The 108,984-nt window shown below is 43.4% G+C and overlaps 3 protein-coding genes and 1 long non-coding RNA gene across 9 annotated transcripts; 2 read left to right on the top strand and 2 right to left on the bottom strand.

Moving 5' to 3' along the window:
- Nucleotides 1–12,439: 12,439 nt before the first annotated feature.
- LOC106599567 (UBX domain-containing protein 7) lies at nt 12,440–42,049 on the bottom strand. Of its 2 annotated transcripts, none has more exons than XM_014190858.3 (11): nt 41,955–42,049; nt 40,768–40,924; nt 40,521–40,588; nt 40,305–40,370; nt 39,895–40,007; nt 39,547–39,693; nt 35,009–35,099; nt 34,785–34,918; nt 33,739–34,276; nt 33,522–33,601; nt 12,440–17,303 (listed from the first exon to the last, which is right to left on the bottom strand). In XM_014190858.3, exons 1-11 carry the CDS (start codon nt 42,022–42,024, stop codon nt 17,148–17,150), a joined length of 1,620 nt encoding a protein of 539 aa, XP_014046333.1. In that variant the 5' UTR covers nt 42,025–42,049; the 3' UTR covers nt 12,440–17,147. The 2 variants fall into 2 exon arrangements, with proteins under 2 accessions (XP_014046333.1, XP_014046331.1); XM_014190856.3 differs by lacking the exon at nt 12,440–17,303 and adding an exon at nt 31,218–32,117.
- LOC123741616 (uncharacterized) lies at nt 41,614–61,664 on the top strand. 2 transcript variants are annotated; one of them, XR_006769082.2, is made up of 5 exons: nt 41,614–42,058; nt 54,111–54,308; nt 56,279–56,463; nt 59,620–59,646; nt 60,699–61,664. It is a non-coding gene; the product is annotated as an uncharacterized LOC123741616 (long non-coding RNA). The 2 variants fall into 2 exon arrangements; XR_006769080.2 differs by having other exon boundaries at nt 56,188–56,463.
- On the bottom strand, nt 43,090–50,050 carry LOC100194502 (protein phosphatase 1, regulatory (inhibitor) subunit 7). Of its 2 annotated transcripts, NM_001139588.1 has the most exons (10): nt 49,929–49,971; nt 49,116–49,211; nt 48,879–48,934; nt 48,550–48,615; nt 48,275–48,405; nt 47,912–48,074; nt 47,553–47,669; nt 47,133–47,237; nt 46,756–46,842; nt 44,955–46,330 (listed from the first exon to the last, which is right to left on the bottom strand). In NM_001139588.1, exons 1-10 carry the CDS (start codon nt 49,966–49,968, stop codon nt 46,154–46,156), a joined length of 1,038 nt encoding a protein of 345 aa, NP_001133060.1. In that variant the 5' UTR covers nt 49,969–49,971; the 3' UTR covers nt 44,955–46,153. The 2 variants fall into 2 exon arrangements, with proteins under 2 accessions (XP_014045809.2, NP_001133060.1); XM_014190334.3 differs by lacking the exon at nt 46,756–46,842 and having other exon boundaries at nt 43,090–46,330; nt 49,929–50,050.
- A 2,325-nt stretch (nt 61,665–63,989) lies between the features above and the next one.
- Nucleotides 63,990–103,312, top strand: LOC106599575 (5'-3' exoribonuclease 1). 3 transcript variants are annotated; one of them, XM_014190865.2, is made up of 41 exons: nt 63,990–64,232; nt 65,256–65,488; nt 65,596–65,693; nt 65,956–66,065; nt 69,682–69,792; nt 70,037–70,122; nt 71,572–71,659; nt 71,869–72,037; nt 74,177–74,244; nt 74,392–74,529; nt 74,620–74,780; nt 79,207–79,296; nt 79,735–79,891; nt 80,011–80,130; nt 80,220–80,389; nt 80,490–80,607; nt 81,491–81,583; nt 81,724–81,827; nt 82,916–83,047; nt 83,291–83,453; nt 83,783–83,896; nt 84,055–84,153; nt 84,272–84,387; nt 85,408–85,554; nt 85,633–85,722; nt 85,956–86,085; nt 87,205–87,261; nt 87,420–87,552; nt 93,846–93,915; nt 94,229–94,427; nt 95,148–95,240; nt 96,425–96,514; nt 96,658–96,765; nt 98,114–98,194; nt 98,263–98,364; nt 98,510–98,624; nt 98,851–99,017; nt 99,241–99,363; nt 99,502–99,607; nt 99,723–99,883; nt 101,789–103,312. In XM_014190865.2, the coding sequence occupies exons 1-41, from the start codon at nt 64,158–64,160 to the stop codon at nt 102,104–102,106; spliced, it is 5,103 nt and encodes a 1,700-aa protein (XP_014046340.1). In that variant the 5' UTR covers nt 63,990–64,157; the 3' UTR covers nt 102,107–103,312. The 3 variants fall into 3 exon arrangements, with proteins under 3 accessions (XP_014046340.1, XP_014046341.1, XP_014046339.1); XM_014190866.2 differs by having other exon boundaries at nt 95,145–95,240; nt 99,241–99,354; XM_014190864.2 differs by having other exon boundaries at nt 95,145–95,240.
- Nucleotides 103,313–108,984: the final 5,672 nt, after the last annotated feature.

Below are 108,984 nucleotides of genomic sequence, written 5' to 3'. Positions count from 1 at the left end.
GAAAGAAAGGCGGCCAAATGAGGTGTTGGCTTTGGGGATGATCAGTGAGATATACCTGCTGGAACGTGTGCTACGGTTGAGTGTTGTTATCGTGACCAGTGAACTGAGATAAGGTGGAGCTTTACCAAGCATAGACTTATAGATGACCTGGAGCCAGTGGGTCTGGCGACGAATATGTAGCGAGGGCCAGCCAACTAGAGCATACAGGTCGCAGTGGTGGGTGGTATAAGGTGATTTGGTAACAAAACGGATGGCACTGTGATAGACTGCATCCAGTTTGCTGAGTAGAGTATTGGAAGCTATTTTGTAGATGACATCACCGAAGTCGAGGATCGGTAGGATAGTCAGTTTTACTAGGGTAAGTTTGGCGGCGTGAGTGAAGGAGGCTTTGTTGCGAAATAGAAAGCCGATTCTAGATTTGATTTTGGATTGGAGATGTTTAATATGAGTCTGGAAGGAGAGTTTACAGTCTACCAGACACCTAGGTATTTGTAGTGGTCCACATATTCTAGGTCGGCACCGTCCAGGGTGGTGATGCTAGTCGGGCGGGCGGGTGCGGGCAGCGAATGGTTGAAAAGCATGCATTTGGTTTTACTAGTGTTTAAGAGCAGTTGGAGGCCACGGAAGGAGTGTTGTATGGCATTGAAGCTCGTTTGGAGGTTAGTTAGCACAGTGTCCAAGGAAGGGCCAGAAGTATACAGAATGGTGTCGTCTGAGTAGAGCTTGATCAGGGAATCGCCTGCAGCAAGAGCGACATCATTGATATATACAGAGAAAAGAGTCAGCCCGAGAATTGAACCCTGTGGTACCCCCATAGAGACTGCCAGAGGTCCGGACAACATGCCCTCCGATTTGCCACACTGAACTCTGTCTGCAAAGTAGTTGGTGAACCAGGCGAGGCAGTCGTTAGAAAAACCAAGGCTATTGAGTCTGCCGATAAGAATACGGTGATTGATAGAGTCAATACGGTGATTGACCAGGTCGATGAATACGGCTGCACAGTACTGTCTTTTATCGATGGCGGTTATGATATCATTTAGGACCTTGAGCGTGGTTGAGGTGCACCCGTGACCGGCTCAGAAACCGGATTGCACAGCGGAGAAGGTACGGTGGGATTCAAAATGGTCAGTGATCTGTTTATTAACTTGGCTTTCGAAGACTTTGGATAGGAAGGGCAGGATGGAAATAGGTCTGTAACAGTTTGGGTCTAGGGTGTCACCCCCTTTGAAGAGGGGGATGACCGCGGCAGCTTTCCAATCTTTAGGGATCTCGGACGATACGAAAGAGAGGTTGAACAGACTGGTAATAGGGGTTGCAACAATGGCAGCGGATAGTTTTAGAAAGAGAGGGTCCAGATTGTCTAACCCAGCTGATTTGTACGGGTCTACTGTTGAGGATGTTGACCTACGAACGCGCAAACAGGCTGCCTGTCCAACACCCAGACATGGATCTTCACCACTTCTACCCGTGACAGCAGCCTTCCTGACAACGCTCTATAGCCATGCTAAAAGGGACGATCCCAATTAGGCCTTCCTCAAACATTGGCGTGAGTGAGTTTAAGTAGCCTTTGAGTCCATCAGGACATATGCACAGTGTCAATAAGCCTATGGGCACAATTAGGCCTACAGCTTGACCGACACTACTGGTAGGCTATAGAGACATGTGGAGTGGGAGGCCCCGGTGCACAACTGAGCAAGAGGACAAGTATATTAGAGTGTCTAGTTTGAGAAACAGACGCCTCACAAGTCCTCAGCTGGCAGCTTCATTAAATAGTACCCGCAAAACACCAGTCTCAACGCCAACAGTGAAGAGGCGACTCCGGGATGCTGGCCTTCTAAGCAGAGTTGCAAACAAAAAGCCATATCTCAGACTGGCCAATAAAAATAAAAGATTAAGATGGGCAAAAGAACACAGACACTGAACAGAGGAACTCTGCCTAGAAGGCCTGCATCCCAGAGTCGCCTCTTCACTGTTGACGTCGAGACTGGTGTTTTACTATTTAATGAAGCTGCCAGTTGAGGACTTTTGAGGCATCTGTTTCTCAAACTAGACACTCTAATGTACTTGTCTTCTTGCTCAGTTGTGCACCGGAGCCTCCAACTCCTCTTTCTATTCTGGTTAGAGCCAGTTTGAGCTGTTCTGTGAAGGGAGTAGTACAGTTTCTTGGCAATTTCTCGCATGGAATAGCCTTCATTTCTTAGAACAAGATTAGACTGACGAGTTTCAGAAGAAAGTTCTTTGTTTCTGGCCATTTTGAGCCTGTAATCAAACCCACAAATGCTGTTGCTCCAGATACTCAACTAGTCTAAAGAAGGCCAGTTTTATTGCTTCTTTAATCAGGTCAACAGTTTTCAGCTGTGCTAACATAATTGCAAAAGGGTTTTCTAATGATCCATTAGTCTTCTAAAATGATCAACTTGGATTAGCTAACACAACATGCCATTGGAACACAGGAGTGATGGTTGCTGATAATGGGCCTCTGCACGCCTATATAGATATCCCATTAAAAATCAGCTGTTTCCAGCTACAATAGTAATTTCCAACATTAACAATGTCTACACTGTATTTCTGATAAATTTGATGTTAATAAAATGGACAAAAAATGTGCTTTCTTTCAAAAACAAAGTAATTTCTAAGTGACCCCAAACTTTTGAACAGTAGTGTATATGTTTCCATGTCTAGACATTCACCTATGTCTAGATGTATATAATGTTTCCATGTCTAGATGTATATAATGTTTCCATGTCTAGATGTATATAATGTTTCCATGTCTAGATGTATATAATATTTCCATGTCTAGATGTATATAATGTTTCCATGTCTAGACGTTCACCTATGTCTAGATGTATATAATGTTTCCATGTCTAGATGTTCACCTATGTCTAGAGGTATATAATGTTTCCATGTCTAGATGTTCACCTATGTCTAGAGGTATATAATGTTTCCATGTCTAGATGTTCACCTATGTCCAGATGTATATAATGTTTCCATGTCTAGACGTTCACCTATGTCAAGATGTATATAATGTTTCCATGTCTAGATGTTCACCTATGTCCAGATGTATATAATGTTTCCATGTCTAGACGTTCACCTATGTCTAGAGGTATATAATGTTTTCATGTCTAGAGGTATATAATGTTTTCATGTCTAGAGGTATATAATGTTTCCATGTCTAGATGTTCACCTATGTCTAGATGTATATAATGCTTCCATGTCTAGAGGTATATGTTTCCATGTCTAGATGTTCACCTATGTCTAGATGTATATAATGTTTCCATGTCTAGAGGTATATAATGTTTCCATTTCTAGATGTATATACTGTTTCCATTTCTAGATGTATCTACTGTTTCCATGTCTAGATGTAGATACTGTTTCCATTTCTAGATGTATCTACTGTTTCCATTTCTAGATGTATATCCTGTTTCCATGTCTAGATGTATCTACTGTTTCCATGTCTAGATATATATACTGTTTACATTTCTAGATGTATCTACTGTTTCCATGTCTAGATGTATCTACTGTTTCCATGTCTAGATGTATCTACTGTTTCCATGTCTAGATGTATCTACTGTTTCCATGTCTAGATGTATCTACTGTTTCCATGTCTAGATGTAGATACTGTTTCCATTTCTAGATGTATCTACTGTTTCCATTTCTAGATGTATATCCTGTTTCCATGTCTAGATGTATCTACTGTTTCCATGTCTAGATATATATACTGTTTACATTTCTAGATGTATCTACTGTTTCCATGTCTAGATGTATCTACTGTTTCCATGTCTAGATGTATCTACTGTTTCCATGTCTAGATGTATCTACTGTTTCCATTTCTAGATGTATCTACTGTTTCCATTTCTAGATGTATATCCTGTTTCCATGTCTAGATGTATCTACTGTTTCCATGTCTAGATATATATACTGTTTACATTTCTAGATGTATCTACTGTTTCCATGTCTAGATGTATCTACTGTTTCCATGTCTAGATGTATCTACTGTTTCCATGTCGAGATGTATCTACTGTTTCCATGTCTAGATGTATCTACTGTTTCCATGTCTAGATGTATATACTGTTTCCATGTCTAGATGTATATAATACTTCCATGTCTAGATGTTCACCTATGTCTAGCTGAATATGTTTCCATTTCTAGATGTTCACCTATGTCCAGATGTATATAATGTTTCCATGTCTAGATGTATATAATGTTTCCATGTCTAGATGTTCACCTATGTCTAGATGTATTTAAAGTTTCCATGTCCAAATGTATATAATGTTTCCATGTCTAGATGTTCACCTATGTCTAGATGTATTTAAAGTTTCCATGTCCAGATGTATATAATGTTTCCATGTCTAGATGTTCACCTATGTCTAGATGTAAATAAAGTTTCCATGTCTAGATGTATCTACTGTTTCCATGTCTAGATGTATCTACTGTTTCCATGTCTAGATGTATCTACTGTTTCCATGTCTAGATGTATCTACTGTTTCCATGTCTAGATGTATCTACTGTTTCCATTTCTAGATGTATATACTGTTTCCATGTCTAAATGTATCTACTGTTTCCATGTCCAAATGTATATAATGTTTCCATGTCTAGATGTTCACCTATGTCAAGATGTATATAATGTTTCCATGTCTATATTTATATAGCATTTCCTTGTCCAGATGTGTATTTAATGTTTCTATGTCTAGATGTTCACCTATGTCCAGATGTATATAATGTTTCCATGTCTAGACGTTCACCTATGTCAAGATGTATATAATGTTTCCATGTCTAGATGTTCACCTATGTCCAGATGTATATAATGTTTCCATGTCTAGACGTTCACCTATGTCTAGAGGTATATAATGTTTTCATGTCTAGAGGTATATAATGTTTCCATGTCTAGATGTTCACCTATGTCTAGATGTATATAATGTTTCCATGTCTAGATGTATATAATGCTTCCATGTCTAGAGGTATATAATGTTTCCATGTCTAGATGTTCACCTATGTCTAGATGTATATAATGTTTCCATGTCTAGAGGTATATAATGTTTCCATTTCTAGATGTATATACTGTTTCCATTTCTAGATGTATCTACTGTTTCCATGTCTAGATGTAGATACTGTTTCCATTTCTAGATGTATCTACTGTTTCCATTTCTAGATGTATCTACTGTTTCCATGTCTAGATGTATCTACTGTTTCCATGTCTAGATGTATCTACTGTTTCCATGTCTAGATGTATCTACTGTTTCCATGTCTAGATGTAGATACTGTTTCCATTTCTAGATGTATCTACTGTTTCCATTTCTAGATGTATATCCTGTTTCCATGTCTAGATGTATCTACTGTTTCCATGTCTAGATATATATACTGTTTACATTTCTAGATGTATCTACTGTTTCCATGTCTAGATGTATCTACTGTTTCCATGTCTAGATGTATCTACTGTTTCCATGTCTAGATGTATCTACTGTTTCCATTTCTAGATGTATCTACTGTTTCCATTTCTAGATGTATATCCTGTTTCCATGTCTAGATGTATCTACTGTTTCCATGTCTAGATATATATACTGTTTACATTTCTAGATGTATCTACTGTTTCCATGTCTAGATGTATCTACTGTTTCCATGTCTAGATGTATCTACTGTTTCCATGTCGAGATGTATCTACTGTTTCCATGTCTAGATGTATCTACTGTTTCCATGTCTAGATGTATATACTGTTTCCATGTCTAGATGTATATAATACTTCCATGTCTAGATGTTCACCTATGTCTAGCTGAATATGTTTCCATTTCTAGATGTTCACCTATGTCCAGATGTATATAATGTTTCCATGTCTAGATGTTTGCCAGCGGCCCTATGTCTAGATGTATTTAAAGTTTCCATGTCCAAATGTATATAATGTTTCCATGTCTAGATGTTCACCTATGTCTAGATGTATTTAAAGTTTCCATGTCCAGATGTATATAATGTTTCCATGTCTAGATGTTTACCTATGTCTAGATGTAAATAAAGTTTCCATGTCTAGATGTATCTACTGTTTCCATGTCTAGATGTATCTACTGTTTCCATGTCTAGATGTATCACTGTTTCCATGTCTAGATGTATCTACTGTTTCCATGTCTAGATGTATCTACTGTTTCCATTTCTAGATGTATATACTGTTTCCATGTCTAAATGTATCTACTGTTTCCATGTCCAAATGTATATAATGTTTCCATGTCTAGATGTTCACCTATGTCAAGATGTATATAATGTTTCCATGTCTATATTTATATAGCATTTCGTTGTCCAGATGTGTATTTAATGTTTCTATGTCTAGATGTTCACCTATGTCCAGATGTATAAAATGTTTCCATGTCTAGACGTTCACCTATGTCAAGATGTATATAATGTTTCCATGTCTAGATGTTCACCTATGTCCAGATGTATATAATGTTTCCATGTCTAGACGTTCACCTATGTCTAGAGGTATATAATGTTTTCATGTCTAGAGGTATATAATGATTCCATGTCTAGATGTTCACCTATGTCTAGATGTATATAATGTTTCCATGTCTAGATGTATATAATGCTTCCATGTCTAGAGGTATATAATGTTTCCATGTCTAGATGTTCACCTATGTCTAGATGTATATAATGTTTCCATGTCTAGAGGTATATAATGTTTCCATTTCTAGATGTATATACTGTTTCCATTTCTAGATGTATCTACTGTTTCCATGTCTAGATGTAGATACTGTTTCCATTTCTAGATGTATCTACTGTTTCCATTTCTAGATGTATCTACTGTTTCCATGTCTAGATGTATCTACTGTTTCCATGTCTAGATGTATCTACTGTTTCCATGTCTAGATGTATCTACTGTTTCCATGTCTAGATGTAGATACTGTTTCCATTTCTAGATGTATCTACTGTTTCCATTTCTAGATGTATATCCTGTTTCCATGTCTAGATGTATCTACTGTTTCCATGTCTAGATATATATACTGTTTACATTTCTAGATGTATCTACTGTTTCCATGTCTAGATGTATCTACTGTTTCCATGTCTAGATGTATCTACTGTTTCCATGTCTAGATGTATCTACTGTTTCCATTTCTAGATGTATCTACTGTTTCCATTTCTAGATGTATATCCTGTTTCCATGTCTAGATGTATCTACTGTTTCCATGTCTAGATATATATACTGTTTACATTTCTAGATGTATCTACTGTTTCCATGTCTAGATGTATCTACTGTTTCCATGTCTAGATGTATCTACTGTTTCCATGTCGAGATGTATCTACTGTTTCCATGTCTAGATGTATCTACTGTTTCCATGTCTAGATGTATATACTGTTTCCATGTCTAGATGTATATAATACTTCCATGTCTAGATGTTCACCTATGTCTAGCTGAATATGTTTCCATTTCTAGATGTTCACCTATGTCCAGATGTATATAATGTTTCCATGTCTAGATGTATATAATGTTTCCATGTCTAGATGTTCACCTATGTCTAGATGTATTTAAAGTTTCCATGTCCAAATGTATATAATGTTTCCATGTCTAGATGTTCACCTATGTCTAGATGTATTTAAAGTTTCCATGTCCAGATGTATATAATGTTTCCATGTCTAGATGTTCACCTATGTCTAGATGTAAATAAAGTTTCCATGTCTAGATGTATCTACTGTTTCCATGTCTAGATGTATCTACTGTTTCCATGTCTAGATGTATCTACTGTTTCCATGTCTAGATGTATCTACTGTTTCCATGTCTAGATGTATCTACTGTTTCCATTTCTAGATGTATATACTGTTTCCATGTCTAAATGTATCTACTGTTTCCATGTCCAAATGTATATAATGTTTCCATGTCTAGATGTTCACCTATGTCAAGATGTATATAATGTTTCCATGTCTATATTTATATAGCATTTCCTTGTCCAGATGTGTATTTAATGTTTCTATGTCTAGATGTTCACCTATGTCTAGATGTATATCATGTTTCCATGTATAGATGTTCACCTATGTCTAGAGGTATATGTTTCCATGTCTAGATGTTCACCTATGTCTAGATGTATATCATGTTTCCATGTCTAGATGTTCACCTATGTCTAGAGGTATATAATGTTTCCATGTCTAGATGTTCACCTATGTCTAGATGTATATCATGTTTCCATGTCTAGATGTTCACCTATGTCTAGAGGTATATAATGTTTCCATGTCTAGATTTATATAATGTGTCCATGTCTAGATGTATATGTTTCCATGTCCCTATGTGTATATAATGTGTCCATGTCTAAATGTATATAATGTTTCCATGTCCAGATGTTCACATATGTTTAGACATATATGTTTCCATGTCTAGATGAATATACATTTTCCATATCTTAATGTATATAATGTTTCCATGTCTAGATGTATATCATGTTTCCATGTCTAGATGTTCACCTATGTCTATATGTATATGTTTCCATGTCTAGATGTTCACATATGTTTAGACATATATGTTTCCATGTATAAATGTATATACATTTTCCATATCTTAATGTATATCATGTTTCCATGTCTAGATGTTCACCTATGTCTAGATGTATGTAATGTTTCCATGTCTAGATGTTAACATATGTTGAGATGTATATAATGTTTCCATATCTGGATGTATTTAATATTTCCATGTCTAGATGTATATAATATTTTCATGTCTAGATGTTCACCTATGTCTAGATTTATATAACATTTCCATGTCCAGATGTGTATATAATGTGTCCAAGATGTTCACCTACAGTTGAAGTCGGAAGTTTACATACACCTTAGCCAAATACATTTAAACTCAGAAATAAAAGCTAAAATAAAGCATTCTCTCTACAATTATTCTGGCATTTCACATTCTTAAAATAAAGTGGTGATCCTAAATGACCTAAGACAGGACATTTTTCCTAGGATTAAATGTCAGGAATTGTGAAAAACTGAGTTTAAATGTATTTGGCTAAGGTGTATGTAAACTTCCGACTTCAACTGTATCTGCAATATTAAAGCTGATCTACCCCCTAAAATTAACACAAAAAAATACCAATAATAATATATCCCCCCCACTTCTAAAACCAAAGTTGCGCCCCTCTGTCCAATGAATGACCTATGGAATTTTGTTTCTAAACTCAATGGGGGAAAAAAACAGATCACTGGCCAAGCTACACCAGTGTTTCCCAACCAGTGTGATGGTTACATCTGTATAGTTCTGTAGCACGCGCTCCAGCAGGTATATCTCTCTGGTCACCCCCAAAGCCAATTCCTCCTTTGGCCGTCTCTCCTTCCAGTTCTCTGCTGCCAATGACTGGAACGAACTACAAAAATCTCTGAAACTGGAAACACTTATCTCCCTCACTAGCTTTAAGCACCAGCTGTCAGAGCAGCTCACTGATCACTGCACCTGTACATAGCCCATCTATAATTTAGCCCAAACAACTACCCCTTCCCCTACTGTATTTATTTATTTTGCTCCTTTGTACCCCATTATTTATTTCTACTTTGCACTTTCTTCTACTACAAATCTACCATTCCAGTGTTTTACTTGCTATATTGTATTTACTTTGCCACCATGGCCTTTTTTTGCCTTTACCTCCCTTATCTCACCTCATTTGCGCACATTGTATATAGACTTATTTTTCTACTGTATTATTGACTGTATGTTTGTTTTACTCCATGTGTAACTCTGTGTTGTTATATGTGTCGAACTGCTTTGCTTTATCTTGGCCAGGTCGCAATTGTAAATGAGAACTTGTTCTCAACTTGCCTACCTGGTTAAATAAAGGTGAAATAAATAAAAATAAATAAATAGTTGTTTCAGGTCCAGGGCGCTCAGGCTTTTGTTAAATTGTTAAAAGGTCTCCTGCTTCCGAGGATCCTGGCAGCAGCTCTTCAGAAATTCTCTTCCACCACCCACCTTGGCCCAGAAGATTTGGAATTCCTTTGCCTGATAAATAAGTGGCATGATTGAGTAAATGTACCAAACATAAAACTTAAGATATATCAAACGTCCGAACAATTCTAAATGAAACATTACAAGTTGTTGTGGAGTCATACTTAATTACAATAATGCACTTGGTTTCATTAGTGAATTAACTAAGTGAATGAACAAAGCTTTCAGTCAGGTTTTAATCCGGCAAGTCTCTAATGAGTCAAGTTTGGAGTTCAATAGGAACATTGACCCTGACTCTTTACTGTTCAGGACGTGTGAGGAAATATTTGAAATGTATTGGGTGAGAAAATATTTGAAATGTATTGGGTGATTAAATATTTGAAATGTATTGGGTGATTAAATATTTGAAATTAATGTCCCGTGTGGCTCAGTTGGTAGAGCATGGTGTTTGCAATGCCAGGGTTGTGGGTTCGATTCCCACGGGGGACCAGTATGGGGGGAAAAAAATGTATTAAATGTATGCATTCGCTACTGTAAGTCGCTCTGGATAAGAGCGTCTGCTAAATGACTAAAATATTTGAAATGCAATTTTAGACCAAGGTTTAAATCCCTAAGGAGTTTGAAAAGGAAACATTTGTCTGGATCTATAATGTAATTGGTCTCTAAAGGTGCTAGTGTAGTAAGCTGTGTAGTTGGTTTACTATCTGGTTGGTCTAGAGAGGTTGGAGGGGTGGGTGGAAGTAGGAATAGTAGGAGATCTGCAGCAGTATGGTTGATATGATTAAATGGCTTTTAGTGGATAGAACGTGGTTGATCTAACAAATGGGAGGTTAAGAATATTTACAAGATACCCTGAGCTCTGACAGGTAGGCAGGTGCTGAGTTTTATATAGCTTTGTGCATGAGGAGTAGAACTTAAGTCAATCCTCACTTCCATGGGGAGTCAGTGTAAGTCCCAGAGTACAAGTGTGACGTGGTAACAGGTGGGTGTTGACGGTGCGTGGGTAAAATCACTGGGGAAGCCAGGAAAAATAAACATTACAACCTACAGTGTATGTTTTGTGATAATTGCGTTGTATGCTCTATAGCCTGTTATTTCATATGCCTTGTGACCGTGATATATAGGCCTAAATGCAGAGACGATAAGAAGACACAATGGCAGAATGAATTCAACCACACCTTTGTTTCATCACAAAGCTGGAGAGCAACATCTGTCCGGTGGAGTCCACAAAACATATTGCATGTAACAAACAGTTACATGACCTACAGCAGGTCAAGCAAGTTAATGTTTGTGACATTTTGGACCACTAAATAACTATTGATTTAGAACCACAGAGGTGTTACCACAAGACGCAGAGAAAACAGGAGCTGCCTCCACTATTCCAGCACCATTTCAACATCATTAAATCACCTCTGCTTAGACTTACACAGTGACAACTAAAAGATACCAAAAACAATTTAGCCCAATCAACATAAGATAAATATGATGTGGCTGTCCATGGTTCTGATTTCTGTGTGTCTGCAAGTAGAAAACATGTTGACACCCTACTTGTAGAGAAACGCCAAGACCATCCTCCTTTCTTCTATGTCGACAAAACGGTCTACCACTCTGTCATACAATACATGCTTTGATTTTTTGTTACTACCATGCTAAAATGCTTGCTCGCTAGCCTAACTTCCTTTCATGGTCAATGTTAGCTAGTTAACATTAGCCTTCTACATCTAGCTACATATTGAACTTCCATCCTCTCAGGTCAGGGGCACAATGTATGAATTAATGGTTGGATCAGAATCACCATTATAATCATTGTCCAGTACGGAGAATTAAGGAAAACCACAAGTCCAAATCCCTATCGCCATCCATGGATAATTTAGGAAAGGGCCAATTTTAGCTAGCTAGCCACCTGAGGACAACACGAGGTGCAACAATTCAAGTTGTTTCTGTCAATGACATATGCTCTCAATGCGATTTGATCGGAGTGACGCCAAATCCAAACTGGCTTCCCTTGACACTTTGTTTTTGGTGCACCAAGACCATTCACAGTTGAGCTCACTCAATTTAGCTCCATAAGAATAACATGTTCATGTTGCTGCCCGAATCATCTCTTGTACTTATCTCAACTTGCACATTATTTCCCAGGCAAACAGTGAGGCTTATATTATTTCCCACATTATTTCCCCTATTAATACCGCGGGTATTAATATAAGCCTCACTGTTTGCCTGTCTGACCACGGAAATAATGTTTCACTTCTGAATTTCGATATTTGTAGTAGTACATAGAGTGAACGGTGCCCAGACCAGACGAGACAACTTTTTCTGAGCCAGTCGAAATCACACATCAATGTCATTATCATGGACATATCCAAGGGAATGTCAATAGACAAAAAGCTCAAATAAACAAAAATGCAGATAGCGTACTGACATTCCAGGTTCAATGTTTCACGTGACTGAGTTACCTGCAGTTGGCTAGCCAACTAGAAAGAACATTATCCAGCCTGCATATGTTACCCTTTCTTTGAGCTTAAAATATAAACTACAATGTGAAAGGTACTGTTTACTAGACCTTTAATCATGTCAGCACATGTAACAGCAGTTTACAGCACTTTTTGTTCATTTTTCTTCCTCTTTTCAGTCCACTTAAACAATGTTTTTTTTATTTACCATGGGCTTCACCAGAGTACCCCATAGTGTCTGGAATACAACTGTATTAAGCCCCTTACAAACACCCCCCTACAAAAATGTTGTCCAAAACATTCACTGGCCTCAAAACAAACACAGAGGATGTAAGTACTGGTCATGAGAACACCTGAGAAAACTGAACAAACACTCATAACTATATAGACATGCTAGTCTACCTACATGGGCAAAGACGCAACCCTCACTAAACATTATCACACTGTGATTAGTAAAGGTAAACAAGAAAATATACACACATCTGAGCATCTTTAGTTGGTATCGTGATAAGAGCTTGGTTGTCCTAAAGTGTTGTAGGTTAGAATGTCTCTGGGCCTCCTCTGCTGGGCTGAATGGCGGGGCAAGATCATGGGTGACCCCAATGAATCAGTGTCCACTTCATCATTAGATGATTGAGTCTCTGAGCCCTCAGCTGTTTCCATATTTACCCCTGTCTTCTCCGGGGTCTCCCTGAGGACAGGCTGACACTCCTTCACAGCAAGTTTCTATCAGTCTGACCCCGTTCCTCAGTATTCTCTGATACTATCTGTGTGCTACTCTGTCAGCTCTCTTCATCCCTACATGGCCTTTTGATGAATACTGGATAAGAATCCTCATCTGAGGTCTCAGACTGCGCTCTCTGCATTTTGCTGCTTTTGCTGGGGTGGTTCCCTTCTCCACAGACCTCTACGCTGGGGCGGTTCCCTTCTCCACAGACCTCTACGCTGGGGTGGTTCCCTTCTCCACAGACCTCTACGCTGGGGTGGTTCCCTTCTCCACAGACCTCCACGCTGGGGTGGTTCCCTTCTCCACAGACCTCTACGCTGGGGTGGTTCCCTTCTCCACAGACCTCTACGCTGGGGTGGTTCCCTTCTCCACAGACCTCTACGCTGGGGTGGTTCCCTTCTCCACAGACCTCTACGCTAGGGTGGTTCCCTTCTCCACAGACCTCTACTGGGTGTTTCAACGGGTTCCTCAAATGGTAGGGAATTACATGACATTAGCATATTGCGATTTAGAACCCGGGCCCTGACTGTACCCCTCTTGGGTTTTACCTCATAGACAGGGCAGTCATCACCTTTCCTGGTTACCACCACGTGTATGTGGTCCTCCCAGTGTGATCTTAGCTTTCCTGGTCCCCCACTTTCTGACATGTTCCTCACCAGTACACGATCCCCTGAGACCAGAACCAAACTAATTTTCTTCCGATCGTAGTAGGCTTTTCCCTTTGCTGTTGATTTCTCCATGTTTCTAATGGCGACGTCATAGGCTTCCACCATCTGTTGCTGCCACTTATTAGCATAATCCTGGTATGATTTCTCCTGTTCCTTTATCTGTAACCCAAAGACAAGGTCAACAGGTAGTAGTGGAGCCCTTCCAAATAGCAGGAAATACGGTGAGAACCCAGTAACATCAATGGTGGTACAATTATACGCATGAATGACCTTGTTCAGATAATCACCCCAGTTGGCCTTTTTCTCTTCATCTAGTGTGAGCAACATTGACAACAGTGTACGGTTAAATCTCTCCACCAGGATCCCCCTGTGGATGATATGGAGAGGTTCTGGAGTTGGCTATTCCCGTACAGTTCTGCAAGGCTCTGAATAACTGATTTTCAAACTCTTTTCCCTGATAATGATGGATTTTTGACACAAATCCAAACTTTGGGAAAAAAATAATCGAAAAGCATTTTTCCTGCAGTTTTCCCTGACTTATTTCTGGTGGGGTATGCTTGTGCACATTTTGTAAAGTTAACTAAAATGTACTCGTAGCCCCGTCTGCTTTTCTCCAAATGTACATAGTCAATTGAAATCATCTGGATAGGAGCTGTAGCTTATACATGTTGTATTGGGGCCCTAGTTATTACACTGGGTTTCTTTTGTTTGATACACTTACACACTTTGGTGATAAAGTGTTCAATGCATGTTGCATGCGCGGCCAATAAAAGCGTTCTTTTGCTAAGTTCAACACTCTTTCTGTTCCAAGATGGGCCATTTCAGTGTGGAAGTACTTGTAAATCAGTGTTCTGTACTACCTTGGTATCACAACTTGTGTCCTTTTTGCTGTTTACCTTTGTAATAATCCATCTGGTGAGACATGGAGTCTGTTCCATTCTTGCAGTAACTGCTTGACTTTGTATGACTCTTGTTGACATTCTGTTGGTTTAGGCTTAGTCCTTTTGACTTTTCAGTTCCAAGATTCTCGATACAGCCGCATCTTTTAACTCAGCCTGCCTGTGACCGTGTGGAGACAGTCGGTCTGTAACTGTTCCCCCCCACCATGACAGCTCATCTTGCACTGATGGCCTTAGTGTGACTGCGGATATCCAAGTTACACAGTCATTCTGTTGTGTCTGAACATTATTGAGTGTTGCTTTTACCGTCTCAGGTGAGTGTTTCTCATTGTATTCTTCCATGTAATGTTCAGCATGCAAAGGAGAACGTGACAGAAAGTCTGCGTCAGTGTTTACCTTTCCAGGACGATACTTCAGTGTGAGATTGGAATCAGACAGCTCTGCCACCCAACGATGACCGGTGGCATTCAGTCTTGCTGTAGTTAGTACATAGGTCAAGGGGTTATTATCTCTGTACACTGTCACAGAGGGACCATAAAATAGGCCATCTCGGAACCGCTCAGTCACTGCCCATTTGAGGGCCAAGAATTCCAGTTTCCCTGAGTGAAGGCGATAGTTTCTCTCTGCTTGTGTCCGGGTGAGGAGACATATCCAATGACTCTCAGTTTGCCACTTTGTCATTGGTATAACACACCTCCCAATCACTCTTCAGAGGCATCAACATGCAGGATAAAAGGGTCCTTGAAATCTGGGTAAGCAAGCACAGGTGGATTAGTCAACACACTCACCAAGTGTTCTAATTCTCTGTGGCATCCTCCCATATAACTTTCTAGTGGGGCAGAGCCTGTCCCAACTGCATAGCTACCTTGGTCCTTCGCTTCCCGGATGCTGGGGTCTCTGACTTCACTGTTAGTAAGTCATAGAGACATTTAGCATGTTGTGAAAAGTTCTGTACATAACCCCTATAGTACCCTAGAAACCCCAGTAGTTTCCTCAGCTCTCACGTTTGTCGGTGGCCTGTTTACCAGTTCTTGCAGTGCAACAATTTATTTAACATTCATTCTGTAACCCTCAGATGAAATTATTTTTCCTAAATAACAGACCTCATTCTTGAATAGGCCACACTTATCAGCCCTGAGTTTAATACCCCATTTATTTTGCTGTCTGAGTACCTGATGGACATCTTTCACGTGTTGTTCAAATGACTAAAAATAAGCACATCATCCAAATATGGTATACAGATTCTCTCTCTTATACCCTCTAAACTTTCCTCCATGCTTCGTTGGAAGGCAGAGGGACTGTTTGACAAGCCAAAGGGAATTCTATTCCATTCATATAAAGCCCAAGGGGTGCTGAAGGCAGTGTATTTTCTGGACTCCTCTCCCACAAAGCCTTGGTGGCATGCCTTTCCTTGATCTAAAACTGTAAACCGTGAGTTTCCTCCCAAACCATCAAGTATTTCCTGGATACGGGCTATGAGATGCCTGTCCAGAACAGTCTTCTTGTTCAATCCCCTGTAATCAACACAAAGTCAAAATCCCATCCTTTTCAGTACACAGACCAGAGGTGACGCGTATGATGAAGTTGACTTCCTGATTAAGTTTTTGTTCAGGAGCCCCTGAAGGTGGCTTTTCACCTGTGCATACAAGGGGGGTGCCACACCATTGTATCTCTTTGCCACTGGTATGTTATCAGTCAATGTTTTCAATACACCCTACAGTATGTCCATGTCATCTTTGGTGAAAATGTCTGACTCCTCTCTGAGCATCCGTTTGACTAATTCTTGTTGTTCTTGGATAAAGTGCTGAACTTCTACAGGTGGGTCCCACCACTCTATGTGACCGTTGTCAGGGCCAGGCTCCGCTGGGGATCTGTCCTGAACCTGTGCTACAGTAACCTTTTCTCCACTGGACACAGGAACCGGCTGACACGCTACTACTCTCTGTAATGTCCCTATCACTGTTTGTCTTGGTAAGGTAATGTCGTGTTTGGTAGTATTCACTATTGCACTGTCAACTTTTCAAGATGGGCGTTTTGATGTTTTCACAACCTCACTTTGTAGGTCCAGGCTACAGATCACTCTCACGGGTTCCTCAAATGGTAGGGAATTACATGACATTAGCATATTGCGATTTAGAACCCGGGCCCTGACTGTACCCCTCTTGGGTTTTACCTCATAGACAGGGCAGTCATCACCTTTCCTGGTTACCACCACGTGTATTTGGTCCTCCCAGTGTGATCTTAGCTTTCCCGGTCCCCCACTTTCTGACATGTTCCTCACCAGTACACAATCCCCTGAGACCACATTTTTACATTTTACATTTTAGTCATTTAGCAGACGCTCTTATCCAGAGCGACTTACAGTAGTGAATGCATACATTTCATTTCATACATTTTATTTTTTCCGTACTGGCCCCCCGTGGGAATCAAACCCACAACCCTAGCGTTGCAAACACCAGGCGTTGCAAACACCATGCTCTACCAACTGAGCTACAGGGAAGGCTAATTTTCTTCCAAACTAATTTTCTTCCGATCGTAGTAGGCTTTTCCCTTTGCTGTTGATTTCTCCATGTTTCTAATGGCGATGTCATAGGCTTCCGCCATCTGTTGCTGCCACTTCTTAGCATAATCCTGGTATGATTTCTCCTGTTCCTTTATCTGTAACCCAAAAGACAAGGTCAACAGGTAGCCGTGGAGCCCTTCCAAATAGCAGGAAATACAGTGAGAACCCAGTAGCATCACTGGTGGTAGAGGTTGACTGATTATGATTTTTCAAAGCCGATACCGATTTATTGAAGGACCAATATATATACACACACACATATATATATACAGATACACACACATATATATATATTAGAGGTCGACCGATTAATCAGAATGGCCGATTAATTAGGGCCGATTCCAACTTTTCATAACAATCGGAAATCGGTATTTTTGGCCACCGATTTGCCGATTATTTATTTATTTTAGTATTATTTTTATTTTTTTAACTAGGCAAGTCAGTTAAGAACACATTCTTATTTTCAATGACGGCCTAGGAACGGTGGGTTAACTGCCTTGTTCAGGGGCAGAACGACAGATTTTTACCTTGTCAACTTGGGGATTCAATCTTGCAACCTTAGGGTTAACTAGTCCAACGCTCTAACCACCTGCTTTACATTGCACTCCACGAGGAGCCTGCCTGTTACGCGAATGCAGTAAGAAGCCAAGGTAAGTTGCTAGCTAGCATTAAACATATCTTATAAAAAACAATCAATCAATCATAATCACTAGTTAACTACACATGGTTGATGATATTACTAGTTTATCTAGCCTGTCCTGCGTTGCATATAATCGATGCGGTGCGCATTCGTGAAAAAGGACTGTCGTTGCTCCAACGTGTACCTAACCATAAACATCAATGTCTTTCTTAAAATCAATACACAAGTATATATTTTTAAACCTGCATATTTAGTTAATATTGCCTGCTAACATGAATTTCTTTTAACTAGGGAAAAAGTGTCACCTCTGCAACAGTGTCAGGGTATTTGCAGCAGTTTGGGCCGCCTGGCTAGTTGCGAACTGTGTGAAGACTATTTCTTCCTAACAAAGACAGCCAACTTCGCCAAACGGGGGATGATTTAACAAAAGCGCATTTGTGAAAAAAAACACAATCGTTGCACAACTGTACCTAACCATTAAAATCAATACACAGAAGTATATATTTTTAAACCTGCATATTTAGCTAAAAGAAATCCAGGTTAGCAGGCAATATTAACCAGGTGAAATTGCATCACTTCTCTTCTGTTCATTGCACGCAGAGTCAGGGTATATGCAACAGTTTGGGCCGCCTGGCTCGTTGCGAACTAATTTGCCAGAATTTTACGTAATTATGACATAACAGTGAAGGTTGTGCAATGTAACAGGAATATTTAGACCCGTTAGATAAAATACGGAACGGTTCCGTATTTCAAAGAAAAAATTTACGTTTTGTTTTCGAGATGATAGTTTCCGGATTCGACCATATTAACTTGTTATGGATAGGGGGCAGTATTTTCACGGCCGGATAAAAAACGTACCCGATTTAATCTTGTTATTACTCCTGCCCAGAAACTAGAATATGCTTAGAATTAGTAGCTTTGGATAGAAAACACTCCAAAGTTTCTAAAACTGTTTGAATGGTGTCTGTGAGTATAACAGAACTCAAATGGCGGGCCAAAACCTGAGAAGATTCTGTACAGGAAGTACCCTGTCTGACCATTTCTTGGCCTTCTTTGTCATCTCTATCCAAAACAGAGTATCTCTGCTGTAACGTGACACTTTCTAAGGCTCCCATAGGCTCTCGGAAGGCGCCGGAACGTTGAATGATGACTCTGCAGTCTCTGGCTGGAAAACAGTAGCGCATTTGGATAGTGGTCGATCTGAGAACAATGAGACAGGCGCGCGCGTGCACGAGACGACTCCATGTTTACATTTTCAGTCTTTGAACGAAAAAGACGTCTCCCGGTCGGAATATTATCGCTATTTTACGAGAAAAATCGCATAAAAATTGATTTTAAACAGCGTTTGACATGCTTCGAAGCACGGTAATGGAATATTTTGAATTTTTTTTGTCACGATACACGCCGGGCGCGTGTATCGTACCCTTCGGATAGTGTCTTGAACGCAGGAACAAAACGCCGCTATTTGGATATAACTATGGATTATTTGGAACCAAAACAACATTGGGTGATGAAGTAGAAGTCCTGGGAGTGCATTCTGACGAAGAACAGCAAAGGTAATCCAATTTTTCTTATAGTAAATCTGAGTTTGGTGAGTGCCAAACTTGGTGGGTGTCAAAATAGCTAGCCTGTGATGGCCGGGCTATCTACTCAGAATATTGCAAAATGTGATTTCACCGAAAAGCTATTTTAAAATCGGACACCGCGATTGCATAAAGGAGTTCTGTATCTATAATTCTTAAAATAATTGTTATGTTTTTTGTGAACGTTTATCGTGAGTAATTTAGTAAATTCACCGGAAGTGTTCGGTGGGAATGCTAGTTCTGAACGTCACATGCTAATGTAAAAAGCTGGTTTTTGATATAAATATGAACTTTATTGAACAAAACATGCATGTATTGAATAACATAATGTCCTAGGAGTGTCATCTGATGAAGATCATCAAAAGTTAGTGCTGCATTTAGCTGTGGTTTTGGTTTATGTGACATTATATGCTAGCTTGAAAAATGGGTGTCTGATTATTTCTGGATGGGTACTCTGCTGACATAATCTAATGTTTTGCTTTCGTTGTAAAGCCTTTTTGAAATCAGACAGTGTGGTTAGATAAAGGAGAGTCTTGTCTTTAAAATGCTGTGAAATAGTCATATGTTTGAAAAATTGAAGTTTTTGTATTTTTGAGGAATTTGTAATTCGCGCCACGCCTATCATTGGATATTGGAGCAGGTGTTCCGCTAGCGGAACGTCTAGATGTAAGAGGTTAAAGAAGAAGTTACAGGTCTGTGAGAGCCAGAAATCTTGCTTGTTTGTAGGTGACCAAATACTTATTTTCCATCATAATTTTCAAATAAATTCATAAAAAATCCTACAATGTGATTTTCTGGATTTTTTTCTCATTTTGTCTGTCATAGTTGACATGTACCTATGATGAAAATTACAGGGCTCTCTCATCTTTTTAAGTGGGAGAACTTGCACAATTGGTGGCTGACTAAATACTTTTTTGCCCCACTGTACATACATATATATATATACACATACACACACATATACAGTGGGGAGAACAAGTATTTGATACACTCCCGATTTTGCAGGTTTTCCTACTTAAAGCATGTAGAGGTCTGTCATTTTTGTATCATAGGTACACTTCAACTGTGAGAGACGGAATCTAAAACAAAAATCCAGAAAATCACATTGTATGATTTTTAAGTAATTAATTTGCATTTTATTGCATGACATAAGTATTTGATCACCTACCAACCAGTAAGAATTCCAGCTCTCACAGACCTGTTAGTTTTTCTTTAAGAAGCCCTCCTGTTCTCCACTCATTACCTGTATTAACTGCACCTGTTTGAACTCGTTACCTGTATAAAAGACCCCTGTCCACACACTCAATCAAACAGACTCCAACCTCTACACAATGGCCAAGACCAGAGAGCTGTGTAAGGACATCAGGGATAAAATTGTAGACCTGCACAAGGCTGGGATGGGCTACAGGACAATAGGCAAGCAGCTTGGTGAGAAGGCAACAACTGTTGGTGCAATTATTAGAAAATGGAAGAAGTTCAAGATGACGGTCAATCAACCTCGGTCTGGGGCTCCATGCAAGATCTTACCTCGTGGGGCATCAATGATCATGAGGAAGGTGAGGGATCAGCCCAGAACTACATGGCAGGACCTGGTCAATGACCTGAAGAGAACTGGGACCACAGTCCCAAAGAAAACCATTAGTAACACACTACGCCATCATGGATTAAAATCCTGCAGCGCACGCAAGGTCCCCCTGCTCAAGCCAGCGCATGTCCAGGCCCGTCTGAAGTTTGCCAATGACCATCTGGATGATCCAGAGGAGGAATGGGAGAAGGTCATGTGGTCTGATGAGACAAAAATAGAGCTTTTTGATCTAAACTCCACTCGCCGTGTTTGGAGGAAGAAGAAGGATGAGTACAACCCAAAGAACACCATCCCAACCGTGAAGCATGGAGGTGGAAACCTCATTCTTTGGGGATGCTTTTCTGCAAAGGGGACAGGACGACTGCACCGTATTGAGGGGAGGATGGATGGGGCCATGTATCGCGAGATCTTGGCCAACAACCTCCTTCCCTCAGTAAGAGCATTGAAGATGGGTCGTGGCTGGGTCTTCCAGCATGACAACGACCCGAAACCCACAGCCAGGGCAACTAAGGAGTAAGAAGCATCTCAAGGTCCTGGAGTGGCCTAGCCAGTCTCCAGACCTGAACCCAATAGAAAATCTTTGGAGGGAGCTGAAAGTCCGTATTGCCCAGCGACAGCCCCGAAACCTGAAGGATCTGGAGAAGGTCTGTATGGAGGAGTGGGCCAAAATCCCTGCTGCAGTGTGTGCAAACCTGGTCAAGAACTACAGGAAACTATGATCTCTGTAATTGCAAACAAAGGTTTCTGTACCGAATATTAAGTTCTGCTTTTCTGATGTATCAAATACTTATGTCATGCAATAAAATGCAAATGAATTACTTAAAAATCATACAATGTGATTTTCTGGATTTTTGTTTTAGATTCCGTCTCTCACAGTTGAAGTGTACCTATGATAAAAATTACAGACCTCTACATGCTTTGTAAGTAGGAAAACCTGCAAAACCGGCAGTGTATCAAATACTTGTTCTCCCCACTGTATATATATATACACACACACATATATATGTAATAATGGCAATTACAACAATACTGAATGAACACTTAACTTAATATAATACATAAATAAAATACATTTAGTCTCAAATAAATAATGACACATGTTCAACTTGGTTTAAATAATGAAAAAACACAGTGTTGGAGAAGAAAGTAAAAGTGCAATATGTGCCATGTAAAAAAGCTAACGTTTAAGTTCCTTGCTCAGAACACATGAAAGCTGGTGGTTCAATATTTCCAGTTCATCAATATTCCCAGTTAAGAAGTTTTAGGTTGTAGTTATTATAGGAATTATTGGACTATTTCTCTCTATACTATTTGTATTTCATATACGTTTGACTATTAGATGTTCTTATAGGCACTATAGTATTGCCAGCCAAATCTCGGGAGTTGATAGGCTTGAAGTCATAAACAGCGCTGTGCCTCAAGCATTGCTAAGAGCTGCTGGCAAACGCAGGAAAGTGCTGTTTGAATGAATGCTTACGAGCATGCTGCCTACCACTGCTCAATCAAATCATAGACTTAATTATAATATAATTAATATACAAAAATACGAGCCTTTGGTCATTAATATGGGCAAATCCGGAAACTTTCATTTCGAAAAAAAAAAAAGTTTATTATTTCAGTGAAATACTGAACCGTTCCGTATTTTATCGAATGAGTGGCAACCCTAAGTCTAAATATTGCTGTTACATTGCACAACATTCAATGTTATGTCATAATTATGTAAAATTCTGGCAAATTAATTGTCTTTGTTAGGAAGAAATGGTCTTCACACAGTTGGCAACGATCCAGGCGGCCCAAACTGCTGCATATACCTTGACTTTGCTTGCACTGAACGCAAGAGAAGTGACACAATTTCCCTAGATAATATTGCCTACTAACGTTAATTTCTTTTAACTAAATATGCAGGTTTAAAAAAATATACTTGTGTATTAATTTTAAGAAAGGCATTGATGTTTATGGTTAGGTACATTGGTGCAACGATTGTGCTTTTTTCGTGAATGTGCTTTTGTTAAATCATCACCCGTTTGGCGAAGTTGAAGTAGGCTGTGATTCGATGAGAAATTAACAGGCACCGCATTGATTATATGCAATGCAGGACAAGCTAGATAAACTAGTAATATCATCAACCACGTGTAGTTAACTAGTGATTATGTTAAGATTGATTGTTTTTTATAAGATAAATGTAATGCTAACTAGCAACTTACATTGGCTCCTTGCAGCCACAAGGTCCTTTTGATGCTGCACTCGCGTAACTGGTGGTCAGCCTGCCACACAGTCTCCTCGTGGATTGCAATGTAATCGGCGTCCAAAAATGCCATTTACCGATTGTTATGAAAACTTGAAATCGGCCCTAATTAAATCGGACATGCCGATTAATCGGGCGACCTCTAACTGGTGGTACAATTATACGCATGAATGACCTTGTTCAGATAATCACCCCAGTTGGCCTTTTTCTCTTCATCTAGTGTGCGCAACATTGACAATAGTGTACGGCACACCATTGTATTCACTACTGCAATGTCAACTTCTCGAGATGGGCGTTTTGATGTTTTCACGACCTGACTTTGTAGGTCCAGGCCACAGATCACTCTCACGCCCGGTTCAAATAACGCAATTTCATCATTGAAGGAGGCTTATCTTGAGATACAGGGATGAATCCATTTTGTTTGTCCACCTGGAATGACAATGTCACGTCTGCCTGCTGTAACCAAGCATACCTCCGTGTACTCTGAGAGTCTTTGCCTTTCCCTGTCCTAGCTTAAGCACATTTCTTAGCATCTTCATTGTATACATCAGCTCTGAGGGGTCATTGTTACTTTTTGTTTGAAACTATTTATTTAATTACATTAAACCCAATGATTGGTTTCTCCAGTCTTTAATTTGTAACTAATATCGGAACCCTCAATTGTTTTCCTGCAATGACATCAGCTTTAGGATCAAGCAAACTAAAACAAATGTCCATCCAACACAGAAAGGGAATTTCAGTGCCATTGGCTGCCCTCAGATCCAGTTTCTCTGTATTGCCCATAATTTCTGCCAGTGGGCAAATTTTTGTGCGCTTCTCCATTCCTCACTTATGATGGATACCTGAGCCCCTGTGTCCCATAGTGCTAAAGTCTTTACACCCTACATATAACACCACACTTTACATTTTTTACCAATGTGCTATGCTATATTACAATGTCCTGTGGTAGCTGGGGTAGTTGGCCCCCACTCTCTGTGTCATGGGACAAGGGGAGTTGTGGTCAGTCTTGCGAGCAGTCTTACATGTGGGTTGGTGCTGTTTCCAATGATCCTGTTGGCACACTTTGGAACAAAAGGCAGCTTGATGACACAATGAACACAACTTAAACTCTGAGGTTCCCTCTCCCTTTGCATTGCAGCACTGGATGGAACGAGATGTATCTGGGGTCACTCCTCGTTCCATGGTTGTGACCTCCAGGCGTTTCCCGATGGCTGTGCGTTGCCTCTGCCAAATGGCTATCACTGCCACATTTGTAGCAATGCTGGCAAGTCTGTTGACCACTCTCATCACTTTTGCATTTTCTTTTTTCTCTGTTGGTTGGACTTGTTTTTTTTGTGTTAAAGCGATTCCTAACTGAACTGTCACCCTGGCCCTGCACTGACTGTACTAATGATGCTAGCTGACAGGTCAGTTCTTTGATTGCTTCATTGCTCGCATCAATTTGACTCAGGATGGGATTGTATTTCTCTTGTTTTCAGACTGTGGTCTGTGGGGACTCTGCCCGTGCACCTTCCTCTCCGCTATCCCCGTTATCCTCACTCTGTACAGCATTCACTCATGTGGGTGTGAACTTACGTGAAATCCTGTCCGTTTGCATGCATTCACTTTCATTGCCCTGGGCAATTAGCATTTTCTCAAGCAACAGTTCATCACTGGTGTTAATATTCTGGAGATGTACTCTCATTTCTGCCCTGACATTATCATTTGTTAATCCAATAACCATGGCCTGCAGGCATTGGCTCTTGACTAACTCTGTGCCATATTTCAGTCCTGATTGGGCACGAGCTGAGGCGGATAACACATTCTGTCTCAGGTCAAAGACTCGGACTAGGCAGTCCAAGGCTTAGTCTTAGCCTTAGTCAACTTGTGATACAGTTCAGTAGCATCCTTCTCTGCATAATGTGTCCTCAAGATTGGCCTTAGTGTGTAGCGTGTCATGTATGTTTTTCCCTCCAGATAACTCTTCATCCTAAACCCTGGGCTCACAGCTCTGATTACTGCTTCTATGATTTCTAATTCATGGTACCTTTTTCTCCTTCCATTTTCAATCTGATGTTCTAGACTGCTGAAGCGGAGCTTACCTTTCTGATTCTGATCTATCTCTCCATGAATTTTAAAGTCTTTATAACTGGACATACTCACTCCACTCTGTGGCATATGCCTTTCTGGAGCTGAGCCTACTTCTCTGCTGGGCTGAGGAGCCCCTCCCTCTTTTCATCCTGCCGCAGTCTCTCCCCTGGATTCGCTGTCCACTTACATTGTTGGCGCCGACTAGCTGGGACTTGTAGGCAGACTTTTTGCATTATCCTCCCGAGTCCGATATTCCTTGGATTTCGTATTTCAGTTGAAGCAGCCATGACATTCAATCATCCTCTGATTACATTAAATCCTCCATCAATTTTCATTTACTTCAGTCATCTACACCTCCTATTCCACAACGTACACACAGATGCCGTAACTTGTCTTCAGTTAAAGTCCATAAACTCAGCTCGATTTTATCCAACGTTTCCCTCTCGACGCATATTGTCCTACTCACGTGGCAACAACAATGCAGGCAATATAGCTACAATCCGTTAGGTGGTTAGCCCGCTAACGTTAGCTAGCTACTCTCCCAATGTCTCTCACTCGTTGTCCGTTCAAGGAATATGAGCCGGTGCTCACATGAAAATACATCTCAGCGGTGTCTCCAAATGTGTTACCCTTTCTTTGAGCTTATTATATAAACTACAACGCGAAAGGTACTGTTTACTAGACCTTTAATCATGTCAGCACATGTGACAGCAGTTTACAGCACTTTTTGTTCATTTTTCTTCCTCTTTTCAGTCCACTTAAACGATGTTTTTGTTTATTTCCCATGGGCTTCACCAGAGTACCCCATAGTGTCTGGAATACAACTGTACTCAGCCCCTCACACATAGAACATGTTTTCAACCGTCCTTTTCCATAGCAACTAATGACTTGGTGGAGTCTAGCAACATGACCAAAAGAACTGACAACAACCACATTTTTGTCCGTAATATATCATCCGGTGAAAGAATGAAATTGTATCTATTGACTTATCAAAATAACATTTTAATTAAAATGTGTAAATCATTATTTTATCACGTCGTACCGAACAATGCCATTTACCTGTGAGTGTATTCATGATACAGCACTGCCTTTGACCTTATTGCTTAATTATATGACAAATAAGTAAGGCATACTTTACCTGCTCAAATAGATATTAATAACATTGATATCATACAGTGACTGGTTTGTGGAAAGCATATTGTATCACGTGATGCAATAAATTGACTTTTTACCCTAAACAGTGTTCGTCTCTCGCTCTCTTTCTCTGAAAAATGTGGGACTGTTTGTAGCAGAGCCGCCGGGAAAACGTGTGGCGAGACAGCACTTGCCACAGTACTTTACAATCTGCAAAATGAAAGCTACAAAAGTGCACTTTAGCGTTCATCTTGGCTAGCCTACTGTAGTCAGCTCAATATCTATTTTGGAAAGCAATTGCCTTAAAGGGGCAACATCCTGTTTTGAGATGTAAAAAATTCTGAAAGAGTAATGACTTACATTGCTAAATTATATTAAAGATATTTTTGAACAGATAATAACCAAATAACCAAACTGCATGACACCAATGCATTAAAAAACTACACCAGGATATAGCCAGTGAGTAAACAAGCTACCGAATAGAAGCCAGAGTTAACTGACCAGGCCATGAGCTCAGGAAAAACTCCAGGCACCAGAAAAGACACATACGAATATTGCCACACCACTTTTGAACCTGTGTTCCCACCTCTGGTTTGTAGATGGGTCTCCCGGTCACGATCGGCTGCAACAGAGCCTGAACTCGAACCCAATACAGGCAATATCTCTGATTATCCTGACCTGAGCTGCTCCTGTGGTAGGTGCATGACTGCACTGCAGTGGTGCTCAGCCCCCAGACAGGTCAGTAGTCACACATTAACTTCCATTGACTCGTTTCTGAGATTGCACTGGGAGTTCCGTCAGGCGGAGTGAACGGGATCTTTCTCCCTTTTTTACGTGATGGGGAGAGGATCTGAGCTTAGCCACTGCAGAGCTGAATCATCTAGTTAACCTAGCTGGGTCTACTGAATTACCTGCAAATTGTATTCAGGTCTTTTAGATATGGAATGGAAATAATAAAACAGTGTCCATTTTAGGACATCCTCATGTCTTATACTCCCTGCTCTGTCATTTTCTCTGAAGACCTCAGTGTCTGGGTCAGCTACACTCCTTCCATTGGAGGCTGCTCATAACAGAGGATGTAACTGAAGTGGAGAGAGGCTGGAGCAGATAAACACATTTTTTTTAAAGTTGGCGCATCGGCCTTCTCTCCTATTCCAATTATGCCTATTCTGTGGAATTTATTTAGCCTACCCCACCATTTAAAAAAAAAATGTTACCTTTATTTAACTAGGCAAGTCAGTTAAGAACAAATTCTTATTTTCAATGACGGCCTAGGAACAGTGGGTTAACTGCCTTGTTCAGGGGCACACCGACAAATCTTTACCTTGTCAGCTCGGGGATTCGATCTTGCAACCTTTCGGTTACTAGTCCAACGCTCTAACCACTAGGGTACCTGCCGCTCCATTAACGCACAGATATATTGATATGAGTCGATGAAGAAATAGGTCAATGTAACAGTGTTGCTTCAATCACCCTCTCCTCGCCCTAACCTCAAAACAGGAATCCTCTGAACACAGACAACATTCACCCTCGAAGCATCGTTACTTATCGCTCCATGCAGAGCAAGGGAAACAACTACTTAAAGGTCTCAGAGCGAGTGACGTCAGTGATTGAAATGCCACTAGCACACACTGCTAATTAGCCAGCCATTTCACACTGGTTACATTTGCAACAGTGCTAAAGTTTTGTATCAACTGTAAAATGTGAGCACAACAGAGCCAGTTACTAGTATCTGGTCATCAATAGATTAGAAAAAAGTATTCGTTTTTATACACAGTGGCCACATAGCCTATTATCAGATATAGGTCCTTGTTTAATAGCCTACGGCAGTTTTTTTTCTTCCTGTGAGCGCCAAGCAATTTTTTGTGGAGCGGGCGAAAAGATGAGTGGCAGAGCAGTGTGCAAATACTGCTCAGTGAGCAATGAGTGGGATTTCCAACAGCTCAACTCTGCTCACATACTCCGGCTCATAATAATGTCCGGAACAGCTTGAATGGAATGTCAAACACATGATACCATTCCACTCAAGCCAATACCACTAGCCTGTTCTCCCCAACCAACCTCCTGTGGTACTGTTACATTCCTAGAAATGAGAAGAGGGGAAAGTAAGGGATGTCCTTCACGTCCTGCACAGAAAGAGGAGTGAAGCCGGGTCAACAACCTCACCTGTTTAATCAGCTGCAGATATCCCTCTTTCAACTCAGACCTTTGCTCTCACAGGTGTTCCAGAACAAGGGGCAAGGAGGGTTGAAAGGTCAACAAAGTATCAACAATGGGTGTAGAATTATGGATGTAAAGGAAGTTAGATAGTACATCTATGTATCTCAGCAGTATCTCTATGGTGGCCCCACCTCTGGGTAGTCTACAGTCGTGGCCAAAAGTTGAGAATGACACAAATATTAATTTTCAAAGTTTGCTGCTTCAGTGTCTTTAGATATTTTTGTCAGATGTTACTATGCAATACTGAAGTATAATTACAAGCATTTCATAATTGTCAAAGGCTTTTATTGACAATTACATGAAGTTGATGCAAAGAGTCAATATTTGCAGTGTTGACCCTTCTTTTTCAAGATCTCTGCAATCCGCCCTGGCATGCTGTCAATTAACTTCTGGGCCACATCCTGACTGATGGCAGCCCATTCTTGCATAATCAATGCTTGGAGTTTGTCAGAATTTGTGGGTTTTTGTTTGTCCACCCGCCTCTTGAGGATTGACCACAAGTTCTCAATGGGATTAAGGTCTGGGGAGTTTCCTGACCATGGACCCAAAATATCGATGTTCTGTTCCCCGAGCCACTTAGTTATCACATTGGCTTATGGCAAGGTGCTCCATCATGCTGGAAAAGGCATTGTTCGTTACCAAACTGTTCCTGGATGATTGGGAGAAGTTGCTCTCGGAGGATGTGTTGGTACCATTCTTTATTTATAACTGTATTCTTAGGCACAATTGTGAGTGAGCCCACTCCCTTGGCTGAGAAGCAACCCCACACATGAATGGTCTCAGGATGCTTTACTGTTGGCATGACACAGGACTGATGGTAGCGCTCACCTTGTCTTCAATGGACAAGCTTTATTCCAGATGCCCCAAACAATCGGAAAGGGGATTCATCAGAGAAAATGACTTTACCCCAGTCCTCAGCAGTCCAATCCCTGTACCTTTTGCAGAATATCAGTCTGTCCCTGATGTTTTTCCTGGAGAGAAGTGGCTTCTTTGCTGCCCTTCTTGACACCAGGCAATCCTCCAAAAGTCTTCCCCTCACTGTGAGTGCAGATGCACTCACACCTGCCTGCTGCCATTCCTGAACAAGCTCTGTACTGGTGGTGCCCTGATCCCGCAGCTGAATCAACTTTAGGAGACGGCCCTGGCGCTCGCAGGACTTTCTTGGGCGCCCTGAAGCCTTCTTCACAACAATTTAACCGCTCTCCTTGAAGTTCTTGATGATCCGATAAATGGTTGATTTAGGTGCAATCTTACTGGCAGCAATATCCTTGCCTGTGAAGCCCTTTTTGTGCAAAGCAATGATGACGACACGTGTTTCCTTGCAGGTAACCATGGCTGACAGAGGAAGAACAATGATTCCAAGCACCACCCTCCTTTTAAAGCTTCCAGTCTGTTATTCGAACTCAATCAGCAAGACAGAGTGATCTCCAGCCTTGTCCTCATCAACACTCACACCTGTGTTAACGAGAGAATCACTGACATGATGTCAGCTGGTCCTTTTGTGGCAGGGCTGAAATGCAGTGGAAATATTTTGGGGGGATTCAGTTCATTTGCATGGCAAAGAGGGACTTTGCAATTAATTGAAATTCATCTGATCACTCTTCATAACATTCTGGAGTATATGCAAATTGCCATCATACAAACAGAGGAAGCAGACTTTGTGAAAATGTATATTTGTGTCATTCTCAAAACTTTTGGCCACGACTGTACATAACTGAAATGGGGACTTTGACTTCCCAGAATGATTAATGGTATACTGTGAGATTCTGGTAATGAAGTAATTTTTCAACTTACCCAGAGTCAGATGAGCTTGTGGATAACATTTTTATGTCTGCGTGCAGTATGAAGGAAGTTAATAGGTAGTTTCGTGAAGCAATGCTAACTAGCATTAGCACAATTACTGGAAGTCTACAAGCACAGTATAAATGGTATCTACGAGTTCATCTGACTCTGGGTAAGTAAAAAAATGCAGCGTAATTGCCAGAATCTTGCAGTATCCCTTTAACCTGACCTGACATTTGAATTAGATTTGGATGAAATTCAATGTACTGGGTTCTAGGAATCACCATTCAAATACTCCAAAATGTATTCAAGACAGTTGTATGCAACAAGAGCCCATGTTAAACTTCTCACTCAGACCAGAACTCCACAGCTTGATAGCTCTCCCACTGTTAGGATTCTTAGCTCACAGCGACGTTGATGAAACCCTGTGACAGACATATCCAGTCTGTGGGTAAAGGTTTAAAACAGATTAGTAATATTGGACATGGCCCCAATCAGAATCTACTTGTTACCTCTCCCTCATATCTGACTAGACAAGATAGATATTAGTTATAGTTGGGCTAGTAAGAGTGATAACACCAAATGGCACCACCCATTGCTTACACTGACCCAGATCGTTCAGTACATTGGGGCGGGGGTATCAAGAAATGCTCATCATCACTAACACTATAGTTCTGAGGTTGTGGTCACAATTTAGACAGATTGCAGATAAGACAAATACATGGTAGAAATGGAATAGAGCAAACAAGCCAAGTTTCCCTTTGTTTTTATGATTATATTTCAGCATCTTTTCTTGGAAATGGGGTAGAAAAAAAAATATTAAAAAAAATGATATATCGACTACGACTAAATGTCAATCACTACACCACTCCTGTAGTGCAGGCTGACAGTTGAGGACCCCCCCCGCCAAAAAAAAGAATTCCTTGAACGACCCTACACCCCTCTCCATCGATTCCTGTAGTCAAAGTCCCCTCCTCACCCAATCAACACGTAAAAGAGCAAATTTGGGACCAATCAGAGTTCAAGTTGCTCCTTTACCTGGCTGTAGGTGTTCATGAATCAAAAAATAAGTATTAACTTCAAAAAAATATCTGACATTTGACATCCTTTAGGGATAATAGTCTGTAACGTTTTCCTGAGCCAACTCTGATGCCAGCTCTGATCATTATTTGGGGGCCTCAGCTTATTTCTAACAGTATCATTAAGGTGTTCTACTCCGATTGGTTTATTACCTCAGAATAAAACTAAAATCAGAATAGAATCCATTCGGTAATTGACGATGAACAACAATGCCTACTAAAAAGAGTACACAGGCCAGTCACTTCCTCCCAGTGGAATGATGGGTAATGAAGTTCATCCACAGTTCAGTGTCCCCAAATAGGAGCATGGTCTAATTCCAAAATAAAAAAAGCCCAGGAGTAGCGGCCTGTAACGTCCTCCCGGGTAACTGGTGAAATGGGCGTGGTCTGAAGATAGAAAATGCATGGCTTAGTTCCGTTCCTGCACAAATACAGTCTCCTGTGGACAAAGACCCGCCTCCTGCAGTGTGACGTCATAGTCCAAGTGGGCCAGCTTCCGTCGGGGGAAGTTGGTGACGAGCTCGAAGCGTTCGTTGGGGTAGCCCTTCGACTGGACATGTCTAACCAGAGCCTGGAGGAGGGGTGGAGGACACAGTTGAAGGTAGGTAACTCTTTACTAAATAATGCTTTATAACTGCTTTATAAAAAGAGTTATATGCATGTATGAGCCTTTATAATGTCTTATGTCTTAATGTACACTACATGACCAAAAGTATGTGGACACCTGCTCGTTGAACATCTCATTCCAAAATCATGGCCATTAATATGGAGTTGGTCCCCCCTTTGCTGCTATAACAGCCTCCACTCTTCTGGGAAGGCTTTCCACTAAATGTTAGAACCTTGCGCTAGGACTTGCTTCCATTCAGCCACAAGAGCATTAGTGAGGTCAGGCACTGATGTTGGGCTATTAGGCCTGGCTCACAGTTGGTGTTCCAATTCATCCCAAAGGTGTTCGATGGGGTTGAGGACAGGGCTCTGTGCAGGCCAGTCAAGTTCTTCCACACCGATCTCGACAAACCATTTCTGTATGGACCTCACTTTGTGCATGGGGGCATTGTCATGCTGAAACAGGAAAGGGCCTTCCCCAAACTGTTGCCAGACAGTTGGAAGCACAGAATGGTCTAGAATGTCATTGTATGCTGTAGTGTTAAGATTTCCCTTCACTGGAACTAAGAGGCCTAGCCCGAACCATGAAAAACAGCCCCAGAACATTATTTTGTCCGTCCGACAGCCAGATGGTGAAGCGTGATTCATCACTCCAGAGAACATGTTTCCACTGCTCCAGAGTCCAATGGCTGTGAGCTTTACACCACTCCAGCAGACGCTTGGCATTGCGCATGGTGATTTTAGGCTTGTGTGCGGCTGCTCGCCCATGGACACCCATTTCATTAAGCTCCCGACGAACAGTTCTTGTGCTGACTTTGCTTCTGGAGGCAGTTTGGAACTCAGTAGTGAGTGTTGCAACCGAGGACAGCTCACAACCCGTTCTGTGAGCTTGTGTGGCCTCCCATTTTGCAGCTGAGCCATTGTTGCCCCTAGACATTTCCACTTCACAATAACAGCACTTACAGTTGACCGGTCAGCTCTAGCAGGGCAGACATTTGATGAACTGACTTGTTGGAAAGGTGGTGTCCTATGATGATGCCACGTTGAAAGTCACTGAGCTGTTCAGTAAGGTCATTCTACTGCCAATGATTGGCAATGGAGATTGCATGGCTGTGTGCTCAATTTGATACACCTGTGAACAACTGGTGTGGCTGAAACAGCTGAATCCACAAATTTGAAGGGGTGTGTCCACCTACTTTTTTTTTTTATATAGTGTACCGGGGGTTGGGGTCAGCTGCATTTCCACTCAGTCAATTCAGGTGATGAATTGAACATCAATTCTTGAACTGAAAATTGACCAGGATTTTGATATTTTTTTTCTTCATTAATTGAATTTAACACAAGGCCTAGCACAAGAGTCCATTCTCACCATAAGCTTGGCCTTGGACGACAGGGCGATCTGCTCTCTCTGTCCGTCTGGATAGCGCAGCATCAGTCTGGCCTTGGGACCTGGACACACAATACAGAAACAATGCAGTCAGAGTCGGGACGGATGAAGACGTAAATCGTAGATACACACACACACACACACACAATCTAGACACTTGAACATGATGCACAGACACACACAGACAACATTTAAGTACCATTGTCATCAAGGCAGTCGAGGTCGGAGGTTTCCGTCTTAACAGATTTGGAGCTTTGGCCCGTTGAGGTGCGATGGTTCCCCTCAGAACGATGCTCTGAGTCTGGGTCGGCCTGGGAGCGGGCCGGCGCAGCCGCCAGAGGCTCCAGGTGGTTCTTTTTGCTCTCCTCTTTCCTGTGGCTGTTCTCTTTGTGGGGGGACTTCCTGTGACGGGCAGGTGGGCTGTCCGGCTGTGGCGGGGGCTGGGGGGCTACAGCTGCGGATGTGGGAGGGGCTGGTCCAGGAGGGGTGTCTCCGCCCGTGGAGCAGGAGCTGCCCTCCTGGGGTTCTGTTGTCTCGTTGTCCGAGCCGTCGACAGAGATGAGGCCCTCGCTGTCGGAGAAGGGCTCCGCGTCTGAGTCTCCATCCGTGTCTGCCTCTACAGAGTGGGGGGAGTCGGGGAGGTCGGGGGCGGAGGACGACTCATAGTGGGTCTCCTGGAGAGAGGCTTTGATGGCTGCCTCCAACTGGCTGTCCTCACTGGCGTCTATCAGACTTTCCTGGGATAAAACAGACCGAGAAGACAGACAGAGAGGAAGAGAACACATCAAACAGAGGTGTGAGATAGACAAAAGTGATGGAGCGAGAGAGTGAACAGAGTGAGAGACAAAAGTGATGGAGCGAGAGAGTGAACAGAGTGAGAGACAAAAGTGATGGAGAGAGAGAGAGAGAGACAAAAGTGATGGAGAGAGAGAGTGAACAGAGTGAGAGACAGAAGTGATGGAGAGAGAGAGAGAGTGAACAAAGTGAGAGACAAAAGTGATGGAGAGAGAGTGTGAACAGAGTGAGAGACAAAAGTGATAGAGAGAGAGAGTGAACAGAGTGAGAGACAAAAGTGATAGAGAGAGAGAGAGAGAGAGAGAGAGACAAAAGTGAGAGAGAGAGAGAGTGAACAGAGTGAGAGAATAAAGTGATAATGTGACTGGAATTAGCAATATGGACAGTATTTAATAAGAAAGCGAGGGAGAGAGAAAGCGAGAGAAAAATAGAGAGTGAGCAGAGACTCACGGAGCGGGCCCGTTTGGCCGGGGGCGGGTGGCTGGACGCTGGGCCGTCTAGCTGGCCATGTTCAGTCAAGAAGCCTGTCACCTGTTCCAGAAACGACGCAACGTCCAACTGGTTCCACTCCACCATCTTCTGACCTGCAGAACGGTCAAACACGAGCATCGTCAGTCATACCTTTTTAGTATTAGTAACGGTGTAAACACTCAGAGACTCAGAGCAGGCCTCACCTGTGCGGGGGTCCAAAATGGAGATATAGGGAAACTTATTGAGCTTGTAGAACTGGATATACCTCTGGCCCTCTTCACTGTCATGGTACACCTGTCAATACACACGTGCACACAAACACATAAAATGCACAGACACACAGCAGGCTAGCTCCCCTCAACACGCCTCTACGGCACACAGTGCATACGCGTGTGTGCGCGCGCGGACCTGTGTGTGGATGTGACAGCTTGTGTATGCAAGAGAGTTATGAAGGAGAAAAACAAAAAGTTACAGTAGATAGTTTTTCATCCAATCGGCAAATAGATTTTCATGCGAATATTCTAAAATCTGCATACAGAAAATGTGCATTTTCCCAGCAGTGGTGTTTCTACCAAACTGACATGTTGCAGATAAAAATCAGTGTGTGATGACGTAGTGCACACAAAACGTATTTTTTTGCTTAAATTTTTATGTACTAAGTTCAATGTGTTTCCATCGCATTTTCAACTCAATCGATAGTTTTGTCACAAAAATTGTTGCATTAAATAGCAAATGTGCCTACTCTGGTCTTAGCACGTATGCTTTAGCCAACAGCTGGCAGTACGCAGTGTGGGTAGGCAGTACGCAGTGTGGGTAGGCAGTACGCAGTGTGGGTGGGCAGTACGCAGTGTGGGTGGGCAGTACGCAGTGTGGGTGGGCAGTACGCAGTGTGGGTGGGCAGTACGCAGTGTGGGTAGGCAGTACGCAGTGTGGGTGGGCAGTACGCAGTGTGGGTGGGCAGTACGCAGTGTGGGTGGGCAGTACGCAGTGTGGGTGGGCAGTACGCAGTGTGGGTAGGCAGAAAGGCAGTGTGGGTAGGCAGTACGCAGTGTGGGTAGGCAGTACGCAGTGTGGGTGGGTAGTACGCAGTGTGGGTAGGCAGTACGCAGTGTGGGTGGGCAGTACGCAGTGTGGGTGGGCAGTACGCAGTGTGGGTGGGCAGTACGCAGTGTGGGTGGGCAGTACGCAGTGTGGATATGCAGTACGCAGTGTGGGTGGGCAGTACGCAGTGTGGGTGGGCAGTACGCAGTGTGGGTAGGCAGTACGCAGTGTGGGTAGGCAGTACGCAGTGTGGGTAGGCAGTACGCAGTGTGGGTGGGCAGTACGCAGTGTGGGTGGGCAGTACGCAGTGTGGGTGGGCAGTACGCAGTGTGGGTGGGCAGTACGCAGTGTGGATGTGCAGTACGCAGTGTGGGTAGGCAGAAAGGCATTGTGGGTAGGCAGTACGCAGTGTGGGTAGGCAGTATACAGTGCATTCGGGAAGACCGCTTGACTTTTTCCCCCATTTTGTTACATTTTATCAATTTAAGAAAAAAGCTGTATTGTATGTTTTTCCTCATCAATCTACACACAATACCCCATAATGACAAAGCGAAAACAGGTTTTTAGAATTTCTTGCAAATGTATTAAAATAAAAAACAGAAATACCTCTTTTTACATCAGTATTCAGACTCTTTGCATGAGACTCGAAATTGAGCTCAGCTGCATCCTGTTTCCATTGATCATCCATGAGATGTTTTTACAATTTGGAGTCCCCTTGTGGTAAATTCAATTGATTGGACATGATTTGGAAAGGCACACACCTGTCTATACAAGGTCCCACAGTTGACAGTGCATGTCAGAGCAAAAACCAAGTCATAAAATCAAAGGAATTGTCCGTAGAGCTCCGAGACAGGATTGTGTCGAGGCACAGATCTGGGGAAGGGTACGAAAACATTTCTGCATCACTGAAGGTCCCCAATAACACAGTGGCCTCCATCATTCTTAAATGGAAGAAGTTTGGAACCACCCAGACTCTTCCTAGAGCTGGCCGCCTGGCCAAACTGAGCAATTGGGGGAGAAGGGCCTTCATCAGGGAGGTGACCAAGAACCTGATGGTCACTCTGACTGCACTCCAGAGTTCCTCAGTGGAGATGGGAGAACCTTCCAGAAGGAACACCATCTCTGCAGCACTTCACCAATCAGGCCTTTATGGTAGAGTTGCTAGACGGAAGCCACTCCTCAGAAAAAAGGCACAACAGCCCGCTTAAGGACTCTCAGACCATGAGAAATAAGATTCTCTGGTCTGATGAAACTAAGATTAAAATCTTTGGCCTGAATGCCAAGCGTCACGTCTGGAGGAAACCTAGCACCATCCCTAGGGTGAATCATGGGATGTTTTTCAGCGGCAGAGACTAGTCAGGATCGAGGCAAAGATCAACGGAGCAAAGTACAGAGAGATCCTTGATGAAAACCTGCTACAGAGAGCTCAGGACTTCAGACTGGGCCGAAGGTTCACTTTCCAACAGGATAACGACCCTAAGCACACAGCCAAGACGACGCAGGAGTGGCTTTGGGACAAGTCTCTGAATGTCCTTGAGCTGTCCAGCCAGAGGCCGAACTTTAAACCTGATCAAAAATCTCTGGAAAGACCTAAAAATAGCTGTGCAGCGACAATCCCTATCCAACCTGACAGAGCTTGAGAGGATCTGAGAAAAGAGTGGAGAAACCCTCCAAATACAGGTGTGGCAATCATGTAGTGTCATACACAAGAAGACTCAAGGCTGTAATCGCTGCCAAAGGTGCTCCAACATAGGTATTCAGACCCTTTACTCAGTACTATGTAAATGTGATATTTCAGTTTTTATACATTTGCAAAAATAAATAAATAAAAATGTATATGTATATATATATATATATATATATATATATATATATATATATACACACACACACACACACACACACAGTTTTTGCTTTGTCATTATCGTGTATTGTGTGTAAATTGATGAGGGGAAAAAAACAATTGAATACATTTTAGAGTAAGGCTGTAACGTAACAAAATGTGGAAAAAGTCAAGGGGTCTGAATACTTTCCGAATGCACTGCGTACTGCCCATCCACACTGCGTACTGCCTACCCACACTGCGTACTATCTACCCACACTGCGTACTGCCTACCCACACTGCGTACTGCCTACCCACACTGCGTACTGCCTACCCACACTGCGTACTGCCTACCCACACTGCGTACTGCCTACCCACACTGCGTACTGCCTACCCACACTGCGTACTGCCTACCCACACTGCGTACTGCCAGCTGTTGGCTAAAGCATACGTGCTAAGACCAGAGTTGGCACATTTGCTATTTAATGCAACAATTTTGTGGACTTCACTCGCATAAAACTGTGGATGGAAACTTGGTTATTAACTTTTTCTGAATGGTAAGGTGACATTTCAAATCAATCCACGATTGTGCACCCCAATAAATATCAAATTTTATTAGTCACATGCGCCGAATACAACAGCTATAGACCTTACAGTGAAATGCTTACTTACGAGCCCCTAACCAACAATGCAGTTTCCAAAAAATATGAATAAGAAATAAAAGTAACAAGTAATTAAGAGCAGCAGTAAAATAACAATAGGAAGACTATATACAGGGGGGTACCGGTACAGAGTCAATGTGTGGGGGCACCGGTTAGTTGAGGTAGTATGTACATGTAGGTAGAGTTATTAAAGTGACTATGCATAGATGATAACAACAGAAAGTAGCAGCGGTGTAAAAGGGGGGGGGGGCAATGCAAATAGTCTGGGTGGCCATTTGTTTAGATATTCAGGAGTCTTATGGCTTCGGGGTAGAAGCTGTTTAGAAGCCTCTTAGACCTAGACTTGGCGCTCCGGTACCGCTTGCCGTGCAGTAGCAGAGAGGACAGTCTATGACTGGGGTGGCTGGAGTCTTTGACCATTTTTAAGGCCTTCCTCTGACACCGCCTGGTATAGAGGTCCTGGATGGCAAGAAGCATGGCCCCAGTGATGTACTGGGCCGTACGCAATACCCTCTGTAGTGCCTTGCGGTCGGAGGCCAAGCAGTTGCCATACCAGGCAGTGATGCAACCAGTCAGGATGCTCTCGATGGTGCAGCTGTAGAACCTTTTGAGGATCTGAGGACCCATGCCAAATCTTTTCAGTCTCCTGAGGAGGAATAGGTTTTGTCGTGCCCTCTTCATTACCGTCTTGGTGTGATTGGACCATGTTAGTTTGTTGGTGATGTGGACACCAAGGAACTTGAAGCTCTCAACCTCCTCCACTACAGACATGCTTTTAAGTTATGTATCCAGTAGGTCCCTCAGGTCCTCTGGCACTGGCCTTTTAACTATCCCAAAGCCTAGGACCAAGAGGCATGGAGAGGCAGCTTTTAGTTACTATGCCCCGTGCCTCTGGAATAGCCTGCCAGAGATCCTGAGGTGGGCCGAAACTGTGGACATATTTAAAAGGGATCTTAAAAACACATTTTTAGCTTTGCTTTGCTTTTCCTTAAGGTCCTTTTTTAGTCTTTCAGTTTCAAATTGTTATTCTTTTGTTTTCGTTTCCCTCTTATGTTTCTTGTGTAGTAAATATTTCAGTTTTTATTTACATTGTTTATTAGTTTTTTTCCTGTCAAGTACATTGTGTTGCATTCATGTCTGAAATGTGCTATATAAAGCTTGACTTGATTTGATGTGCGAGTGCACGTTCATCTGCGTCTGTGTGAACACTGCATACCTGCCAGAATATGAAGTGCTCCCTGATGATGGTCCGGACCGCGTCGTTGCTCCACACGTCTCTGTTGAGACACTGGCAGGCAAAGTCCTGCACATTCTGGATGTTGATCATCAGCCACTTGTTCTCCAGCTGACCACAGTCCTTCGCCTGGAGAGAGAAAGGAGCCGGATAGGTATGAGCAATTTGGTAATAGCTCCACCTTGCCCTCTGGCAAGCTCGGTGGAATTGTTGCCGTACTGCTTAGAAACCCATCCAATCCTTTCGGCTAAGGGCGGTTTGGATGAGGGTCGACTGACAGTCCTCCAGGTCTAGGGAGCTTGGGTGTCCAGGGGAGAGGGGGCTCCTCACCGTCTCAAAGCTGCCTTTGTGCATGAGCTCAACGGGGGGCCGGAACAGGTCCGCCAGGGTGCTGAGCTTCTTATCCACCGCACTGCCGTTCCTCAGCTCCTGCTCCTGGCGGACTGAGGGAGGGCAGAGAAGCCGTTAGCGTATACATTAAGCTCCAAATGTATCGGGATAGTGACACATTTCTTGTTGTTTTGGCTCTGTACTCCAGCCCTTTGGATTTGAAATCATACAATGACTTTTGGAGCTCACTGTAAAAGAAAACCTGACCATGACCACAACACAAGTACTGCTTTAAGTAGTGCTATGCCTGATGCCTGAGGGCTGGGTGGCACAATTCAGGAACATGGATTCAGCACACAAACCCCCATTCAATGCAAACACACCTACACAAAGACCGGTAGGCTACTTACTTGTTTCTGTTTGGAAGTCCCTAAAACCGTCAAATATGGACCGGGCAGGTCTTCGTCGCTTTGGTGCTGCGAGAGTTATGGATGCAGAGAGTGACAGACAGTTAGATGGGCTGAGACGGCTACAGGGGGAAACAGAGAGGGAGCGCCATTGAGATCCATTAGGATCAAGTTGTAGTCAGGTAAGCTAAATGATGGGGTGGCACTTCCGTACTGTACCTCCAAACATAGGCTCTGGCTCTACCAGTATGTCCTGCTTCTGAGGGATGGGCGCCCGCACTTGGTCACTACAAAAACAGACAATATTAAACTTCAACTCCAGGAGTGCAGACCTTTCTTTTTCTTATTAACATGCTTTTAATTAAAAACAGCAGGGACAGTATTGACGATCTCTCAAAGTATGGGTTTGTTTCAACACAGGCTCCATATCAGGACTCTGCAGTGATGGAGCAGGCCACTGACTCACTCTGCGGGGGGAGCTCTGCTGCTGGAGGCCCCTGCTGAGCTGGAGCTGGTGCTGGGCTCCTCTGCGATCCCCCCTCCATCCAGGAACATGGTCACTGCCATTTCTAGATTGTTGTTGCATGCTTCGAGCATATGCTTCCCCACACTCTCTGTGGCACCTGGGAGAGCATAGTAGCATGCATGGACACAGACACACACACACACAGAAATATCAAATGTGGATGTTAAAAAAGTTACCTGATTTAAATCTGAAATATATTTTGATGCATTGAATAATTTATTGGTTGGTTGACTTAATCCTTATTATGAAATATTTTCCGAGCTCTGAACCCCAAGGATCACTCACAAAAAAATCGGACGGTTGTGCGCATGTGTTGTTCTTGTTTGAGAAACGCACTGGCAGAACAGAATAATGCCTGGTACTTTCACTATGTGAACGGTTCATCTCCGTGCATGGTAATCAAGAACTGCGTAAAATAATGTGCAATTTACATGCAATCTAAACTTTCATGCAAACATTGCTGCATCTTTAGATGGTTAGACTTTATCATGTTCGTTTCACTTTTCAAGTATACTCGACAGAGAACAAGGATACTATCACAAATAAATGGGATGCATTTGGCCAAATTGCCATCTATATCGAGATAATATAGAATAAGTCAATTACCATCTCAGCCATGCAAACTTTGTGTAACTTGAGCAGAGAGAGGCTGGCCCGGTGCTTCTTGAACATGACAGGCGGGAGATGTTCCAGCCACCATTGCGTTATAAGGCGGAACCTAGGCTAGGTTAGCTCGACTAGATAGATCTTATGTTGTACCCAACGCCCATTCCACTAAAACGAGGCAACATGGCTAACGTTAGCTATTGCACCTCCAGAGAGTCTATATTACTTTTGTGGAAACTCTAGAAAGCATTTTTTTTTCGCGTCAGGCATCATCCCAAGAAAATTCTAGTCTTTCCTGTGAGTCATTTTTGTTAAGTTAGATGCGCCATTCTGGTGATCACACACACTTGACGGTCGTGTGCTCCAGTTCGTTTTTCCCTTGATGACAGGGGGCAGTAAGCACTGATGCCCCGTCAGATCCCTGCGCAGCTTTCTGTGATGCTTGGGCGACATTACTATTTTTGGAACATAACTCATTAACAATGAACATTGCAAGAATTAAAGGAAAAATGTAAATGTACCTGTAATCGCTATGAACTGTTGTATTAACCCATTCACCGCCGGAGCTGATCCATCCCCGATCGCCGCCATCTTACCGCGACCAACAACAACACAAATGATGCACGTACGTACTGCCGTTCTGTACTCGCGAGCTTTGTCTAGATGCCGATGTCACACAAAGACTCGTGTTCGATTGTGGGTAATGTATTTCATTGCCATGTCTCTGGTTTGACTACATTGGCTGAATAATAGGCCCATACAGTATAGGGGAAACTACTCTGAAAATATAGTTTACCAAGCTACCAATTACATACACTAAAGCTACCCTTAAGAAAATGTGTTTACATAACTAACTTTACTTTGAAAAATGAGTTCACTACATCCAAACTACTACGTGGAAAAATGATCATATCTAAAGACTAAATTGCAAGAACACATCACTCTGGAGTCAGATGTTGACAGAATTTGGTGTATTAAACACACAAACTGTTTCAAATGAAAATTAGGCAGGTCTGATGCAAAAAGAAAGGAAGGAAATGATCTACCCATTTTATTTTTGCCAAAAAAGTAGTGTAGTTCCAGTAGTTAGCTACACCAGTGGAGGCTGCTGAGGGGCTCATAAATGGCTGGAACGGAGCAAATGGAATGGAATCAAACACATAGAAACAATGTTTGATACCATTCCACTTATTCAGCTCCAGCCATTACCATGAGCCTGTCCTCCCCAATTAAGGTGCCACCAACCTCCTGTGCGCTACATGGCTGAAAAGTGATGACTTATTGAAAACACTACCAAGATTCAAATTTAAACTACTGCAAAATGTAGTTAAATTACTAGTTGAACTACAAGGGTATCCTTTTAAGTGAAAGTATTTTCTCCTTTCGTTACAGTACTGACACTAGTACAGTAATTATAGTCAATACATGTAATCTAATTTATACAGTGCATGCATAAGGCTGTGTTTACACAGGCAGCCCAATTCTGATCTTTTTCCACCACTAATTGATCTTTTGACCAATTAAATCAGATTTTTACTTATTCGATCTTTTTCAGAGCTGACATGATTGGTCCAAATTATTTTCCTAACTGTGTAAACACAGCCATAGTGGCTTACAAGTCAGTTTAGTGGTGTAAGCATTTGTGGGAAAACAATCTAATTTGAAGTAACTTTATTTAGTCTTTTATAATACATTCAGTTCAAAAACAGTCAACAAAGCACTTTGTCAAACATGACTAAAAACAAGCTAAACAAAAAGTGAGTCGTGGGGCAGAAATCCCTTGTATAGAACCGTCAACTTGTCTAGCAAACGAGTCAATAGTTGAAATAATATACATTGCATTTCCATCTGTAACATTCTAAATGTTGCACCCTCTTGAATAAGCCCCAGTTGTATTGGTAACATTTCACACAAGAGAAAATAGAAGTTGTCCCTAACCACTGATACAGGGTCATTCCACTACTGGTTTAGGTTGAAATCTGATTATGGGTACAGAAAGTTTCTGATCCTAGATCTGTGGTTAGGGACAACTTCTGAGTCTGTTGGTGTACTGCATGGAGATAGAGATCCTGAGCAATCTGGTAAATAAAGGTTTACAAATAAAAGTTTACAACAAACAGTCCTTCCCTTCCACATACCACACAGACATTCACTCAGACAGACCCCACTGATCCAGGTCAATAGGTAATCTGAGCCCATTTCTGTTCACGAACACTGTTCACTTCTGTTCTAAGTTTCCCTTGAAGTGTACCAGTAAGTGCAAACTATAGGTGACTCCATAAATGTATATGCATGGGCTTTTCACTTTGATGGAAATATGATTACAGACTGTCATATTTTCCTTTTCATAATCTGAATGTCACCACCACTGAATGTTAGTTTTTTACAGCGATAAGATTTACTTATGGACTAATACACAATACAAATTGAAACGCAGCATGTCAAGTGTTGGTCTCATGTTTCATGAGCTGAAATTTTCCATAACCACAAAAAGCGTATTTCTCTAAAATGTTGTGCATGAATTTGTTTACATCTGTTAGTGAGCATTTCTCCTTTGACAAGATAATCCATCCACCTGACAGGTGTGGCATATCAAAAAGCTGATTAAACGGCATGATTATTTCACAGGTGCACCTTGTGCTGGAGACAAAAGGCCACTCTAAAATGTGCAGTTTTGTTACACAACACAATGCCACAGACGTCTCTTGTTGAGGGAGTGTGCAATTGGCATGCTGACTGCAGGAATGTCCACCAGAGCTGTTGCCACAGAATTGAATGTTCATCTCTCTACCATAAGCTGACTCTAACGTCATTATAGAGAATTTGGCAGTACGTCCAACCGGTCTCAACCACAGACCACGTGTACGGCGTTGTGTGGACGAATGGTTTGCTGAAGTCAACGTTGTGAACAGAGTTACCCATGGTGGCCGTGGGATTTTAGTATGGGCAGTCATAAGCTACAGACAACACAATTGCATTTTATCAGTGGCAGTTTGAATGCACAGGGATACCGTGACAAAATTCTGAAGTCCATTGTCATGCCATTCAACCGCCGCCATCACCTCATGTTTCAGCATAATGCACGGTCCCATGTCGCAAAGATCTGTACACAATTCGTGGAAGATGAAAATGTACCAGTTCTTCCATGGCCTGCACACTCAGACATGTCACCCATTGAGCAGGTTTGGGATGCTCTGGATTGACATGTATGACAGCGTGTTTCAGTTCCCGCCAATATCCAGGAACTTCTCACAGCCATTGAAGATGTGGGACAACATTCCACAATCAGCCTGATCAACTCTATGCAAAGGAGATGTGTCCCACTGCATGAGGCAAATGGTGGTCATACCAGATTCTGACTGGTTTTCTGATCGCCGCCCCTACCTTTTTTCTTAGGTATCTGTGACCAACAGATGCATATCTATATTCCCAGTCATGTGAAATCCATAAATTAGGATGTAATTTATTTATTTCAATTGACTGATTTCCTTATATGAACTGTAACTCAGTAAAATATTTATTTTTTATTTTTCAGTATAGCTCAGACTGCAGATTAATTTAAACTAGGACATTGTAAATAATCAAACTTGGTCTTTGATCCATTCAAAACAAATCCGTTTAAGAAACTAAATTAAAAACAAATGAATTAATGAAACAGTTGAGAACAAATCCTATAGCAAAAATCCCACTCTCCACATGTGGTTTATACTCTCTGGTAATTGGGTCATGTTCATCAGGCAAAAAACACAAAACAGAGTGAAACATCTCTTGTCCAAGAACCACTTGTTTCCGTTTTGCAAAATGCTCTGCTACATTTTTTTCCCTTGTTTCCGTTTTGCCCCATTGCAAAATGCTCTGCTACATTTGCTCCTAATGCACAAACCCCTGGTTTGTTTCTTGGTGCAGTCATGATTTGGCATTCAGAACAGCACATTTGCTTTATTGTCCCGAAGTGGACCAGCTTCTGAGTATGCTTCTTTGTGACAGGGCGTGAATTATGTTCAATCCTTCACATTGAACAACAGACCACGATACAGCATCTGTTAACGTAGCTACAATCTGAGGGAAGCTTAGTGTTATGGGGAGCTAAATATCCCCATCATACACACCCTGTGTTAGCACCACTGAAGGTAGCAGCTACCAGTGTCACATTTAGTTTTACACATTTCATTTTTAATAAGACTGTCTGGTAAGTTCAGACCTTCCTGAAGGAAATGTGATGAACACTCAAATAGACCATCAGAAATACCTCCACCCCCCCCCTCCTTGCCAGGTGCAGTGCAATTTCAATAACAAAGGGAGAAAAACAGACTGCCTTCTCCATCCCTCCGGACAATCAGGCAGAGCAATTATTCCCTACTCCACATCCAAAGGGGGAAAAGAAGGAGGGGGTCCTTTTGACATCCCTGCAGCTCCCACTCCTCCCAGCCTCTATCCAGTCCAATTCTGACAATAAATCAATATGCATTAACACAATAGCATAGGTCAGATGGTGAGTGTAAGTGTGTACATGCGTGTTTTACATGAGACAGTAAGGCAAGTGAAAAGTGATGGTCAGAATGTGTGTGTGCTGGAGTGTATGTGGTATACAAGGACACTCGTCTATCTGTAGGTGTGTGCCTGTGGTGAATGAGTCTGCGTGCAGTAAGCAGACGTCCATTTTGCAGTTGCATGGGAAGAACGGTGAGTGGAGGGACACCGAGGTGGGGGTGTGGCCCGGTTAAAAGCGGATGAAGGTGGCGTCGATCTGGCGTACGGTGGGCAGAGCCAGCATGATCTTCCTGCGATATTGGGGGTCCTTCTGTAAGGGGTTCCTCTCCAGGTACACCGTCTCCAGGGCATTGGAGCTCTTCAGCTCATCCAAATCTGACCAGTTCTCTAGCTGATTATCATTCATCTGGGAAAGAGGAGTTAATATGTGATTCAAATACATTTCCCCAATCAGCAACAGACCTATTCCTTCCTCCAACAAGTGACAGTGCTCTATTTATTATAAACTGGGTGGTTCGAGCACCGAATGCTGATTGGCTGACAGCCGTGGTATATCAGACCATGTACCATGGTTATGAAAACACTTGAACTGCTCTAAATTACATTGGTAACTAGTTTATAATAGCAGTAAGGCACCTCAGGTGTTTGTGGTATGTTGCAAATATACCACGGCTAAGGGCTATATCCTGGCACACGTTGCGTCGTGCATAAGAACAGCCCTCAGCTGTGGTATATTGGCCATATTCCACAATCCCGCAGCCCTTATTGCTTAAATGACTCATCCATTGTCTCTCCTATTCACCATGAACCTTATATCTCTTTTCCTCTTACCCAGAATTCCTGTAGGTCTGTTAGATGGCTGATGTTTTCGATTTTCTTTACCCGGTTGGCTGCGATGTCTAGAGTTGTGAGTTTTTTCTGTATGTGGCCAAACGGCATCAAAATTGACACACTTCGATTTGATTTCTGAAACAATTCTTGGCATTGAACTAGCATGCAGACACTGATTCAACATGGACTTTGCAATAACTACAGTACATGTAGTCGCAAATGACTACATGCATTGGCTGTGTGTGGAACATTTTACCACATCACTACATTGGTTTATTAGGCTTCCATAAACATTGCATTCCTGGGGTAATTTCATTGGTCGCCATGGCAGTGTGCATGGCCCTACAGTCATGCGGTTGCCGTTGACAGTGACTCACATTGTTCTCCAGGCCCTCAATGACCTCGATGCCGTTGTGACTCAGGTAGAGTTCCTTCAGGTTGACCAGACCCTGCAGACCCTCCATCTTGGTGATGCGGTTACTCTGAAGAGAAATGAACATAACATATCTTCAGAGACCAAAATCCACTTGTCTCTCATATTGTATCATCATGAGTAGATGCGTTTCTACAGTTCAGGGCGACTAAACAACACAAACAGAGTTGGGTCACTAAAGCAAGAAAGTGCGCATTTAACATTTCTGCAGTGTTTTCAAACATTAATACATTACAGGAAGCAGTGGTGATCTGTGTCAGGGTCAATTTAGAAAGTAAACCAAATTACAATTATTCCCAATTGAAATTTGGAATACTTCCAGAATTGACCCAAACCATGGTGTGTGTGAGATATACACACATACCTGGATGCTGAGGACTGTCAGGTTGTGAAGGCCTTCCAGATGCTGCAGCTGAGTGATCTTATTGGTGCCCAGAAACAGACTCGTCAACGAGGACAGCCTGTCCAAGTTCTCTATTAGCTGGAAACAACGAGGCATGCACACAAGTTAGGTCAAGCAATCATTCCTCACCTCTTTAAAGCAACAATGACTTTCTGGTGCAGAGTGGCAACCAATTGTGAGACAATACTCAAACCAAATCTATACCAATGCAAAGACATTATGTTCTACACATTCCAATTCTATTCCAATATATGATCTACTCATTCCAATTCTATGTGAATATGCAGTTGACTGCCTGTGACACCTGGCCTCTGTCTTACCCGGATGCGGTTGGAGCCCAGCTCCAACATCTCTAGGCCGGTGAGGTGGTCCAGGTTGGCGATGTGGCTGATCTTGTTGTGCAGCAGAAAGAGCTTCTTTAGCCCCGTCAGACACTCCAGACCCTCCACCTTCCTCAGTAGATTGAAGGACACGTCCAGCTGACTGGAGATCAGAGTCAAAACACAGTCAAGTTCAATTCAACTGTACAGAAACTTTGTGCGAAATGGTGCATGAAATAACAGTTGCATCAGTCAGTGTAAATGGGGAGAGGAATACACTAATTAGAGGGTGATCATTGAGGCAATCTCTAGGTCAGCTGATAGGGAGGGAAACACTGGCGTGTGTGGTCCCGTCAGACTCACTCCAGCTCTTTGAGGGTCTGGAGGTTCTCAAGTTTGCAGATCTGGTTGTCGTAGAGATCAAGCTCCTTCAGCGTCACTAACATCTCCAGGTTTTCAATCGTCTTGATCAGGTTCTGCCTTAGCGAGAGCGTCTGGACACACAGCATTAAAACTAGTCATACTGTTTGTGCTGACAGTCTCCATTACTCCACTGTGATATCAACCATGTTTTCCATAAAATAGCCATATGATGTTTTTACAATGGGTGAGTGACAGACAATAGTCAACCTACTGACCTTAGCCTTCCTCAACACCCCCAGTCCCTCAATCTTCCCAATACGACAGTGGACAAGATCAACATCCTGAGAATAAGAGTAGTAGGTATTCGGTAGAGAACTACATTGGAATAACATTCATAATTCCATGAGGTAAACTTACGGCAACTTTTATATTTGTCATTTAGCAGACGGTTTTATCCAGAGCGACTTACAGGAGTAATTAGAGTTAAGTGCCTTGATCAAGATTTTAACCTAGTTGGCTCCGGGATTTTAACCAGCAATCGTTTGGTTACTGGCAGAACACTTAACCACCAGCCGCCATTATAACACTACTCCCCCTCCCTCACCTCTTCCTCTGGGTCCAGAGTTATGGTATCCATTTCAACAGGAGACTCCTCTTTAACTGTGTACAAAGAGACATATCAAGGGATGACTTAACACAGCATCTAACTAGAGTGAAAATACACGCTAGCTACAATAGCACGAAATGTTTTCAAACAGATTAAATCAAAATCTTTTCTTCAGTTTGTGTCTAAGAAGCGTGACACTATACTTGTGTACAACTATAGCTTGTGTATTGCCACCTGTGGTATGGGGCTGATTGGCGTCCACCTTCCCATTGATGCTCTTCCTCCTGGTCTCATCATCTCCAGACTCCTCTGACTCGCCCTTCCGGTCCACTGCACATAGAGAACAGATGGGAAGGCACAGCCAGGGTCAATCAGGCAGTCACTTAAATGTAGTTTGGTCATTATAAGGAAAACTCAAACGCCCATGTAGCAGACTCAAATGATCTGACATGCTATGGGCGCCACTTTATGGGCGTCTGTCGGCAACCTACTGCTACCTGATCAGTCGCATGTTCATCATTAGCAACATATTTAAACTATTACATCTTGTTTAGAACTTAGAAGACAGCAAGTTTCTTTTCCCGACTGCATCGACATTTTTATTTTAGATGTCGAAGAATCCGACAAGAGGGTAAAATCTCCACGTTACTAGACTGGACAGCAAGGACCAACCAGCTAGCTAGCGTAGCTTGACAGACCAATCACCATGAAATGTTCCCACTTAGTTGCTAGGCTGGCTAGCTACATTAAACGAGGATGCCATTCAAAACAAAATACATTAGACATGCTAATGTAGCTACATAGTTGTTTGCTTGCGCACGAAAACAAGATGTTATTGAATGACATAGCTAACAAGCAAGGTAGCTAGCTAACGTTACTACCTAGCTATCTGGCTAACAACATTGGCTAGATTAGCATGTTCAGGGAGGGAGGAGACAAAGTAGCACACAATGAAATACCCTCGGGCATACATATATCATACATATACATATTTCATCACTCTCATGATAAAATATTTGAGATGCCGTATTTAAACTGTTCACTCACCTTCCATCTCTTGCGGCTCTCCAACAGACAGGGTAGCCATGTTTGTTTCCTGATAACCCTCCCTTTTTTTATTGGTAATCTCCTCAGTCAATCAGGAGGCTGCCTTCTAAAGGGATGCGCCACTGGTCATAATGTACCGTTCATCCGCTTTGTTGTGCGAGATTCAAGATCAAAAATCATCCCTTCCTCCCCCTCTGTCTCTCTCAATTTTCAATTTAAGGGGCTTTATTGGCATGGAAAACATATGTTTACATTGCCAAAGCAAGTGAAAGAGATAATAAACAAAAGTGAAATAAACAATAGACAATGAACAGTAAACATTACACTCAGAAAAGTTCCCAAATAATATTAGGTCTATATATAGTGTTGTAACGATGTGCAGATAGCTAAAGCACAAAAGGGAAAATAACTAAACATAAGTATGGGTTGTATTTACAATAGTGTTTGTTCTTCACTGGTCACCCTTTTCTTGTGGCAACAGGTCACACATATTGAAAATATTGCTGCTGTGATTGCACACTGTGGTATTTCACCCAATAAATATGGGAGTTTATCAAAATTGGATTTGTTTTCGAGTTCTTTGTGGGTCTGTGTTATTTGAGGGAAATATGTGTCTCTAATATGGTAATACATTTGGCAGAAGGTTAGGAAGTGCAGCTCCGTTTCCACCTCATTTTGTGGGCAGTGGACACATAGCCTGTCTTCTCTTGAGAGCCAGGTCTGCCTTGAGAGTGGCCTCTCTTAATAGTGAGTCTGTACATAGTCAGTCACAGTGGTCAGGTATTTTGCCACTGTGTACTCTCTGTTTAGGGCCAAATAGCATTCTAGTTTGCTCTGTTTTTTTGTTAATTCTTTCCAATGTGTCAAGTAATTATCTTTTTGTTTTCTCATGATTTGGTTGGGTTTAGTTGTGTTGCTGTCCTAGGGCTCTGTGGGGTCTATTTGTGCTTGTGAGCAGAGCCCCAGACTCTTCTGCAGGTTCATCTCTCTATGGGCGATGGCTTGTTATGGAAGGTTTGGAAATCACTTCCTTTTAGGTGGTTGTTGAATTTAATGGCTCTTTTTTGGATGTTGATAATTAGCGGGCATCGCCCTCATTCTGTTCTGCATGCATTATTTGGTGTTTTACGTTGTACACAGAGGATATTTTTGCAGAATTCTGCAGGCAGTCTCATTTTGGTGTTTATCCCATTTTGTGAATTCTTGGTTGGTGAGTAGACCCCAGACCTCACAACCATAAAGGGCAATGGGTTTTATAACTGATTCAAGTATTTTTAGCCAGATCCTAATTGGTATGTCTAATTTTATGTTCCTTCTGATGGCATAGAATGCCCTTCTTGCCTTGTCTCTCAGATCGTTCACAGCTTTGTGGGAGTTACCTGTGGTGCTGATGTTTAGGCTGAGGTATGTCTAATTTTTTTGTGTGCTCTAGGGTGACATTGTCTAGATGGAATTGGTATTTAGTGTCCTGTTATCTGGACCTTTTTTGGAACACCATTATTTTTGTCTTACTGAGATTTACTGTCAGAATCTGTGCAGAAGATCTAGGTGCTACTGTAGGACCTCCTTGGTTGAGAAAAGAAGCACCAGATCATCAGAAAACAGTAGACAGTTGACTTCAGATTCTAGTAGGGTGAGGCCGGGTGCTGCAGACTGTTCTAGTGCCCTCGCCAATTTGTTGATATATATGTTGAAGAGGGTGGGGCTTAAGCTGCATCCCTGTCTCACCACACGGCCCTGTGGAAAGAAATGTGTGTGTTGTTTGCCAATTTTAACCGCACACTTGTTGTTTGTGTACATGGATTTCATAATGTCGTACGTTTTTCCCCCAACACCAATTTCCATCAATTTGTATAGCAGACCCTCATGCCAAATTCAGTCCAAGGCTTTTTTTAAATCAACAAAGCATGAGAAGACTCTTTCTCTCTCTCAGGCAATGTTTATAAAGTCGCTTCCTGTCTGTCTGTCTGGTTTTCCACTTGAAGTAAAGTACACAGAGTGAGACCAAGACGCTGTTCTTATTATCTTGACACAGATCTTTACACCCAAAACAATATTCCCTTCCATTGTGTGCCAAGCTTTATAGGAGATGATCTCTTCAGACACTACTGCTGGTGAGTGGGACTACTACCATCCCGACCCAGTGCTGTCTGAAGCACACAGTGGTAAAACTCTCTAGAGCATATGAGGGATCATTCTTTGATATACTCCCTGTGCATCACATGGGTACCATAATATGCTCTAGTTGGTACATGGAGATAACTGCATGCTCTTTGACCACTTCTTCATGTGAGCTGCTGCCTCCTTGACCTATTACATTTTCTTTGTATTGCAGAAAATGCTTTGGAGAAACAAAATACACACACACACACACACACTCACACACACACACACACACACACACACACACACACACACACACACACACACACACACACACACACACACACACACACACACACACACACACACACACACACACACAGTGGTGTAAAGTACTACTTAAGTCGTTTTTTGGAGTATCTGTACTTTACTATTTATATTCTGGACAACTTTTACTTTTACTTCACTACATTCTAAAGAAAATATGTACTTTTTACTCCATACATTTTCCCTGACACCCAAAAGTACTTGTTACATTTTGAATGCTTAGCAGGACAGGAAAATTGTCAAATTCACACTCTTATCAGGATAACATCTCTGGTCATCCCTCATTTTCTATTAAGGTATATTTACTTTAACTCAAGTATGGCATTTGGGTACTTTATCCACCACTGCACACACACACACACACACACACACACACACACACACACACACACACACACACACACACACACACACACACACACACACACACACACACACACACACACACACACACACACACACACACACACACACACACACACACACACAGTAGCCTATGTACAGTACACTGTGTTTTGATAGAGGAAGTTACAAACACTATCTTCCGTCTTGTGTTCAGCTATAGGACAATGAGTCAGACACAAACAGACTGAACTCTACACATTCATCTGTGCTCTAGTTATGTTTGTACCCGTAGAGTCATGATGTTTGAAAACATCCACCTCTGCAACAAGATACATACTGTATATAGACATAGCATTCCAAGTACTAGATTTACCTTTAAACCACACAGATTATGGAAAAGCATTTGCAATTGCCAATTCAGAATTCATTTTATTTTTTGTCACAATTCATGCTATCACATTAAGGAAATTAAACGGCAAAAAATTAGAAATGATTGTCATTTAAGCATTTATGTTAGATTTTTTTAATGTGTCAGTGTTGTACTGGATGGTACCATGGAAATGAAATATCAAACACAAGTTGTTATTTATTTATCAAATTGGCAGACAATATGCATACTCAATCATGAAAATGATAATGCTACATCTTTTTTTGCATTTCAAATAGAATTGTGTCACAAAAAATTGCTTACCCATTTAGGAAAAGGAATTGCAGACATGATATTGATTTATAATTTTCCCATTTGCATTTCCAATTCAGTTTCGGAAGCAAAATGCTTCAATAAACTGTCCCTATGTCACCCCTATGAGGTAGGCTGCCTTGATGCGCTCTTGTGAAGAACCTACACATTTTTTTCATTTTAAAGGGATCATCCTCGCTCTGACCTCCTATCAGCCAATCACATCCCAAACTACTGAAACTCGTAGTGCGCTTTTGAAAGACAACAGTGACGGACCTCTTGTAGAGTCAAGTTCAGAGAATATGCACGCACATCTATGGACGACCTTTGATTGATAACCACGTCGACCTTGGCATATCCTTTATCATTCTCCGTGTTTGTATTTGAAAGGGAGAACAAGAAGAAAGAGTCCGTTATATTTATAACTAATCTATTACATTTGGAGAACGTCTTGGAGGTAGCTGGTGTATAATATCGAATACCCGTTCTAGTTAGGAGAAGGGACTGTAAAGATGCGACTTCCACTTACATTCATTCTGATTTGCTAACTTTGTTTGGGTTTTAAAACGGGTAAGTTTTTCCATTGCTCACTTTTCCATTATTTTATTGTACAATGTGTTCATTTTACCACAACATTCTCCACTATTGTTACTGTTGTGAATATAAGGGTGTGTTCATAACAAATGAATAGTCTATAAATGTTTGCTTTTTAATATGTTTTGTTGTAGACATGGTCATTCAGTTCCAGCGGTCGGGAGTGGTCGGTGAGGTCAAGACCGTCGAGCAGGTATTGATCAGCGGAGCCGCTCTCTCCAGCAGCGAGAAAGACGTCAGCGGCATTCTCCGTGCTGTATTGTTGGGCAACTACAGCGAGTCTTTTCAACAGGCGTTTGAGATAGAAGAAAATGTCAACAACACCATGACAAGTAGGCCTAATGCATAACTGTATGCACTTACTGAAACACACACATACAGTACACAAACCAAACCTTTTGAGAGAACATGATTTTTATTTATTTAACCTTTATTTAACCAGGTAGGCAAGTTGAGAACAATTGCGACCTGGCCAAGATAAAGCAAAACAGTTCGACACATACAACAACACAGAGTTACACATGGAGTAAAACAAACATACAGTCAATAACACAGTAGAAAAATAAGTGTATATACAATGTGAGCAAATGAGGTGAGATAAGGGAGGTAAAGGCAAAAAAGGCCATGGTGGCGAAGTACATACAATATAGCAAGTAAAACACTGGAATGGTAGATTTGCAGTGGAAGAAAGTGCAAAGTAGAAATAGAAAGTAGAAATAGAAATAATGTGGTGCAAAGGAGCAAAATAAATAAATAAATACAGTAGGAGAAGAGGTAGTTGTATGGGCTAAATTATAGATGGGCTATGTACAGGTGCAGTGATCTGTGAGCTGCTCTGACAGCTGGTGCTTAAAGCTAGTGAGGGAGATAAGTGTTTCCAGTTTCAGAGATTTTTGTAGTTAGTTCCAGTCATTGGCAGCAGAGAACTGGAAAGAGAGACGGCCAAAGGAGGAATTGGCTTTGGGGGTGACCAGAGAGATATACCTGCTGGAGCGCGTGCTACAGGTGGGTGCTGCTATGGTGACCAGTGAGCGGAGATAAGGGAGGACTTTACCTAGCAGGGTCTTGTAGATGACCTGGAGCCAGTGGGTTTGGCGACGAATATGAAGCGAGGGCCAGCCAACGAGAGCATACAGGTCGCAGTGGTGGGTAGTATATGGGGCTTTGGTGACAAAACGGATGGCACTGTGATAGACTGCATCCAGTTTATTGAGTAGGGTATTGGAGGCTATTTTGTAAATGACATCGCTGAAGTCGAGGATCAGTAGGATGGTCAGTTTTACGAGGGTATGTTTGGCAGCATGAATGAAGGATGGAGATGTTTGATGTGAGTCTTTAGGGAGAGCTTACAGTCTAACCAGACACCTAGGTATTTGTAGTTGTCCACATATTCTAAGTCAGAACCGTCCAGAGTAGTGATGCTGGACGGGCGGGCAGGTGCAGGCAGCGATCGGTTGAAGAGCATGCATTTAGTTTTACTTGTATTTAAGAGCAGTTGGAGTCCATGGAAGGAGAGTTGTTTGGCATTGAAGCTCGTCTGGAGGGTTGTTAACACATTGTCCGAAGAAGGGGCAGAAGTATACAGAATGGTGTCGTCTGCGTAGAGGTGGATCAGAGACTCACCAGCAGCAAGAGCGACATCATTGATGTATACAGAGAAAAGAGTTGGCCCAAGAATTGAACCCTGTGGCACCCCCATAGAGACTACCAGAGGCCTGGACAACAGGCCATCCGATTTGACACATTGAACTCTATCAGAGAAGTAGTTGCTGAACCAGGCGTGGCAATCATTTGAGAAACCCAGGCTATTGAGTCTGCCGATTAGGATGTGGTGATTGACAGAGTCGAAAGCCTTGGCCAGGTCGATGAATATGGCAGCACAGTAGTTTTTTTTATCGATGGCGGTTACGATATCGTTTAGGACCTTGAGCGTGGCTGAGGTGCACCCATGACCAGCTCTGAAACCAGATTGCATAGCGGAGAAGGTTCGGTGGGATTCGAAATGGTCGGTAATCTGTTTGTTGACTTGGCTTTCAAAGACCTTAGGAAGGCAGGGTAGGATAGATATAGGTGCCAAGCTCAAGGGCACAATGGCAGGTACCTGAGACCTGACACTTTTATTGCCCATGCTGGGACAAATCCACCTCTTTGACTGACAAGCTTACATTCATTCTTAACCATTCCTTTCCTTTTTTCCCCATCCATGACCAGAAAATCATACTTACCAGTACCTGCGTGTGCATGAAAGCAAACTGGATGGATTTCAGGTAGTGCATTTGACTGACCAGCTCCTGGTTGACAGGAATGACTTCCTGACTCTGGACCGAAACACAGACACCTGGACAGCTGAGGTACCACAGGCCCTAGCGCTCAAACAGCTTTAGGACCAGGACACTGAGCGCACAAGGCTGGACAGGATTCAACTCCATGAGAGCTGTGCCAAACTGATGAAGGAGATCACACATTCTGAGCCCACCACCACTGGAGGTAAGGTCACGGGGAGGCCTACTTGGTGACACTATGTTTACAGTGTACACGGTTGCTATCAAGGCAGAGGTCCTATGTTCGAGCCTTGGTGTGAGCGAGATGTCCTTTGAAGTCCTTTAGAGTGGTGCCTAGTGACTATCTACAGTTGCCCTGAGCTCAACGCTGGGGTTTGTAGTGAATACTTGTTTTCATAACCCATTAAAGTCCTCACCTTAAAAGGTACATAAAGTGCAGAGTATCAAAATCCTGAGCCATTTGTAAATGTGTTTTTTTAGTGTGGTGCAATAGCAGATAAGGTTCTGTCTGACACTTCTGAATTAGACATGTTCAGTTTTAAAAAATGTCAATACATAAATGGTAGAATAATGCTATTTTACCAAAATAGAGTCAGAACACATCATCAAATACATTAAGAAATGCATTTCGATCATTACACAAATTACTGTCATCACTGAACAACGATGTGACATCATTTACTTTAAGAATTCTGACAGTGTTGTTTTTTTTGCTTGTGTGCCATTATTGCTGGCAGACTAGCCTAGACCATACCTAGAGGGAGATGGAGAACCTTCTAGCGCCAAGTTCAAATGGGTTTATGCAGATAGAACTTCCTAGCTGTTAATATTTTTCACTTAAAATGTATTTAAAAATATATATAACTTTACAAACATATGAAGAACCATCTAAAGATCTATTATATGTGACTAACTCATTTCTGACTAACCTTATAGTCCCAAGGTCTCTCTTTGTAGTTGAACAAGGCATTGCGTGTATAGATTTTTTTTACTTGCTTAGAGACTTGGAAAAACTTGTGACTCGACTCGCTCTTTGAATGCACGACTTGGACTTGACTCAAGATTCAAACCGTTCTACTTGGGACTCAACTAAAGACTTGGACCTTGTGAGTTGAGACTGCTTGTGACTCAAATAATAGTGACTTGGTACCACCTCTAGAATAAATACACAGTGAATAACGAATAAAAATAAAGAGTATAAATAACATGGCTATATACTGTATGTGTGTATGTGAAGCTCGTGTTGGGTGTAACAAACACCCTCAGGCCTACACACCACAAAATCCACAGATTGTTCCCTTTCTTTAGTCACTAGTTATGACGCAGGGGAATCAGTGGAATTCCTGTTGTGTGTTCAAGGAGGGATGTCCATGCTGGCTGACCTTGCTTCTTTGCTAGCAGGCCTGGCCTTTGTTGCCCTGGTTACCACAAGCTTCCTCATCTTTGAACAACAGGGTGAGCGACATTATAAAGCATACCATACTGGTTAATCGCTTGTTTTCCCCCCTGATCTTTAAAGAACCAATCTGGGATATTTACAGAATGGCTTTCATAATCTGTATTTAAACAACACATTTTTGATCAAAGTGTCAGCTATGGAGAAAGGTTATTGCATGTAATTACATGTTTATGTACTTTATACTTTTATACACAATTCTATATGTGACTTTGGATCTTTGATGGTAACATTATTGTGCTGTATAAAAGCAATTGTGTACATAGAACCTTCCCCATGACAACATGTACCTTTTAGAATGTATTGATACCCCTTGACTTATTCCATGTTTTGTTGTGTTACAGCCAGAATTCAAAATTGATTACATTTGTTATTTTAACTCACTCATCTGCACACAATACCCCATAATGACAAAGTGAAAACATGTTTTTAGAAATTGTTGCAAATTTATTGAAAATTAAATACAGGGCCTCCCGAGTGGGGCAGTGGTTTAATGGTTTAAGGCACTATATTGCAGTGCTAGCTGTGCCACTAGAGATCCTGGTTCGAGTCCAGGCTGTCGCAGCCGGCCGCGACTGGGAGACCCATGGGGCACAATTGGCCCAGCATCGTCCGGGTTAGGGGATGGTTTGGCCGGCAGGGATGTCTTTGTCCCATCGCGCTCTAGCGACTCTTGTGGCGAGCCGGGCGCATGCACGCTGACACGGTCTCCAGGTGTACGGTGTTTCCTAAGACACATAGGTGTGGCTGGCTTCCGGGTTAAGCAGGCGTTGTGTCAAGAAGCAGTGCGGCTTTGTTGGGTCATGTTTCGCAGGATGCTCGGCTCTCGACCTTCGCCTCTCCCGAGTCCGTACGGGAGTTGCAGCGATGAGACAAGACTGTAACTACCAATTGGATACCACAAAATTGGGGAGAATTATTACAAATAATTTTAAAAAGACAATGAAATACAGAAATATCTCATTTACATAAGTATTCACACCCCTGAGTCAATACCTTGTAGAAGCACCTTTGGCAGCGATTACAGCTGTGAGTCTTTCTGGGTAAGTCTCTAAGAGCTTTGCACACCTGGATTGTACAATATTTGCACATTATTATTTTTAAAATTCTTCCAAGCTCTGTCACGTTGATTGTTGATCATTGCTATACAGCCATTTTCAAGTCTTGCCATAGATTTTAAATTTGGCCACTCAGGAACATTCAATGTCATCAACAGAAGTGAGTGCTACAGGGCGGTAGTCATTGTGGCATGAAGCCTTTGAGTTCTTGGGGACAGGAATGATGGTGGTCATCTTAAAACATGTGGGGATTACAGACTGGGACAAGGAGAGGCTGAAAATGACTGTGAATATGCCTGCCAGCTGTTCTGTGCATGCTCTGAGAATGATCTCTTGAATACCTTCGGGACCGGCGGCCTTGCAGATATTGTCCTGATTAAAGACCTTTTTCACGCCGGCCTCGGAGAGCGAGATCACCCAATCCTCTGGGTTGGTGACGACCCTCACACCTGGCACGATGTTGTTTTTGTCAAAGCTTATTGCGATTGTTATCACAGAGTGAGTCCATGCAACTTACTATGTAACTGGTTAAGCAAATGTTTACTCCTGAACTCATTTACCCATGCCTTGACAAAGGGGTTGAATACTTGTGACTAAAGACATTTCAGTATTTATTTTTTAATTAATTTGTTTAAAGAAAATCAAAAATATTAATTTCACCTTGATATTATGGGGTATTGTGTGTAGGCCAGTGACAAAAAATCTCAATTTTATGAATTTTAAATTCAGGATTTAACACAACCAAATGTGAAAAAAGTCAAGGTATGTGAATACTTTCTGAAGGCACTGTGGCTAGATTACAGCAGAGCCAATAGATAATGAGTCTTGTTTCTCCATCTCTCTTTAGATCCCAACTTTTCAGGACACCCTGGAGGTAAGATTGTTTTCACTTCAATCTCATTGTCCCCATCGGTTTCTTGGTAATAACAATTAATAGAAGATGAAATATTAACAGATGGGTTTGTTGGTTGTCTGGGCACTGCTGCTTCCTAAACCACACCCTGTAAACATTAACATGACTGGACACAGCCTCTATCATAGTTTCCTTATGTTTTGATGCTACTGGCCTCTGTGTGTCTGTTTTACTGGTGTGGGTGTGTCTGTATGTCTTACATGGGTAGTTCCCTTTTTGTCAGAAGTGTGATTCCTAGGGCCGATGGGTAGTATTCATAATCAGAGTATGGTGGCATCACCTATGTAATGCAAGGCCTCATCCTGACAGTGAATGATTGGGATTCCACGCTTCCTAAACGTTCCTACATTAGAAAGATGCCGCTCCAACATGTTCAGCAACATAGTGAGCAGCTGCTTTGGTAAATCCTGATTGTGTCCCAGTTGTAGGTCTATGTCACTTATGCCGTTAGCACACGAGTGACGTGTATGTTCATGCACTCTATCTGCATTGCACAATAGAAATAGAGATCATGGGAATGGCCAAATTGACCACTATAGCAGAACTGTAATGCAAAAGTAGACAGAACCAATCAGTGAGAGAATGATGGACACTTGAACCCTACACTGCTGTAGTGCTGAGTGGTTATAACTAATGTCTCCTACCACAGGAGGTTGCTGGCACCTTAATTGGGGAGAACAGGCTTGTGTTAATGACTGGAGTGGAATGGTATCAAATACATCAAACCCATGGTTTTCCAGGTGTTTGATTCCATTCCATTTACTCCGTTCCGGCCATTATTATGAGCTGTCCTCCCCTCAGCAGCCTCCTGTGTCTCCTACCACCTGTTGGGTGCATGTGTTTGTGTTCACGTCTTCTTACTGTTGTCTCATATCTCACGTTTCCCATTTTGGCATAGTGACTGTTGCGTGACTGAAGTAAACATCAGTAGTTAACTGTGTTTGTATGTCTAAGGTATGTTTAACGTCTTGATAAAATGTGTGTTTGTGTGTGTTTCTTTTTCCTCCCGGCAGGTGTCCTTGGCTCCATCGTCCACTATCCTCAGAACGTCACAGAAACACCTCGTCCAGGAAAAGGCTATCGGGTTCTCTAAAACCCAACGCTCCTTTCCCAATATACTTCTGATGTCAACTGGTCACTACACAGCAGTGGTCTGGTCACACCCTGATCTGTTTCACCTGTCTTTGTGCTTGTCTCCTGGTCTGTTGCCAGTTTGTCTTGTCAAGCCTACGAGCGTGGTTTCCCTAGTCTTTTTTCTAGCCCTCCCAGTTCCGACCGCCCTGACACTGAGCCTGCCTGCCTGACCATTCAGCCTGCCCTGACACTGAGCCCACCTGCCTGACCACTCAGCCTTACCTGACCTTGTATTTTAATAAATATCAGAGGCTGGAACCATCTGCCTCCAGTGTCTGCATCTGGGTCTCGCCCTGTGTCGTTATAGGTCTGGTGACCAAAATACCTTGATTGCATTCTCATTTCCTACCTTTCGACTCAAAATGTATGTTCACTCCTCCTTGATATGGTGGAAACTGCAAATACACATTTTGGGGTATGGGCATTGTAATTCAACAATATATGTTCCCTGGTCCGTCCAACTCTCTGGTCCCCGTTTCTCCCAGGGCCTTCTACCAAATAGGGCTATCTTCTGTATACCACCCCTACCTTGTCACAACACAACTGATTGGCTCAAACGCATTAAGAAGGAAAGAAATTCCACAAATTAACAAGGCACACCTGTTAATTGAAATGCATTACAGGTGACTACCTCATGAAGCTGGTTGAGAGAATGCCAAGAGTTTGCCAAGCTGTCATCAAGGCAAAAGGTGGCTACTTTGAAGAATCTCAAATATAATATATACTTGTTTAACACCTTTTTGGTTACTACATGATTCCATATGTGTTATTTCATAGTTTTGATGTCCTCACTATTATTCTAAAATGTAGAACATAGTAAAAATAAAGAAAAACCCTTGAATGAGTAGGTTTGTCCAAACTTTTTACTGGTACTGTACATCACAGAAGACTGAAATATAACAATTGCGCAGTGGTCTAAGGCACTGCATCTCAGTGCAAGAGAAGTCACTACAGTACCTGGTTCAAATCCAGGCTGTATCACATCAGGCCACTAGAGGGCAATTTGGTCATTAGACTGCAGGAAAGGATACCTGTTTATTACTTTTGTACTGGTTATAAAATATACAGAAGTCATCTTTCACTGCAAAAATCGAGATGCTGAATTTACCACAGTGATCTAAGGATTTTCATACGCTCCGATGAACTCAAAAGGTCAATTTGGTTAGGGTTCCAAAACAATAAAAGAAAACATGATTTGATAACCCACCCTTGATTATTTTCTAACCACACAATCTGAAGTACATGAAAGAGCTCAGTAGGGTAAGCCTACTTGAAATGCTGTCTGGAGCAATTTCTAGAGGCATTCTATATATCATCCCTTTAATACTTTTCCTGAAATACAATTGATTTCTTTTAACAATGTCCATTTTTTGAAACAGTGGAAGAGATTGCCAGAGCCCTATTGTTTGCATTGTTCCTCACCGTCATGTCAACAAGCTTTGTAGGTTGGCCACCTTTGTGAAAACAGTGTAACTTCAATGGGTGAGCGAGGTGAGGGGAAATATTTTGAACAAAAATAGAAATGCAACATGTAAAGTGTTGGTCCCATGTTTCATGAGCTAAAATAAAAGATCCCAGAAATTTTCCAAAATGCTAAAAAAAGCTTATTTCTCTAAAACGCTGTGCACAGATGTATTTACATCCCTGTTAGTCAGCATTTCTAATTTGCCAAGATAATCCATCCACCTGACAGGTGTGACATATCAAGAAGCTGATTAAACAGCATGACAATTACACAGGTGTACCTTGTGCTGGGGACAATAAAAGGCCACCCTAAAATGCAAAGTTTTGTCACACAAGACAATGCCAAAGATTGTCTCAAATTTTGAGGGAGCGTGCAATTGGCATGCTGACTGCAGGAATGTTCACCAGAGCTGTGGCCAGATAATTTAATGTTAATTTCTCTACCATAAGACACCTCCAAGGTCGTTTTAGACAATTTGGCAGTATGTCCAACTGACCTCACAACTGCAGATCAAGTGTAACCACGCGGGATCGTTTGAGACCAACCACCCGGACATCTGATGAAACTGTGGGTTTGTACAACCAAATTAATTTCTGCACAAACTGTCAGAATCTAGTCTCAGGGAAGCTAATCTGTGTGCTCGTCGTCCTCACCAGGGTCTTGACTTGACTGCATCGGCGTCGTAACTGACTTCAGTGGGCAAATGCTCACCTTCGGTGGCCACTGGCATGCTGGAGAAGTGTGCTCTTCACAGATTAATCCCATTTTCAACAGATGGCAGACGGGGTTGTGTGGCCGAACGGTTTGCTGATGTCAACGTTGTGAACAGAGTGCCCCATGGTGGGGTTATGGTATGGGCAGGCATAAGCTACAGACAACGAACACAATTGCATTTTAATCGATGGCAATTTGAATGCACAGAGATACCATGACGAGATCCTGAGGCCCATTATCGTGCCATTTATCCACAGCCATCATCTCATGTTTCATCATGATAGTGCATGGCCCATGTCGCAAGGATCTGTACACAATTCCTGGAATCTGAAAATGCCCCAGTTCTTCCATGGCCTGCATACTCACCAGAAATGTCACCCATTTAGCATGTTTGGGATGCTCTGGATTTACATGTACGACAACGTGTTCCAGTTCCCGCCAATATCTAGCAATTTCACACAGCCATTGAAGAGGAGTGGGACAACATTCCACAGGCCACAACAGCCTGATCAACTCCATGCAGAGATGTCACACTGCGTGAGGCAAATGGTGGTCACACCAGATGCTGACTGGTTATCTGATCCATGCCCTTACCTGTTATTTTTTTAAGGTATCTTTGACAAACAGATGCATATCTGTATTCCCAGTCATGTGGAATCCGTAGATTAGGGCCTAATGAATTTCAATTGACTGATTTCCTTATATGAACTGTAGCTCAGTAAAATCTTTGAAATTGTTGCATGTTGTGTTGCTCGTCATTAGCTGGTCGCGCTTCTTTGTGCCGACGCTGCGTGTATCGCCGGGACAAATAAATTACTGCACAAGAATGAAAGTGCCAAATTAAAAGAAAAAACAAGCCTTTATTTGTTATTTATACATTTAAATCGTGTGTTTTATTAATATTTGATACATGATAGCTATTTGATCACACAGTACATTTTACAATTTTGTGTTTGAGAGCTGGCTTTCTTGTTGTTACGTCATTGATTCCACCCGGACTGTTTTAGTGGCTGGACAGTTACAGCTAGCTAGTTACCGTAGCTGCTACAGAAACAAAATCCCGGACCCCGTAGCAAACAACTTCTCATGTAACTTTACACATCTCTTATACTGAGCTAAATTTATACAATTTCAACGAAGGGAAGAGTTTGTGGTCAAGATGGGAGTGCCGAAATTCTACCGATGGATTTCAGAGCGATACCCTTGCCTGAGTGAAGTTGTCAAGGAACATCAGGTATGATATCGATATTCTACTTTGCTATTTAATAACGTTACTGTTGCAGCTAGCTAGCAAGCGAAATATAGCAGGCCTATAACTGGTTCATATCCACGTATTGCTGTTTCCAATCTGCTGCACTCGCCACTGACATGATTATTACGGTAATACATAACCCAACATTTTATTGTAAATATTAACATAGCTATAGCTAGTTAGCCAACCAATATTTACCAAGTCATTTCGTGTTTGACTCCATTTCCCTCTAGGTACTTATTTAGCCAGCCAGTTTGTTACTCCTACCAGCTCCGTTTAGATTATCATAACAATGAGTCTACAGTGTGTGAATAAGGCCTATGTTAGCTAACTATACTTGAAGTTTGTCTAGTAGCTAAATAGAACATTATTCTGAATAACACATTGCAGTCGTCGACCTGATACAACACTGTCGAGATCACTGCCAGGTTAGCCCAAATATATCGCCATCAGTGGTGGAAAAAGTACGCATTATATTAATAGGTGCGTGAATTGGACCATATTGATGTCCTGTCTGAGCGTTCGAAATGTAACGAGTACTTTTGGGTGTCTGGAAAATGTATGGGAGTAAAAAATACATTATCTTTAGGAATGTAGTGCAGTAAAAGTTGTCAGGAATATAAATAGTAAAGTACACATACTCACAAATAGTAGTACTAAGTAGTCCTTAAAAGTATTTGTATCTAAGTACTTTACATCACTGATTGGCAGGTATGCAATATGCAGTAGGGAGTGGAATGTTGACCTCAGGCCACAGTAAAACTCTGTGACCCTCTGCCCTGAGTCATGCTGGGGTTTAGCTACATGCGTGTTAACTCTGCATGTTAATGTTTCCTAAATAATAATGCACTTCTTCCTACTGTTTCCAGTTAATCTCACTAGATCATTCTTATCCTCAACTCATAAATACACGTCCTCCATTATTCAAGGATTGACGCTATTATCCACTTGCTATAGGTTAATAGACATACTACTCCAACATCCCCCTTTCCCCCTCTCCTCCAGATTCCGGAGTTTGACAACCTCTACCTGGATATGAATGGCATCATCCACCAGTGCTCCCACCCCAACGACGAGGACGTCCACTTCCGTATCTCGGAGGAGAAGATCTTTGCGGACATCTTCCACTACCTGGAGGTGCTGTTCAGGATCATCAAGCCCAGGAAGGTGTTCTTCATGGCCGTGGACGGAGTGGCTCCCCGGGCCAAGATGAACCAGCAGAGAGGCAGGAGATTCAGGTAATGATCATGATGATAATAACTTCATTTGAACTTTATGTGCTGTATCTGTGACAGAGTGGCATAGTGATGGATCACACATCTTCATTAACGTGTTTCTTGTTAAGGTCGGCCAAAGAAGCAGAGGACAAGATAAAGAAGGCTCTAGAGAAAGGAGAGGTCCTACCCTCTGAGGCCCGCTTTGACTCTAACTGCATCACACCTGGTATGTTGCCTACTACACAATCAATCCACTTCTACACCTATCTATCTGTCAGCTCATACCCTCATCCAAATCCTAGGTTTTAGGCTGTAGGTGTCATGAATGAAGGTGTTTGTATTCATTAGGGCACACCATAGCAAAATGTTTTCCAACAGAAAAGGAAATGAAGCTTTTCTTATTATTAAGTTCCGGTAGTCCCTCCCAGTTTTGGTCTGTTTTCTTCCGTTTGGTGCCTAATGAATACGACCCATCATCTCTCCTGTAGGGACGGACTTCATGGCCAGGTTACAGGAGCAGCTCAAGTACTTTGTCAACAGTAAACTGTCCACAGACAATGCCTGGAAAGGAGTCAACGTCTACCTTTCTGGACACGAGGTGAGGGCTGGTGGCTCTGTGTGTATGTCTCTCAGTGTGTGTTTCTGTTGCACATTTCCAAGATTTCCCCACAAATATTTCAGTGTGTGTGTGACTTTACGTGTGTTTTCCTCGGTGACTGACTGTAACTAGGGCTGTGGCGGTCATTGCATTTTGTCAGCTGGTTATTGTCATGCAAAAGACTGCCGGTCTCACTGTAATTGACCGTTAATTAACAAACACATTTAGCGTCTCTAGGTCTCCACACATACAAGCCGCTGATGCCTGTCTTTCAAAACGTCAACATTTTAAGAAGTCTAATAAATTAATAGAATATACATCATCACAGTAAATCCATTATTTTAGGCAGGTGTAAAAAAACACTATGAAATTAAGAAAATGTATTTCAGAAGAATATAATATTAGTTGGCCTGCTGTATGTTATCTGACTATGCGCCATGACATAGGCTGTAGGCTTGTTCATTTAGCAAACAAGATATGCTTATAAGTCCCATGCTATTATGTTATATTATATGATTTTATAGTAAGAAGATTATAAAATAGATGCTGAATAAAATAGAAAGCATATTTTTCCATTCTGGAGCTAGAGTACGCATATGAAGTGGCTATGTTGAGCATAAAAGTGATAATTTGAAACGGGTCCTACAGTGCATTCGGAAAGTATTCAGACCCCTTTAATTTTCCCACATTTTGTTATGTTACAGCCATATTCCAAAATGAATTAAATGTTTTCCCTCATCAATCTACACACAATACCCCATAATGACTTAGCGAAAACAGGTTTTTAGAAATGTTTGTAAATACCTTATTTACATAAGTATTAAGGCCCTTTGCTATGATACTTGAAATTGAGCTCAGGTGCCTCCTGTTTCCATTGATCATCCTTGAGATGTTTCTACAACTCGGAGTCAACCTGTGGTAAATTCAATTGATTTGATATGATTGACAGTGCATGTCAGAGCAAAAATCAAGCCATGAGGTTGAAGGAATTAGAGCTCTGAGACAGTCCATAGAGCTCCGAGACAGGATCGTGTCAAGGCACAGATCTGAGGAAGGGTACCAAAAAATGTCTGCTGCATTGAATGTCCCAAAGAACGCAGTGGCCTCATCCCTACAGTGAAGCATGGTGGAGGCAGCATCATGCTCTGGGGACGTTTTTTAGCGGCAGGAACTGGGAAACTAGTCAGGCTAGAGGAAAATATGAAAGGAGCAAAGTACAGAGAGATACTTGATGAAAACCGTCTCCAGAGCACTCAGGACTTCAGACTGGGGCGACGGTTCACCATCCAGCAGGACAACGACCCTAAGCACACAGCCAAGACAACGCAAGAGTGGCTTCGGGACAAGTCTCTGAATGTCCTTGAGTGGCCCAGCCAGAGCCCAGACATGAACCCAATCCAACATCTCTGGAGAGACCTGAAAATAGCTGTGCAGCGACGCTCCCTATCCAACCTGACAGAGCTTGAGATGATCTGTAGAAAAGAGTGGGAGAAACTCCCCAAATACAGGTGTGCCAAGCTTGTAGCGTCATACCCAAGAAGGTTCGAGGGTGTAATCGCTGCCAAAGGTGCTTCAACAAAGTACTGAGTGAAGGGTCTGAATACTTATGTAAATATATCAGTTTTTTTATTTTTAATAAATTGGCAAACATTTCTAAACCTGTTTTTGCTTTGTCATTATGGGGTATTGTGTGTAGGTTGATGGGGGGGGGGGGAATGATTTAATCAATTTTAGAATAAGGCTGTAAATTAACAATGTGGAAAAAGTCAAGGGGTCTGAATACTTGCTGTATGCACTGTATATGCTAGCCTTAGAGTTATTTGGCAACTTTAGTTGTTAATGATGAAAACCTTCAAAAAAACAGAAAAAAATCTGTTCGGGAACATCGATAGTGACATGTTTTTCCAACAGAACATATTTGATTAAACTATTGACAGCCCCTTTCTCTGCATTCTGGAGAAAGGAATGAAGGAGAGTGGGGAGGAGATGGAAACGCGGTGGTAAAATATTCTGTAGCTAAAGGTAATGTGTCAGCCTATTAATTAGGAAAATATAAAATTGCCCTATTATTTGGCTATTCAAAATCAAATACAAATTCACTATAATTGTTGGTTAACTCTGAATTTGTTTAATTTAGGCTAGAACAATTATGTACCAAAGATATCTTAAATCAGTTATGTTTTTCTGCCTTCAGTAATATGCGGGTAGGCGATGTATTTTATAACGATCATTATTTGAATTCAGTTTTATTTGCATAGGCTCATATATAGGCCTACGCATAATTCTCTAATATGCATATGGTGTTTTGAATGAATCATCACCTTAGAAAGCGCTGTCCATTTAGTTGTGTTTGAAACAACATCCACAACGACCATGTTTTCCACTCAGTTTCAACCTGTTGTTGAACTTCTTTCTTCAAATTGATCCCTCTCAGACGGTAATACGGTTACCTCAACAGCCCTAACTGTTTCCCTCTCAGACCGTAATACGGTCACCTGAACAGCCCTGACTGTTTCCCTCTCAGACGGTAATACGGTCACCTCAACAGCCCTGACTGTTTCCCTGTCAGACGGTAATACGGTCACCTCAACAGCCCTGACTGTTTCCCTCTCAAACGGTAATACGGTCACCTCAACAGCCCTAACTGTTTCCCTCTCAGACGGTAATACGGTCACCTCAACAGCCCTGACTGTTTCCCTCTCAGACGGTAATACGGTCACCTCAACAGCCCTGACTGTTTCCCTGTCAGACGGTAATACGGTCACCTCAACAGCCCTGACTGTTTCCCTCTCAAACGGTAATACGGTCACCTCAACAGCCCTAACTGTTTCCCTCTCAGACGGTAATACGGTCACCTCAACAGCCCTGACTGTTTCCCTGTCAGACGGTAATACGGTCACCTCAACAGCCCTGACTGTTTCCCTCTCAAACGGTAATACGGTCACCTCAACAGCCCTAACTGTTTCCCTCTCAAACGGTAATACGGTTACCTCAACAGCCCTAACTGTTTCCCTCTCAGACCGTAATACGGTCACCTCAACAGCCCTGACTGTTTCCCTCTCAAACGGTAATACGGTTACCTCAACAGCCCTGACTGTTTCCCTCTCAAACGGTAATACGGTCACCTCAACAGCCCTGACTGTTTCCCTCTCAAACGGTAATACGGTCACCTCAACAGTCCTGACTGTTTCCCTCTCAAACGGTAATACGGTCACCTCAACAGCCCTGACTGTTTCCCTCTCAAACGGTAATACGGTCACCTCAACAGCCCTGACTGTTTCCCTCTCAAACGGTAATACGGTCACCTCAACAGCCCTGACTGTTTCCCTCTCAAACGGTAATACGGTCACCTCAACAGCCCTGACTGTTTCCCTCTCAAACGGTAATACGGTCACCTCAACAGCCCTGACTGTTTCCCTGTCAGACGGTAGTACTGTAAGCCTGTTTCCCTGTCAGACGGTAGTACTGTAAGCCTGTTTCCCTGTCAGACGGTAGTACTGTAAGCCTGTTTCCCTGTCAGACGGTAGTACTGTAAGCCTGTTTCCCTGTCAGACGGTAGTACTGTAAGCCTGTTTCCCTGTCAGACGGTAGTACTGTAAGCCTGTTTCCCTGTCAGACTCCAGGAGAAGGAGAACATAAGATCATGGAGTTTATCCGCTGGGAAAACACCAAGCCAGACCACGACCCAAACACACGCCACTGTCTCTATGGCCTGGACGCTGACCTGGTGGGTGGCCCGTGTGTGTGTGTGTGTGTGTGTGTGTGTGTGTGTGTGTGTGTGGTGTGTGTGTGTGTGTGTGTGTGTAAGAGACATGGCACAGATGTGTATCAGGGAGGGTGTGTGATATGTATGTCTCTGGTCATTTTAGTGTCAGAGTTTTTTACAGTTCTCTTACTATGTACACACTCTGGTATGCTGTGATGTTAGGTCTGTTGTGTTAACTATGATATCTCTCTCTCCTCTCCTACAGATGATGTTAGGTCTGACCAGCCACGAGCCACACTTCTCCCTACTCAGAGAAGAGGTCCGCTTTGGAGGGAAGAAAAACCAGAAAAGGTGTGTGTGGGCATGTGCAAGAGAGAGTGCTGTGTATTTGTGCGTGTGTGTAAGCCAGAGGTATAAGGATGGGCACTTATTCCAATATCTGAACGGATGTTGGTATTCGATTACTTGTGGGTTCATTTTTTTGAGAAATGGCAATTACAGGCACTCACATAACGGGGGTTCCTCAAGACCTGACACGGATCAATGCAAAACATTCACCAGAAAGCTATTTAGTTCTATCAGGGCGAAATTCAGACTTCTCTTTCACTGTTGCTGTTAGCCTAAAACTACCTGAGAATAGCAGCATGTCCACTGGTGTTGTAGCTCACCTCTGCCCTCAGTATTTGCATCATTCTGATTGTTCAAGAGTATAAAGGATCTTTTAAATAATATAATTCTGCTTTTTTTTTTTATAGAATTGACTATCCGGAAAACTGAAATGTCATTATATTATTTTAATAGTGAAATATACTGAACAAAAATATAAACACAACATGCACCAATTTTGAGTTATACGTCATAACAAGGCTACTTAGCAACTTTGCAGTATTGGTTTATTTCTCACCTTCTATATTAATTCCATTCTTTTTTACTTTCTAGATGTGTGTCTTGTTAGATATTACTGCACTGTTGGCGCAAGGAACATTTCGCTACACCCGCAATAACATTTGCTAAACATGTGTATGCGACCAATAAAATTGGCTTAGAAATATGTATTTCACATGAATGGACGGGGTGCACCCGCTGGGGAGCCAGGCCACCCGCTGGGGAGCCAGGCCACCCGCTGGGGAGCCAGGCCACCCGCTGGGGAGCCAGGCCACCCGCTGGGGAGCCAGGCCCAGCCAACCAGAATGAGTTTTTCCCTACAAAAGGGCTATATTACAGACAGAAATACTCCTCAGTTTCATCAGCTGTCAGAGTGACTGGTCTCAGGTGAAGAAGCAGGATGTGGAGGTCCTGGGTTGGCATGGTTACACGTGGTCTGCGGTTGTGAGGCCGGTTAGATGTACTGCCAAATTCTTTAAAACGACATTAAAGGCAGGTTATGGTAGAAATGATCTGGCAACAGTTCTGGTGGACATTCCTGCTGTCAGCATGCCAATTACACACTGCCTCAACTTGAGACATCTGTGGCATTGTGTTGTGTGACAAAACTGCACATTTTAGAGTGGCCTTTTATTGTCCCCATCACAAGGTGAACCTGTGTAATGATCATGCTGTTTAATCAGCTTGTGGATGGATTATCTTGGCAAAGGAGAAACGCTCACTAACATAGATGTGAACACATTTCTGTACATTTTAGAGAAATACGTTTTTGTGCATATGGAGCTGTTTCAGGGTTCTTTTATTTCAGCTCATCAAACCTGGGACCAACACTTTACATGTTGCGTTTTTATATTTTTGATCTGTATTATTTCCAATCCCCATCCCTAGTAACCATTATGTATTCTCCTCCTGCAGAATAACTGCTCCAGAGGAGACAACCTTCCACCTACTGCATCTGTCACTATTTAGGGAGTACATAGACTACGAGTTCTCTGAAGTTAAGGTAAGACACATTCATACATTAAAATCCTGCTGGAGTGTGACCAATATAGTAGATGCAAAATATACTCCCCTAGAAGTAATCAAAACACACTATCAGTTCTCTATGAATGGTATGAATAAGAAGATTGTATGATTGGTTGTTCCTTACAGTAAGATCGCAACCTGTTGGTTGTTTCTCAATAAGATCTCTTTCAATTGGTTGTTTGACAGAATAAGATCTCATTTGAGTACGACCTGGAGCGAATCATAGATGACTGGATCCTGATGGGCTTTCTTGTTGGAAATGACTTCATCCCTCATCTTCCTCATCTTCACATAAACCACGACGCCCTGCCTCTTCTCTACCGCACCTACATCAGTGTGCTGCCAACACTAGGAGGTGAGAACACACGGACAAGCTCATAAATTAGGGCTGACCCCATTTCGTCGACTGGTTTATTGTTTGGTCAATAGGCTGTTGGTTGACGAAGATTTTTTTAGTCAAGCAGTCGCAAATATATATATTTATGGCACACAAGACACCTGTGTGATTCGCGCCTGTCTCAGTAGACTAATCCATTGCGGAGGCCGAGTGAATGCCGCAGTCTAAAAAGAACAGTGTAACTAAGATGCACAGCGGACATCTCTCTCCAGAATGCGCTGTCTCCCGCCAATTCCTGCGCATTCATTGTTTCATAACTTCATTGTGTGAATAGTTTGCCCTTTGATTGTTAGTCTGTCAATTCCACATTACTTTTATCTACAGTAGTACATTTCTTGCTAATTCCCATGATTTCTAATCTACAATGTTTGTTTGGTTACGGTGATTTGTTATTGCATTCAATATACACTGCTCAAAAAAATAAAGGGAACACTAAAATAACACATCCTAGATCTGAATGAATTAAATAATCTTATTAAATACTTTTTTCTTTACATGGTTGAATGTGCTGACAACAAAATCACACAAAAATAATCAATGGAAATCCAATTTATCAACCCATGGAGGTCTGGATTTGGAGTCACACTCAAAATTAAAGTGGAAAACCACACTACAGGCTGATCCAACGTTGATGTAATGTCCTTAAAACAAGTCAAAATGAGGCTCAGTAGTGTGTGTGTGTGGCCTCCACGTGCCTGTATGACCTCCCTACAACGCCTGGGCATGCTCCTGATGAGGTGGCGGATGGTCTCCTGAGGGATCTCCTCCCAGACCTGGAGTAAAGCATCCGCCAAGTCCTGGACAGTCTGTGGTGCAACGTGGCGTTGGTGGATGGAGCAAGATGATGTCCCAGATGTGCTCAATTGGATTCAGGTCTGGGAAACGGGCGGGCCAGTCCATAGCATCAATGCCTTCCTCTTGCAGGAACTGCTGACACTCCAGCCACATGAGGTCTAGCATTGTCTTGCATTAGGAGGAACCCAGGGCCAACCGCACCAGCATATGGTCTCACAAGGGGTCTGAGGATCTCATCTCGGTACCTAATGGCAGTCAGGCTACCTCTGGCGAACACATGGAGGGCTGTGCGGCCCCCCAAAGAAATGCCACCCCACACCATGACTGACCCACTGCCAAACCGGTCATGCTGGAGGATGTTGCAGGCAGCAGAACGTTCTCCACGGCGTCTCCAGACTGTCACGTCTGTCACATGTGCTCAGTGTGAACCTGCTTTCATCTGTGAAGAGCACAGGGCGCCAGTGGCGAATTTGCCAATCTTGGTGTTCTCTGGCAAATGCCAAACGTCCTGCACGGTGTTGGGCTGTAAGCACAACCCCAACCTGTGGATGTCATACCACCCTCATGGAGTCTGTTTCTGACCGTTTGAGCAGACACATGCACATTTGTGGCCTGCTGGAGGTCATTTTGCAGGGCTCTGGCAGTGCTCCTCCTTGCACAAAGGCGGAGGTAGCGGTCCTGCTGCTGGGTTGTTGCCCTCCTACGGCCTCCTCCACGTCTCCTGATGTACTGGCCTGTCTCCTGGTAGCGCCTCCATGCTCTGGACACTACGCTGACAGACACAGCAAACCTTCTTGCCACATTGCGCATTGATGTGCCATCCTGGATGAGCTGCACTACCCGAGCCACTTGTGTGGGTTGTAGACTCCGTCTCATGCTACCACTAGAGTGAAAGCACCGCCAGCATTCAAAAGTGACCAAAACATCAGCCAGGAAGCATAGGAACTGAGAAGTGGTCTGTGGTCCCCACCTGCAGAACCACTCCTTTATTGGGGGTGTCTTGCTAATTGCCTATAATTTCCACCTGTTGTCTATTCCATTTGCACAACAGCATGTGAAATTTATTGTCAATCAGTGTTGCTTCCTAAGTGGACAGTTTGATTTCACAGAAGTGTGATTGACTTGGAGTTACATTGTGTTGTTTAAGTGTTCCCTTTATTTTTTTGAGCAATATATATATATATATATATATATATATATATATATATATATATATATATCCGATACTGAGTTATACTGTGTATAACATTTTACTGATAGTATTAGTGAGTAATGAACTTGGTTTTCTTTTCTCATCACCAGGATACCTGAATGAGAATGGCCACCTGAACCTGGGTAACTTTGAGAAGTACCTGGAGAAACTGTCAGAGGTAAGAGAACCAGTAAACATCCACTATCAGTGGAATTATTTCATTACCATGCATTTCTGATTGTCAGTCTCACTCTTTCTCACACCTGTTTTGCAATCTCTCCTCTACCCTTTCTCTCTTCGTCTTCTCTCTCTTCCTCTCCCCCAGTTTGACAGGGAGCACTTCAATGAGGTGTTTGTGGATCTGAAGTGGTTTGAGAGTAAGGTGGGGAACAAGTACTTGAACGAGGCAGCAGGGCTGGCAGCAGAGGAGGCTCACTGCAAGGATTCCAGGAAGAAAGACCTGGTGAGACATGACCACACACACACACACATTCTACAAATACAGATTTTACAGATGCATTTATGAAGATCTTGCTGACCTGTGTGTTTGCAGAAAGACTCTCTGTGTCTGGCTGCACTGGATGAGGGCAAGGACAGAGGCCCCAGCAGAGGTTTTGAGGAGGATGGGGAGGAAGAAGACATGTTTGAAGCAGAGTTCCGACAGTACAAACGCACCTACTACATGACCAAGATGGGAGTGGAGGTGGTCTCAGAGTGAGTTGTATACCAAACCTTCTCCCAACATTCTCGAAATATTTTCCTACGACCTCTAACGGTTTTGAAGTGCTCTTACAGAAGTTTCTGGCCCCCAAGCTGGGGTTACCTTGAATGTTTTTTTCCTTGTTGATGAGCAAAGAGGATGGCATTGTAGAGCTGTGACTGGGGCTGTTACGGTGACTGTATTACCGCCACACCGGCAGACACCAGTCATGACCGAAGTCAGATTCCACGTGACTGAGTCACGGTAACTAGGCTTCTCCAAGACTGCGCCCTGATGCCGCTGGTGGTCATTAGCAAAGATTATCAGTAGCCTACCAAACTTTCTAACGGCCAGCTGGTACTCGGCGCTCCCTTTAATCACTCTGACATAAATACAATTGAAAATCGAATCAAAAAGGTAATAAGAGGCCTGGAATAGGATCACCTGTTAGGCAGTGAGAGCCAGCTCCTCATAGCTGGTGGATGCGTGGAGTTAAATTTGCTTAACATCTTGCTTAACATTTCTATGGGCTATGCTGTTGCGTGAGAAAGAGGAGGATTCTATTCAGCTTTCTGAAGGCTAGGACTACTATATTTATTTCTTATATTAAGCTCATTGTTAATAAGCTGTATAAAGAATATATACTAAATTGATATATTCTTTCTTCAGCTTAAAGAGTGTACACCTAATATGTTCCCCCTGTTGATGAAGTTTGTTATGCATTAAGGTTGAACCAAAAGATTACATGTAACAAATATGAAATGAAATACAAAAACAATTAAATACAGTGAGGGGGAAAAAGGTATTTGATCCACTGCTGATTTTGTACGTTTGCCCACTGACAAAGAAATGATCAGTCTATAATTTTAATGCTAGGTTTATTTGAACAGTGAGAGACAGAATAACAACAAAAAAATCCAGAAAAACGCATGTCAAAAATGTTATAAATTGATTTGCATTTTAATGAGGGAAATAAGTATTTGACCCCTCTGCAAAACATGACTTAGTACTTGGTGGCAAAACCCTTGTTGGCAATCACAGAGGTCAGATGTTTCTTGTAGTTGGCCACCAGGTTTGCACACATCTCAGGAGGGATTTTGTCCCACTCTTCTTTGCAGATCTTCTCCAAGTCATTAAGGTTTCGAGGCTGATGTTTGGCAACTCGAACCTTCAGCTCCCTTCACAGATTTTCTATGGGATTAAGGTCTGGAGACTGGCTAGGCCACTCCAGGACCTTAATGTGCTTCTTCTTGAGCCACTCCTTTGTTGCCTTGGCTGTGTGTTTTGGGTCATTGTCATGCTGGAATACCCATCCACGACCCATTTTCAATGCCCTGGCTGAGGGAAGGAGGTTCTCACCCAAGATTTGACGGTACATGGGCCCCGTCCATTGTCCCTTTGATGCGGTTTAGTTGTCCTGTCCCCTTAACAGAAAAACACCCCCAAAGCATAATGTTTCCACCTCCATGTTTGATGGTGGGGATGGTGTTCTTGGGGTCATAGGCAGCATTCCTCCTCCTCCAAACACGGCGAGTTGAGTTGATGCCAAAGAGCTCCATTTTGGTCTCATCTGACGACAACACTTTCACCCAGTTGTCCTCTGAATCATTCAGGTGTTCATTGGCAAACTTCAGACGGGCATGTATATGTGCTTTCTTGAGCAGGGGGACCTTGCGGGCGCTGCAGGATTTCAGTCCTTCACGGCGTAGTGTGTTACCAATTGTTTTCTTGGTGACTATGGTCCCAGCTGCCTTGAGATCATTGACAAGATCCTCCCGTGTAGTTCTGGGCTGATTCCTCACCGTTCTCATGATCATTGCAACTCCACGAGGTGAGATATTGCATGGAGCCCCAGGCCGAGGGAGATTGACAGTTCTTTTGTGTTTCTTCCATTTGCGAATAATCGCACCAACTGTTGTCACCTTCTCACCAAGCTGCTTGGCGATGGTCTTGTAGCCCATTCCAGCCTTGTGTAGGTCTACAATCTTGTCCCTGACATCCTTGGAGAGCTCTTTGGTCTTGGCCATGGTGGAGAGTTTGGAATCTGATTGATTGGACAGGTGTCTTTTATACAGGTAACAAACTGAGATTAGGAGCACTCCCTTTAAGAGTGTGCTACTAATCTCAGCTCGTGTAGGATATATGAAATGGATTTAGTGTGATGGTGTAGGATATATTAAATACATAACAATTATTTTAAGAATTATAGATACAGAACTCCTTTATGCAATCGCGGTGTCAGATTTTAAAATAGCTTTTTGGCAAACGCACATTTTGCAATATTCTGAGTACATAGCTCGGCCATCACGGCTAGCTATTTTGACACCCACCAAGTTTGGGGCTCACTAAACTCAGAATTACTATTAGAAAAATTGGATTACCTTTGCTGTTCTTCGTCAGAATGCACTCCCAGGACTTCTACTTCAACAACAAATGTTGTTTTGGTTCCAAATAATCCATAGTTATATTCAAATAGCTCCGTTTTGTTTGTGCGTTCAGGTCACTATCCGAAGGGTGATGCGCGAGCGTATTTCGTGACAAAACAATTAAATATATTCCATTACCGTACTTAGAAGCATGTCAAACGCTGTTTAAAATCAATTTTTGTGCTATTTTTCTCGTAAAATAGCGATAATATTCCAACCGGGCAACGTTGTATTCATTCAAAGGCTGAAAGAAAAAAATTGAGTAGTCTTGTGAACGCGCATCTCACTCTCACTGTCCCCAGGCTGACCACTTACAAATTCTGCTGCTGTTCTTTGCCCAGAGACAGCAGACACCCCATTCCTCTTTCTGGCGGCTTTAGAGAGCCAATGGAAGCCTTAGAAAATGTCACGTTACAGCACAGATGCTGTATTTTCGATAGAGATGCAACAGAAGGACAACAAATTGTCAGACAGGGCACTTCATGTATGGAATCTTCTCAGGTTTTGGCCTGCCATATGAGTTCTGTTATACTCACAGACACCATTCAAACATTTTTAGAAACTTTAGTGTGCATATGCATATTCTAGTTTCTGGGCAGGAGTAGTAACCAGATTAAATCGGGTACGTTTTTTATCCGGCCGTGAAAATACTGCCCCCTATCCCAAAGAAGTTATGGATTTAGTGTGATGGTGTAGGATATATTAAATGGATTTAGTGTGATGGTGTAGGATATATTAAATGGATTTAGTGTGATGGTATAGGCTATATTAAATGGATTTAGTGTGATGGTGTAGGATATATTACATGGATTTAGTGTGATGGTGTAGGATATATTACATGGATTAGTGTGATGGTGTAGGATATTAAATGGATTTAGTGTGATGGTGTAGGATATATTAAATGGATTTAGTGTGATGGTGTAGGATATATGAAATGGATTTAGTGTGATGGTGTAGGCTATATTAAATGGATTTAGTGTGATGGTGTAGGATATATTAAATGGATTTAGTGTGATGGTGTAGGATATATTAAATGGATTGAGTGTGATGGTGTAGGATATATTAAATGGATTTAGTGTGATGGTGTAGGATATATTAAATGGATTTAGTGTGATGGTGTAGGATATATTACATGGATTAGTGTGATGGTGTAGGATATTAAATGGATTTAGTGTGATGGTGTAGGATATATTAAATGGATTTAGTGTGATGGTGTAGGATATATGAAATGGATTTAGTGTGATGGTGTAGGATATATGAAATGGATTTAGTGTGATGGTGTAGGATATATTAAATGGATTTAGTGTGATGGTGTAGGATATTTTAAATTGATTTAGTGTGATGGTGTAGGATATATTAAATGGATTTAGTGTGATGGTGTAGGATATATTAAATGGATTTAGTGTGATGGTGTAGGATATATTAAATGGATTTAGTGTGATGGTGTAGGATATATTAAATGGATTTAGTGTGATGGTGTAGGCTATATTAAATGGATTTAGTGTGATGGTGTAGGATATATTAAATGGATTTAGTGTGATGGTGTAGGCTATATTAAATGGATTTAGTGTGATGGTGTAGGCTATATTAAATGGATTTAGTGTGATGGTGTAGGCTATATTAAATGGATTTAGTGTGATGGTGTAGGATATATTAAATGGATTTAGTGTGATGGTGTAGGATATATTAAATGGATTGAGTGTGATGGTGTAGGATATATTAAATGGATTTAGTGTGATGGTGTAGGATATATTAAATGGATTTAGTGTGATGGTGTAGGCTATATTAAATGGATGTACTAGACTTTTTATAAAATGTAGATGTTCCTAAGGTCCATCAGTGGCTGGTAGGCTGTGTGTGGAAGCCAGAGATGCTCAGCAAACATGTTTGTTAATTAACGCTCAGTCACCGTGAGACCGGCGGTGATTTGCATGACAATCACCGGCTGACACAATTTCATGACCGCCCTAGCCGTGACAATCTTTTAAACTTTTTTTTTTTGTATTGTTTTCAGTGAGTTTCTAGCCAACCAGGCATTGTGCTATGTGGAGGGAATCCAGTGGATCTTACATTACTACTACCATGGAGTCCAATCCTGGAGCTGGTAGGTTCCTGTCTCCCCTTTCTCCTGTCCCCTGTCTCCCCTCTCTTTCCTGTCCCCTGTCTCCCCTCTCTTTCCTGTCCCCTGTCTCCCCTCTCTTTCCTGTCCCCTGTCTCCCCTCTCTTTCCTGTCCCCTGTCTCCCCTCTCTTTCCTGTCCCCTGTCTCCCCTCTCTTTCCTGTCCCCTGTCTCCCCTCTCTTTCCTGTCCCCTGTCTCCCCTCTCTTTCCTGTCCCCTGTCTCCCCTCTCTTTCCTGTCCCCTGTCTCCCCTCTCTTTCCTGTCTCCCCTCTCTTTCCTGTCCCCTGTCTCCCCTCTCTTTCCTGTCTCTCCTGTCCCCTGTCTCCCCTCTCTCTCCCGTCTCCCGTCTCTCCTGTCTCCTCTCGCGCGCTCTCCTGTTGATCTCTGTCTCTGCGTGTGTACTAATACCTCCCTCTGTCCTAGGTATTACCCGCACCACTATGCCCCCTTCCTGTCAGATGTGCGGAACATAGCCCATCTGAAGTTGACCTTTGACATGGGCAAGCCCTTCATGCCCTTCCAGCAGCTGCTGGGAGTCCTGCCTTCTGCCAGCAAAGACCTGCTGCCCCAGAGCTATAGGGTAACAGACAGACACGCATGCGCACATAGCAGCATTGTGGGGACCTATGACACACACACTTTCCCATAACACACACACACACACACAGTTCTGATAGCTGTGTTTTGTTCTTTGTGCAGCACCTGATGACATCAGAGAATTCTAGCATCATTGAGTATTACCCTCTAGACTTCAAGACAGACCTTAATGGGAAACAGCAGGAGTGGGAGGCTGTGGTGCTCATCCCCTTCATCGACGAGGTACGTACACACACACACACAAATATAAGTAAATGACATACTTCATACATGTCTTATTTTGCTTATTTATTTGCACGTTTCCTTTCCAGAGATGTTTGCTTGCTGCGATGGAGCCTTATAACGATCACATGACCAAGGCTGAGAAGGCCCGCAACCGCCACACACAGTGTGCTGTGTACAGCTACGACGCTGAGCTAGACTACCTCTCTACCTCCACCCTGCCTGACCTGTTCCCCAACATCATGCACTGCCATGTCAGGTGAGACACGCGCACACACACACACACACTGGACACACTCAGTTATACACACGCACCTACCATGAGGCTAACATACAGTGATGTGATTGGTGGTTTCCAGAGTGACACCGGTTCCCATGGACGCGTGGCACGTGTCGTTGAGCCACGTGGGGCGCAGCATCAACAGCAGCCAGCTCTACTTCTGTGGCTTCCCCACCTTAAAGCACATCAGACACAAGGTACCACAGACAGACAGACTACAGTCTGTCTGCTAGGCTACTTTGATGATGTCTCTGTGACAATTGCAAAGTGTGTGGTGTTTCATGAAACTCGTTCTCTACAATACCTTGCTACAACAAGTGACTACTTTGTTTAAAAGTTTCACCATGTCACTGTAAAGAGGAGCCGTTTCCGTGGAAACGTTCTCAACTGTGCGTTTGGTCTTATTGATCTGAATGGCCAGTGTTCAGTCCGCTGTTCTACAACACTCTAAAAGTGCTTGGTTTTGTCTCGTCTTATGTCAGCTGTGGTACCTGAACCTGGCCTTAGCTTCACATTCCAGCTCAGGCTTCGTCCATGTTATGAAGATGGATATTGATCGTGCACCTGCCGCTTACTCCAAGCTGGGCTTGTAACTGTGCGTTCATGTCGGAGTGGTCGAACAGCGAGCTCTTCATTGAGACAACCTATCCCTGGGCCATTCACTGCCACATCAAAATGAAACCAAGTTATCCTGCATCTTCAGCGGGCTATGTTGGGAAATGGGCTGTTAAAGGTGCTGTCTTTCTTCCGCATATCGTTTGTCATCTTTGGTGTGCCTATCAATGCACAGGCCCTCCCCCCCCCCGCCCACTACTATCGGTAAAATAATTGTATTAAGTCATACAAAAGTTTTACTGCTCTTGGAAGTTTCAAATGCATCCTTTCATTACTGAATGTGTAGTGTTAACAGTTATCCTGGGTTGAACTCAGTTGACCAAAGTTAGCTCGCTAACTGTTTTATCATGGCTGCCATTTACACCCCAGTATTGACAAAGATGATTGGAAAAAAACAATCTTAGAATCTGAATACTTTGTATGTTTTCATCTGTAGATGTGAAAGTGTGTGTCTTCTGTCTCTAGTTCTATAAGAAGAAACATGGAGTGGTGGTGTTCCAGCAGAGCAGCCGAGGAGAGAACATGATGCTGGAGATAATACCTAGCAAAGAGGAACCAGTGAGTGAAGACAATCTTGTTTCTATGAAGAGTCAGACTGTTAGATATACAGTATGTGTCTGGAGCAGAGTAGTAGATATTGTTTTTCACCCCCTCCTCCCTCTCTCTATCCCTCTTTCTCACCCCCCCCCCCATTTCAGGTGTGTGACAATGTGGCCTCTCTGGTCCTGGGTCGGTCTGTCTTTGTCAACTGGCCCCACCTAGAGGAGGCCAGGGTGGTAGCAGTGTCTGACGGGGAAAGCAAGTAAGAGTCACACTCAGTTCTCTTCATGTCTAATGAGGTCTGAACCACAGTACTAAACCTGAACTGTCCCTCAAAACCAAACACCTCAGGCTCTGGCCTCAGTTCTCTTCATGTCTAATGAGGGCTGAACCACAGTACTAAACCTGAACTGTCCCTCAAAACCAAACACCTCAGGCTCTGGCCTCAGTTCTCTTCATGTCTAATGAGGGCTGAACCACAGTACTAAACCTGAACTGTCCCTCAAAACCAAACACCTCAGGCTCTGGCCTCAGTTCTCTTCATGTCTAATGAGGGCTGAACCACAGTACTAAACCTGAACTGTCCCTCAAAACCAAACACCTCAGGCTCTGGCCTCAGTTCTCTTCATGTCTAATGAGGGCTGAACCACAGTACTAAACCTGAACTGTCCCTCAAAACCAAACACCTCAGGCTCTGGCCTCAGTTCTCTTCATGTCTAATGAGGTCTGAACCACAGTACTAAACCTGAACTGTCCCTCAAAACCAAACACCTCAGGCTCTGGCCTCAGTTCTCTTCATGTCTAATGAGGTCTGAACCACAGTACTAAACCTGAACTGTCCCTCAAAACCAAACACCTCAGGCTCTGGCCTCAGTTCTCTTCATGTCTAATGAGGTCTGAACCACAGTACTAAACCTGAACTGTCCCTCAAAACCAAACACCTCAGGCTCTGGCCTCAGTTCTCTTCATGTCTAATGAGGTCTGAACCACAGTACTAAACCTGAACTGTCCCTCAAAACCAAACACCTCAGGCTCTGGCCTCAGTTCTCTTCATGTCTAATGAGGTCTGAACCACAGTACTAAACCTGAACTGTCCCTCAAAACCAAACACCTCAGGCTCTGGCCTCAGTTCTCTTCATGTCTAATGAGGTCTGAACCACAGTACTAAACCTGAACTGTCCCTCAAAACCAAACACCTCAGGCTCTGGCCTCAGTTCTCATTAGACTATAACTTTGAAGTACACCGAGTTGTCAATATTCATCAATGTCTGTCTCCTTCCACTTCCAACCCTCCTTTCCCCTACATTTTCTCTCTCCTCTTTCCCTCCATCACTCATCCGTCCCTCTCAGGTTCTTCCTGGAGGAGCCGGCAGGGATGCAGAAGCTGTACGACAGGGACTCTCCTCCCCCCACTAAGGTCACCTACCTCAGTGACAAGGAACAGAAGGACTGGGTTAAGGACGTACAGGGCATCACTGAGCAGTAAGTATCTATTTGCCATCAAAGTGGAATAGTTTCAGTGAGGTCTTGTGCATGTTTGATTTCTGCACCCTCTTTGGTAGAACACTTCTATGAGTCTATTCCATTTTCTTAACTTGACTTTTATTTCACCAAGAAGTCCCATTTTGGTCAGAAGACCTCTTCCTCTAGGGAGACCTGACCACTCTCCCTACCATAATACCTCTGTTTCTTTCTCTCTCTCCTCCCACCTGTCTCCCCTCTCAGTTTCGGTAAGCGTAAGGGCATCACGGTGAATGAGACGGCGGTGGTTTTGTATACCCAGCTGCTGACAGGCAGGAAGTATGTACCTGGGCAGAGCGGACAGGTGCACCTGGAGAAACAGTGGGCCAAGCAGACACTGCCCTTCCCCTACCAGACCATCGTCAAGGTAAGCACAGGCGCGTACACACACAGGAAGACCCACTACACACACACACGCACATGCTAGAGCTGGGCGTTATAGACGAAAATCCATACTGTGATGAATTGGTGTGATAAGGATAAATAAAACGTTTAAACATTAATGTTGGGGAATGATCCTTTAAATAATACTAGTCTGATGGTTGTAGCCATCAATTGTCCCATAAAAGTCACCCTTATTAGCAGACTTATTTCAAACTTTTCTCTGGTATAGGCTGCTTATCGTAATGAACAATATCAGGAAAGTGCCTACGATAAGGATGGTCGGTGTCACACACACAACTCTCTCTCCCTCAGGACATCAAAGCCTTTGACTCGTCGTCCACTCGCTTCAAGACTCTGGAGGAGCTGTTTCCCCCGACGACCACGGTTTTCATGGTGGGGAACCCCTACTACGGTGCCATGGGAGAGGTCGGTACAACTTTCTGTTTCCTGTCTCTACTTTAATGCCAGCTGTTGTTGTTTTCCATTACCCTTTCCTCCTCTTAAAAACAATAGTCCTGACGAAGCTAAATGTGTGGAGTCATGAAATGAGAAGCCTTTCATGCTTTTCCCCTTTGGTCACACAGGTGCAGGAGTCCAGTGATGTCATCAAAGAGGGACGGGTGCGGGTGGTGTTCACGGTGCCCTGTGAACCACCGATGGAATCCTTAATACAGAACCAGCATGTAAGTCATTCTCAAAACAACACCTCTCTCACACTCCTCCCCTGCCCCACCACATTACTAAACATGCACCCTTTCCAAGCTCACCCTCCTCTCTCTGTCTCTCTCTCTGTCTCTGTAGAAATACTGTGTAAAGTACAGTCCTGGCTACGTTCTGGCCTCACGCCTCGGCATCACCGGCTACCTCGTCTCCAGATTCTCTGGCAGCATCTTCGTCGGCAGAGGATCCAAGAAAAAGTGAGAGAACAATTTTCAGATGACAGCCTATTCTCTATTTGATTCACTACTGTTGATAATATAGGTTGGTTTGTATGTGTCTAATAAACCGTGTCTTCTGTTCTCCCTCCGTGTCTTCTGTTCTCCCTCCGTGTCTTCTGTTCTCCCTCCGTGTCTTCTGTTCTCCCTCCGTGTCTTCTGTTCTCGCTCCGTGTCTTCTGTTCTCCCTCCGTGTCTTCTGTTCTCCCTCCGTGTCTTCTGTTCTCCCTCCGTGTCTTCTGTTCTCCCTCCGTGTCTTCTGTTCTCCCTCCGTGTCTTCTGTTCTCGCTCCGTGTCTTCTGTTCTCCCTCCGTGTCTTCTGTTCTCCCTCCGTGTCTTCTGTTCTCCCTCCGTGTCTTCTGTTCTCCCTCCGTGTCTTCTGTTCTCGCTCCGTGTCTTCTGTTCTCGCTCCGTGTCTTCTGTTCTCCCTCCGTGTCTTCTGTTCTCCCTCCGTGTCTTCTGTTCTCCCTCCGTGTCTTCTGTTCTCGCTCCGTGTCTTCTGTTCTCCCTCCGTGTCTTCTGTTCTCCCTCCGTGTCTTCTGTTCTCCCTCCGTGTCTTCTGTTCTCCCTCCGTGTCTTCTGTTCTCGCTCCGTGTCTTCTGTTCTCCCTCCGTGTCTTCTGTTCTCCCTCCGTGTCTTCTGTTCTCCCTCCGTGTCTTCTGTTCTCCCTCCGTGTCTTCTGTTCTCCCTCCGTGTCTTCTGTTCTCCCTCCGTGTCTTCTGTTCTCGCTCCGTGTCTTCTGTTCTCCCTCCGTGTCTTCTGTTCTCCCTCCGTGTCTTCTGTTCTCCCTCCGTGTCTTCTGTTCTCCCTCCGTGTCTTCTGTTCTCCCTCCGTGTCTTCTGTTCTCGCTCCGTGTCTTCTGTTCTCCCTCCGTGTCTTCTGTTCTCCCTCCGTGTCTTCTGTTCTCGCGCTCCGTGTCTTCTGTTCTCGCTCCGTGTCTTCTGTTCTCCCTCCGTGTCTTCTGTTCTCCCTCCGTGTCTTCTGTTCTCGCTCCGTCCACAGTCCCCATGGGGAGCAGAAGGCTAACGTGGGTCTGAACCTGAAGTTCAATAAGAAGAATGAGGAGGTGCCAGGTTACACCAAGAGAACCGAGAAGGAGTGGCTCTATTCTGTCGCTGTGGAGGATCTGATGGCTGAGTACTTGGATAGGTGTGTGTGAAACGGCATTGTGTGTGTTATTATTAGTGTGTGTGTGCGTGTGTAACCTGCCTTGTGTGTCTCCTGTAGGTTTTCTGAGGTGTTTGACCTGGTGTCCAGGAACAGTCACGACGATGTCTTCTACGAGGACGACATCTGGCCCGGAGTGGACCAAAACGGGTAAACATATTCATGCATTTAACATTCATCATTTCCACTGTCATACAGTCAGGACAGTTAAACTTGTCTGCTTGCAACACTTACACACTTAACACTTGCATTCAGATGTTCTTAAACACTCATAGAAAACACTAGGAGTAAGTTGGTGTATAACGATGAAGTAGATCATAACAGTTCTAGTAATAGTGAGGGTAGTGGTGATGGTAGTGGTGATGGGGATGATTTTCCGGCAGGGCTGAGAGGGTGAAGGAGATCACTTCCTGGTTGAAGACCCACCCAGTCGCCGACATCGCCCGGGCGTCATGTGACCTGCAGATCCTGGACACGGCCATCGTGGAGCAGATCGAGGAGGAGGTGGCTAAGGTAACTAGGGGCTGTCAATCATTTATCTGTCTTCCCTCGGCTCTGTCATCAATATTCTCTGTCAATCATATATCAAGCATCCTTCACTCATGCTGCCAAACATACCCTCGTAAAACTGACTATCCTACCGATCCTTGACTTTGGCGATGTCATTTACAAAATAGCCTCCAACTCTACTCAGCAAATTGGATGCAGTCTATCACAGTGCCATCTGCTTTGTCACCAAAGCCCCATATACCACCCACCACTGCGACCTGTATGCTCTCGTTGGCTGGCCCTCGCTTCATATTCGTCACCAAACCCACTGGCTCCAGATCATCTATAAGTCTTTGCTAGGTAAAGCTCCACCTTATCTCAGCTCACTGGTCACCATGCAGCATCCACCCGTAGCACGCGCTCCAGCAGGTATATCTCACTGGTCAACCCCAAAGCCTATTCCTGCTTTGGCCGCCTCTCCTTCCAGTTCTCTGCTGCCAATGACTGGAAAGAACTGCAAAAATCACTGAAGTTGGAGACTCATATCTCCCTCACTAGCTTTAAGCACCAGCTGGCAGAGCAGCTCACAGATCACTGCACCTGTACACAGCCCATCAGGAAATAGCCCACCTACCTACCTCATCCCCATATTGTTATTTATTTTGTCGCTTCTTTGCACCCCAATATCTCTACTTGCACATCATCATCTGCACATCTATCACTCCAGTGTTAATGCTAAATTGTAATTATTTCGCCACAATGGCCTATTTATTGCCTTACCTCCCTAATCTTACTACATTTGCACACACTGTAAATAGATTTTTCAATTGTGTTATTGACTGTACGCTTGTTTATCCCATGTGTAACTCTGTGTTGTTGGTTGTGTCGCACTGCTTTGCTTTATCTTGGCCAGGTCGCAGTTGTAAATGAGAAGTTGTTCTCAACTGGCCTACCTGGTTAAATAAAGATGTCTACTCTTGCTGTGTTTTTCTATGTATCATCACCTCTACCCTTGTTTTTCTATCAGTGAATAAGGTGGATGGACACACACTACTCAACAAGCCCTTCCTTTACTGTCAATGATTCATTGACTTTCTTTTGTTAGTGTTCCTGTAGTCCCTCTAACCTCCCTCTGTCTCTCAGGTCAAGAAGAGCACCAAGAAAGTGCGTGTGACCGTGAAGCCACATTTACTCTTCAGGGTGAGCATGTCTGTTACCTGTGTGTGGAGAGGAAAATGTAGGACTTTGTCTGTGTCATATATAGTGGGTGACAAGGACATTAAAACCTCCATATTGGTCCAACACACAAAACTTCTCTAAATCCTGTAATGTGTGTGTGTGTGTGTGTGTCTCTCCAGCCCTTAGAGCAGCAGCACGGTGTGGTCCCTGACCCGGATGCAGAGTACCACCTGTTTGACCGGGTGGTCAACGTCAGAGAGAGCTTCTCTGTCCCCCTCGGCCTCAGAGGAACCATCATCGGCATCAAGGGAGGTGAGTAGTCACACACCCTCTGTCTGTTACGTCTCTCTCTCATATACAACACACCCGCTGTCTGTTACGTCTCTCTCTCATAAACAACACACCCTCTGTCTGTTACGTCTCTCTCTCTCTCATATACAACACACCCGCTGTCTGTTACGTCTCTCTCTCTCATATACAACACACCCGCTGTCTGTTACGTCTCACACTCATATACAACACACCCGCTGTCTGTTACGTCTCACACTCATATACAACACACCCGCTGTCTGTTACGTCTCTCTCTCTCATATACAACACACCCGCTGTCTGTTACGTCTCTCTCTCTCTCATATACAACACACCCGCTGTCTGTTACGTCTCTCTCTCTCATATACAACACACCCGCTGTCTGTTACGTCTCTCTCTCTCATATACAACACACCCGCTGTCTGTTACGTCTCTCTCTCTCTCATATACAACACACCCGCTGTCTGTTACGTCTCTCTCTCTCTCATATACAACACACCCGCTGTCTGTTACGTCTCTCTCTCTCTCATATACAACACACCCTCTGTCTGTTACGTCTCTCTCTCATATACAACACACCCGCTGTCTGTTACGTCTCTCTCTCTCATATACAACACACCCGCTGTCTGTTACGTCTCTCTCTCTCATATACAACACACCCTCTGTCTGTTACGTCTCTCTCTCATATACAACACACCCGCTGTCTGTTACGTCTCTCTCTCATATACAACACACCCTCTGTCTGTTACGTCTTTCTCTCTCTCATATACAACACACCCGCTGTCTGTTACGTCTCTCTCTCTCATATACAACACACCCGCTGTCTGTTACGTCTCTCTCTCTCTCTTATACAACACACCCGCTGTCTGTTACGTCTCTCTCTCTCTCATATACAACACACCCTCTGTCTGTTACGTCTCTCTCTCATATACAACACACCCGCTGTCTGTTACGTCTCTCTCTCTCATATACAACACACCCGCTGTCTGTTACGTCTCTCTCTCTCTCATATACAACACACCCGCTGTCTGTTACGTCTCTCTCTCTCTCATATACAACACACCCTCTGTCTGTTACGTCTCTCTCTCTCATATACAACACACCCGCTGTCTGTTACGTCTCTCTCTCTCATATACAACACACCCGCTGTCTGTTACGTCTCTCTCTCTCATATACAACACACCCTCTGTCTGTTACGTCTCTCTCTCATATACAACACACCCGCTGTCTGTTACGTCTCTCTCTCATATACAACACACCCGCTGTCTGTTACGTCTCTCTCTCATATACAACACACCCTCTGTCTGTTACGTCTCTCTCTCTCATATACAACACACCCTCTGTCTGTTACGTCTCTCTCTCTCATATACAACACACCCTCTGTCTGTTACGTCTCTCTCTCTCATATACAACACACCCGCTGTCTGTTACGTCTCTCTCTCTCTCATATACAACACACCCGCTGTCTGTTACGTCTCTCTCTCTCATATACAACACACCCGCTGTCTGTTACGTCTCTCTCTCTCATATACAACACACCCTCTGTCTGTTACGTCTCTCTCTCATATACAACACACCCGCTGTCTGTTACGTCTCTCTCTCATATACAACACACCCTCTGTCTGTTACGTCTTTCTCTCTCTCATATACAACACACCCGCTGTCTGTTACGTCTCTCTCATATACAACACACCCGCTGTCTGTTACGTCTCTCTCATATACAACACACCCGCTGTCTGTTACGTCTCTCTCTCTCTCATATACAACACACCCTCTGTCTGTTACGTCTCTCTCTCTCTCATATACAGCACACCCGCTGTCTGTTACGTCTCTCTCTCATATACAACACACCCGCTGTCTGTTACGTCTCACACTCATATACAACACACCCGCTGTCTGTTATGTCTCTCTCTCATATACAAACACCCGCTGTCTGTTACGTATCTCTCTCTCTCATATACAACACACCCGCTGTCTGTTACGTCTCTCTCTCTCATATACAACACACCCGCTGTCTGTTACGTCTCACACTCATATACAACACACCCGCTGTCTGTTACGTCTCTCTCTCTCTCATATACAACACACCCGCTGTCTGTTACGTCTCTCTCTCTCTCATATACAACACACCCGCTGTCTGTTACGTCTCTCTCTCTCATATACAACACACCCGCTGTCTGTTACGTCTCTCTCTCTCTCTTATACAACACACCCGCTGTCTGTTACGTCTCTCTCTCTCTCATATACAACACACCCTCTGTCTGTTACGTCTCTCTCTCATATACAACACACCCGCTGTCTGTTACGTCTCTCTCTCTCATATACAACACACCCGCTGTCTGTTACGTCTCTCTCTCTCTCATATACAACACACCCGCTGTCTGTTACGTCTCTCTCTCTCTCATATACAACACACCCTCTGTCTGTTACGTCTCTCTCTCTCATATACAACACACCCTCTGTCTGTTACGTCTCTCTCTCTCATATACAACACACCCTCTGTCTGTTACGTCTCTCTCTCATATACAACACACCCGCTGTCTGTTACGTCTCTCTCTCATATACAACACACCCGCTGTCTGTTACGTCTCTCTCTCTCATATACAACACACCCGCTGTCTGTTACGTCTCTCTCTCTCTCATATACAACACACCCGCTGTCTGTTACGTCTCTCTCTCTCTCATATACAACACACCCTCTGTCTGTTACGTCTCTCTCTCTCTCATATACAACACACCCGCTGTCTGTTACGTCTCTCTCTCTCTCATATACAACACACCCTCTGTCTGTTACGTCTCTCTCTCATATACAACACACCCGCTGTCTGTTACGTCTCTCTCTCTCTCATATACAACACACCCGCTGTCTGTTACGTCTCTCTCTCTCTCATATACAACACACCCTCTGTCTGTTACGTCTCTCTCTCATATACAACACACCCGCTGTCTGTTACGTCTCTCTCTCTCTCATATACAACACACCCGCTGTCTGTTATGTCTCTCTCTCATATACAACACACCCTCTGTCTGTTATGTCTCTCTCTCTCATATACAACACACCCTCTGTCTGTTACGTCTCTCTCTCATATACAACACACCCGCTGTCTGTTATGTCTCTCTCTCATATACAACACACCCTCTGTCTGTTACGTCTCTCTCTCTCATATACAACACACCCGCTGTCTGTTACGTCTCTCTCTCTCATATACAACACACCCGCTGTCTGTTACGTCTCTCTCTCTCATATACAACACACCCGCTGTCTGTTACGTCTCTCTCTCTCTCATATACAACACACCCGCTGTCTGTTACGTCTCTCTCTCTCTCATATACAACACACCCTCTGTCTGTTACGTCTCTCTCTCATATACAACACACCCTCTGTCTGTTACGTCTCACACTCATATACAACACACCCGCTGTCTGTTACGTCTCTCTCTCTCTTATACAACACACCCTCTGTCTGTTACGTCTCTCTCTCATATACAACACACCCGCTGTCTGTTACGTCTCTCTCTCATATACAACACACCCTCTGTCTGTTACGTCTCTCTCTCTCTCATATACAACACACCCTCTGTCTGTTTAGTCTCTCTCTCTCTCATATACAACACACCCGCTGTCTGTTACGTCTCTCTCTCTCATACACAACACACCCTCTGTCTGTTACGTCTCTCTCTCATATACAACACACCCGCTGTCTGTTACGTCTCTCTCTCATATACAACACACCCTCTGTCTGTTACGTCTCTCTCTCATATACAACACACCCTCTGTCTGTTACGTCTCTCTCTCATATACAACACACCCTCTGTCTGTTACGTCTCTCTCTCATATACAACACACCCTCTGTCTGTTACGTCTCTCTCTCTCTCATATACAACACACCCTCTGTCTGTTTAGTCTCTCTCTCTCTCATATACAACACACCCGCTGTCTGTTACGTCTCTCTCTCTCATACACAACACACCCTCTGTCTGTTACGTCTCTCTCTCATATACAACACACCCGCTGTCTGTTACGTCTCTCTCTCATATACAACACACCCTCTGTCTGTTACGTCTCTCTCTCATATACAACACACCCTCTGTCTGTTACGTCTCTCTCTCATATACAACACACCCTCTGTCTGTTACGTCTCTCTCTCATATACAACACACCCGCTGTCTGTTACGTCTCACACTCATATACAACACACCCGCTGTCTGTTACGTCTCTCTCTCATATACAACACACCCGCTGTCTGTTACGTCTCTCTCTCTCTCATATACAACACACCCGCTGTCTGTTACGTCTCACACTCATATACAACACACCCGCTGTCTGTTACGTCTCTCTCTCATATACAACACACCCGCTGTCTGTTACGTCTCTCTCTCTCTCATATACAACACACCCGCTGTCTGTTACGTCTCTCTCTCTCTCATATACAACACACCCGCTGTCTGTTACGTCTCTCTCTCTCTCATATACAACACACCCGCTGTCTGTTACGTCTCTCTCTCTCTCATATACAACACACCCGCTGTCTGTTACGTCTCTCTCTCTCTCATATACAACACAACCGCTGTCTGTTACGTCTCTCTCTCTCTCATATACAACACACCCGCTGTCTGTTATGTCTCTCTCTCTCTCATATACAACACACCCGCTGTCTGTTACGTCTCTCTCTCTCATATACAACACACCCGCTGTCTGTTACGTCTCTCTCTCTCTCATATACAACACACCCGCTGTCTGTTACGTCTCTCTCTCATATACAACACACCCTCTGTCTGTTACGTCTCTCTCTCTCATATACAACACACCCTCTGTCTGTTACGTCTCTCTCTCATATACAACACACCCGCTGTCTGTTACGTCTCTCTCTCATATACAACACACCCTCTGTCTGTTACGTCTCTCTCTCTCATATACAACACATCCGCTGTCTGTTATGTCTCTCTCTCTCTCATATACAACACACCCGCTGTCTGTTACGTCTCTCTCTCTCATATACAACACACCCGCTGTCTGTTACGTCTCTCTCTCTCTCATATACAACACACCCGCTGTCTGTTACGTCTCTCTCTCATATACAACACACCCTCTGTCTGTTACGTCTCTCTCTCTCATATACAACACACCCTCTGTCTGTTACGTCTCTCTCTCTCATATACAACACACCCGCTGTCTGTTACGTCTCTCTCTCATATACAACACACCCTCTGTCTGTTACGTCTCTCTCTCATATACAACACACCCTCTGTCTGTTACGTCTCTCTCTCTCATATACAACACACCCGCTGTCTGTTACGTCTCTCTCTCTCTCATATACAACACACCCGCTGTCTGTTACGTTTCTCTCTCTCTCATATACAACACACCCGCTGTCTGTTACGTCTCTCTCTCTCTCTCTCTCTCTCATATACAACACACCCTCTGTCTGTTACGTCTCTCTCTCTCTCATATACAACACACCCGCTGTCTGTTACGTCTCTCTCTCTCTCATATACAACACACCCGCTGTCTGTTACGTCTCTCTCTCTCTCATATACAACACACACGCTGTCTGTTACGTCTCTCTCTCTCTCATATACAACACACCCGCTGTCTGTTACGTCTCTCTCTCTCTCATATATACAACACACCCTCTGTCTGTTTAGTCTCTCTCTCTCTCATATACAACACACCCGCTGTCTGTTACGTCTCTCTCTCTCATATACAACACACCCTCTGTCTGTTACGTCTCTCTCTCTCTCTCTCATATACAACACACCCTCTGTCTGTTACGTCTCTCTCTCTCTCATATACAACACACCCTCTGTCTGTTACGTCTCTCTCTCTCATATACAACACACCCTCTGTCTGTTACGTCTCTCTCTCTCATATCCAACACACCCGCTGTCTGTTACGTCTCTCTCTCTCATATACAACACACCCGCTTTCTGTTACGTATCTCTCTCATATACAACACACCCTCTGTCTGTTACGTCTCTCTCTCTCTCATATACAACACACCCTCTGTCTGTTACGTCTCTCTCTCTCTCATATACAACACACCCTCTGTCTGTTACGTCTCTCTCTCTCTCATATACAACACACCCTCTGTCTGTTACGTCTCTCTCTCTCTCATATACAACACACCCTCTGTCTGTTACGTCTCTCTCTCTCATATACAACACACCCGCTGTCTGTTACGTCTCTCTCTCTCATATACAACACACCCGCTGTCTGTTACGTCTCTCTCTCTCATATACAACACACCCGCTGTCTGTTACGTCTCTAAAGCGATGTTAACCTCTCTCCCGTGGCAGCTGATCGGGAGGCTGAGGTGTTGTATGAGGTAGTGTTTGATGAAGAGTTTGCTGGGGGACTTACTATCAGGTACAGTCTGTCTGTGTTCAAGTGTTTCAGGCCTTGACTATAAACATATTTTCTTTTAGGTTATGTGTTTTATATGCCAAGTACCTGTGTTTTGTGACTGTGGTCTGTTGCCTGATCTGACTGTTGTTCTGGGTGACTGTAATCTGCCTGACCGTGGTCTGTTGCCTGACCGTGGTGTCTGTTGCCTGACCGTGGTGTCTGTTGCCTGACCGTGGTGTCTGTTGCCTGACCGTGGTGTCTGTTGCCTGACCGTGGTGTCTGTTGCCTGACCGTGCGGTCTGTTGCCTGACCGTGCGGTCTGTTGCCCGACTAGGTGTGCGTCGGGCCGTGGCTACAGGCTGCCTCCGTGTGCCTTAATCAACTTGAGCCATGGATGCCGCTTTGAGCAGGGTTCCCACAAACTGACCGCCATCGTCAAGCCCCAGCCCGCCGCCGCCTCCCACCACTCACACAACAAGGAACAGCTGTCTGGGCTCAACCACTCACCACGCTCACCCTTCATACCCACACAGGTAGGATCGGAGTAGAGCAAATTACACCTGTACTCATGTCACACACACACACTCACACACACACACACACACACACACACTCAAATAAGAATGGGTTAAATCTCTCACTCATTAGACTAAACCAGAATAGATCCTAGTGAATCGCCTCCAACTTTCTCTGTTTCTCACATTTTCCATGCATATCTCCCCCTCTCTGTATGTCTTGATGGAAACAACTTTTCGCCCTCTCACCCTCTCCCTCTCGCCCTCTCCCTCTCTCCATCTCCCTGTCTCCATCTCCCTGTCTCCATCTCCCTGTCTCCATCTCCCTGTCTCCATCTCCCTGTCTCCATCTCCCTGTCTCCATCTCCCTGTCTCCATCTCCCTGTCTCCATCTCCCTGTCTCCATCTCCCTGTCTCCATCTCCCTGTCTCCCTCTCTCCATCTCCCTCTCTCCATCTCTCTCTCTCTCTCCCTCTCTCTCGCCCTCTCCCCATCGCCCACTCTTTCTCTCTCTCCCCCTCTGTCTCTCTCTCCCCCTCTGTCTCTCTCTCCCCCGCTGTCTCTCTCTCCCCCGCTGTCTCTCTCTCCCCCTCTGTCTCTCTCTCCCCCTCTGTCTCTCTCTCCCCCTCTCTCTCTCTCCCCCTCTGTCTCTCTCTCCCCCTCTGTCTCTCTCTCCCCCTCTGTCTCCCTCTTTGTCTGTTTCTCTCTGTCTCCCTCTTTGCCTGTTTCTCTCAGCAGCAGAACGGCAGACAAAACAACATTCTCAGGGCAGAAACTCAGGGGAACAAAAATGTGCACCACAATGCCCTCAGCCAGAAACACCAGCCGACGGTAAGTCTGTGTTTGTTCTCTCTGGCTCTCTCTCTCTGTGTTTGTTCTCTCTGGCTCTCTCTCTCTGTGTTTGTTCTCTCTGGCTCTCTCTCTCTGTGTTTGTTCTCTCTGGCTCTCTCTCTCTGTGTTTGTTCTCTCTGGCTCTCTCTCTCTGTGTTTGTTCTCTCTGGCTCTCTCTCTCTGTGTTTGTTCTCTCTGGCTCTCTCTCTCTGTGTTTGTTCTCTCTGGCTCTCTCTCTCTGTGTTTGTTCTCTCTGGCTCTCTCTCTCTGTGTTTGTTCTCTCTGGCTCTCTCTCTCTGTGTTTGTTCTCTCTGGCTCTCTCTCTCTGTGTTTGTTCTCTCTGGCTCTCTCTCTCTGTGTTTGTTCTCTCTGGCTCTCTCTCTCTGTGTTTGTTCTCTCTGGCTCTCTCTCTCTGTGTTTGTTCTCTCTGGCTCTCTCTCTCTGTGTTTGTTCTCTCTGGCTCTCTCTCTCTGTGTTTGTTCTCTCTGGCTCTCTCTCTCTGTGTTTGTTCTCTCTGGCTCTCTCTCTCTGTGTTTGTTCTCTCTGGCTCTCTCTCTCTGTGTTTGTTCTCTCTGGCTCTCTCTCTCTGTGTTTGTTCTCTCTGGCTCTCTCTCTCTGTGTTTGTTCTCTCTGGCTCTCTCTCTCTGTGTTTGTTCTCTCTGGCTCTCTCTCTCTGTGTTTGTTCTCTCTGGCTCTCTCTCTCTGTGTTTGTTCTCTCTGGCTCTCTCTCTCTGTGTTTGTTCTCTCTGGCTCTCTCTCTCTGTGTTTGTTCTCTCTGGCTCTCTCTCTCTGTGTTTGTTCTCTCTGGCTCTCTCTCTCTGTGTTTGTTCTCTCTGGCTCTCTCTCTCTGTGTTTGTTCTCTCTGGCTCTCTCTCTCTGTGTTTGTTCTCTCTCCTCTCTGGCTCTCTCTCTCTGTGTTTGTTCTCTCTGGCTCTCTCTCTCTGTGTTTGTTCTCTCTGGCTCTCTCTCTCTGTGTTTGTTCTCTCTGGCTCTCTCTCTCTGTGTTTGTTCTCTCTCCTCTCTGGCTCTCTCTCTCTGTGTTTGTTCTCTCTCCTCTCTGGCTCTCTCTCTCTGTGTTTGTTCTCTCTCCTCTCTGGCTCTCTCTCTCTGTGTTTGAGTTTTTCTCTACAATGCCACATTTCTCTGTGGTGGAGTGTGTAACATCAATCTCTCTGTGGGTGCAGGGTAAAGATGAGGAGTTCAGTAATGTGTGGCAGTCTCTGCAGAGTTCTGGAATGCCCCAGAAACCACCAGCCCACTGGCAACAAAACAATGTGAGTCCATTCATAAGTGTGTCTGTACCAGTGTCATTGTGAAGTGTTGCCATACTCACATTGTGAGTGTAGTAGTGTTTATTGTTGTTTTTGTTTGTGTGTGACTAAAGCTATTGTACATCTCTGTGTGTGTCTGTCCCCAGGCGTGTAATTCTGCCTGGGGTCCAGGGTCTCCTGGACAGGAAGGGCAGTTCCAGGGGCAACAGGGCAGGAACCAACCCCATAGTCAACAACAACAACCCCCCAAACCTGTAAGTCACCATTTCATTCTAACGTTTGAACCCTTATGCACCTACATCCCTAACCTTTGAACCCTACACATTCCTAAACATCGAACCACATCTCTTTGGTCCTTACTTTAGCTCCCATCATCACCTCCAGCTGTAGACCAATAGCAGACAGTGACCAGGGTCCTCAGCAGGCAGCTTAGCCAGTGGAGTCAGGACTACAAATGAAATGAAACTAGTCAATAAAATGCACTTTGTGACAGCTGATTTCAGTGTAGTGTTTATTACCGAGGCTGTGTGTCGGGTTTATTAACGGGCTGTGTGTAGGGTTTATTAACGAGGCTGTATGTAGGGTTTATTAACGGGCTGTGTGTAGGGTTTATTACCGAGGCTGTGTGTAGGGTTTATTAACGAGGCTGTGTGTAGGGTTTATTAACGAGGCTGTGTGTAGGGTTTATTAACGAGGCTGTGTGTAGGGTTTATTAACGAGGCTGTATGTAGGGTTTATTAACGAGGCTGTATGTAGGGTTTATTAACGAGGCTGTGTGTAGGGTTTATTAACGAGGCTGTGTGTAGGGTTTATTAACGAGGATGTGTGTAGGGTTTATTAACGAGGATGTGTGTAGGGTTTATTAACGAGGCTGTGTGTAGGGTTTATTACAAGGCTGTGTGTCGGGTTTATTACCGAGGCTGTGTGTCGGGTTTATTACCGAGGCTGTGTGTCGGGTGTATTTACGAGGCTGTGTATGGGGTGTATTTACGAGGCTGTGTGTGGGGTGTATTTACGAGGCTGTGTGTGGGGTGTATTTACGAGGCTGTGTGTGGGGTGTATTTACGAGGCTGTGTGTGGGGTGTATTTACGAGGCTGTGTATGGGGTGTATTTACGAGGCTGTGTATGGGGTGTATTTACGAGGCTGTGTGTGGGGTGTATTTACGAGGCTGTGTGTGGGGTGTATTTACGAGGCTGTGTGTGGGGTGTATTTACGAGGCTGTGTGTGGGGTGTATTTACGAGGCTGTGTGTGGGGTGTATTTACGAGGCTGTGTGTGGGGTGTATTTACGAGGCTGTGTGTGGGGTGTATTTACGAGGCTGTGTGTGGGGTGTATTTACGAGGCTGTGTGTGGGGTGTATTTACGAGGCTGTGTGTGGGGTGTATTTACGAGGCTGTGTGTGGGGTGTATTTACGAGCCTGTGTGTGGGGTGTATTTACGAGGCTGTGTGTGGATGAAATAACATTTTGATGTTATCGGGAGATGAAGTGAGAGAGAGAGGGAGTTGAGATTTTTCTTATTTTTTATTGTTGAAAGATGTCAATGTGTGTTCTGTGAAGGGAAATGAGGTGTGTGTGTAAAACTTCATGTTGTTTTATAGGGCCCAGCAGGAAGTATCAGACTGCTGAAGAGAAATGAAGATGTCAACACTCTGTTTCCTGCTCAGAACGCCACAAAGAAGGTACACACACATATATATGTATGTATGTATATGTGTACACACACACCATCTTACCCACCTGTCTCCAGCAAACAGAGTTTGAGGAGTTGATCGCCAACCTGAAGATCACCAAGGGCAACGAGCCAACGAGCCAATCGGAGGAGCCGCTGTCTCCACAGTCATTCGCTATGGTGGGTACTAGACTTGTACAGTCACTGGTCGGTGTTATACTGTGGTGCACTCAGGGTCCTTATCAAACTCTTCAATTACATTTATCCACTCATTCCTTGTGGTTTGTTGTAGGCTAATTGTGATTGGTTGTTCTCCTGTGTGTAGAAGGGGACTCTGGCCCTGAAGGAGATGCTGAACATTGGCTCTGCCCCTGACTCCACTAGTCTCTCCTCCTCCAACACACAGCAGCAGAACAGGAGAAGACCCACCAAGAAACTGGGTGAGTGGAAATACAGGGTTAACTACATGTTTAGATACAGGTGGAGCTATAATACAAATATTAAACCAGTTTTTCATCATTCCCCTTCTCGTCCTTACACATATTTCCTTTCAACTGTCCTTTCTCCCTCCTTCCACCTCTCCCCATATCACCCTCCCTCCTCTCTTTTCATCCACTCTCTCCTTCTACCCTCATCCTCTCCACCTCCACCCTCTGTCTGTCTCAGCGGCGAGGATGGGAGACTTAGTGTTACCTGTGGCTGCAGCAGCAGTCCCTCCCCTGCAGGCCCACCAGCCCTCCTCCATGTGTCCCAGTGTGGCCTCAGAGCTGGCTAGGATCTGTATAGGTCTGGGCATGGCCCCACCTGACTTCACCTTCATACGCAGCAGACAGGTGAGGCACACACACACACACACGCATGTAGCAGACACACATATAGTAGGCAAGTACACACGGATGTTACATGAGCACACACACATGCAAGAAGCTGGAACACACACACAGTGTTGTCATATTGTGGGCATATCCTTTTGCAACCTCCCTACAGTATCTCTCTGTTTCCCAGCTGTTTCCTGTCTAAGTCCACCTCCATTATGCGTCTTCCTGTCTCTCTCAGGGTTTGATGGTGTGCCAGGTGAAGCTCTCCAGTGGTCTGCTTGTCCACGGTCCTCAGAGTCACTCTGAGAACGAAGCCAAAGAGAAGGCAGCTCTCTTCGCCCTGCAGCGCCTTGTGAGTGTGGTGTGTGTCCCTACTGTACTTCTGCACGATCTGTGTGTGCACGTGCATGCCAAACTGTCTGTTTATTATTTTATTGTGTGTATTTTACTAATGTCTCCTATACTTCAGTGTTTTAACCTCTCTCTCCGTCTCCTGTAGAATTCGGTGGGATCTGGGTTCCCCATGCCTCCGCCTCTGTTCTCCGGGGTCGGCCAGATAAGAGGACCGCCCATGGGACCCATGCCTAACGTATTCGGCCAATCAGGTGAGACCTGCCGTCATGTGTGGCGTCTATATTGATACTAAAGTAGACTGTATCAGTACGACCTCTCTGGGTGTAGTTCTTCTGAATACTGGATGTGAACCCGTTCTCCCTCCAGGTGGTCTGTTAATCCCTCCTCAGGGGTATGGTCCTCTCCACTGGGGCATGCCCCTCCCGCCCCACCAGGGACAGCCCTTCTACGGGGGCACCTTCCCTGGCGCCCGGCCCCAGGCACCCTCCGTCCCCATCGGCTCACACAACCAGTTTGTCCCCCTGCAGGTAGGAGCTCCAGAACCTGTTTTCTATGGGTCACACCAGAACCTGTTTCTACGGTTCACACCAGAACCTGTTTCTACGGTTCACACCAGAACCTGTTTCTACGGTTCACACCAGAACCTGTTTCTACGGGTCACACCAGAACCTGTTTCTACGGTTCACACCAGAACCTGTTTCTACGGTTCACACCAGAACCTGTTTCTACGGTTCACACCAGAACCTGTTTCTACGGTTCACACCAGAACCTGTTTCTACGGTTCACACCAGAACCTGTTTCTACGGGTCACACCAGAACCTGTTTCTACGGTTCACACCAGAACCTGTTTCTACGGTTCACACCAGAACCTGTTTCTACGGTTCACACCAGAACCTGTTTCTATGGTTCACATTAACCTCTTGGGGCTAGGTGGGACGCTAGCGTGCCACCCGTGGTGCACTCCATCAACAGCAGGTGCATTTCAAGAGCGGCAAATTTGAATCCAAATAAATGTCAAAATTCAAATTTTTCAAAAATACAACTATGTTACACCATTTGAAAGATAAACATCTCCTTAATCTAACCACGTTTTACGATTTCAAAAAGGTTTTACGGCGAAAGCATAAATTTAGAGTATGTTAGGACAGTACATTTACAAGAGTTGTGTGTAATGTTTTGTCAAGTCAAAGACAAAACCATAAAACCAGCTAAAATGATGCACTAACCTTTTACAATCTCCATCAGATGACACTCCTAGGACATTATGTTAGACAATGCATGCATTTTTAGTTCTATCAAGTTCATATTTATATACAAAAACAGCGTTTTACTATGGCATTGATGTTGAGGAAATCGTTTCCCTCCAATAACCGGCAGTCAAGTCAGCGTCAGAAATTAAATAATTAAAATTAGAAAACATTGGTAAAATATTATATTGTCATTTAAAGAATTATAGATTTACATCTCTTGAACGCAATCAACTTGCCAGATTTAAAAATAACCTTACTGGGAAATCACACTTTGCAATAATCTGAGCACTGCGCCCAGAAAAATACGCGTTGCGATACAGACTAGACGTCATGTTGGGGAGATCTAAAATCGAAAATACTATGTAAATAATCCATTACCTTTGATTCTCTTCATCAGATGTCACTTCCAGGTATCACAGGTCCATAACGAATGTAGTTTTGTTCAAAAAAGCTCATCATTTATGTCCAAAAATCTCCGTCTCGTTAGCACATGATGTAAGCCAGCCGGACTTCTCGTCATGAACGAGGGGAAAAAATATATTTCCGTTCGTTCAAACATGTCAAACGTTGTATAGCATAAATCATTAGGGCCTTTTTTAACCAGAACATGAATAATATTCAAGGTGGACGAATGCATACTCTTTTATAACGTATTGGAACGAGGGTACCCAACATGAACTAGCGCGCCAGGTGTCTAATGGGACATCACCGTTCCATGGCTCTTGTTCGGTCAGATCTCCCTCCAGAAGACTCAAAACACTTTGTAAAGGCTGGTGACATCTAGTGGAAGCAATAGGAAGTGCCAAAATATTCCTAAACCCCTGTGTTTTTCAATGGGATAGGTTTAAAGTCAATACAACACATCAGGTATCCACTTCCTGTCAGAAAATGTCTCAGGGTTTTGCCTGCCAAATGAGTTCTGTTATACTCACAGACACCATTCAAACAGTTTTGGAAACTTTAGAGTGTTTTCTATCCATATATAATAAGTATATGCATATTCTAGTTACTGGGTAGGATTAGTAACCAGATTAAATCGGGTACATTTTTTTTATCCAGACGTGCAAATGCTGCCCCCTAGACCCAACAGGTTAAATATGGTTCAGCTCAACCCAGTTTTTGATTATTAACTGTGTGTGTGTTCCCACACAATCCTAACCTCTATATTCTGACCTCTGTCAGGTGACTAAGAAGCGCGTGTCATCAGGCAAGAAGCCACAAGAGTTCTACAATGCGGCTCACATGGCGAGGAACCAAGCCCCAAGTAACAAAGCCCAGTCTGACTCCCAACCGTCCCTATCCCCGGCCCCCTCGGCACCCCCTGCAGCCCCCATCACACCCCCAAAGACCACCCAGGACCCCCCTGAGATGGCTGGGACCCCCTCCACGCCACAGACACCACGCCAGAACCCAGGCCATGGCCACACCCCCAGCTCTGCCTCCAAGAGGAAACACAGGAAACTGGCGGTCAACTTCGAAGTGGCCAAAGTCCAAGAATGATCCGCTTCCTCCTCTGCTTGGGTGTTGGTTTTTAAGATGGTATTATCATGGTCCTGGTCTCAAATGGAACCCTGTGTGCTGCCCTACTTTTGACCAGAGCCCTATGTAGTTCCCCTATGGGGCTGTACTCAAAAGTAGTGCATTAGATGAGGAATATGGTGTCATTGGGCTTCCATTTGAGATGCAGCCACAGTAACGACCAGGGGGGAGGAAGAAGGAGGGCCCCCCACCCAAGGCAATAAGGACTGATAAGTCACAATGACGTTTGCATCATGTTTGTAAGATGGGTCACTGTTGTCCCCAGTCTCTCCACACGCTGTGGTATGTGGTGTCCTAGTTGGTCCGTTTATGATTGGAGCTTGGAATCAAGGGGTTAATCTCTTTTAATTATTTTCCCTCTGTTTGTATTCTCCATCTTAAGCCAAATGTTAGGCTCTTTTATTAAGGTCATTAGATTTTTGTCACAATTATGTATTTTAAGGTCTATTTTATGGTTTCTAATCGCTGACACAACAAATAACAGTTCGACATTCTGACTTGTGTCAAGCAAAATTTAGGATCACAAATGTATTCGGACACGCATAAAGACAACACAAACACATCACTATGACAAAATGATTGACATTTCTTCTCTACATTGTAACACAAAAACACCAAATTTCTTCCCTCCATTAAGACTTGGCTCAGTCAGCTAACCGGTCCTGGTAATGTCCCAAAGCAGACCATTTTCATTTGATTTCAAACTGATTTGCTGCTGTTAGTTTGTTTTTAAAATATTTTTGCCCTCCACATTTCAATCTATGGATTTTATGCCTAGGCACCCTTTTGAAGATTTATTTGTAAACTATAAATGTTTTGTTGTTGCAGAGAGTACCAAGGCTGAATCATTACCTTGTAACCCACATGTACAGCTGCTTGAGTTTTACGAGCATGTTTTTGGGGCTCTCCCCACCACTTTAAACAGTGAGCCGATCTACTGAGTTCTGTCTCTCCGTGGGTTTTTAAACATCTGTACCGAAGCACACCTGTTGTACGTCATATTGTTTTCTTTCAGAATGAATTTGAGAGCTTGTATAAGAAAACCCCTCAAATACACCCCCCCATCTTAAAGTAAGTTATGGAAATGGGACTTGCTCTTTTCATGCTGGGACGTGCTGTACATATCCATTGAATAAAGAAATCTTTTGTTACCATGGCGTCGATAAATGTGTGTTTGTCAGTTTATTTTGTCATGGGTTTGAGTGGTAAAGGCATGCGTAACTCATGTGTACAGTAGGCCTGTATGTCTGTGTGAACATTGTAAGACGGCTACATTAAATAACCTGTATGTATACGTTTATGACGGTTTTTACAAACCACTCATGTCTTGCAGGAATTGATTTACATGTGACGTCGTACCAGTACATACAGTGAGGGGGAAAAGTATTTGATCCCCTGCTGATTTTGGACGTTTGCCCACTTAGAAAGGATCAGTCTATAATTTTAATGGTAGGTTTCTTTGAACAGTGAGAGACAGAATAACAACAAAGAAATCCAGAAAAACGCATGTCCAATTTTTTTAGCATTTTAGTGAGGGAAATAAGTATTTGACCCCTCTGCAAAATATGACTTAGTACTTGGTGGCAAAACCCTACTTGGCAATCACAGAGGTCAGACGTTTCTTGTAGTTGGCCACCAGGTTTGCACATACCTCAGGGGGGATCTTCTCCAAGTCATTAAGGTTTCGAGGCTGACGTTTGGCAACTCGAACCTTCAGCTCCCTCCACAGATTTTCTATGGGATTAAGGTCTGGAGACTGGCTAGGCCACTCCAGGACCTTAATGTGCTTCTTCTTGAGCCACTCCTTTGTTGCCTTGGCTGTGTGTTTTGGGTCATTGTCATGCTGGAATACCCAGCCACGACCCATTTTCAATGCCCTGGCTGAGGGAAGGAGGTTTTCACCCAAGATTTGACGGTACATGGCCCCGTCCATCGTCACTTTGATGTGGTGAAGTTGTCCTGCCCCCTTAGCAGAAAAACACCCCCAAAGAATAATGTTTCCACCTCCATGTTTGACGGTGGAGATGGTGTTCTTGGGGTCATAGGCAGCATTCCTCCTCCTCCAAACACAGCGAGTTGAGTTGATGTCAAAGAGCTCCATTTTGGTCTCATCTGACCACAACACTTTCACCAGTTGTCCTCTGAGTCATTCAGATATTCATTGGCAGACTTCAGACGGGCATGTATATGTATTCTTGAGCAGGGGGACCTTGTGGGTGCTGCAGGATTTCAGTCCTTCACGGCGTAGTGTGTTACCAATTGTTTTCTTGGTGACTATGGTCCCAGCTGCCTTGAGATCATTGACAAGATCCTCCCGTGTAGTTCTGGGCTGAATCCTCACCGTTCTCATGATCATTGCAACGAGGGATATTGACAATTCTTTTGTGTTTCTTCCATTTGTGAATAATCGCACCAAATGTTGTCACCTTCTCACCAAGCTGCTTGGCGATGGTCTTGTAGCCCATTCCAGCCATGTGTAGGTCTACAATCTTGTCCCTGACGTCCTTGGAGAGCTCTTTGGTCTTGGCCATGGTGGAGAGTTTGGAATCTGATTGATTGCTTCTGTGGACAGGTGTCTTTTTTTTACAGGTAACAAGCTGTGGTTAGGAGCACTCCCTTTAAGAGTGTGCTCCTAATCTCAGCTCGTTACCTGTATAAAAGACACCTGGGAGCCAGAAATCTTTCTGATTGAGAGGGGGTCAAATACTTAATTCCCTCATTAAAATGCAAATCAATTTATAACATTTTTGACATGTGTTTTTCTGGATATTTTTGTTGTTATTCTGTCTCTCACTGTTCAAATAAACCTACCATTAAAATTATACACTGATCCTTTCTTTGTCAGTGGGCAAACGTACAAAATCAGCAGGGGATCAAATACTTTTTCCCCCCACTGTAAGTATAGATAGTTCCCGCTCATGGCTAATGCAATTCGGTTACATGTTCTTTCTATTGGCCACCAGTGGGCAGTGCATGGCTACTGATGTCTTCCTCATGCAGAGTTCAGGCCAGTCTATGGCAGGGGTAGCCAACCCTCCTGGAAATCTAACTGGGTGTGCAGACCTTCGCTCCAACCCTGCTGAATGCACAGCATCATCCTACTTAATCAGCTGCTCATCAAGAGCTTCATCAGGTATGTTAAAATAGGGTTGGACTTAAAGCCTGCATAGTCTGTTGGGACATGACTATGGCATAGTACATTCATTTATAGGCACAGGTCAGACAGAACAATTTATATATTTATTTAGAGTAACTTGTTAAAGATGGCTGTAATAGAATCCCAAGCCAGCCTCCCACCCACAACACACTATTTTCTGCTAAACAACATACTAATAGAACACAGTCTGAATACTTAACGCTATTGGCCCATTTCTCTAAATAGCAAATTACAATCTCTATGCCCATTTTGATACTGATCCAAAAAAATACTAAAGGTAATCTCTAATATTGTCCGATATATTGATGAATTGGTCTGATATAGGGACAGTATTGCATTTGTCCAGGACACAACACGGTGTGTAATAAGGACCAGTGGTGGTTGGTGTCATTTAATATCAGGGAGGATGATAATACTTTTCTATTACAGTATATTGGATGACTCATTCATATTCCATTTACCCAGCTCAATGCAACACCGATAGGTTTAGGCTACTAAACCGAACACAAATATAAACACAATATATAAAGTGTTGGTCCCATGTTTTTTCCAGAGAATTGAATGTTCATTTATCTACCATAAGCCGCCTCCAATGTCATTTTAGAAAATTTGGAAGTGCATCCGATCGGCCACACATACACATACCATTTGTGTCGTGTCGTGTGGGTGAGCGGTTTGCTGAAGTCAACATTGTGAACAGTGGGTTATGGTATGGACAGGTATAAGCTACGACAATGAACACATATTCATAGAGTCACCAAAGTGCAAACATTTAGTACGCATGGAAAGGGTACACCCTCATGGTCATTGTTAAGCAATGTATTTCCTTCTCCATCCACATTACCTTATATGCATCCTCCACATGCGCCGTTTAGCTAGCTCATCATTTACAGTTGGAAAACTTTCTTCTGTCTGTGTCTTATTTTAAAAAACAAATTCCATAACTTGGAAGTCCTGATTGCTAGGTCATTTTAAGATGTCAGGCTTGAAATTCCGTTCAGTCATTTTTACACAGTGACTCACTACCAAAACCAGACGCAACTGGTTTCAAGTGGCCAAGAGACATCATGTGATCTACTACTACTATCTAGTGGACGAACTGGGAATAAGACAGAGGATGTACAGTGTGTACATCAGTGGATAGGTAGAGACTTCAGCTTTCTCCTCATATGTATATCATTCATGTAAGACGGAAAATTAAGGTATGGCACGTTGCACAAGCCCTGCACTTTTAAGATGTCTGTGTTACAATGGGAATTTGCGCATGTTTAGAGTGCCACCATTAGGTAGAAGATCTGGTCTGCTGTATCTCGGGTTCTGTAGTAGTCACATTGTTTCTGACACCTTTATCTGAATTCCACAGTTCTTAGATTTCTAACAGTACAATTTACTTTATGAGGGTAGTATACACTATTATGCCTAGTTTAGAAAAGGCTACAGAGGGGTCAGAGTTTAACAGCTTAAGAAATGTTTTCAACAGAATCGGCAGAATGAATACAAATCAAATCAAATTTTATTGGTCACATACACATGATTAGCAGATGTTAATGCGAGTGTAGCGAATTCCGACAGTGCAGTAATATCTAACATGTAATCTAACAATTCCCCAACTACCTAATACACAAATCTAAAGGGATGGAATAAGAATATGTACATATAGATATATGGATGAGCGATGGCTGAGCAGCTTAGGCAAGATGCAATAGATGGTATAAGATACAATATATACATATGAGTAATTTAAGATATGTGAACATTATTAAAATGGCATTGTTTAAAGCGAATAGTGATCCAATTATTAAAGTGGCCAATGATTTGAGTCTTTATGTTGGCAGCAGCCTTTCTGAGTTAGTGATTGCTGTTTAGCAGTCTGATGGCATTGAGATAGAAGCTGTTCTTCAGTCTCTTGGTCCCAGCTTTGATGCACCTGTACTGACCTCTTCTTCTGGATGATAATAGGGTGAACAGGCAGTGGCTCGGGTGGTTGTTGTCCTTGATGATCTTTTTGGCCTTCCTGTGACATCGGGTGCTGTAGGTGTCATGGAGGGCAGGTAGTTTGCCCCCGGTGATGCGTTGTGCAGGCCGCACCACCCTCTGGAGAGCCTTGTGGTTATGGGCGGTGCAGTTGCCATACCAGGTTGTGATAAAGCCCGACAGGATGCTCTCAATTGTGCATCTGTAAAAGTTTTCAGGGTTTTGGGTGACAAGCCAAATTTCCATAGCCTTCTGAGGTTGAAGAGGCGCTCTTGCGCCTTCTTCACCACACTGTCTGTGTGGGTGGACCATTTCAGTTTGTCTGAGATGTGTATGCCGAGGAACTTAAAACTTTCCACCTTCTCCACTGCTGTCCCTTTGATGTGGATAGGGAGGTGCACCCTCTGCTGTTTCCTGAAGTCCATGATCATCTCCTTTGTTCTGTTGACCTTGACTGAGAGGTTGTTTTCCTGACACCACACTCCCAGAGCCCTCACCTTCTCCCTGTATGCTGTCTTGTTGTTGTTTGTGATCAAGCCCACTACTGTTGTGTCATCGGCAAACTTGATGATTGAGTTGGAGGCGTGCATGGCCACGCAGTCATGGGTGAACAGGAGGGGGCTGAGCATGCACCCTTGTGAAGGTGTACAGGAGGGGGCTGAGCATGCACCCTTGTGAAGGTGTACAGGAGAGGGCTGAGCATGCACCCTTGTGGGGCCCCAGTGTTGAGGATCAGCAGAATGAAGATGTTGTTTCCTACCTTCACCACCTGCGGGGCAGCCTGTCAGAAAGTCCAGGACCCAAATGCACAGGCCGGGGTTGAGACCCAGGGCCTCCAGCTTGATGATGAGCTTGGAGGGTACTGTGGTGTTGAATGCTGAGCTGTAGTCGATGAACAGCATTCTTACATAGGTATTCCTCTTGTCCAGATGGGATAGGGTAGTGTGCAGTGTGATGGCGATTGCATTGTCTGTGGACCTGTTGGGGCGGTATGCAAACCGAAGTGGGTCTTGGGTGGCCGATAAGGTGGAGGTGATATGATCCATGACTTGTCACTCAAAGCACTTCATGATGACAGAAGTGAGTGCTACGTGGCGATAGTCATTTAGTTCAGTTATCTTTGCCTTCTTGGGTACAGGAACACTGGTGGCCGTCTTGAAGCATGTGGGAACAGCAGACTGGGATAGGGAGCGATTGAATATGTCTGTAAACGCACCAGCCAGCTGCTTTGCGCATGCTCGGAGCACGCAGCAACGGACACCCTTGATCACTCGCAAACACAGTTCACTTTCATAGCAGCCACATACAAACAGCATGATCCCTTTGCTCGTTGTATAATTTCTTCTCGCATCTACGCGCTCTCCTCCTCTCACCTTTTCCCTTCGCAATTACTCAACACATTTGATGCACTGCAGTGCTAGCTAACTGTAGCTTATGCTTTCAGTACTAGATTCATTCTCTGATTCTTTGATTGGGTGGACAACATGTCAGTTCATGCTGCAAGAGCTCTGATTGGTTGGAGGACATCCTTCGGAAGTTGTCATAATTACTGTGTAAGTCTATGGAAGGGGGTGAGAACCATGAGCCTCCAAGGTATTGTATTGAAGTCAATGTACCCAGAGGAGGACAGAAGCTAGCTGTCTGTAGAACTATTTGGTGACTTTTGAATATTGAGTATAGTTTAATCAAAAAGGATAACTTTCTAATG

This window comes from Salmo salar, chromosome 03, assembly GCF_965601325.2.
Source record: "Salmo salar chromosome 03, fSalSal1, whole genome shotgun sequence".
NCBI lineage: Eukaryota > Metazoa > Chordata > Actinopteri > Salmoniformes > Salmonidae > Salmo > Salmo salar.
Note: the sequence above shows the minus strand (reverse complement) of the source record. Positions and strands in the feature narration are given on the sequence as shown.

Excerpts from the sequence above, each read along its gene's own strand:
- LOC106599567 (XM_014190856.3), bottom strand. The coding sequence starts at position 42,024 with ATGGCGGCGATCGGGGATGGATCAGCTCCGGCGGTGAATGGGTTAATA. Across the intron at positions 34,277-34,784 it reads CGGCCAAACGGGCCCGCTCC|GAAAGTCTGATAGACGCCAG; the intron begins GTGAGTCTCTGC and ends GTTTTATCCCAG. Across the intron at positions 32,118-33,521 it reads CGTCCAAGGCCAAGCTTATG|GCTCTGGTTAGACATGTCCA; the intron begins GTGAGAATGGAC and ends CCCCTCCTCCAG.
- LOC100194502 (NM_001139588.1), bottom strand. The coding sequence starts at position 49,968 with ATGGCTACCCTGTCTGTTGGAGAGCCGCAAGAGATGGAAG. Across the intron at positions 46,843-47,132 it reads TTGAGGGCCTGGAGAACAAT|AAAAAACTCACAACTCTAGA; the intron begins GTGAGTCACTGT and ends GGCCACATACAG. Across the intron at positions 46,331-46,755 it reads CAGACCTACAGGAATTCTGG|ATGAATGATAATCAGCTAGA; the intron begins GTAAGAGGAAAA and ends CCTCTTTCCCAG.
- LOC106599575 (XM_014190864.2), top strand. The coding sequence starts at position 64,158 with ATGGGAGTGCCGAAATTCTACCGATGGATTTCAGAGCGATACCCTTGC. Across the intron at positions 74,781-79,206 it reads GGAGTGGAGGTGGTCTCAGA|TGAGTTTCTAGCCAACCAGG; the intron begins GTGAGTTGTATA and ends TATTGTTTTCAG. Across the intron at positions 83,897-84,054 it reads ACTACGGTGCCATGGGAGAG|GTGCAGGAGTCCAGTGATGT; the intron begins GTCGGTACAACT and ends TTGGTCACACAG.